The sequence below is a fragment of the Vipera ursinii genome (assembly GCF_947247035.1).
Source record: "Vipera ursinii genome assembly, chromosome: 1".
NCBI lineage: Eukaryota > Metazoa > Chordata > Lepidosauria > Squamata > Viperidae > Vipera > Vipera ursinii.
Window position 1 is genome coordinate 16,007,894 of NC_139512.1, and position 121,928 is coordinate 16,129,821.

General features: G+C 50.6%; 4 protein-coding genes across 11 annotated transcripts; all 4 read left to right on the top strand.

Annotated features, from left to right (window-relative positions):
* The first annotated feature begins 22,714 nt into the window (after positions 1–22,714).
* Positions 22,715–43,474, top strand: ANGPTL4 (angiopoietin like 4). Its single transcript, XM_083364044.1, has 7 exons — positions 22,715–23,294; positions 24,347–24,457; positions 29,325–29,466; positions 39,341–39,448; positions 40,430–40,528; positions 41,969–42,244; positions 43,183–43,474. Exons 1-7 carry the CDS (start codon positions 22,845–22,847, stop codon positions 43,362–43,364), a joined length of 1,368 nt encoding a protein of 455 aa, XP_083220170.1. The 5' UTR covers positions 22,715–22,844; the 3' UTR covers positions 43,365–43,474.
* Positions 43,475–51,113: 7,639 nt separating this feature from the next.
* On the top strand, positions 51,114–91,669 carry RAB11B (RAB11B, member RAS oncogene family). Of its 3 annotated transcripts, none has more exons than XR_014492763.1 (6): positions 51,114–51,291; positions 57,926–58,121; positions 58,754–58,947; positions 59,900–59,980; positions 65,508–66,165; positions 72,095–73,722. XR_014492763.1 is itself a non-coding variant. In XM_083364866.1 (6 exons), exons 1-5 carry the CDS (start codon positions 51,252–51,254, stop codon positions 65,651–65,653), a joined length of 657 nt encoding a protein of 218 aa, XP_083220992.1. In that variant the 5' UTR covers positions 51,114–51,251; the 3' UTR covers positions 65,654–65,692; positions 91,540–91,669. The 3 variants fall into 3 exon arrangements, 2 of the variants coding, with proteins under 2 accessions (XP_083220992.1, XP_083220991.1); XM_083364866.1 differs by lacking the exon at positions 72,095–73,722 and adding an exon at positions 91,540–91,669 and having other exon boundaries at positions 65,508–65,692; XM_083364865.1 differs by lacking the exon at positions 72,095–73,722 and having other exon boundaries at positions 65,508–69,235.
* MARCHF2 (membrane associated ring-CH-type finger 2) lies at positions 78,570–96,204 on the top strand. 6 transcript variants are annotated; one of them, XM_083364716.1, is made up of 5 exons: positions 78,570–78,774; positions 86,309–86,547; positions 91,540–91,735; positions 93,386–93,595; positions 95,680–96,204. In XM_083364716.1, the coding sequence occupies exons 2-5, from the start codon at positions 86,372–86,374 to the stop codon at positions 95,836–95,838; spliced, it is 741 nt and encodes a 246-aa protein (XP_083220842.1). In that variant the 5' UTR covers positions 78,570–78,774; positions 86,309–86,371; the 3' UTR covers positions 95,839–96,204. The 6 variants fall into 6 exon arrangements, with proteins under 6 accessions (XP_083220842.1, XP_083220841.1, XP_083220844.1 ...); XM_083364715.1 differs by having other exon boundaries at positions 78,767–78,989; XM_083364718.1 differs by lacking the exon at positions 78,570–78,774 and adding an exon at positions 83,916–83,979.
* Positions 96,205–98,930: 2,726 nt separating this feature from the next.
* On the top strand, positions 98,931–121,376 carry HNRNPM (heterogeneous nuclear ribonucleoprotein M; the record flags this gene model as incomplete). The annotated part of the gene is made up of 15 exons (XM_083365230.1): positions 98,931–99,156; positions 101,842–102,023; positions 105,694–105,746; positions 106,695–106,702; positions 106,807–106,900; positions 107,201–107,401; positions 110,279–110,432; positions 111,429–111,478; positions 112,480–112,540; positions 114,946–115,047; positions 115,873–115,917; positions 116,096–116,170; positions 117,289–117,387; positions 120,263–121,014; positions 121,308–121,376. Exons 1-15 carry the CDS (start codon positions 99,023–99,025, stop codon positions 121,374–121,376), a joined length of 2,079 nt encoding a protein of 692 aa, XP_083221356.1. The 5' UTR covers positions 98,931–99,022.
* Between the last annotated feature and the right edge of the window lie 552 nt (positions 121,377–121,928).

A 121,928-nucleotide genomic window follows, 5' to 3' on the forward strand; every position in this document is an offset into this window, starting at 1 on the left:
CCTGCCATTTTGGTCCTTTATCATGCCCATTTTTGCATGAAAAGTTCCCTTCATCTCCAATTTTCTTGAAAATAATAATAATAATAATAATAATAATAATAATAATAATAATAATAATAATAAGTTGGAAGGGACCTTGGAGGTCATCTAGTCCAACCCCCTGCTAAGGCAGGAAACCCTGTACCATTTCAGACAAATGGCTGTCCAGTCTCTTCTTAAAAACATCCAGTGTTGGAGCATTCACCGCTTCTGGAGGCAGGTTGTTCCACTGGTTGATTGTTCTGACTGTCATGAAGTTTCTCCTTAGTTCCAGGTTGCTTCTCTCCTTGACTAGTTTCCATCCGTTGCTTCTTGTCCTGCCTTCAGGCGCTTTGGAGAAGAGCTTGACTCCCTCTTCTTTGGGGCAGCCCCTGAGATACTGGAACGCTGCTATTATGTCACTCCTCACCCTTTTCTTCATTAAACTAGACATACGCAATTCCAGCAACCGTTCCCTATACGTTTTAGCCTCCAGTCCCCCAATCATCTTTGTTGCTCTTCTCTGTACTCTTTCTAGAGTCTCGACATCTTTTTTACATCGTGGTGACCAAAACTGGATGCAGTATTCCAGGTGTGGCCTTACCAAGGCATTGTAAAGTGGTATTAGTACTTCACGTGATCTTGATTCTATCCCTCTGTTAATTCAGCCTAGCACTGTGTTGGCTTTTTTGGCAGCTGCAGCACACAGCTGGCTCCTATTTAAGGGATGGTCCACTGGGACTCCGAGATCCCTCTCACAGTTGTTACTGTTGAGCAAGGTACCACCTATCTTATACCTGTGCATTTGATTTTTCCTGCCTAAATGTAGAACCTTACTTTTTTCACAAAGATCTCTGGTCCTCCCTATTCTATTGTTTTCTTCTATTTCTTTGCACTGTTCATTTAAGAAGGCATTCTTATCTCTTCTAGCTATTCTCTGGAATTCTGCATTCAATTGGGCATATCTATGTTTTTCTCCCTTGCCTTTCGCTTCCCTCCTTTCCTCAGCTATTTGCAAAGCTTCCTCAGACAGCCATTTTGCTTTCTTGCATTTCTTTTTCTTTGGGATGGTTTTGGTTGCTACCTGTTGTACAATGTCGCGAACCTCTGTCCATAGTTCTTCAGGCACTCTGTCTATCAGATCTAATTCCTTAAATCTATTTGTCACCTCTACTGTATATTCAACAGGGATATGATTTAATTCATACCTGACTGGCCTAGCACTTTTCCCTACTTTCTTTAATTTAAGCCTAAACTTTGCAAGGAGAAGCTCATGGTCTGAGCCACAGTCAGCTCCTGGTCTTGTTTTTACTGACTGTATAGAGCTTCTCCATCTTTGGCTGCAGAGCATATAGTCAATCTGATTTCTGTGTTGACCGTCTGGTGATGTCCATGTGTAGAGCCGTCTCTTGGGTTGTTGGAAAAGAGTGTTTGCTATGACCATCGTATTCTCTTGACAAATTCTATCAGCCTGTGCCCTGCTAACCACAGTTTAAAACTAGAGATTACTTTCAGTTTCCAGCTAAAAACACCCTGCAACGAAGAATGCACAGTCTTTGCTTTATGCAGTATTCACTTAACAATGGTCATTAAAAAAAAGGTTCACAAATTGGGAATGGCCACATGGTGACCCACTTAACAATCAGTGGAGGTTTTCAAGAAGAGACTGGACCACCGTTTGTCCGGAATGAGATAGGGTATCCTGCTTGAGCAGGAGAATTAGAATTAAAATAATAGAGTTGGGAGGGATCTTGTGGGTCATCTAGTCCAGCCCCCCACCCAAGAAGGAGAGCCTGCCTACACCATTTCCGACGGTTTGCAGTCCAGTCTCTTCTTGAAAGCCTCCAGTGATGAAGCTCCCCAGCTTCTGAAGGCAACTTCTGTTGCCTTGGTTGATTGGTCGCGCTGTCAGAAAATTCCTCCTCCGTTCCAGGTTGCTTCTCTCCTTGACTAGTTTCCATCCGTTGCTTCTGGTCCTGCCTTCGGGCGCTTTGGAGAATAGCTTGACTCCCTCTTCTTTGGGGCAGCCCCTGAGATATTGGAACACTGCTATCATGTCACCCCTCGTCCTTCTCTTCATTAAACTAGACATATCCAGTTCTTGCAACCGTTCTTCATATCTTTTAACCTCCAGTCCCCTGATCATCTTGGTTGCTCTTCTCTGCACTCTTTCTAGAGTCTCAACACCTTTTTTTTTTTTTACATCGTGGTGACCAAAACTGGTTGCCGTATCCCAGGTGTGGCCTTAAGGGTCCCTTCCGACTCTGCTGTTCTGTTATCTGCTGCTTTCTCTGGCCCCCTTTGGGGAGGGCTGAATTAAGCCTCCCAGCACTCTTGTTTTCCAGCTGCCTGGGAACGCTGCCCCAAAGGAGGGAGGGAGGGAGGGAGGGGGGGCCAGGACGAGGAAGGAGGCCTCAGGTGGGTCTCTCAGGTGCACAAGAGGCAGCGCACAGCCGCCAAGGCCAAGCCAGGAAGAAAAGATGCTTTGTTCTCCTTTGGTTCCCCCCCCCCCGTGGCCTTCTCTCACCACCCCCCTCCACTCAAAGACTGGTCCACCCCCCTCCCCATCAAGTCAGGTGCCTCCATCTTGCAGGGTCACACACAAGTCACACCTTGCGCTGGGCCGGTGTCTGCTTTGCAGCTGGCAGCCGGCTTCGCACAACTGAGAGAGAGAGAGAGAGAGAGGTTTGCTGGGGTGCGGCCTGACAACGAGCCCTAAAGGCGGGCGGTTCCTTCTGGAGGCAGGGCAGGGGACTGGGAGGCAGTGCCACATGGGCCGCGGAGTCCCCGCCTTTGGAGAACCCGGCCCCGGGGCTCGACACCCGCGAATCGGGCCGATGGGGGCTTGCGCGGCTAGCCAAACAAGCCAGCCAGGAGAGGCGAAGGAGGGACGAGGCCTTTGCCAGCGGGTTCAGAGCCTCCCCCACCCCTGAGCACCGAGTGGCCCCCCCCCCCCGGAAGTGCCGGCGCCCCTGTGCACTGGAGGGAGCCAGGTTCAAGTCTGGCTCAGCCGCAAATGCCCTCCTTGTGCCTCTCGTCCTTCCTGCCCAGCCTTGCTCCCAGGGGGTGGTGAGCTGAGCTACCTAAGCTTTACTCATCCTGTCTCTCTCCTCTCTTTCTCTTTCTGCCTCTCTTTCTCTGCCTCCTCTTCCCTGTGTTTGTGTGTGTGTCTTTCTCTTTTCCTTGTTTCTCTGTGTCTCTTTATCTCTCTCTCTGTCTTTCTCTGTCTCTCTCACTCTTTCTTTCTCTCTCTCTCTTTCTCATTCCATCCCTCTCTCTCTCTTTGTCTCTTTCTTGCTCCTTCTCTCTTTGTCTCTCTCTTTCTCTCCCTTTCTCCCTCTCTCTCTCTCTCTCTCTCTCTCTCTCTCTCTCTCTGGCTCCTTCTCTCTCTCTACCTGTCTCTCACTCTCTTTCTTTGTCTCTCTCTCTCTTTCTCGTTCCTTCTCTCTCTCCCTCTCTCTCTCTCTCTCTCTTTGTCTCTTTTCTCTCCTGTCTCCCTGTCTCTCTTTCTTTGTCTCTTTCTCCCTCACTCTCTCTCTCTCTCTTTGTCTCTTTTCTCTCCTCTCTCCCTGGCTCTTTCTTTCTTTCTTTCTTTCTTTCTTTCTTTCTTTCTTTCTTTCTTTCTTTCTTTCTTTCTCTCTCTCTCTCTCTCTCTCTCTCTCTCTCCCATTTTGTCTCTGTATCTTTCTCTTTCTCTCTCTCTGTGTGTGTATGTGTGTGTGTCTCTCATCCCCCACAGCCTACCTCGCAGGACCATTGTGGGGAACGCTCTCTACGCACCCTTACGCTCCTAGACCTAGAGGAAAGGCAGGGTGTAAATTAAACAAACAACCTTGCACAATGATTGCCTTGGCAAAAGCAGACCGTGGTCACTTTGGGCCCCTTCCTTCCAAAGTCCCGAGAAAGCAACAACATCCTTGGGAGGGGGGGCACTTTTGGTGAGGGGGGGGCAGGCCGTGAGAAGTCAGCAGCCCCCGCTTGTAATTCCTCCTCCTCCCCCCACGAGGGCCCAATCCAGAGAAGCTTCCAGCTTCTTTTGCAGCCTCATCAATCTTTAATTTGCTCTTTCTAGAGAGGAGCCCAAAAGGGGGGGGGGGTCAGCCAGCAGAGCCCCAGCCCCCCCTCCCTCCCTCCCAAAATGGGTCAAGAGCGGGGTTGGTTGACCGAAGGACACCCCTTCCAAAAGCCCCCCCCCCCGAAAGAAACAGACAAACGCAGAAGTGAAACTGAGTCGGAGAACCAGAAACCCAGCTGGCTGACGGGCGCCTGGTTGGCCTTGAAGGCGCTAAGCGGGGTCAGGCCCGGTTTGCACTTGGATGGGGGGCAACTGGGGCTGGGGAAACGGTGACACGGCCGTTAAGTGAATCCAGATCCCGCTGTCACCTTGGCTAGAGGGAAGGTTGTAAAAGGAGATCACGTCTCACACACACACACACACACACGCACACACACACAGACACACACCCAGGGACACCGCAACCGTCATAGGTACGAGTCAGTTGCCAAGCGTCTAAATTTTGATCACGTGACCAAAATGGGGATGCTGCAACGGGCGTTAAGTGTGGGAAACGGTCCTAAGTCCCTTTCTTCAGTGCCTTTGTAAAATAATAATAATAATTCTGCCTGAGCGGGGGGTTGGACTAGATGACCTCCAAGGTCCCTTCCAACATAATAATAATAATAATAATAATAATAATAATAATAATAATAATAGGAGGAGGAGGAGGAGAAGAAGAAGAGGAGAGAGTTGGAAGGGACCTTAGAGGTCATCTAGTCCAACCCCCTGCTCAGGCAGGCAACCCTATACCTACCTACCTTCCTTCCCTCATACCCTCCCTCCCTCCCTTCCTTCCTTTCTTCTATATCAGAATGGAAGGGACCTTAGAGGTCATCTAGTCCAACCCCCTGCTCAGGTAGGAAAGCCTCTACCATTTCAGACAAATGGTTGTCCAGTCTCTTCTTAAAAACCTCTGGTTTTTAAGTCACTAAATGTACCGTTGTAAGTCGAGGACTGTGGTCCCTCTCTCTCTCTCTCTCTCTCTCTCTCTCTCACACACACACACACACACACACTCAAAACCCACAACGCCCTTCTCCAGAACCCTTGAAAAACCAGCTTTCCGAGAGGACCAGGCAGGAGAGGATTGTACCCTTCAAAAACAGGATTTCTCTTATGGATCCTTTCCCCAACGTGGTGCCCTCGGCTCTCAACGTCCCAGGAGGCCCGGCCAGGCCCCGGAGGAAGCCAGCTCCGACAACAACCAATCCAGGGAAAAGCTGTCGCACAACTCGCACGTGCTTCTCCAGCCGAGAGCCGGCAACAAAGGCGGCAGAGATGCAGGAAGACCCCAGACTCGCCCTTGAGCTGCCTCCTTGTCAGCCATCAGCGGAGGTGGAGGCAATGCGCAGTGACCTATTTTCCCGTAAATCTTTGCAAGCCGCTGCTTCTGCCAGGGCTCCACGGCGGGGGACCTTCCCTCTTAGCCCTTGCAAGATGTTCAGTTAGGCTGTCAGGCAAGACACACACACACACACACACACACACACCTGTTTAAGCCTGCTTTATGGGCTCTGCTTTTTGGAAGGGGGTTGATCCTCAGACTTGTAGAAGTCTCTCGCCCCACACACCCCCAACCTCGTCCTTCAGAAAATTCTCAACCTTTCCCCTTGTTTTCAGCAGCTTAGTTTGGAAGAGAATTAAATGTAGGTTTAGAATTGGAAGGAATGGAATTGGATTTGGATTTGGATTTGGATTTGGAATAGAGCAGGGTGGGATAGGATAGAAAATAGAACAGAACAGAGTAGAATAGAATAGAAAGGAATAGAATGGAATGGAATGCAATAGAGTAGAGTAGAGTAGAATAGAATAGAATTACAGGATAGAACAGAACAGAATAGAATACAGAATAGAATAGAACAGAATAGACTAGAATACAGAATAGAATAGAATTATAGAATAGAATAGAATAGAATAGAATTACAGGATAGAATAGAATAGAATATGGAGTAGGATGGGATAGGATAGGATAGGATAGGATAGGAGAATACAATACAATAGAGAATATTGTAGAGAATGGAATGGAATAGAAGCTGGAAGGGACCTTGAAGGTCATCTAGTCCAACCCCCTGCTCGAGAGGAGACGCTATCCCATTTGAGACAAGAGGCTGTGCAGCCTCGTCTTAAAAACCTCCAGTGACTGAGCGCCCACAGCCTGCACTGGCAAGCCGTTCCCTTGAGCACAAGCCAGCTTCGAATCCTTGCAAAAACCAGGTTCTCCGTCCCATGGGTTGCCAACAAGCCTGGCAATGCACAGCCGTGACAGGCCTTCCTTCCTGCTGCGCCCTGCCCCAAATCTTTGGCATCGGCTCAGCGCGAACGGGGATGAGCAGCAACACGGGAAATGTTTTCCTAATGAACATCGCCAGGATGGCTTTTTCCAAACAGCTAAGCGGAGTTAGGATCCGGGAACAGGCGTGAAATCGGCGTCTGGCTCCAACGGAGGGGCAGTTGGCACCAAGCTTGGGAAGAGGGCTTGGCCCCACCTAGCATTTTTTACAGGTCAGGGTGACCTGTCCCAGCCCTCTTGGGGGGTTGCAAAAGCCGGGCTTCTGGCCTGGAAAACTCTCGCTTCCTGGATTCCAGGGCGCAGCTCCAGGGGTCGGCTGATCTCTCTGCCCAGAGCCTCCGGGGGGGATGTGTCTGTTGTGCCTTTGTGAGAGTAAGGAGGTCAAATGTCCGTGGAGATTCTCCGTCATGCAGGTCACGGTTGTCCCAACGGGGCTTTTTCAGGAGGCCACTGGGCTTTATTTGTTTTTCTCGGAAGAGCTTTCACTTCTCATCCCAGAAGCTTCTTCAACTCTGACTGGAATGGTGGGGAAGTGGAAAGATTTATACTCCTTGCAGACTGCTCGTCATTTGCCTTTTTTTAAAGAGTCACTGAGGTCACTGGGAGGTTGGTCTGTGTCCTCAGGGTCACCTGAGCGGTGCAAATGGGTGTGGAGACTTTCTTGGCCGCAGGATGTTTTTTCTGCCCTGGGTCCCTTCACCGCTGAAGACCGGCGCAGGCTGTTGGGGACGAGTCTCTGTTGTCTGCGTCTCAAACTGGAGCAGAGTTTGGCTTCACACCCACTTGCACTGCTCAGCTGACCTTGAGGAGACAGATAAACCTCCAAGTGGCCTCAACGACCCTCTAAGGTAAAGGTAAAGGTTCTCCCGCACATGCGTGCTAGTCGTTTCCAACTCTAGGGGCCGGTGCTCATCTCCGTTTCAAAGCCGAAGAGCCAGCGCTTGTCCGAGGACGTCTCCGTGGTCATGTGGCCGGCATGACTAGATGCCAAAGGCGCACGGAATGCTGTTACCTTCCCACCGTAGTGGTCCCTATTTTTCTACTTGCATTTTTACGTGCTTTCGAACTGCTAGGTTGGCAGAAGCTGGGACGAGTAACAGGCGCTCAACTCTGTTACGCGGCACTCGGGATTCAACCCGCCAAACTGCCGACCTTCTGATCGACAAGCTCAGCGTCCTAACCCACTGAGCCACCGCGTCCCTTTCAACGACCCTCTAAAAGAACGCAAATGACCCGCTCTCTGCAAGGAGTATAAATCCTTCTATTCCCCACCATCCAGTCAGAGCGGAAGAAGCTTCTGGGGTGGGAAGGGAAACATCTTCAAAGGAAAAACCAGGAAGTCCAGTTGCCTCCTGAAAAAGGCCCCTTTGGGAGGTATTTTTTCCAGCCTGCTGCCCACAAGAGCAGGCAGAAGACGGCAGTCCCAGGTGAAATATACTTAATCCCCGACATACAACAATTCACTTAGTGACGTTTCAAAGTGACAGTGGCACTGAAAAAAAGGGACTTATGTCCATTTTTCAGACTGATGACCGTTGCAGGATCTCCGCGGTCACATGATCCAAACTCAAGAGCCTTGGCAACCGACTCGTGTTATTTGACAGTTGCTGGGACCCGGGCTTCATGCGGTCCCCTTTCTGAGACCGACCGACAAGCAAAGTCCACAGGGGGGGGGGGAAGCCCGATTCACTGAACAACTGGGTTGTTAGTTTAACAACCGCGGGGATTCACCTAACAGGCGTGGCAATCCACGTCGTAAAATGGGGCAAAACTCATTGAACAACTCTCTCGCTTAGCGAAAGAAATTTACCTGCCTATAGTAAAAGCGATGGCAGTTTGATCGTGCAAGAGATAACAATCGGCAGAAGAACACAACGGATGGAAACTGACCAAGGAGAGAAGCAGCCTGGAACTACTGTAAGGAGAAACTTCCTGACAGTGAGGACAATTCACCAGTGGAACGGCTTGCCACCAGAAGCTGTGGGTGCTTCATCACTGGAGGTTTTCAAGTTGAGACAGGACAGCCATTTGTCTGAAATGGGATAGGGTTTCCTGCTTGAGCAGAGGGTTGGACTAGAAGACCTCCAAGGTCCCTTCCAACTATTCTATTTGGATTTATTGTATCAACCTAAATGGCTTGGGTCCGGGATATCTGAGGGAACACCTGCTGATGGCATCAAGTTCCCTTCGTCCAGTGCGCTCCCACAGGGAGGGTCTTCTCAGGGTGCCACCGGTAAGAGACTGCCGGCGGACGACACTCAGGGATAGGGCCTTCTCAGTGGGGGCGCCTGCCCTTTGGAACCAGCTGCCAGTGGAGCTGAGGACTGCCCCCGACCTCCGTTCATTCCGCCGGGACCTGAAGACCTGGCTCTTCGAGCTCTCTGGCCCAGGCTGAGAATTTTAATTTTAATTTTAACTGGGGTTTTATTTGTTCAGGGACGGATATAATTTTTTAAATTGTTTTTACCTTTTGTATTTTTTGTTTTAATCACCCTGTAAACCGCCCTGAGTCCTTCGGGAAAGGGCGGTATATAAATGTAATAAAATAAATAAATAAACCCTTCTTGCGGTGAGATGCATGGACCCCCATGGGGAGAGCAGAAAGATGCACACAAAGGCGCGCACACTGCTTACACAAACACATAGGCAGGCAGAAACAGGTGCAACCCACACAGTTCTTTGATTTTTTTTTCTTTTTCTTTTTCTTTTGCTCCACCAAAAAAGCCACTGACCTTTCCTTCAGCCACCGCTGAGAAAAGCATAAGGCGGATTCCGCTGGTTTTTCTCTTACCTTGTCATTTTCACTTTTATTTCGGTCCTTGGGGGACTTTTAAATAGATAAAAGTGGACTTAAAATAAGCACGCATATATATATATATATAAATATGTGTTTGTGTGTGTGTGTGTGTATAGCTTCTAAAAGCAGCCATTGCAAAACAGGGAGAGGAAAAGCAGCTAAAAGTGTTCCTTTGGAGTAAATATAGAAGGAGGGGGAGTTGGAACGGTTTGTAGGTTTGTATGGAGCACAAATCTGGGTGGGATCCAGTGGATTCCCCCTCAAGGAGCAGAGGGGCTTCCGAGAAGGAGCTCTTGATCTGCTTATCAGATCGGGAGATGCTTCGAAAGATTACTTGCTGGAAGATGCAAACAACCATGTAGAGGACCCCGTCTTCCCCTCTGCTTAGCCCTGGCCAAGCCACCTCCCTTCCCCCCACCTTTAAAACATGGAAAAGGGGGACCAAGGTAGAGAGAGTTCTGGGGGGGGGGAAGCCCTGTGAGGAGGGGGGGAGAATCTGGCTACGGAGGGAGGGAGAGAGGGAAGACAGATGGATGATAGATAGATAGATAGATAGATAGATAGATAGATAGATAGATAGATAGATAGATAGATGATAGATAGATGATAGATAGATAGATAGATAGATAGATAGACAGATAGATAGATGATAGATAGATAGATAGATGATAGATAGATAGATAGATAGATAGACAGACAGATAGATAGATAGATAGATAGATAGATGATAGATAGATAGATGATAGATAGATAGATAGATAGATAGATAGATAGATAGATGATAGATAGATAGATAGATAGATAGATGATAGATAGATAGATGATAGATAGATAGATAGACAGACAGACAGATAGATAGATAGATAGATAGATAGATAGATAGATAGATGATAGATAGATAGATGATAGATAGATAGATAGATAGATAGATAGATAGATAGATAGATAGATAGATAGAATTCTTTCATTAGCCAAGTATGATTGGACACACAAGGAATTTGTCTCCAGTGCAGAAGCTCTCAGTGTACACGCAAACAAGAAAGTGATAGGTCACAGATCATAGATCATAGTTGCAATCATTACTCATATGTTACAAACAAGTTGAAATCATAGATACCAACAGGAGAAGCTAGTAGGAAAGATGAGAAATGAGCAAGGTGAGAAGATAAGAAAGATGGGAAGGACGATAGCAATACAGCCCTACTAGATGGGTAAAATATCTTTAGGCCTAAGACAGTGTTTAGTTTATAGAACAACAATATTGGAAGAAAGAACTGCATTTTTTTTATATTGGGAAGGTTTTTTTCCCAAAGAGAGAGTGGTTTTAATCTTTTGTTTCTCAACCTTAGCAACTTCGTAGGGACTACAACTCCCAGAATTCCCCAGTCAGGGAATTCTGGAAGTCCTGACATCTTTATGACATAAGGTAAAGGTAAAGGTTCCTCCGCACACGCGTGCTAGTCGTTTCCGACTCTAGGGGCCGGTGCTCATCTCCGTTTCAAAGCTGAAGAGCCAGCGCTTGTCCGAGGACGTCTCCGTGGTCAGGTGGCCGGCACGACTAGACGCCAAAGGCGCACGGAACGCTGTTACCTTCCCACCGTAGCGGTCCCTATTTTTCTACTTGCATTTTTACGTGCTTTCGAACTGCTAGGTTGGCAGAAGCTGGGACGCATAACAGGCGCTCACTCTGCTACGCGGCACTCGGGATTCGACCCGCCAAACTGCCAACCTTCTGATCGACAAGCTCAGCGTCCTTTATGACATAAAGGAATATAAAACTTTATAAAACCCCACTAAGATCACACCTGGACTACTGCAACCCATTTTGGTCACCATACTGCAAAAAAGATGTGGAGACTCTGGAAAGAGTGCAAAGAAGAGCAACTAAGATGATCAAAGGAGACTGGAGACCAAAACATACGAAGAACAGCTGCAGGGTTTGAGTTTGGCCAGTCTAGAGAAAAGAAGAAATAGGGGAGACACGATAGCAGTATTCCAGTCTTTAAGGGGCTGCCCCAAAGAAGAGGGGTCACATTATTCTCCAAAGCACCAGAAGGCAGGACAAGAAACAATGGATGGAAACTGACCAAGGAGAGAAGCAACTTGGAATTAAGGAGAAACTTCCTAACAGTGAGGACAATTAACCAGTGGAACAGCTTGCCACCAGACATCGTGGGCCCTCCATCACTGGAGGTTTTTAAGAAGAGGCTAGAGTAGGTTCTCCTGCTTGAGTAGGGGGCTGGACTAGAAGACCTCCAAGGTCCCTTCCAGCTCTATTCTATTCTATTCTATTCTATTCTATTCTATTCTATTCTATTCTATTCTATTCTATTCTATTCTATTCTATTCTATTCTTTATCTCAAAACATGCTGGCTGGAGAATTCTGGGACTTGAAGTCCACCCTTCTCAAAGTGGCCCAGGGTTCAGGAGCCCTGCTCTAAACAAACCCCAGATGTGTCGGGAACCCAACATGCCATCTCTGGGCAGGGATCTCCCAAGCCAACATTCCTGAGCTCCAAGGCTGCGGAGGGGCTCTCTGCGGAAACACGGGAGTGTGTGTGTGTGTGTGTGTGTGTGTGTGTGTGTGTGTGTGTGCTGCTGAAGTCCTCTGTCACGTGATCAGGAGGGAGGTGGCTTAGAGTAGCCTGTACCTGCCTGGGCGATGCAGCCGGGGATGATGGGAGCTGCAGTCGCCAGCCAAAGCAGCAAAAATTCCAGGTTTATTTTTCCCCCCTTCCTTTGGTGAACAAAGGGCCCACAGCAGTTGTGAAAAGCTGGTTAATGATTCCGGGAAACAAACCAGCTTGGCACTCGGGGGGGCAAAAAGGGGGCGTGGGAGGCCAGCTGTGCCAAATGTTGCAGCTGGCTGGCAGAGTCCGCCAATGATTGGTCTAGCCGGGTTCCAGTGGAGGCAACTATTGACTGGGGACAGAAGGGCACCTGGGGGAGTGGCGTCCCACCCATCCCGACGGTGTTGTGCAAACAGTGCGAACGATGCCAGCCGGCAGGGAATGAAGCTGGCAGCCGAGGCGGGCATGGCCTGCTTCCGTGCTCAGGGTTGCAAACTGGCAGGCCGAGAGGAAGGGGAAACCGCTCCGAAGGAAAGCAGCCAAGACCAATCCTTCGGCACAATCCGGGAACCGGGGGGTGGGGGGGGAGGTTTCTCGGCTTGCACAACTCTGCAAGCTATAAGTGGTCCTCGACGCGCGACCACAGTTGAGCCCCCCAAATTTGCATCCCTAAGCGAGACACTTGCAAACCGTGGTTAAGCGAATCCCTCCACTTGTTAAGTTAGTCCCACGAGTTTGCCCTCCCCATTGACTTTGCTTGTCAGAAGGTTGCAAAAAGGGGAACACGCGACCATCATAAATACGAGTCAGTTGCCAAGTGTCTGCGTTTTGATCACATTTGATCTGGGGGGGGATGCTGCAAAGGTCACACCTGTGGAAAAAGGGTCGTAAGTCACTTTATTCAGTGCCGTTGTAACTTTGAAGGGTCACTAAGGGTCATTCTAAGATGGCGGCGCCTGGAATGGCTGCGGCTGCATTGGCTCTTGAAAGCAAATAGTTTTGGGAGGGATAGTAAGGGCTATAGGCCACATGATCAGGAATATTTTAATGTGTTTGAGCAACATGGTGGAACTAAGGTAACATACGACATACGACCGACAATCTTTGCTGGCCTGGCGAGTTTCTAGCTGTTTTGGAACTGTTGGTGAGACCGTTAAAAGTCGTTGCCGCTGTTTGAATTTGTTCTACCAGCAGCAAGATCTGACTGCTGGCCCAGTGATGGATTGTATTGCAAATCAGGGCTGTTTCCAGAGGAGGCAGAGGAGGAGAGGAGCCGGAGCTTATGGAGCGAAGGAACTGGATGAGGCTGTCGGTAGGCCCAGAGGAAGAGAGAGAGGCTTTTGGAGGAGTTGGTGGCTCCAGGGGCGAAAAGAAGCAAGGCCTCTTTAAGGAAAAGGTGGAAGAGTCAGGATCAGAAAAAGGAAAGAATACAAGTGAATTTGAGGGCTAATCCACATGGAGCCCCATTTCCATCTGTCCTGTGTGCCGTCGTTCACTCCCTAGAGACTAAAATGGACAATGTGAAATTTGAGCGGGCCACGAACAAGGAGTATATATCGGAGGTGGTGACCCTTTGAGAGCTGTACGCAACGAAATTTCATTTTGATGTATGCCGATTGGTGTACATTCAAAGTGACAATAAAGTTATCATCATCACTAGACGAAGCCCGGGGCTAGAATAAAAGAGTAGGAGGGGACCTTGGAGGTCATCTAGTCCAACCCTCTGCTCAAGCAGGAGCCCCTATCCCATTCCACACAAATCTCTTCTTGAAAAACCTCCAGTGATGGAGCACCCACAACTTCTTGTGGCAAGCCATTCCTCTGATTAATTAACAGAATGACTGAGTTGGAAGGGACCTTGGAGGTCATCTAGTCCAACCCACTGCTCAAGCAGGAGGCCCTATCCCATTCCAGACAAATAGTTGCCCAATCTCTCCTCGTTGTTGTTAGCTGCGAAGTCGTGTCCGACCCATCGCGACCCCACAGACAACATTCCTCCAGGCCTTCCTGTCCTCTACCATCTTCTGGAGTCCCTTTAAGCTCACGCCTCCTGCTTCAGTGACTCCATCCAGCCACCTCATTCTCTGTCGTCCCCTTCTTCTCTTGCCCTCAATCTTTCCCAGCATTAGGCTCTTCTCCAGTGAGTCCTTCCTTCTCATGAGGTGGCCAAAGTATTTGAGTTTTAGCTTCAGGATCTGGCCTTCTAAAGAGCAGTCAGGGTTGATCTCCTCTAGGACTGACCGGTTTGATCGCCTTGCAGTCCAAGGGACTCGCAGGAGTCTTCTCCAGCACCAGAGTTCAAAGGCCTCAATTCTTTGGCGCTCAGCCTTTCTTATGGTCCAACTTTCACTGCCATACATTGCGACTGGGAAGACCGTAGCCTTGACTATACGCACTTTTGTTGGCAGGGTGATGTCTCTGCTTTTTAGTGTGCTGTCTAGATTTGCCATGGCTTTCCTCCCAAGGAGCAAGCGTCTTTTCATTTCTTGGCTACAATCCCCATCTGCAGTGATCAATCTCTCCTTAAAAACCTCCAGTATTGGATCCGCCACAAGTTCTGGTGGCAAGCCGTTCCACTGGTGAATTGTTCTGTCAGGACATTTCTAGGTTGCTTCTCTCCTTGATAATCATGTGATCGATTGCTAATTGGATCAATGGCCAGGGGGAGGGGGCAAAAGGCCAGCTGCTGCTCTGTAAACGAAGAAGCCCTGTCAGAAAAGGGGGGCCCGTCCGGGACCGGGTCCTTGGTTTGCGAACACCCTCCTTATTTTCCAATCATGACTTGCCGAGATCAGCTCATGCTATGACCGGTCAGCTGAAGAGGGCTCTTGCCAATCCACACAAAATGTGGGGTTTTGTGTGGGAGGCAAAGTTTGCAATGGATCCAAGCCAAAAGCAGAAGTGAACGGTGGTGCCTTTATCAGTGGCTTTTGATTGGCAGGTGCCCTCCCTTTTGCCCGCCGAGAATCTTGCCCGCCCTCCCAGAATCATAGAGTGGGAGGGAGGGAAAGGCACCTCGGAGGTCATCTAGTCCAGGGGTGTCCAACCTTGGCAACTTTAAAACTTGTGGACTTCAACTCCCAGAATTCCTGAGCCAGCGTGGGGGAACTATGGCTCCTTCATGACTCGTGGACTTCAACTCCCAGAATTCCTGAGCCAGTATAAGGGGAACTATGGCTCCCTTCATGACTCGTGGACTTCAACTCCCAGAATTCCTGAGCCAGCATGGCTCAGCTTGGAAACCAATCCCTTTCCCCTGAGCGTGGCTGGCTCAGGAATTCTGGGAGTTGAAGTCCGCAAGTCATAAAAGAGCCAAGGTTGCCTACCCCTGATATAGGGTCTCCTGCTTGGGCAGGGGGTTGGACTAGATGACCTCCAATGTCCCTTCCAACTCTGTTATTCTCTCATTCTGACCCTGGGCGGTTGGCTTCCTTTTGCTGGCAATATCTGGTCAACTGCGGCTGTCCACGGAGGCTCCATTCAGCTAACTAGGTGAAGCTGAAGGAAATGAAATCTTCTGGTCCCTGCAAGTCCCCCAATTTTCAAGCGACTCAATTCCCCCTCCCCGGGAAGTTGTTCAAGCTGGGCAGGATGGGACCATACTTTATGCATGTAGTCCTCACTTAACAATGCTACTGGAATTTCTGTTGTTAAATGAAGCAGCCGTTAGGCTAAACACGGCAGGACTGCACTACAAGCTCACAAGAGTTTGTTTAATGGCACATGAAAAAAAATGACTTATGACGGATTTTTCACACTTAACGAGCGTTGCAGTAGCAGCAGCACACACCCCCCCACACACACATGGTCATATGATCAAAATTCGGACGCTGAGGAACTGGCATGATGGTTGCAGTGTCCCTTGGGGGGGTCACGTGATTCTCCTTTTGCGAACTTTTTGACGATCGTAGTCAAAATTCACTTAACAACCGTGTTACTAACGTGACCATTGCAGTGATTCGCTTAACAACTGCAGCAAGGAAGGTCGCAGAGTGGAGCCAGACTCAATGACTGTCTTCCTTAGCAACAGATATTTTGGGCTGCCCTGCGGTCGTAAGTTGAGGATGACCTGTGCTTAGCAACAACAGTTGCGATAGCCTCTCTTGTGTTCATTCGTCCAGGACTGTGTGACACAACAGATTTATTCAAGACATAGGAATACCTGTGGAGCACGCATGAAGCTGGCTTAAGTTTTAAACCAGGTTAGTTGTTTTGAGCCTTAGCACAGCCACTCTGGTTTAGAGGCTCTGCTTTGTGGATGTTTGGCTTTGTGAACTGAACTCAACCAATGGAGGTGTATTCAACAAACAACAGCTTAGTGTGTTGGGTGAAGACAGCTGTGGCCTTTGTGCATCCTGTGCCACACAACCCCATGGTGGTCCCTTTGGAAAAACCCCTTGAAGCACAAGCAGCCACTGACCTACCTTGACATATCCCTCTTCCCCAAGAGGCTGCCGGCCTAGGAATGTCCACCAGAGGGCGGCCAAGCCTCTTTCCCGCCAGCCACCTAGTGTTGTACTGGAGTACTGCAACCCAGATTGGCCAACCCTGTGCACAGAGGATCAGAAGGAACACTGCCTTCCTTCAGTGGGCAACTGGATGACGTGAGCCCAGCCCGCGGTGTGTGGCAACCACAATCTGTTCAAGCTTGTTCTGTCCTGAACTTTTACACAGTGACCTTCTGGGTCAAACGTGGGAAGGAATGACAGGCGCCAAGGCCAAAACAAGAGAAACAATCTGAAGCACTCACGCTGTTCTCCGCCCCCCCCCCCAGAAAGCATCAATCTTAGCGTACAGTTGAAAGTTGGAGACAATCTGCAGCCTTAATTGTTGGAGCTCTTGCTAAAATCCGAGGCTGAAATCGGAGCTGTGGCTTTTTGGGATGGTGGGGGGGGAATGTCTTTTCATTTTGCAAAAAGAGACCATCTAGTCCAGGGGTGTCAAACTCGCAATGTTATGTGATGTGTCATAACGTATCGTGACTTTTTTTCCATTGCTGGGAATGGGATGGGCCCCGTTTCGGCATGATGCATCCGGCCCATGGGCCGGCAGTTTGACACCCCTGATTCTAGTCAGTCAGAAGTCACTTGTCCGAGATGGTATAGGTTCTCCTGCTTGAACAGGGGGCTGGACTAGAAGACCTCCAAGGTCCCTTCCAGCTCTATTCTATTCTATTCTATTCTATTCTATTCTATTCTATTCTATTCTATTCTATTCTATTCTATTCTATTCTATTCTATATTTATTCTATTCTATATTTATTCTATTCTATATTATATTTTCTATTCTATTCTATATTCTATACTTATTCTATTCTATATTATGTTTTCTATTCTATATCTCTATTCTATATTCTCTATTCGTTCTATCTTATGTTTTCTGTTCTATTCTATATTCTATATTCTATTCTATTCTATTCTATTCTATTCTATTCTATTCTATTCTATTCTATTCTATATTTATTCTATTTTATATTATGTTTTCTATTCTATTCTTTATTCTCTATTTATCCTATTCTATATTCTCTATTCTATTCCATTCTATACTCTATATTTATTCTATTCTATATTATGTTTTCTATTCTATTCTATTCTATTCTATTCTATTCTATTCTATTCTATTCTATTCTATTCTATTCTATTCTATTCTATTCTATTCTATTCTATTCTATTCTATTCTATTCTATTCTTCACCCAGGAATCCTACAAACATTGTGGAGCGGAGAAGGAGCTCAGTGGAAAAATAGCACTGACCTACTTTGCAGGGCTGACGGGAAGGCTTGTGAAACACTGAGTTAGTCCTGTGGAATTGTGAAATTGGCCCACAATCTTCCTGGGAAGTGTTAAGCAACACTCCCTAAGCCACAAAACGTAACAGAACAGAACAGAACAAGGGAAGGGACCTTGGAGGTCATCTAGCCCAACCCCCTGCTCAGGCAGGAGACCCTATACCATTTCAGACAAATGGCTGTCCAGTCTCTTCTGAACAACTTCCAGTGTCGGAGCACCCACAACTTCTGGTGGCAAGCCATTCCACTGGTTAATTGCTCTAGCTGTCAGGAAATTTCTCCTAAATTCTAGGTTGCTTCTCTCTTGATCTGTTTCCGTCTGTCACTTCTTGTCCTGCCTTCAGGTGCTTTGGAGAACAGAATAGGAGATGGAAGGGACTTTGGAGGTCGTCTAGTCCAACCCTCTGTTTGAGTAGGAAACCCTATACAATTTCAGACAAGTAGCTGTCTAGTCTCAAAAGCCCCCATTGTTGAAGCACCCACTTCTGGTGGCAAGCCGTTCCACTGGCTAATTTTCTAACTGTCAGGAAATTCCTCCTTAGTTCTAGGTTGCTTCTCTCCTTGATGAGTTTCCATCCTTTGCTTCTTGTCCTGCCCTCGTGACAAATAAACCCCCATTCTGATAGGAAAGTGGATGCTTGAGCCAGGCAGATTCAGTTTCACATGGAATTGTTGCCATCTGAAAGCAAATCTTGGTTTCTAGGTATGCCAAGAGGTATTTCCTTGGATTTAAGCCCTCATTTATTATTATTATTATTATTATTATTATTATTATTATTATTATTATTATTATTATTATTATTCTGTTCAGTCGCATCCTGTATTCTGGTAAACAGCCTGGCTAAGTCCCTGCAAAATATTATTATTTTTTTAGAAATGATTTTGCCATTGCTTCCTTCCCAGGGCTGATAGGGAGAGACTGGCCCAAGGTCCCCCAGCTGGGTTTGTGCCTAAGGCAGAACTAGAACTCAGGGTCTTCTGCTTACTGCCCTGATGTCTTCACCACGACACCAATCAGTCAGGAAGGAAGACTCCAATTATGGCCAAACCCTGGCAACGGAAGAAGAGGGCAGGGTGTGTATATGGGTGTGTGCGATAGTTTGTGTACGATGTGAATATAGCCAGAGAGTCAGTCTGTAGCCCTATTTATATACACTGATGACAACCTGGGTTCAACTTAGCTCTGATGCTCTCTGTGCATCAACGCTGCAATTCCTGCTCTGGTTGAAAGAGATCAGCGCCCACAAGGGAGACTGCAAAACACAATTCCCACAATGTATTACGCCGAGACAGAAACCACACCCAGGCTTTGAATGCCCGATTCACATGACATCCTAACACAACGGGCCTGGGTTTCCATGACACTCAGTTCAGCTTCCTCTGCCGAGGGTCCACTACTACAACCCAGACGCAGGGGTAGGCAACCTTGGCTCTTTTATGACTCGTGGACTTCAACTCCCAGAATTCCTGAGCCAGCCATGCTGAGGGGAAAGGGAGAGGTTTCCAAGCTGAGCCATGTTGGCTCAAGGATTCTGGGAGTTGAAGTCCATGAGTCATGAAGGGGCCATAGTTCCCTCATGCTGGCTCAGGAATTCTGGGAGTTGAAGTCCACGAGTCATGAAGGGGCCATAGTTCCCTATGCTGGCTCAGGAATTCTGGGAGTTGAAGTCCACGAGTCATAAAAGAGCCAAGGTTGCCTACTCCTGGCCCAGAGCCTCCACTGGCTGGGGAATTATGGGAGGTGAAGTCTGCCCATCGTAAAGTTGCAGAGTGTGAGAAAACCTGGCCTAGATTAATCAACCCGTTGCCTGAGATGGTACATAGCAGAGTTCCCCAATCTTTCCGGAAGGGAACAGCAGAGAAATGTCCACGTGTGTGGCCCGCATGCACATGCACAAATGGGCGCGCACAGGATGGCATCGCTAGCGTCCGTGCGTGTGCGCAAGTGGGTCGTGTTCAACCACGGCATGCATTCTGGCGCCTGTGCACATGCACAAACAGGCTGTGCACACCTGCATGTGCTGATGCACGAGCACATGCGTGTATGTGCAAATGGGGCTGCTAGTGCCCACATGGTGGTGCTACTGGGGGTGGGCCTGGTGGCCAACAGGCCGTGGCCCGGTACCATAGATTGGGGACCCCTGGAATGTAGGATTTCGTGCTCAAGCAGGGGGTTGGACTAGAAGACCTCCATGGTCCCATCCAGCTCTATTGTTCTGTTCAAACATATGATGGAGTCCTATTTATACCACACACGATTGACCCTGGATGGATTCACACCGTAGGACTGATGACCATTTTTCACTCTGCTGACCCTTGCAGCATCCCCCATGGTCATGTGATCAAAATTCATTCACTCCTATTTATGACGGTCGCCGTGTCTCCCCGGGGTCACGTGATCCCCCTTTTGCCACCTTCTGACAAGCAAAGTCAATGGGGGGAAGAAGCCACATTCACTTAACGACGTGGATTCGCTTAATAACCGTGGGAAGAAAGGTTGTAAAAACGGGGCAGAGCACACTTAACAACCGTCTCGCTGAGCGACAGTACATTTGGGCTCAATTGCCATCGTAAGCCGAGGACTGCCTGCAATTTATGGTAGCCGCCGAGCGAGCGGAGTTCAGGAGATCCTTTTTCCTGGATTCAAATTTTATTTATTTTTATTTATTTATTTATTTTTTATTTTAATTCCATTTATATCCCGCCCTTCTCCGAAGACTCAGGGCGGCTTACAAGCTTAGCAATAGCCTTCATTCTATGTCTATGCCTGCTTATTAAGGCTTTCACACACACCCCAAGCGGCATTATTACAAAGTCAGCTTAATTGCCCCCAACAATCTGGGTCCTCATTTTACCTACCTGGGAAGGATGGAAGGCTGAGTCAACCTTGAGCCTGGTGGGATGCGAACCTGCACTAATTGCAGGCAGCTGGTGTTACTTAAGGAGGCATTAGCCCACTGCTCCACCAAGGCTCAATTAATTTTACTCAGGAAAGTTTTGCCCTCAATGAAGCCAGCCGGACTGTTGGGAAAGGTGATCCCAGGTGAGAATGTTAAGCCATAAGAGGCCACGCAAGAGAGCCTCGTGTGCACGCAGAGAAAGGGATGGAGAAGAATAGGGGGCGAGTCTGTTTAACACAGCGTTGGCTCTCTTTTCTCTGACAAGTCCCGCCTTCTTTTCCCAAAAGTGCTGCTCATCCTAAACGGGAAGAGGATCATGGGTTCTCCGATCTTAGGTGCAGAGTTCCAGCAGAGAATACCCAAAAGCAGAGTTGTCGTGCTCCGTTGTGCCATCCGGTGCTGGTCCGGTTGTTTGCAGCCCATACGAAGAGACTGGACAGCCACTTGTCTCCAATTGTGCAGATAGTCCTCAGCTTACGTTAAGTGTCAAAAGTTACAAGGGCATTGAAAAAAAAGGGATTTTTCACTCTTACGACCATGGTAGCAAAATTCGGACACTTGGCAACGGGTTCATATTTATGACCGTTACTGAATCCAACCTTCTGACAAGCAAAGTCAACGGGGACGCCAGATTCACTTAACAACCGTGTCACTCCCTTAACAACTGCAGGGATTCACTTAACAACCGGGGTCAAGAAAGGTCACAAAATGGGGGCAAATTCACTTAACCAATACCTCCCTTAACAACAGAGATTTTGCGCTCAATTCTGCACTAGCTGCACAGGGTCCCCCGCTACGCTGGAACGAAGGACGAATTTCCCGACAGCGAGAATAATGAACCAGCGGAACAACTTGCCACCAGAAGCGGTGGGTGCTCCAACACTGGGATTTTATAAGAAGAGATTGGACAATCATTTGTCTGATACGGCATAGGGTTTCTAGCCCGAGCGGGGGAGGGGGGAGGGTTGGACTAGAAGACCCCCAAGGCCCCTTCCAGCTCTATTGTGATTGAAATTTTTTTGACAGCGAGCACCATTAACCAGTGGAACAGCTTGCCTCCGGAGGCTGCGGGTGCTCCATCACTGGAGGCTTTTGAAACTGGACAGCCAATAATAATAATAATAATAATAATAATAATAATAATAATAATAATAATAATAATATAAAGTTGGAAGGGACCTTGGAGGTCATCTAGTCCAACCCCCTGCTAAGGCAGGAAACCCTATACCATTTCAGGCAAATGGCTGTCCAGTCTCTTCTTAAAAACCTCCAGTGTTGGAGCATTCACCACCTCTGGAGGCAGGTTGTTCCGCTGGTTAATTGTTCTAACTGTCAGGAAGTTTCTCCTTAGTTCTAGGTTGCTTCTCTCCTTGACGAGTTTCCATCCGTTGCTTCTTGTCCTGCTTTCAGGCACTTTGGAGAATAGCTTGACTCCCTCTTCTTTGTGGCGGCCCCTGAGATACTGGAACACCGCTACCATGTCCCCCCTCGCCCTTCTCTTCATTAAACTAGATATACCCAATTCCAGCAACCGTTCCGTGTATGTTTTAGCCTCCAGTCCCCTGATCATCTTGGTTGCTCTTCTCTGCACTGTTTCTAGAGTCTCGATGGGACAGTTCCCCATCTGTCCCCTCATCCAAATCATTAATGAAGATATTGAAGAGCACTGGGCCCAGAACAGAGCCCTGGGGCACCCCACTACACACTTCCCTCCATGTAGATGCGGTTCCATTGAGGACCACACGCTGAGTACGGCCTGTCAGCCAGCGACGAATCCATCTGGCGGTGATGCTATCTAACCCACATTTTTCTATATTATCAGGCAGTAGGTTGTGATCTAGTTTATCGAATGCCTTACTGAAGTCCGAGTAAATGACATCTACAGCGTTCCTCTGGTCTAGGTGGGTCTCCTGCCTGATCAGGGGGTTGGACTAGATTACAGCGTTTCCCAACCTTAGGAACTTGAAGATGCGTGGACTTCAACTCCCAGAATTCCCCAAGTTCCTAAGGTTGGGAAACGCTGGACTAGAAGAGCTCCGAGGCCCCTTTCTAACTCTATTCCGGTCGAGCGATTGGAATGGGAAGCGCCCACCCTCGGGCGACCTTAGCCGCTCGGGCAGAGGCCAGGAGAGTCAGAGCGACCGCGGGCCGCAAGCGCTTTGCCGGGCATTGCCCTCTTTGCCCCCCCCCGGTGCCCCCCCCACCACCCCGGAGCCTTTATTGATGCGCGAGAGAAGGCACACGCGCGGGGCGGGGTCGGAGGAGGCGGAGGAGGGCGGGGCCGCTCCAGCCATGTGCGCGCGGCGCGGGCGGCGTCTATAAAAGGGGCCGCGTCCGCCGCCTCCTCTCCAAAGCGAGCGCCGGCGGCGAGGCGTTAGCGGCGCGCGGCTTCTGCTCCTTCCCGCGCCCGCTCGCTGGCCGCGATGCCTTGCCGGGCGCCGCTGCGGAGCCTGGCCTGCCTGCTGGCTTTGCTGGCGGCGGCCTCCTCGGCTTCCCCGCGCCGGGAGCGCGCCCCGAAGGCGGCGGCCTCCTGGGAGGAGGTGAACGTGCTGGCCCACGGGCTGCTGCAGCTGGGCCACGGGCTCCGCGAGCACGTCGAGCGGCTGGGCGGGCAGCTGCGCCAGCTGAGCGGCCGGCTGGGCGCCCACGACGCCTCGCTGGCCGGGCTGGAGCGCTCGGCGGCCGAGCAGCGGGAGCAGCTGGCCCGCGCCCAGCACCTCTTCGACGGCCGCTGGGCCGAGCTGGACGGGCGGCTGCGCCGGCTGGAGGGACGGCTCGACGGGACGGGCCAGGCGGGAGCCGGCAACCGCAGCGGGGACGGCCCGGCGGCTGCTGCAACGGCGGCGGCGGAGGAGGAGCAGGGCGCGCTGCAGGTGCGTCCCGGACTCCCGGAGGCTCGGCCGGCCGTCCTCGGGCGCTCTGCACGCGGGCAGAGGCAGCCTTTGTCTGCCGGGAGGCGCTGGGGTCGCCTGGTTCCCGGCCAGCCCTGTCCCGCCTTTCAGAGCCGAGAGCGGCCCCCGAAGGCTGGGCAGGAGGGGCAGCCGAAAGGCGACCCCCCCTCCTCGTTCCCGGGGCTCGTTTCCCCTGGGCTGGACCGGCAGTCAGCTGCCCGGCCGGGATTCAAACCCGGCTCGCTTGCCTTTCTCCCCCGAGGGCTTCCAAAATCGCCCAAACTGCTGGGGAAAGTTGCGCGCCAGGCAAATCGGTGCGTAAAAGCGCCTTGGGGAAGGAGGCTCTGCCAGCTGACCCAGTGTTTCCCAACCTCGGGTACTGTAAGATGCGTGGACTTCAACTCCCAGAATTCCCCAGCCAGCTATGCTGGGGAATTCTGGGAGTTGAAGTCCACGCATCTTACAGTACCCGAGGTTGGGAAACACTGCCCTAGAGGTCGTGCCAAGCCCCTCGTGGAAAAGAAGAGAGGAGGGGGGGCTGGGGGTGGGGGGGGGTCTGCGCAAGACGCCCCCCCCTCTCCCGGGTTCCCTGGCTCGCCTCCCGCCTTGTGCAAAGGGATCCCCCCCCCGAAGTGAAACGGCCGCCGCGCCCGGAGCTGCGCTTTGAGGTTGACTCCGGGGTAGGGGTCCCCAACCCACCCACCCCGCGGGTCCGTGGACCGGCACCGGTCCGCAGCGAAGGCCTCATCCGCGGGATGCCAGCCCTCCCGTCCGCCGAAAAGCCCGCCTGCCTCCGTGGCAGGGGTCCCCTGGCGCCCAAAGAGGTTGGGGGGAATGGAGGACACCCCTCCAGGCTTTCGGGTTTTTTTTCCCCCCTCCTCGATGTGGTTGGTGGCTCATCTCGGGTCTTTTTTTTTTTTTAGATGGCTAGGTAGGATTCTGGTGGTTTTTCCCCCCCACCCCACCGACACACACACACACACACCGAACTACCCACGTTGATCTCCCCCAGCCTCTTTCTTTGTCTGTCCCAGAACCTGATCAGGCGTCAGAACGGGAGGATTGAGGAGCTGCTCCAGAAGATCAAGCAGCAGCAATTCCAGATGGACAAACAGAACCTGCAGATTAAGAGTCTTCAGAGCAAGGTATTTGGGGGGGGGTGGAGGGAGGGGAGGGACCGTCCTGCAGGCTGAAAACCCCCCCCCACCCGCACTTTTCCGGAGGGCAGTTGAGGCATTCCAGCAGATCACCTGTGGCCAGGGGTGTGACGGAGGGGAGGGAAGTGGGGTCTGGAAGGAGAAGCTGTCTTGGGGTGGGGGTGGGGTGGGTGGGAGGGGAACCTGGCATAAGGGAGTCTCCTGCTCCCTGGAAGGGCAGTGGCCCATGGGGTGGAGGGCACTGTGTGTGTGGGGGGGAGGGGAGGGAACGCTAACTGGGGATCCAGGGGAAGGGCAGGTGAAATTCAGCTGGGAAAAGCAGGGCCAAACCTTTCAGAAATGTCAGATCCGGTGAGACCTTGTGGTTGGCGGCCGGGGATAATGGGGGATGAGGCTTTGTTAGGCTGACAACATGGCAGGAAACACGGGGGTCCCCTTTAATTACTTTTCTCCCACTATGATGGGGAGAGTGCTCAGCCAAGGGCTGGATTGGATCTTTCCAGATTTATTTTATTTTATTTTAATTCCATTTATATCCCGCCCTTCTCCGAAGACTCAGGGCGGCTTACAAGCTTAGCAGTAGCCTTCATGCCTGACTTTTTGTGTGTATGTGTGTGTGTCTGTGTGTGTGTGTGTGAAATGCCTCCTATGAGGGACCACATAGATACACTTCCCCCCACTCCCCTCCTCTTTTTCTTGCAAACGTTTGTTTGAAGTCCAAATAGCAAGGAATCTATTTTAAAAAAAAACAAACCCGGCAGCCTCTGCAGACAAAGGAAGGGCAGAGAATTCTAGAATGGGAATGGGACCGTGGAGGTCATCTAGTCTCACCCTTGCTCTTGCGGAAGACTCTTGGTTTTACAAGTTAGAGTAATGCAGATGCCAAAGGGCAGGCGACTGGCGATTTTGATGGATGAATTAAAGCACCGTTTCTCAACCTGGGCCGGTTTTAAGACGGGTGGAATTCTGGGAGTTGAAGTCCCCCCCTCCCCCGGTCTTAAAACTGGCCCAGGTTGGGACAATCAATTTCCTCAAATTGAAAACAAAAATGTGAGAATGAACTTCTTAATTTCCACATGCCCAAGACTGAACATTAACTTGACCTTTGACCTGGTGGATATTTCCTCCCTCTTTGGCTGACCTGTGTGTTTTCTCTCTTGATTGTAACTTGGGGAAACGGCCCAGAAATTCAACCTTTTTAGGGGGAAGGGTGTGGGGGGGGGAGGCCAGACAGGAAAGTATTTCTCCCCACTTTTTATGATCTCTGGCTCCAGGCAACCAGAGTCTAGATCAGGGGTAGGCAACCTCGGCTCTTTTATGACTCGTGGACTTCAACTCCCAGAATTCCTGAGCCAGCCAAGCTGGCTCAGGAATTCTGGGAGTTGAAGTCCACGAGTCATAAAAGAGCCGAGGTTGCCTACCCCTGGTCTAGATCCTTCGCCCTGAAAGCTTTTGGTGGATGGAGGTCTTTCTTTTATGATTTTTTTTTTAAAAAAAACTCATTTATTAAATTTATCCGCTGGCCGACTCTTAGGGCAAGGAGAGCTCCTGAAAGTGAATTGCGGTGCAGGGACACAGCCTTGCAGAGACGCAGAACCTGGTCCAAAAAGATCCTTCAGCTTCACTACAAGTGCAGCCTTGCGATGGATAAGCAGGTCTGTTCTTCTCTGCAAGGCAGGCTCACGCTTTCTGACGTACAACATCGGCTGCTTCCTTCGGGGCTGGATTCGGCTGTGACCCTCCTCCATCGGGTGGGAAGGTTTTAATCTCCCGAGGTCGTCTTCCAGTCCTCGGCTTAACGGCCGTTTGCTTAACAACTGTCCCAAGCTAACGACAATGCTGGAAAAAAGTGACTTCCAACCGATCCTCGCATTTATGATCGGGGCGTCCTGGAATCACACGATTGCCAAGCGGATTCAATGGGGGCAGGCTGGGTTTGCTTCACAACACTGTGATTCGCTTAACGGCCATGGCGAAAGTCGTAAAAATTGGGCGGGAGTTACTTAGCAACCGCATCGCTTAGAAATGGACGTTCCGGTCCCAATTTTGATTGCAAGGGGAGTCTTATGGCTTGTTTGTCTGGTGTTAATCCCGGCTTATCTGGAGTTTCTCAATTTCTCTCCTCCATCCGCCCTCTTCCTCAGCGGTCCATCAGTTGAAGGCTGGTGCAGAAAGCCCACTCCCATATTGTGTACTGTGCCCTCGAGAGTGGGAGAAGTCACTCATGCGCTCGTGACCTCTCGTTTGGACTACTGCAACGCGCTCTACATGGGACTGCCCTTGAGGACCACCCGGAGGCTTCAACTGGTGCAGAATGCAGCCGCGCGAGTTGTGTTGGGGGTCTTCCGATACTCCCATGTTACACCTCTGCTCCGCGAGCTGCATTGGCTGCCGGTTGCCCTCCGGGTGAGATTCAAGGTGCTGGTTATGACCTACAAAGCCCTACATGGCATGGGTCCGGATTACCTACGGCAACACCTGCGGCCGGCGTCAACTTCCCTCCGTCCTGTGCGCTCCCACAGAGAGGGCCGCCTCAGGGTGCCTCCGATCAGAGAATGCCGATTGGTGGCCCCCAGGGGGAGGGCCTTCTCTGTGGGTGCGCCAGACCTGTGGAACCGCCTCCCGGTTGAGTTCCGGATGGCCCCCGACCTGCGCTCCTTCCGGCGCGATTTAAAAACTTATCTATTTGAACAATCTGGCCTGGTCTGATGGGTTTGGGGTTGGATTTAAATAAGTTCTTAACACATTTTTAGTATTGTATTCTTGGGCATAATTATTTAATTCTTTTTAATCTCTTTTTTAACTTTTGTATTTACATTTTGATATTTATTGCCCTGTACACCGCCCTGAGTCCTTCGGGAGAAGGGCGGTATAAAAATTTAATAAATAAAATAAATAAATAAAAATAAATAAGTTCCAGAACCCCACAGCACAGCTGGCATTCTGGGAATGGGTACAGCGACGTGTCTGGAGGGCGCTGCGTTGGAGAATAAAAGGTTCTTTCCACCAGTCCGTACCCAGAGAAGCAGCGATTGGCACTGGACAAACGAGCATAAAACAATAAATCAAGGAACTATCAAGGGGGGGGAATCACACCCCTACCACCAGTGGCACGGTATACAAATAGGGAGAAAACCCCACTTCCTTGTAGCACTGATGACGTTACCTAGTTGAGTAATGAAGGTCTTTAAGAAAAACCGTTAAGCTCAGAGACCAGGAAGGAATCTGCAGCAGAGAAAGAGAAACTCAGATAAGCAGGGATTAACACCAGACAAACGAGGGTTTACCTGTATAAGGCTGTGGCTTGTCTAAGGCAGTTTGAGGCCTACCAGGAGAGGCAGACGGGACCAGGTTTTTGTTTATGTTGTATCCCACCTTTATTGCTTTCACAAATAAGTCAAGGTGACAAACGTCCAACGCAACCCCCTTTTCCCCACCACCACAACCGTGTGGACCAAAGTCACCCAGCCAGCTTTCATGGCTAAGGCAGGACTAGAACTCACCGTCTCCCGGTGATTGGCCCAAAGTCACCCGGCTGGCTTTCATGGTTAGGCTGGGACTAGAACTTACCATCTCCTGGTAATTGATCTAAAGTCACCCAGTTGCTTTTCGTGGCTAAGGCAGGACTAGAACTCGCCATCTCCTGGTGATTGGCCCAAAGTCACCCAGCTGTCTTTTACACTTAAGGCAGGACTAGAACTCGCCGTCTCCTGGTGATTGGCCCAAAGTCACTCAGCTGTCTTTTATACTTAAGGCAGGACTAGAACTCGCTGTCTCCTGGTGATTGGCCCAAAGTCACCCAGCTGTCTTTTATACTTAAGGCAGGACTAGAACTCGCTGTCTCCTGGTGATTGGCCCAAAGTCACCCAGCTGTCTTTTATACTTAAGGCAGGACTAGAACTCGCTGTCTCCTGGTGATTGGCCCAAAGTCACCCAGCTGTCTTATACTTAAGGCAGGACTAGAACTCGCCGTCTCCTGGTGATTGGCCCAAAGTCACCCAGCTGTCTTATACTTAAGGCAGGACTAGAACTCGCCGTCTCCTGGTGATTGGCCCAAAGTCACCCAGCTGTCTTTTATACTTAAGGCAGGACTAGAACTCGCTGTCTCCTGGTGATTGGCCCAAAGTCACCCAGCTGTCTTTTATACTTAAGGCAGGACTAGAACTCGCTGTCTCCTGGTGATTGGCCCAAAGTCACCCAGCTGTCTTATACTTAAGGCAGGACTAGAACTCGCCGTCTCCTGGTGATTGGCCCAAAGTCACCCAGCTGTCTTATACTTAAGGCAGGACTAGAACTCGCCGTCTCCTGGTGATTGGCCCAAAGTCACCCAGCTGTCTTTTATACTTAAGGCAGGACTAGAACTCACTGTCTCCTGGTGATTGGCCCAAAGTCACCCAGCTGTCTTTTATACTTAAGGCAGGACTAGAACTCGCTGTCTCCTGGTGATTGGCCCAAAGTCACCCAGCTGTCTTTTATACTTAAGGCAGGACTAGAACTCGCTGTCTCCTGGTGATTGGCCCAAAGTCACCCAGCTGTCTTATACTTAAGGCAGGACTAGAACTCGCCGTCTCCTGGTGATTGGCCCAAAGTCACCCAGCTGTCTTTTACACTTAAGGCAGGACTAGAACTCGCCGTCTCCTGGTGATTGGCCCAAAGTCACCCAGCCGGCTTACATGCCTAAAGCGGGACTAGAACTCCTGCTTTGTAGCCAAGTGCTTCAACCACTAGGCCAAACTGGTTCTGAGGGAGGAGAGCCTACAGGTTGCTTGTAGATTCTGTCCACTATCTTCCTTCCCTTTGAAAATTGAAAAAAAAATCCTTTTCCTCTCCCCCCCACCCCCTCCCCAATTCCCAGGTCAACACGCTCATCCCGTTACACCGCAGCGAGAAGGACCTGCAGAGGCCTCGGTGGAAGGTGACCGTCCAGCGGAGTGCGGAGGGTCAAGTGGTCAACCACAGCCAATTGGCCAAGCCTGGTGGGAGCCGGGAAGCTTCGAGTGAGTAGGCAGCCATCTTGGCTGAATTTTATTTATTTTATTTATTTATCCCCACCCACCCGCCCTATGGGGCTTGGAAGAAAAAAAATATTTTTTTCCCCCTTTTGCACAAGAGGCCGGAAGCCAGGGACCTTTAGCAGCTGCCAACAACCTGTCGGTGTTACAACACTTTTCAGGTTGGCAGGGAAAGAGTTGAGCAACTTCAAAAGTTCAGTTGACCTTGGTGAATCGTGCCTGGCGCAGCTCTCCGGGTGTCCTCAAATCGGGGCGGGTGGGAAACAAAAAACCAGAAAGGGACAGATGTACAGGCAGTCCTCGGCTTAACAACCGCAACTCGCCCCCAGATTTCTGTTGCTAAGTGAGATGCTGTGTGGGTGAAGGAATTTGTAGGGGGAAAAAAACCTCGGGTCAGCCTAAATGTTTGTCCTCGGACTCGGGCCTATTTCCCCCAGGAAGAATCATGAGGACTAGTGCTCTTTCCATTCTTTCAAGCTGTAGTTCGTTACGTCAGCAGGTTGGCAAAAAAAAAAAAAAAAAGGTGTTGGGTATGGCTAGTCCTCGGCTTGCGACCGCAGCTGGGCCCAACCTTTCTGAAGCCAAGCCGGACGGTTCTTAATTGAAGTGCCTCCCATTTTACGACTTTTCTTGCCGCAGTTGTTCAGCGAAGCGCTGCAGCTGGTAAATTAGCAACACGGTCGTTAAGCGAAGCTGGGTTTCACCCCATTGACGTTGCCTGTCGGAAGGTCGCAAAAGGGGGGGGCGTCCCGTGAGTCCCCCCCCCCCGGGACACGGCAACCGTCCTAAGTACACGCCAGTTGCCAAAGGGTCTGAATTTTGCTCACGTGATCGCAACGGTTCGAAGTGTGAAAAACAGGCGTGTGTGTCTTTTTTTTCTTTTCCCCCCCTCCAGTGCTGTTGTAAATACAAACGGTCGTAAGTCGAGGGTGGGAGGGAAGCTGGTGACGGGCCGGGATGCCGTGGCCTAAAACTAGGAAAACAGTTTTCCAAAGTTGCGAACGTTTAAATCAGGCTGGGCAAAAAGAAGGGTCTTTGCCCACGTTACTCAATGGAGCATCCTCGCTCAGGGGCAGTCTATCTCTGCGTACCAGATCACGAGGCTTTTTTTTAAAAAAACAACAACAACACAATCTCAGGCTTTACAGAGGCCCAAAATGAAAGGTTAGATGGGTTCATGGCTGGTGCAAAAAACCTCCACAGCCGACCAGCCTGTTGTTGCGCAAAGCGCACAGAGAAAGCAAACCCCCCCCCCAAAAAACACAACTTGGCTTGCACTGACATCCACCTGGCTTCAGCCTGCACCTTTATGAGTTCTGCCTCTGTACGCGCTCAGGAGCCCTCTCCCCTCGCTTTCCTTCTTCCCGACCTTGGCAACTTCGAAGACTTTTGGGGCTTCAACTCCCAGCCTGGCTTACTGAGGAATTCTGGGAGTTGAAGTCCACAAGTCATAAAAGGGCCAAGTTTGATAGACCCCCCCTGCTCTAAATCTTAATAGTTATCGGCTGGCAGCTGCCACCCCTCCCCTGCCCCTCATTTAACAGACCCTGGACTTTTCCCTCTTTGGGGCTGCTTCGGTTGTCTCCTGCCAGATGTGCAGGGAGGAGCCTAGCCCAAACATCTGGAGGCTCCTGGTTTAGAGAAAGCACCCCCCCCTCTTTTCCCCATTGTGGGGTGGCCTTCTGCCAAGTGTGTGAAAGTTGAGCAGGAAAGCTTGCCGGGCGCCGGGAGTTTCGGGGGTTAATGGCTGGTGTGCCAGGAGAAAGTGGGGGGGGGGGAGCAAAGGAGAAAGCTGGCCTCTCTCCAAGTAGGGGAAAGGCCAACCCCCCCCTCCCCATTCATGCTCCTGGCTTCCAAAATATGCAGGAGCCATCCAGTTCTCCCCAGGAAAGGCAGAGGAAGCTTGCAGAGAGGCTGGCTTGCTTTTGCATCCCCCCTCCTCCTCCACCCCCCCCCCACAACTCCCAACCACCAGGAAAATGTACACACACACACCCTTCAACCTCCCAGCCAGCCTGAATTCGGTCCCGGGGGAGAGAGAATTCTAGTCTGCGGGGAAAGGCTGCTCTTTCTGGCTAGCACGGAATCTACCCAAGGACCTTTTCCTATTTAGGGGAAGCAGGATCGTGGATTTTGCAGAATATAGAATGACAGAGCTGGAAGGGACCCCCGGAGGTCTTCTAGCCCAACCCCCTGCTCAAGCAGGAGAGCCTAGCCCTAGACCATTTCAATCGAATCGATCAACCAGAATAGAGTTGGAAAGGGACCTTGGAGGTCATCTAGTCCAACCCCCTGCTCAAGTAGGAGACCCTAGACCGTTTCAGACAAACTGCTGTCCAGTCTCTTCTTAAAAAACCTCCAGTGTTGGAGCACCCACAACTTCTGGTGGCAAGTTGTTCCACTGATTAATCGTCCTCACTGTCGGGAAATTCCTCCTTAATTCTAGTATTTTCTCCCCACTTTCCTTAGAGGTAATCTCCTTTTTTTGGGGGGAGGGGGGTTTAGGGAGATAGACAGCTCAAAGAGGGCCAGTCCAAAGCTTCCAGTTCACCCCAAGAAAGTCCTCAGTTCCCCGACCTAAAAAGGCTTAGGAACCAAGCGCAGCTCTATTGGGGGATAATTAACCGTTGTGCAGCCAGATGTCAGGGCAGTCTATCTGAAAGTGGTGAAAAGGTCGGCCTATCGCAGTTTGTCAAGGGACACCGTCACATCCAAGGTGGCGGCAGGGGGCAGTTCAGGCTTGGTTGCTGAATGTTCTTGGTCTAAGAGAGGGGAAGGGGGTTTGCAAATAAAGGGGGTTGGAATGGGGGGGGCAGGCCTGTTCCCCAGCAGAGACTCTTCCCAGAAATGGCGGTGGTCAGCCTTGAGGAATTGTGACTCACACTGATGACAAAGGCCTGGGATGCCAGGGGTCTGAGCATGTTGTGCATTACACACACACACACACACACAATCACAGACACACACACGCCTTACACAGATGGGTAAAAATTCCGTAGGGAAAAAACATTAATCTCTTTTCGCAGTGTTTTTGGTTTTTTTTGCCAAGCCCCTTGCAATTCAATTAGGTCAAATGGTGGGTGATTATGGGATGGAATAGAATTAGACTAGACTAGACTAGACTAGACTAGAATAGAATAGAATAGAATAGAATAGAATAGAATAGAGAATGGAATAGAATAGAATAGAATATAGAATAGAATAGAATAGAATATAGAATAGAATATGGAATAGAATAGAATATGGAATAAATAGAATAGAATAGAATAGAACAGAATAAAATTGAATATGGAATAAATAGAATAGAATAGAATAGAGAAGAGAGAATAGAATAGAATGGAAAATAGAATAGAATAGAATAAAATATGGAATAAATAGAATGGAATAGAATATGGAATAAATAGAATAGAATAGAGAAGATAGAATAGAATAGAATATGGAATAAATAGAATAGAATGGAATAGAATATGGAATAAATAGAATATAGAATAGAATAGAATAGAATAGAGAAGGGAAGGGAAGGGAAGGGAAGGGACCTTGGGGGGAAGAGGGAGTCAAGCTATTCTCCAAAGCACCTGAAGGCAGGACAAGAAGCAACGGATGGAAACTAGTCAAGGAGAGAAGCAACCTGGAACTAAGGAGAAACTTCCTGACAGTGAGGACAACTAACCAGTGGAACAACCTGCCTCCAGAAGCTGTGAATGCTCCAACACTGGAAGTTTTTAAGAAGAGACTGGACAGCCATTTGTCTGAAATGGTCTAGGGTTTCCTGCCTGAGCAGGGGGTTGGACTAGATGACCTCCCAGGTCCCTTCCAACTTTATTATTATGATTCTAGTCCAGCCCTCTGCTCAAGCAGGAGATACCCTTTCAGACAAGTGACTGTCCAGTCTCTTCTTACAAACCTCCAGTGATGGAGCACCCACGATTCCTGGTGGCAACCCGTTCCACTAGATGACCTCCAAGGTCCCTTCCAGCTTCTATTATTATTATTATTATTATTATTAACACCGGTTAATTCTTCACTGTCAGGAAGTTTCTCCTCAATTCCAAGTTGCTTCTCTCCTTGATCGTTGTTTCTCCTTCTGTCCTCTGGTGCTTTGGAGAACAACGTGACCCCCCCCACACACTCTTCTTTTGTGGCAGCCCCTCAAATACCGGAAGGCTGCCCTCATGTCCCTCCTGATTTGGATTTGGATAGCTCTGGGCTGGCTTGCGTCGGTAGTCCTCAAGAATTTGGCAGCAAGGTTGACCTGGCCGGCTCAAATTTTCCCAGGGCTGTCCTTGATCCAACTCAGCCCCTTCTCTTACTGCATGGTGTGTTTTTTGTGTGTGTTTGTCTGGTCGCAACTGCCTGCTCTGCCTGGCGTGCAGCAACAAGTCACGTCCTTTGCCGGCTGGATGATGCAAGCTGCCCCTCCCTCCCTCTGAAGGGGGGAGGAGGAGGAGGAGGAATTTGGGGGAAAGTTCATGTTTACACTCCTGGGTCTGTTCTCCTCCTTCTCCCCCCCACCCCCCCAATTCCACAGCCCGGCCTGTTCTCTGGCATCCTGCCCCAGGCAGCTGTTTTGAGAACCTCAGCTAAATTTATCCAAGGCTGGGAGGAAGGAGGGCCCCCCCTGCCATTCCAAGGATGCTGATTTCCCCCCCCCCCCCAATGCAAGAACCAGAACAGGATTTCTCTTTGTCTGGGGCTGCAATTCCCCCACCCTCCCTCTGCTCTGGGCAAAGTCCCCCTGCGCCCTGCCACGTCCCTGCTCTGCCCCTCCCCTTCTGCCCCGTTTGCCCACCTGCCCTGCCCTGCCCTGGCTTGCCGGCAGCTGCTGGGCTGGCCCGAAGCAAAGTCCAGATGTTGCAGCTAGTCGAGGTGTGTGTGTGTGTGTGTGTATGTATGTGCATGACTCTGAGGCAGGCTCTCCCGGCCCCCCAGGTCAGGCTTTTGCACGCACACACACACACACACCCTGTGTGAGATGGTCTCACGAGGCCGATGTTTCGTTAAGGTGCTTCCAAGTAAAAAGGCATCACGCAGGGATGCAGTCATTCAAAGCTTTATTTAACGATAAAGTAAATAGAAAGAGTTCCTTGGCATGGAGGCATCCATGCCTGGGTTGAGCTCAGTAGATCAGCAAGCAAGCAAGCAGAAGAGAGAACAAAGAGAGCAGAGCAAGCAGAGAGCAGCCCCTGAGCAGAGGTATTTATGGGGGTCCTCAGTCCCTCCCTTACCAATTAACTCTCGCCAATGGGGCTGCAGGGGCCGGGGACCCCTGACCCATCAGTGGGAGCAAAGAAGCCTCTTTGCTCCCATCTGATGACCTTTTTGGGGAACTGCCATGGCTGGCCCAAAACATCTAACACCCTGGTGATCCGTGCGCCTTGCGTGCCTGGGGTATGAATGAGCCCGATGTTTCTGAGCACGTACAGAGGGCTTTGGACGCAGGCCCGGGATGCAATTTGTTGACTAGGGAGGGCTCTTTCGGGCAGCTTTCAGCCTGGCTCGGCTGGATGCTTCTGGGTGAGGGGTGGGGTTGCTAGCACTCAGCGGTGGGTCATCCCCGATGGAAAAGCTTGTTTTTTTCCGTGAAAGAGAAGGTGTGTGTGTGTAGCTCAGGGTTCAAACGAGGGGTTCCTGGGCACCCCCCTGAGCGCGGTGGTTTTTCCCGCAGATGTTTCACTTCCCAACTGAGGAACATCAGCAATGCTAGAGGGGAGGGGGCTTTGCAGGGAGGAGGAAGAGGAAGAGAAGGGAGGGAGGAAGAAGGGGAAGGAGGAGGAGTGTGGGGTCCCTGGTGCTCTCTGAGCTTGGTGAGGTTTTTTTGCAGACGTTTCATGACCCAACTAGGGAACATCATCAGTGTTAGAAGGGAGAGGAAGAGGAGGAGGAAGAAGGGAAGGATGGGAGGGAGGAAGAAGGAGGACTGTGGGGTCTGTGCTGCTCTCTTGAGCTTTCTTCTTTTCTCGTGACCCAACTAGGGAACATCATCAGTGCTAGAAGGGGTGTGTGTGTGTGTGTGGAGAGGGAGAGGAGGACCGTGGGGTCCTGGCTGCTCTCTGGCCTGCTTTGTTTTCTTGCAGACGTTGCATTACCCAGCTGTGTAGCATCATCAGTGCTAGGGAGCCAGGCTGGGCCAGCAGAGGTGATGGGACCTGGCTGGGCAGTGCCGGAAAACAGGCCCGGCTCAGAGAGAGTCCCGGACTCAGCTCAGCTTTTCTTCACGGGCCCCTTTTTTCCCCCTGATGGGGCGACGGCCGCACCCCGCTTTCCCCACGGAGTGGCTCAGCCTTTTCCAGCACAGACATCTGGATGGCATCTGGGCGGGGAAAGCACAGCTGAAGTTTAGTTACCCCCCCCTTCTGCCCTACGCCCATCCTCAGTTTTGCCCTTTCGTCAGAGCAGAGACCGGAGCCAGCCCCCCACCCCACCCCCAGGTTTCTGGAGCAGACGGGCCCTCTCTCTGATGGGGGGTGGTAGTTGGGGGAGCCCGGTGGAGTGTGGTGTCCTTGCACGCAGATGTTCACTCTTTGCGGTGATGAGGGGGATGACGAACCACCACGGGACGATAAGCGGCCTCTTTGGAACTCACCCAGGAGGCTCCTTGCAAACCCCTCCCCTACTCTCTCTCTCTCTCTCTCTCTCTCTCACACACACACACACACACACTCACACTCACACAAACACACGTACATCAGGGTTTCTTAGTCACGGGGAGCGATTTCCAACAGGCCTGCTCTGGCCTCGGGTTGGTTTTTTTTGCAGATGTGTGAGTGTAGGTGTGTGTGTGGCAGAGAGAGAGATTAAGAGGGAGAGAGAGAGAGTGAGAGGCAGCCAACGACAGAGGAGAGAGTGAGAGAGAGAGCGATTGAGAGAGGAGAAAACGAGAGAGGGAGAACGAGGGAAAGAATGACAGAATGAGAGAGAGAGGAGAGAGATTAAGAGAGAATGAGAGAAAGAATGAGAGAGTGACAGAATGAGAGAGAGAAAGAAAGTGACAGGAGAGAGAACAACAGGAGAATGAAGATGGAGAGAAAGAATGAGGGAAAGAAAGAATGACAGAGAGAGAATGAGGGAGAGATTAAGAGAATGAGAGAGAGAGAGAATGACAGGAGAGAATGAGATTGAGAGAGAGGAGAAAAAGATGGAGAGTGAATGAGAGAGAGGAGAGAGATTAAGAATGAGAAAAGAATGAGAAGACTAACAGAAAGAGAGAGAAAAAGAATGACAGGAGAGAAAGAGATTGAGAGGAGAAAATGAGAGAATGAGGGAAAGAATGAGAGAATGACAGGAGAGATTAAGAGAATGAGAGAAAGAATGAGATTGATAGAAAGAGAGAGAGAGAACGACAGGAGAGAAAGCGATTGAGAGGAGAAAATGAGAAATTGAGAGAGAAAAAGGAGAGAATGAGGGAGAGAGATGAAGAGAATGAGAGAAAGAAAGTGACAGGAGAGATTGAGAGGAGAGAATGAGGGAAAGAAAGAATGAGAGAGATTAGAGGCTTTTGTGGCACGGAAGGCAGGAGCATCTGGTTTCCAGTCTAACAGGGTTGGCATCTGGACAGGGCCGAGAGGCGAGGAGGTGGGCCGGAGCCCCCACGGCGGTGGCTGCAGCATTAAGGGGCAGCCCCAAAATGGAGGAAATGCAGGGCAGGCAATGAAAAGGAGACACTCTCTCTCTCTCTCTCTCTGTCATTCTCTCCTCTCTCTCTCTCTCTCCTTCTGTCTCACTTTCTCTCCTGTCATTCTTTCTCTCATTCCCTTAATCTGTCTCTCACTTTCTCTCATTCTCCCATTTTCTCCTCACATTCTCTTAATCTCTCTCTCCCTCATCCTGTCATTCTCCTTTCCCTCATTCTTTTTCTCCCCTCTCAATCTCTCCTGTAATTCTTTCTTTCTTTCTCTTAATCCAGGGGTGTCAAACTCAATTTCACGGAGGGCCGCATCAGCATCGCGGTTGCCCTCAGGGGGCTGGGTGGGCGTGGCCAGGGTGGGCGTGGCCTACTGGGTGGGCGTGGCTAGAGTGCATATGGCCTGCTGGGTGGGCGTGGCCAGCTCTACATCCTTCGCATCGAGGGTGCCTATGGGGGCCCGGGCAGGAGTGGGACAGATCTGGGGGTCTCTGGCAGGAGGAGGGTCTCTGGGCCAGGGCCAAGGCAGTGGGGGCCGTTCCCTCACTCTTTCCAGGATGGCTTTGCGGGCCGCATGAAACCACTTTGCGGGCCTCATCTGGCCCCCGGGCCTTGTGTTTGACATGTCTGCTCTAGGAAATCCTTCTTATTCAGTCCCTCTGAACTGAATAACGGAGTAACAGAATAACAAGAGTCTTGAAGGGACCTCGGAGATCTTCTAGTCCAACCCCCTGCTCAAGCAAGACACCCTATGCCATTTCAGACAAGTGGACCGTCAGTCTCTTCTTAAAAGCCTCCAGGGATGGAGCGCCCACGACTTCTGGTGGCAAGCTGTTCCACTGGTTAATTGTCCTCACTGTCAGGAAATTTCTCCTTAATTCCAGGTTGCTTCTCTCCTCGATCGGTTTCCATCCGTTGCTTCTTTTCCTGCCTTCAGGTGCTTTGGAAAATAAGTTGACCCCCCCCCTCTTATTTGGGGCAGCCCCTCAACATTGCTATCACGTTCCCCCCCCTCCACTTAATTAGAAGACTGGACGTACCCAATTCCAGCAACTGTTCCTTGTATGTTTTAGCCTCCAGTCCCCCGATCATCTTTCTCTGCCCTCTTTCCAGAGTCTCAACATCTTTTTTTACATCGTAGTGACCAACACTGGATGCCGTATTCAAAGTGTGGCCTTACCGAGTGGTAGAGAGACAGTTAACTGGAGGCAGTTGAATGAAAGAGCAGCGTTAAGTGCCAGAATCCCAGCGATGCCCAATCGAACTCCGTGGGAATGGTGTGCAATAACTAGGCTGGCCTTGGGGTGTTGTGCTTTTCTGCTTCAGCTTTTAAGATGCCGCCCATCGATCAATCGATCGATCTCGGGAAATCAATTAAAGCACTGAGGCTTGTGCAGCCAAAAGGCGCTGTGTTCTTGGGAGTGTTTACACAGATATATAAACCAGGCGGGGCATCGGTTTTGAACCCACAACGCCTCCAGATTTACGGTACTAAATCTCGTTTACTCAGATTTTTTTTTCTCTTTGCTCCATGAGACTTCGTTTGGGGAAAAAAGTGTTTACGTTTTTGTTTTTTTAATTGTGCCTACTACAGTTTCTGAAAGGGAGAATATTTGGAGAATAACTTGACTGCCACGAAGAAGGAGTCAAACTATTCTCCAACGCCCCTGAAGGCAGGACAAGAAACAATGGATGGAAACTCAGTTGGTGGATCTTGGTATATTTGCAGCTGGTGGCTGATCAGAGGCGGAATCTCTTTTGTTCCGTAGAGTGGCTTCCATAACATGCCGTTCTTTTCTGTTCTGTTCTGTTCTGTGCTATGCTATTCTGTTCTATTTTATTTTATTCTACTCTATTCTCTTTATTCTATTCTGTAATTCTATTCTGTTCTATTTCTATTTTGTAATTCTGTTCTGTTGTATTCTGTAATACTGTTCTGTTATATTTCTATTTATTCCATTCCATTCCATTCCATATTCTATACTAATACTAATACTAATACTAATACTAATACTAATACTAATACTAATACTAATACTATACTATACTATACTATACTATACTATACTATACTATACTATACTATACTATACTATACTATTGACTTTAGGGTCATATGTAATCGTTGGTTCATTCAGTTAGTCACTCCTTCATATAGGTTCTCCCGCTTCTGCAGGGGGCTGGACTAGAAGACCTCCAAGGTCCCTACCAGCTCTATTCTGTTCTTCTCGCTTGCAGAGCTTCCAGCCGGCTGTCACAATCTCTTCCTTGAGGGTCAGCGGAGCAGCGGGGTCTTTGATATCCAGCCCCTCGGAGGCCAGGCTTTCAAAGTCTTCTGTGACATGGGTAAGTTGGGAAGGGGAGGGGGAAGAGAAGAGCCTGGGTTCAAATCTCTATTATAGCCAGGAGGTGGCTGATTTGATTGGGAAAGAGAGCGTGTATGTGTGTGTTGCTTCCACTGTAAAAAAAAGTCGGAATAGAATAGAATAGAATAGAATAGAATAGAATAGAATAGAATAGAATATGGAATAAATAGAATAGAATAGAATATGGAATAAATAGAATAGAATAGAATATGGAATAAATAGAATAGAATAGAATAGAATATGGAATAAATAGAATAGAATAGAATAGAATAGAATAGAATAGAATAGAATAGAATAGAATAGAATATGGAATAAATAGAATAGAATAGAATATGGAATAAATAGAATAGAATAGAATAGAATAGAATAGAATAGAATATGGAATAAATAGAATAGAATAGAATAGAATATGGAATAAATAGAATAGAATAGAATAGAATATGGAATAAATAGAATAGAATAGAATAGAATATGGAATAAATAGAATAGAATAGAATAGAATAGAATAGAATAGAATAGAATAGAATAATAGAATAGAATATGGAATAAATAGAATAGAATAGAACAGAATAGAATAGGAAGGGACCCTTGGAGGTCCTCTAGTCCAACCGTCTGCTCAAGCAGGAAACCTGGCCTATACCATCTCAGACAAGTGGCTGTCCAAGCCTCTTCTTAAAACCCTCCACTGATGGAGCACCCATGATTTCTGGTGGCCAGCTGTTCCACTGGTTCATTGTCCTCACTGTCAGGAGGTTTCTCCTTACTTCCAGGTTTGTTTCTCTCTTTGATCAAGTACCATCCATCGTTTCTTCTCCCGCCCTCTGGTGCTTTGGAGAATAAGTTGACACCCCCCCCTCTTCTTTCTGGCAGCCCTGCCAATACTTTTACTCAGATGCCAAGTGGAGGGGGGGTGTCTTGCCCCTTTGGTGGTGCCCTAAGTCTTGCTCTTCTCTGTTGGCAGATGACGGCGGCTGGACCGTGATCCAGAGGCGCCAAGACGGCTCGGTAGATTTTGACCGGCTCTGGGACGCTTATAAGGACGGCTTTGGAAATCTGACAGGTGGGTGAAGGGTGGGGGGTTGACCCCCAGGATTCCTGGCAGGAGGCTGCTCCCCTGGCAGATAGAAGAGGGCACCGGGTTGGGGAAGGAATCCAGTGGCAGAGATTTGGCAGCTCTAGCTTTGAAGCTGCCTTCTAACGGCATAAATTTCCCGGATTTATTTATTGAGTTAAATCAGGGGTCTTCAAACTTGGCCCTTTTATCACTTGTGGACTTCAACTCCCAGAATTCCTCAGCCAGCCAAGCTGGCTGAGGAATTCTGGAAGTTGAAGTCCACAAATCATAAAAGGGCCATGGTTCCTCCATGCTGGCTGAGGAATTCTGGAAGTTGAAGTCCACAAGTCATAAAAGAGCCATGGTTCCTCCATGCTGGCTGAGGAATTCTGGAAGTTGAAGTCCACAAATCATAAAAGGGCCATGGTTCCTCCATGCTGGCTGAGGAATTCTGGAAGTTGAAGTCCACAAATCATAAAAGGGCCATGGTTCCTCCATGCTGGCTGAGGAATTCTGGAAGTTGAAGTCCACAAATCATAAAAGGGCCATGGTTCCTCCATGCTGGCTGAGGAATTCTGGAAGTTGAAGTCCACAACTCAAAAGGGCCAAGTCTGAAGAAATCCATCACTTACTGCCATTCAGTTAGTTTAGTTCAAAGTTACGTCACCAAAAGAAGTGACTTGGGGCCGGTCCTCACTCTTATGACCATTGCAGCATTTCTCTCACCCCACCCCCAGTCAAGGGGATCAAAATCTTTGCATTTGGCCAACCAGCATGTACTCACAGTGGCTGGGGTCAGGGGATCACCGTTGGTGACCTTCCCAGACAGACCCGACAAACAAAATCACTGGAGGAAGGTGGATTCGCTTAACAACCAGGCGATTCACTTAACGACTGCAGCGTTTTGCTCAGCCACTGCATCCAAAAAAAAAAGGTTGCTTAATCTGCGCGATTCACTTGAACTGCTAATAAGCAATGGAAATTCTTTCCCAGTTGTGGTTGTTAAGCCCTGGACTAAATACGCGAGTAGTCCTCAGCTTACATCCGCTCGTTTAGTGACCGTCCCAAGTTACGACGACAGCAGTGCAAAAAGTGACTGTGGACCATTTTTCACACTTAGACCGTCGCAGCATCCCCAGGGTCATGTGATTGGCATCCGGACGCTTGGCGACTGTCTCGTATTTATGACGGCCGCAGCGTCCCTGGGTCATGTGGTTCTCCTCCCTCCCCCCCCCCTTTTGCGTCCTTCTGACAAGCAAAGTCAGGGGAAGCCCGATTCACTTAACGACCGGGTGACTTGAGTTATCAACTCGCATTGATGGCAGGAAAGGTGGTAAAAGGGGGGGGGCTACAACTCAACAGAGCAATCGTCTCACTTAATAGTGGAAATCTGCGGTCGTAAGCCGAGGACTGCTGCCTTTTTTCACGGCTGTCTTTGCTTTCCAGGAGATTTCTGGCTGGGCTTGGAGAAGATGCATCGGCTGGTGAAGGCCGAGGCCTTCCAGCTTCTGATTGAGCTGCAGGACTGGGAAGGCAACGCGCGGAGAGCCCACTTCCTCTTCCGGCTGGGCGGGGAGGAGACGGCTTACACCCTCAGCCTCCTGGGACCCATCCGGGGGGAGCTGGAGAGCGCCATGGGCGACTTCCCCCAGCTGCCCTTCTCCACCCGGGATCGTGACCACGACCTGAAGGGCGACACCAACTGCGCCAAGCACCTCTCAGGTCAGCGGACGCGGCTGCCGGGAAGCCCCCAGGAGGGCGACTCTCAACCCCCTCCCCTTTCACAGGAGCGGACTTCAACTCCCAGAAGTCCACCCGTTTTCAATTTGGTTCACTTCCCCATGCTGGCTGAGGAATTCTGGGAGTTGAAGTCCACCCGTTTTAAATTTGGTTCAATTCTGCATGTTGGCCGGGGAATCCTGGGAGCTTTGAATGTAGCATTGCGGCCGCCATCTTGACTTTTCTGACCACTCTCTCCTGGCAAAGAAAGGTTGAGCACCTAGCAGAGGTCTCGGTGATGTATTTTAATATTTGTCCAATATCCTTGATATTGACATGCCTACAGAAATTGTGGCTGTAACCCAAGAATTACCCATCAGGCATGCAAAGAACTCTTGTGAAAATCTTCCCAAAGTTTCTCTCCCAGTCTGGAATATACAGTTGCTCCTCGACGTACGACAGTTCATTTACTGACCGTTCAAAGTTGCAACTGAGAGAAGGGACGTACAAACATATTTCAGAGTTACGGCCATTGCTGCAGCATTCTCCCCCACCCTCCCCGGGTCACATGACCAAAATTCAGAACCTTGTCAACTGGTCCGTATTTGTGACGGTCGCAGCGTCCCCGGGATCAGGTGGATTCCCCCCTTTTGACCTTGTGACAGGCAAAATCAGCGGGGAAAGCTGGACTCACTTAACGGCTTTGTTACTGATTTAACTGCCACGGCGATCCAGTTAACAACGTTGGCAAAACTCACTTAACAAATGCCTCGCTTAAGGACGGAAATTTTGGGGATCGGTTGTGATCTAGCTGTAACCTTTCCCTCTCGCCTTGTCGATGGAGGTGCTGTCCTGCTGGGGCCCTGGGAAGGGAATCTTTCCCCCCCAGTCAGCTTACGTGCCTGGCTGACCCCCATCTTCTGCCCCTTCTCTCCTTGCAGGGGGCTGGTGGTTCAGCTACTGCGGCCACGTCAACCTCAACGGCCGGTACTTCCGCTCCATCCCACGCCAGCGGCACGAAAGAAAGCAAGGCATCTTCTGGAAGACCTGGCGGGGGCGCTACTACCCCCTGCGATACGCTGCCATGAAGATCCGCCCTGCAGAGACGGACCGGGGGTCCTAAGCCCCCCCCTCCACACACACAAAAGACTGGGCACGGCCCTTCCTGCCGGTTCACGCGAGACGCAGCTGGTCTCTGTCTCTGGAGCCTGGGCAGCCGTGCCCCACAGCTGGCGTTCGGTCGGAGGGTCCAGGCGGGGGGGGGGCAGCTTCCTTTGTAAGGGAGGGGGGTGAGCCTGGCCATTGGGGGTGGGTACATATGTGGGGAGAAGGCTGCTGTGTTGTAATGTCATCTGGGGGAGGCAGAGGAATTTGGGGAGCCCCACCTCTCCTGGGACTCCTGGGATCGCGGGAAAGTTTTTTGGGGTGCGGCGAGGCTGATTCTGCTGATTTTATGCCACATCCATGTGCAAAACACACGTGGCTTCTTCCCCCTCCCCCCAAAAAATATCTCTGCAAAGGCATTGAGCCAGCTCTGGGGCTGGCGGGGAGGCTGGTGAGGTGGGGGGGGGGTAGAAGGCCACTCCCCCCTGCAAGTGCTAGGGGCCTCTTTTACAGAGCCCCCAAACTGGCTTCTTTGAATTTAATGCGCCCCCCCCCCTCCCTCTCTTCGGATCCTCTTTGGGTCATATTGACTTAAAAATGCTCCTGGGTTGGTCTTGTGCAGGGGGGTGGGCGGTGGTTACATGTTAGGTGTGTTTTTTGTCCCTTTTCCAATCCTCCAATGTTTATATATATATATGTATGTATATGCTCACCATAAGAAATGGGAGATTTCTTTTATTTTGTTTTCCTCTTCGCTTTTTTAAAAAAAAAATAATCTTTTTTTTATACTTAGGTGTGAAACTTTGTGGTCAGTGATATGTCTTTGATGAATAATGATTAAAAACGACGGGATATTTTTTTTTTCTTTCCCCTCCCGTTCAGATTCTTTTGGTGGCACCGCGGGATGATTTAAAAAGAGAGGTTGAAGCTTTTTGGACAGTCCTGGTTCACATGGTCCGCCCGGCCAGGAGGTTGCGGATGCTACGCACCCTGGCAAAGATAACATTTTAAGTCTCTGAAATTCAGGATTTGGGTACTCGGGGGAGGGAGGGGGGAAACCAGGAGGACATCTAGTCGGCTCACTTGCTAGAACAAAAGGACATGATCCTGAGAAATAAATTGTCTAGAGCAGGGGTCAGGAACCCGAAACAGCAAAAGAGCCACTCGGAACCGGTTCCGTCACACACACAAAAAAGTAGGAGCCGCAAAATGTGCGTGCGCCTGCGTGCATGCATGCGCATGCGCAGAACAAGCGAAAACATACACCACCCCGACACCCACGCCGCATCCTGAGCCGCACGCTTACGGGGGGGATGGACTCGCAGTCCGAGACAACCGCGGAGGGCCATGCGAAGACGAGTAAGGAAAGGGTCTTTCAGAGGATCCCGCCCAGCACCCCTCGGAGGCAACGGGCCCTTCCCCACCCGAAGGAAGCCTCGCGAGTGTCTCCTGCAGTGCGGCTCCCCCGAGCCGGGAGGCACCTGAGCGACAGCGGCGACGGGTCTCCCTGGCGACGGGAGCTGGGTTGCGGCGGTGCCTTCAGCCCGGGTGCCGCCGGAACCACCCGAGCACCCTGCCTCTCCCCCCGGGACCTCCAAACCTCTGCGTTTGATGAACACAGCAGCTCTCCAAACGGGGAGGGGGAGGTTTGGAGAGCTGCGCAGCTCTCCAAACCGCCGTCGCCCCATTTGCAGAGCTGCTGTAGGCAGCCTGAGATTTAATTTTACCAAACTAATTTGCTTATTCAGCTGAACCTTCCTGACTGACTCATCACTGGGATAAAAAAGAAATGGATGAATCTATTTAAGTCGAGCTGTTAAATGGAAAGGATTAGAGGCTGCAAGAGCTCCATTAGAGGATTAGCTTGGAGGCGGAGGCGGCAACCCTATTGAAATCAATTTGCCAATTACATTACTAAGCTGTTTACCAACCATGTCTTAATGGCTAGGTTTGCAGAACACGTGAAGCCAAAATGGGCTTGGTTAGTATCTTAATAAATGTACAGACATCCCCGTCATCCTGTCTTCTCTTAAAAAGTGGGCTTGCATTCTCACAAAATATAGGCACTGCACCAATGTAGTCTTCCAACATCTCATCCCATTTATCACTTAAAGCATAAAGGTTGGCAGCCTAAAAACATCTTAACAGCCTCGGGTGAAATCTATATATCTTTTCAGGCCTTCTTAAATTTTAACAAGCGAAAATGGGGACTGTCGTGGAAAATGCAGTTAATTATTATTAAACCTCTGATGATAACACTTTAGACTGAGACAGACATTATCTTGCAAATTAGTTGGGGCTAAGCCATGCAAACACTGGTCAGTTTATAATGCCTTGGTAAGGCCACACCTGGAATACAGTATCCAGTTTTAGTCACCATGATGTAAAAAAAAGATGTTGAGACTAAAAAGAGTGCAGAGAAAAGCAGAAAGAATGATTAGGGGACTGGAGATTAAAACATACGAAGAACGGTTGCTGGAATTGGGTCTGTCTAGTTTAAAGGGACGTGGTGGCTCAGTGGGTTAGGATGCTGAGCTTGTCGATCAGAAGGTCGGCAGTTTGGCGGGTCGAATCACGAGTGCCGCATAGCAGAGTGAGCGCCTGTTACTCGTCCCAGCTCCTGCCAACCTAGCAGTTCGAAAGCATGTAAAAATGCAAGTAGAAAAATAGGGACCACTCCGGTGGGAAGGTAACAGCGTTCCGTGCGCCTTTGGCGTCTAGTCATGCTGGCCACATGACCACGGAGACGTCCTCGGACAAGTGCTGGCTCTTCGGCTTGGAAATGGAGATGAGCACCGGCCCCTAGAGTCGGAAACGACTAGCGCGCGTGTGCGGGGGAACCTTTACCTTTACTAGTTTAGTGAAGAGAAGCACGAGGGGGGGACATGATAGCAGTCTTCCAGTATCTCAGGGGCTGCCCCAAAGAAGAGGGAGTCAAGCTATTTTCCAAAGCACCCGAAGGCAGGACAAGAAGCAATGGATGGAAACTCATCAAGGAGAGAAGCAGGAGAAACTTCCTGACAGTGAGAATAATTAACCAGTGGAACAACTTGCCACCAGACGTTGTGGTTGCTCCAACACTGGATTTTAAAAAAAAAAAGATTGGACACAAACAAAGAACAATCATAAACATCCATATGCTACCAACAATAAATTCTTAAATCTATCACTCTCTAGCTCATATAAGATAACTACAAACAATACTAATATTACATATAAAGAAAAAAAGAAATAGAAAGGAAGACTTATTCAAATGCTAAATGAAACTTTTTAGTCCCATATTTGTTCTGGATATATTCAATCCATTTTCTCCACTCCATAATATAACGTTCTTGCGAATGATCTTTCAAATAAGCCGAGATCTTTGCCATCTCTGCCAGGTCAGAAACCTTTAAAGTCCATTCTTCTATAGTCGGCAATTCCTCCTTCTTCCAATATTGACCTATTAAAAGTCTTGCTGCTGTAATTAAACTCAACATCAACTTAGTGTCCACAACAGTAGCATCTGTAATTATACCCAACAAAAAGAGTTGCGGACAAAACTTTATCCTTTGCTTGAAAATCTTCTGCATATTCCACCAAATTTTTATCCAAAAAGCCTTGACCTTTTTACAGGTCCACCATATGTGAAAATATGTTGCATCTTCGCCACCACACCTCCAGCATTTTGGCTGATAATTCGGATACATACTTGCAAGCTTTTTAGGATCTAAATGCCATCTATAAAACATTTTATAAAAGTTCTCTCTTAAGTTTTGAGCTTGTGTAAATTTTACGTTCCTCACCCAGATCTTTTCCCACGTATCCATTGTAATAACTTCTTGGATGTTCTGGGCCCATTTTATCATACAATCTTTAACAAGTTCTGTTTCTGAATCAATTTCTATCAATGCAAGATATATCCGTTTGATATGTGCTGGACCCTGATTTCTAATTTGCTTTATCAAATTTTCATCAGTCATTGCAAAACCAGTTTTCTGATCTTCTTTCCACCTGGCCCGTAACTGAGTATATTGAAACCAAGTTTGAACAATCTTCTCATCTCGCAAGAGGTTATACGGCTTCAAACACCAGACATTTCTTTCCAAACTTAAAATCTCCTTATACGTAGTCACATCATGTTTGAAACCAACATTTATGTTTTCTATTGCGTGTTTTGGAATTGCCCACAATGGCATCTTACAGTCTAACTTATGTCTATACTTCTTCCAAACTCTCAACAATGCCTGTCTTAAAATATGCACTTTAAACACATTATCTACCTTCTTATCATACAACAAATATGCATGCCAGCCAAATAACAAGTCGTGGCCCTCAAGATTTAATAATCTCTCTTGTGTCAAATTAATCCAATCACTTATTCCTGCTAACGCAGCAGCTTCATAATATAATTTAAGATTGGGCATTTTGAGACCACCTCTTTCACGAGTATCCTGCATAATCTTAGGTTTAACTCGTGGCCTTTTCCCTGCCCAAACAAATTTATTGATACCCCGTTGCCATTCTTCCAAATTAGAATCTTTCTTAAGAACCGGTATCATTTGAAATAAGAATAAAATTTTAGGCAGGACATTCATTTTCACTGCTGCGATTCTTCCCAACAAAGACAATTGCAATTTTTCCCAACTCTCCATTTCTTTTTGAATTTTTCCCCATAATTTTTCATAGTTATTTTTACATAACTTTGTATTAGAGGGTGACAAAAACACCCCCAAATATTTGACCCTTTTAGCAATCTCAAATCCAGTTAATCCTTCTAAAAGAGCCTTTTGCGATACTGTCATATTTTTGGCCAGAATTTTAGTTTTTTGTGCATTAACTTTAAATCCAGAAACCTTCCCATATTGCATTATTATCTCCATCAGGTCCACAACAGAGTTCTCCGGCTGGGAACTTTTGGTTTAACTCTTGTTTGAACTTTTGATTTCTTTGTAAATAAATTTGGTTGGGTTTTTCCAGCCTGTTGACTACAAAAAGGGGTTGTCCCTGACATTCAAACAGGGCCGGTCGTAGGCTGGAACAGAACACCTTACAACTCTCTTATTCTGACACTCTAATTAAATTTCTTGAGGGGGTCCTAGGTCTCCATTGCTTCAACTTGGAGTTGAGATGATCCACTCTCCGCCAAACCTGCCAGGTCTCCCCCAGACCGTTTTGGGAACAGCCCCAAAAGTTTATCAGCCCAACAGGATTAAAAGTACTGATCTCCAACTAGGGGGATAACAGAATAACAAAGCACCAGAGGGCAGGACGAGAAACAATGGTTGGAAACAGATCAAGGAGAGAAGCAAGGAGAAACTTCCCGACAGTGAGGACAATTAACCAGTGGAACAGCTCGCCACCAGAAATTGTGGGCGCTCCATGACTGGAGATTTTCAAGAAGAGACTCAGACTATACCTTTCTGAGATGGTAGAGGCTCTCCTGCTTAAGCAGGGGGCTGGACTAGAAGACCTCCAGTTGGAAGGGACCTTGGAGGACATCTAGTCCAATCTCCTGCTCTGGCAGGAAACCCTAAACCACTTCAGCCAAATATATACAGGTAGTCCTCAACTTGCGAATATAATTGAGCTCAAAATTTTCACTGCTACAGCAAGAGAGTTGTTACGTGGGTTTTGCTCCATTTCAGGACCTTTCTTGCTCCGATTGTTAAGTTAGTAACACGGTTGTTAAGTGAATCTGGCTCCCCCCGGGGGCTTTGTTTGTCAGAAGGTGGCAAAAGGGGGTGGTGGTGTCACGTAACCTCGGGACACTGCGATGGCCATGGTTATGAGCTGGTTGCCCGGCATCTTGTGTTGATCACGTGATCCTGGGGGGGGATGCTGCAAAGGTCATAACTGTGAAAAACGGTTGTAAGTCACATTTTTCAGTGCCGTCGTGACTTTGAACAGTTACTAAACGAAGTGTGGTGGCTACCTGAGCATCTATGTAAAAATGCTGGATAAAAATCTGAATTAAGTATGAAAGATGTACCGATACAAGCCAGTCCTTCAGTGACAAGCACAACGAGGACCAGAACGTCCCCTCGCTTGGCAAGGAGGTTTGGCAGTGAACCACAGCCCAATTTACCAGCTTTTGTGCCGCGGCCACAAAGCGATTCACCCTGGTCGCTAAGTGAATCATTGCACAATCATTACGCCAATCTGGCTTCCCCCATTTTCTCAGCTTGGTCAGAAAGGGAGATTGCGGGACTGTGGGAGGTCATCAATCCACGCCGTTGCCAAGCACTCAACATTTCATCCCATGACTTGGAGATGCGGCAGCGATCATTAAGGGCGAGGACCCATCAGCCTGTGGTCACTCACTTCTTCCAGTGCTGTTGTAAAGTCACTAAACAGATGGTTGTAAGTTGTGGACAAAGACCCGCCTGCATCTATATTCAAATATAGATGCCGATGGACATCTGGCTGACTGTGTCCCACATCTGGATTTGGTAATCAGGGAGGGGGCGGATGGATGCCTTCTAAATATGATAGATGGACTGATAGATAGACAGAGAGAGATATATAAATCAACTATATCAGTCTATCTGTATCAATTATTATTATTTATTTTTATTTTAATCCCATTTATATCCCGCCCTTCTCCGAAGACTCAGGGCGGCTTACAATCTAAAGCACAAATCAATGTGCTTAGCAAGTACCTATCATCTACCTACCATCTATCAATTATCTATCCACCATCTATTATCTATGCTACTCATTTCTATCCAAATATCCATCCATCCTCCATCTATCTGTCTATCTGTCCATCTCTATCAATCACCAATCTGTTCCCTGTTATCTATCTGCCATGTTTTTATCCAACTATCAATCCATCTATCATCTATGTCAATTCATTATCTATCACTGTCTTTGTCCATCCATCCATCCATCATATCTATCTATCTATCTATCTATCTATCTATCTATCTATCTATCTATCTATCTATCTATCTATCTCTCTATCATCTATCTGTCTGTCTGTCTGTGTCTGTCTATCTACCTTTCTACCTGTCTACCTGTGTCCGTCCGTCTATCTATCTATCTATCTATCTATCTATCTATCTATCTATCTATCTGTCTATCTGTCTATCTGTCTATCTGTCTATCTGTCTATCTGTCTATCTGTCTACCTGTCTCTGTCTATCTACCTATCTACCTGTGTCTGTGTCTGTCTGTCTGTCTATCTGTCTGTCTGTCTGCCTGCCTGTCTGTCTGTGTCTGTCTATCTACCTATCTACCTGTGTCTGTCTGTCTGTCTATCTGTCTACCTGTCTACCTTTGTCTGTCTGTCTATCTATCTATCTATCTATCTATCTATCTATCTATCTATCTATCTATCTATCTATCTATCTATCTATCTATCTATCTATCTATCTATCTATCTATCTATCTATCTATCTATCTATCTATCTATCTATCTATCTATCTATCATCTAATCTCTGAGGAGAAGAGAGCGGGGAGGGGCGGGATCCCCACGCGCAGAGTGGCAGGTTGACGCCCCTCCCCCCCGCAGCCTTTCAAATGCTAAGCAGGAGGGGGCGGGGCCGCCACCTTTCGGAACCTCCAGAGGCCCCGCCCCCGCGCGGCTCCACCGTCTCTCCCCACAACGCTCGCTCCCCCGCCCTTGCCGGCCCCCGATTGGTCCTCGCCGCCGCTCGCGCTAGTGCACCACTGGCGGCCGCCCGGATGACGTCCCGCCTCCCGAGGCGCCAGCGCCGCCGCTGATAGGCGGGGCGGGCTGCCCTTCCCGGCGTCGCGTCAGCTCCGCGCCGGCCCCGCCCTTCGCCTGCCTGAGGGGAGCCTGTCAGGGCCGGCGCCGATCGCTCCGGCTCGGCCTGCTCGGCTCCGGCCGCACGCTCGCCCGCCTCGCCTGCCTGCCTGCCTGCCTGCCTTCCGCTCGAGCGGGACGGGGCCAGCGCCGCCATGGGCACCCGCGACGACGAGTACGACTATCTCTTCAAAGGTGCGCCGGGCAGCGCGAAGCGGGCCTGGGCCTGCTGGGAGGGGGGGCGGAGGGCGAGGGTCTTCCCGCCGCCCCCTCCCCCCAGCGCCTCTGCGGGGCCCGGAGCGCGTCAGGCCTCCGGAGGAATGGGGCTGGGGGCTGAAGGCAGGGGAGCCCTCCCCCCCAAAGACCCCCGTTTCTCTGGGGGGGCTCGCCCTTCCCCCCCGCCCCTCCCGGTGCCCCCCCCCGCCCCGTGAGCCTCCCCAAGCGATCTCTTCCCTCCCCCCTTTCTAAAATAACAGAAATAAGGGAGAAAACGCCGCCCCGGTTTCTGAGAAAACAAAAATAATGGAGAACAGCACCCCCATTTCTAAAATAAAAATAATGGAAGACAGTCCCCCCTTTCTAAAATAACAAAAATAATAGAGAAAAGCCCCCCCCCGTTTCTAAAATAATAAAAATAATGGAGAAAACGCCGCCCCCCTTTCTAAAATAACAAAAATAATGGAAGACAGCCCCCCCCTTTCCCAAAATAACAAAAATAATAGAGGTAAGCCCCTCCCGTTTCTAAAATAACAAAAATAATGGAGAAAACGCCACCCCCTTTCTAAAATAACAAAAATAATAGAGAAAAGGGCCCCCCCTTTCTAAAATAACAAAAATAATGGAGAAAATGCTGCCCCGGTTTCTGAGAAAACAAAAATAATGGAGAACAGCACCCCCATTTCTAAAATAAAAATAATGGAAGACAGTCCCCCTTTTCTAAAATAACAAAAATAATGGAGAAAATGCCGCCCCGGTTTCTGAGAAAACAAAAACAATGAAGAAAATGCCATTTCTAAAATAACAAAAATAATGGGGGAAATAGAAGGGGTGCTATTTCAAGCCACACCCGGTCCTTCCTTTGGATTTTCCCCAAGCTGGCAACGTGAATCTGAATTATTATTTATTTTATTGCATCTTGCCACGGGGTAACTTTGTAACTCCCGGCGGCTTACGGTGTTAAAAAGGATAAAACTATACAGAATGCATAATGTAATTTGAATAAAATACTGTAAAAGTGTAAACTGTTAATTATTAGTATTACTGATTTTGAGAAGCCGATGCGGTGCTCTTTGATCTGAATCCGACCGATTGCAACTAAGAACCCATATTAGGTCTTATCTCGCAGCGATGAGGGTAGCGAGATCTAACTACTTCGCTGCCCTCATCACGTCCGCAGATAATCGCCCGGCCGCCCTGTTTAGGGTGACCCGCTCCCTCCTTAATCAGGAGGTGAGTGGGGAACCCTTGCAGGGGCGTGCCGAGGAATTTAGTCAACATCTGTTGGACAAAATCGCTCGGATTCGGACCGGTTTGGACTCCGACTGGGCAGTATCGGACGATCAGGACACGAGCGGTCTTGTCAATGTCACCTGGGAGGAGTTCGATCCTGTGACTCCGGAGGAAGTGGACAGGATCATGGGGAGGCTGAGCTCCACCACATGTTTATTGGACCCGTGCCCTTCCTGGCTGGTTTATGCAGCTCAGGAGGGGACACGAGGCTGGTTCCAGGCGGTTATATCTGCCTCTTTGAGTGAGGGTAGTTTTCCCGCCGCCTTGAAAGAGGCGGTGGTGAGACCTCTCCTCAAGAAGCCTGCCTTGGACCCGGCTATTTTGAATAACTTTCGTCCGGTCTCCAACCTTCGCTTTCTTGCGAAGGTTGTTGAGGGTGTGGTGGCGCATCAGCTCCCTCTGGTCCTGGATGAAGCGGATTATCTAGACCCGTACCAATCGGGCTTCAGGCCCGGGTACAGCACGGAGACGGCATTGGTCGCGCTGGTGAATGATCTCTGGAGGGCCCGGGACAGGGGATATTCCTCTGTTCTAGTCCTATTAGACCTCTCAGCGGCTTTCGATACCATCGACCATGGTATCCTGCTGCAGCGTCTCAGGGGATTGCGAGTGGGAGGCACGGTTCTTCAGTGGTTCTCCTCCTATCTCCTGGGACGCTCGCAGTCGGTGTTGGCAGGGGGGCAGAGGTCGACCGCGAGGTCTCTCGTTTGTGGAGTTCCTCAGGGTTTGGTCCTCTCGCCTCTCCTGTTCAACATCTACATGAAACCGCTGGGTGAGATCATTCGTGGTTTTGGAGTTGGGTATCATCAGTATGCTGATGATACCCAACTTTTCATTTCGACCCCAAACCACCCCAGTGATGCCCTCGACGTGATGTCCCGTTGCCTGGAGGCGGTCCGGGTCTGGATGGGGAGGAACAGGCTTCGACTCAACCCTGACAAGACTGAGTGGCTGTGCGTACCGGCATCTCGGGATATTCAGGATATCCCACCCCTCATTATGGGGGGTGAGTCATTATCTCCTGTAGATAGGGCTCGCAACTTGGGAGTCCTCCTAGATTCACAACTCTCCTTAGAAGACCATATTGTAGCTGTGACTAGGGGGGCCTTCGCCCAGGTTCGGCTGGTGCGCCAGTTGCGGCCCTATCTAGACCGGGATGCCTTGCGTACGGTCACTCATGCGCTCGTGACCTCTCGTCTTGATTACTGCAACGCTCTCTACATGGGGCTACCCTTGAAGACCACTCGGAGGCTCCAACTGGTACAGAATGCAGCCGCGAGAGTTGTACTGGGAGTCTCCCGATACTCCCGTGTCACACCTTTACTCCGCGAGCTGCATTGGTTACCAGTTGTCTTCCGGGTGAGGTTCAAGGTGTTGGTAATGACCTACAAAGCCCTCCATGGCATGGGTCCAGAATACCTTGGGGAGCACCTGCAGCCGGCGTCAACTTCCCTCCGCCCAGTACGCTCCCACAGAGAGGGCCTCCTCAGGGTGCCACCGGTCAAAGAATGCCGACTGGTGGCCCCCAGGGGGAGGGCGTTCTCTGTGGGTGCACCGGATTTATGGAACCATCTTCCGGTTGAGCTCCGGATGGCGCCCGATCTCTGCTCCTTCCGGCGCGATCTTAAAACTTATCTCTTTAAACAAGCTGGCCTGGCCTGATGGGACGGGGTGGGATTTTTATAAACGACTTTAATTTTAAATTTGTATTAATTTATGGGCATTGTTTAATCATGTTTTAATAATTTTAATTTTTGTATCTAGTTTTTATGTATTGCCCTGTTCACCGCCCTGAGTCCCTAGGGAGAAGGGCGGTATACAAATTAAATTAATAAATAAATAAATAAATTCTGAATGGACGTTTAGGAGGTCCTTCTTTTGGGTTCGGCCGGAAGAGGCTCAAACCTGACCAGGATGACTGGGAACCAGGGGCAAGATGAATCTGATGAATTATTATTTATTTTTATGAAGTGTGTTAGCCACCCACCTTGCCACAAGGTAACTCGGTAACTCCGGGTGATTTACGGTGTTAAAAATGATGAAACTATACAAAATGTGTATATAATTTGAATAAAATACTGTAAAAGTATAAATTGTTAATAATTATTAGTTTTATTGCCTTTCAGAATGAGGCGTGCTTTTCTGAATGGAGTTGTAGGAGGGGTTGTGTCTACTGTACTCCCCTCTGGTGAAGTGGGCTGGAGGCTAAAACATATAGGGAACGGTTGCTGGAATTGGGCATGTGTAGTTTAATGAAGAGAAGGGTGAGGGGTGACATGATAGCAGTCTTCCAGTATCTCAGGGGCTGCCACAAAGAAGAGGGGGTCAAGCTATTTTCCAAAGCACCCGAAGGCAGGACAAGAAGCAACGGATGGAAACTAGTCAAGGAGAGAAGCAACCTAGAACTAAGGAGAAACTTCCTGACAGTGAGAACAATTAGTCAGTGGAACTCCTTGCCTCCAGAGGTGGTGAATCCTCCAACACTGGAAGTTTTTAAGAAGAGACTGGACAGCCACTTGCCTGAAATGGTATAGAGTTCCCTGCCTGAGCAGGGGGTTGGACTAGATGACCTCCAAGGTCCCTTCCAACTTTATATTATTATTATTATTAAGTGGAGAGTGAGCTCTGTCAGTCCTCATTTTTTTTACAGAAGATCAACCTTTTATTGTCCTTTTTTAGTATGAGCACACCCATTCAAAACGAAATTCTGTTGCCTGCTCTCAAAAGAAAATATGTATCTATCGGTACACATACATAACACACACGATCTATCCATCCATCCATGATCTAACTCTTACTATATCTGTCTGTCTGTCTGTATCTATCATCCATCCATCCCACCCACCCACCTACCCCATACATTCATGTTTAACCACCTGTGTTTTGAAGGTTTTTAATGTTCGGCTGGTGGTATATTGCTACTTTATGAGTGGATTGATAGGGAGATGGGTGGCATTGTCAATTTAATAATAATAATCAGTGCAAGGGCTTGCTTCCAGAAATGGTGACTTTCCATCGCTTTTAAGAAAAGACTGGACAGCTGTTTGTCTAGAATGGTATCGGATCTCAGGCTTGAGCAGGGGGTTGGACTAGAAGATCTCTAAGATCCAACTCTTGTTCTGTATTTTTTCACGAGTGTCTTCTCAGTCAAAAATGTGGTAGATGTTTTCTGTAGGTCTTTGTTGTCCCCTTGCTTTCTTGGCGGAGGGGGTGTCCTATCCCGTGGTGCGTAAAAGAACAGGGCCATTGATAAGCTGTTGTGATGCTCACATGCTCACACTGGTGCTGGCTGGGTTTAAAAGCGGGGTGGGTGTGGGTGGGAGATTGTCAGAGAAAGAAAGGTGATTATTTCCTTGGGGGCACATTTGGGGGATCTAGAGATGCAGAAGCTACCAGCATTGGGTTGCAGTAATAATCCAATCGCATTTGAGCTGCAATTAGCCTCATGGAGCTGGCATCAACTGGCCCTGATCTAGAGCATATATGGATCTCGGGCACCTAATGTAAGGCTGTAGCTCTCAGACCTTTGTTAGCATGAAGATGTAACTTAAGGTAGTAATGAAATTTAGCAAATAAAAACTCAAACACTCCTACGGCCCAACCCTGGGGAACCTCGGAGTCCAGTGTTAGGTGTGCTTGCTGATTCCTGTGAAAGTGGTCCACAACTGCAGAGCAGCCCAGTCCCATGTCTCAAAGTTGCTTTTTTTCTTCAAAAGGCAGCTGGACTGTTTGTTTCCTTGGAGAAAAGGAAGAAAACGTTTCGCTTCTCATCCGAGAAGCTTCATCAGGTTCTGAGGATGGGGAAACGGACGTTCCTGCTTGCTTTTCCTTAGGGCTATCTGTTTCTTGAAGCTACGGGGGTGTCTTCAAGCTTGGCCCTTTGATGACTGGTGGACTTCAACTCCCAGAATTCCTCAGCCAGGCACGTGTGCCTGGCTGAGGAATTCTGGGAGTTGAAGTCCACCAGTCATCAAAGGGCCAAGCTTGAAGACCCCCCCCCTCTGGCTTAAGCTGTGGAAAGTCACTGCAGAAAGCAAGCGGAAGGTGAGAATGGGCACAGGAAGTAACTCAGGAGCTAAAGGAAAATAAAAGCTTAGCGAGGATGAATCTTTTTAGCCAGTAAGTTTTTCTGTGGATGCAGGAGGCATAATTTCTGTACAGACTGTTGCCAGTGTAAGGCAACGAGTGCCAGTTGGGCCTAGTGGTTAAAGCACCAGGCTAGAAACTCAGGAGATGGTGAGGGCTGCTTTAGCCACCAAAGCCGGCCCAACCCATCTCACAGGGTTCTGGTTGTGGGGGGGAAAGGAAGAAGAAGAGGAAGGAGTATTTGGTGTGTTCTCCATCTATCTATCTCTATCTATCTATCTATCTATCTATCTATCTATCTATCTATCTATCTATCTATCTATCTATCTATCTATCTATCTTGAGGGGGTTTTCTACTCCCAGGTGTTTATTTTTGTTTAACTGTCTTTAGCGCTTTTAATTTCCGTGTGTTGTGTTTTATGGATGAAAGCATCGTTTAGGTTCTCACTCTGGTTAAAACTCTTCCGTTTCATCCTAAGAGCTTCTGCTATCTTCATAGTCCAGGTAAAGTGGCTGTTCAAGTTGTAGATATCACAAAGTGTCATCTGTGGCCTTGAGACTTGAACAATCTCCTCTGCTCTTGCCAGGTCTCCCAACGCCAAGTGGCACAACAGTCTGTATCAGGAGGCAGATGCAGAGGGGCATAGGGTAGCTCTAAGAATATTGTTAGTTAGATTCAGTTACTGTTTTCATTGGCAGGATTTAGCCTAGGTTAAGTGGGAGCACCTAGGAACTTCAGGAAATCTCTAAAAAGAAAAAGGCTAAACAAGGTTGGATCTGATTAGTATTTGGATGGGAGACCACCAAGAAATGCAGAGCTGTCTTAACATTTGAAGCATCCTGGAAAAAGGCCGTCGCAAATCACTTCTGTGCTGCTGCCAAGGACATAAAGTGGAATCTCCTGGAAGTGCCTAGTAATTGAGCTCGACTGAAGGAAATTTGGGATGGCGCGGACACATGGAATAGAAAAAGTAGCATCCAGCCATCCTGCAGGATATTCAGCTATAATTTGAAGGCTTCCTCTTAGCCACACCTTCCTTTTGTGTTGGTTTGCCAATGCTCCTTCCTTCCTTCCTTCCTTCCTTCCTTCCTTCCTTCCTTCCTTCCTTCCTTCCTTCCTTCCTTCCTTCCTCCCTCCCTCCCTCCCTCCCTCCCTCCCTCCCTCCCTCCCTCCCATTTCCAGAGGGTGAATGAAGTAATACTGATGGAGCGTTGTCTTTTCCTACCCTGGCAGTGGTGCTGATTGGAGACTCCGGCGTGGGGAAGAGTAACCTCTTATCCCGTTTCACACGGAACGAATTCAACCTGGAGAGCAAGAGCACCATTGGGGTGGAGTTTGCCACCAGAAGCATCCAGGTGGATGGGAAGACGATAAAGGCCCAGATCTGGGACACGGCAGGCCAGGAGCGCTATCGCGCCATCACCTCTGCGTAAGGCTCGGGAGGGCTCGTAGGTGGCTAACGGGGTGGGGGGTGGGGGGGGGCTAAGATCATTACAGGCAGTCCTGAGCGTATGACCATAATTGAGCCCAAGATTTCCAGGGCTAAAGCAAGACGGTTGTTAAGTGAATTTTACACCATTTTACGACCTTTCTTGCCACAGTTCTTAAGTGAATCACTGGGGTTAAGTTAGTAACATGGTTGTTAAGTGCATCTGGCTTCCTCGTTGACTCGGCGTGTCAGAAGGTCACAAAAAGTGAACCCATTCCTTTTACCGCCACCCCACCACCCCAGAGGGGGAGAGACTGCAACTGTCCTAAATCCATGCCACTTTCTGAGCGGTTGAAGTTTGATCATGTGACCTTGGGGGCCCTGCAACGGTTACAAGTGTGAAAGCTGGTCATAAGTCCCTTTTTTCCATGCCGTTGTAACTCTGAACCGTCACTAAACAAAAGGCTGTAAGTGAAGGATTACCTAATATCTTGCAAGATCTTAGGATGCCCGTTTGACGAATACTCTTGGCTACGAGATGGTAAGTGGGCCCCTCGTAGTTTGTGCTGTGCTCGAGAGATCGCGTCGCGTTTTGGCTTTCAGTTTGCGTAACTCTCTTGGAATAATTTCAGCTACTACCGCGGTGCTGTCGGGGCCCTCCTGGTGTACGACATTGCCAAGCACCTGACATATGAGAACGTGGAACGCTGGCTGAAGGAGCTGCGGGATCACGCGGACAATAATATCGTCATCATGTTGGTGGGGAACAAGAGTGATCTGCGTCACCTGAGAGCCGTGCCGACGGATGAAGCCCGGGCTTTCGCAGGTTTGGGCCGTTGACGTCTCTTAGCCCACGCTCACCCAGTCTGCCGTGACCACTGCAGCCACGCCCACCCAGTGGGCCATGCACTCCCCTGCGAGCACCACAATGCTGATGCAGCCCTGGCACTTTGCAAGAAATAAGTGGGTTTTGGGTTGCAGTTTGGGCACTCGGTCTCTAAAAGGTTTGCCATCATTGGAATATAGAATAGAGCAGAATTAGAATAGAATAGAGTAGAATAGAATTAGAATGCAATAGAATTAGAATAGTACAGAATTGAATAGAGAATAGAATAGAATAGAATAGAATAGAATAGAATAGAATAGAATTAGAGCAGAATAGAATAATGAATAGAATAAATAATAGAATAGAATTAGAGCAGAATAGAATAATGAATAGAATAAATAATAAAATAGAATAATGAATAGAATAAATAATAGAATAGAATAATGAATAGAATAGAATAAAATAGAGCAGAGCAGAAAGGGACCTTGGAGGTTGTCTAGTCCAGCCCCCTGCTCAAGCAGGAGAACCTATAGCATCTCGGACAGATGATTATTGCAGGCCACCTCTATGTGAGCTGGGCAGTGTTTAATAAATAAAATGCTTCTCCAGTTCCAGTTTGACTTGAACAAACTTTGATTCCTCTACACTTAAGTTGGCAAAACTAAAGCCAGTTTGAAAACATAACGAAGCTTTGTTTTGTTGTTCATAGTTAAAGCTAGCTACAAACATCCCTTTTGGATGCAACAGCAGCTCTTCTTCATGCGAAGCTGAAGAAATAGAACTGTCTGATCCTCTCCCGGGTTGCGATGTGTAACCCAGACCAGTAATTAACCTTCAGTTAACTCATCTTATGAGGGGGGAATCCTGTTAAAACATTCAATCGGCCTTCCCCCAGTTTGCACAAAGTAGCCCTTAAGATTGAAATGATATTTTCTCTCTCTTCGCCTTGCAGAAAAAAACAACCTGTCATTCATTGAAACTTCAGCACTCGACTCGACCAACGTAGAAGAAGCCTTCAAGAACATCCTCACAGGTAAAGGAACCTGAACTCTCCGTAATAATAATAGTAATAAAGCTGGAAGGGACCTGGGAGGTCATCTAGTCCAACCCCCTGCTCAGGCAGGAAACCCTATACCATTTCAGACAAATAGCTGTCCAGTCTCTTCTTAAAAGCTTCCAGTGTTTGGAGCATTCACCGCTTCTGGAGGCAGGTAGTTCCACTGGTTAATTGTTCTCACTGTCAGGAAGTTTTTCCTTAGTTCTAGGTTGCTTGAGTAGTTTCTCCTTGATTGCTTTCCATCCTCTGCACTTGAAGTGTGGCCACAGTCCCGCGTGGGTACAAGGGCTTGAATTTTGCGATTGTATAGTGTGGTGGTGCCGGGGTTAGAATGCAGTACCGCAGGCTACTTGTGTTGACCGCCAGCACTTTGGCAGTTCGATCCTGACCAGGCTGAAGGTTGACTCATCCTTCCGAGGTCGGTAAAATGAGGACCCAGATTGCTGGGGGGGGGGCGCTCATATGCTGACTCTGTAAACCGCTTAGAGAGGGCTCCGAAAGCGCCGGGAAGCGGTATATGAGTCTAAGCGCTGTTGCTATTGCTGTCACTCATCTCCATCTGGCAAACTCCTGACTGACAGGAAAGGAATTGTGCGGTTTGTAGGATGGGTCTTATCACGATGGTGCTGCCCGATGGAAACTTGAATTGCATCCACCCCTCCTATGTGGTTCTTGCCAAGTTTAGCCTCATCGCATCTCGTATACAGTTCTCTCTCTTCCACTGGATAAAATGCGATTCACACGACCGTTTAGGATTAGCTCCTGGTCTTACCAAATGGCAAGCGGAAAGCTCTACACTGAAGGGCAGAGTTTATTTGCCGTGCTAAATTTCCAGAAACCAAATTCTCCCTCCGTTTAGCGTGATGGGGGAAAGAGGAGAAGGTGTGTGAAATCCAAGTGGAACATCAGGCGCGCGTAAAGTGGGGAATGGGTCTTGATACAGATAGTCCTTGATCTACGACCGTCCCTTTAGTGACCGTCCAACGTGATAACGGCGTTAAAAAAGTGACTTGCGACCGGTCCTCGTGCTTACCGACCCTGGCAGCATCCCCGTGGTCACGTAATTGTGATTCAACTGTGTGGCAACTGTGCTTGTTGCTGGGGATCTCCCATAACTCTCCCAGTTTCTTGGGGAAATTAATTGCCCCTCCCTGGAGTAAAGGGAGCAAGGGGCCTTGGGTTAGTGCTGCTTTCTGTACACAGATGTTGAGGCAGGTGGGGTGGGAACCTGGGGCTGGGCCAGGAAAGTAGAGTCAGTATCTGAAACCAATTCCACCTTTGTGGAGATTTTCAGTCATCCTAGCCCACAGGTCTGCAACCCGCAGCTCCGGAGCTGCATGCGGCTCTTTCAGCCGTCTCCTGCGGCTCCCGGTCCTCTGCCATGTGCAGTCCAAAAAAAAAAAAAAGTGGGACTAAAAAAGTTCAACCAATCAATTCAAATATGCAGGGTAGGTGCATATCTCGCCTTGGCTCCACTCTTCAGTCAAACCCTGTTCTGCGCATGCGCGCATTTATGCCCATGTGCACACATTTTTTGCGGCTCCCAGTTTTTCCTTTTGTGACGGAACCGGTTCCGAGTGGCTCTTTCACTCTTTCAGGTTGCTGACCCCTGTCCTAGCCATTGTTGTCCCAAAGGTGCCTTTTTCAGGAGGCAATTGGGCTTTCTTGTTTTCCTTTGAAGACATTTTGCTTCTCATCCCGGAAGCTTCCTTCAGCTCTGACTGGATGGTGGGGAAGGGGAGGATTTACACTCCTTGCAGACAGCTGGTCATTTGCATCATTGAGGCCACTCGGAGGTTTCTCTGTGTCCTCAGGGTCACCTGAGGGGTGCAAGTGGGTGTGGAGCCTCCTTGGAACTGCTGAAGGGACTCTTTTGTGGACTGGAGATAGACGATGTTGAATTCCCTCCCCCTCCTCCGCTCCAAGTGGCCTCAACGACCCTCTTTAAAAGGAGGCAAATGACCAGCTCTCTGCAAGGAGTACAAATCCTTCCGTTCCCCACCATCCCGTCAGAGCTGAAGAAGCTTCTGGGATGAGAAGCGAAACGTCTTCAAGGAAGAACCAGGAAGCCCAGTTGCCTCCTGAAAAAAGGCACCTTTGGGACAGTTCCACCTTCCTGCTGCCCAGTCGCCAGCCTTAATCCCAGGTAGGCAGATGCTTAGGGGCCCCGGCTTCCCCCTCTTGTTGGGTGGGCCCAGTTGGTGGTGCTGCCTTCTGAGAAGGAAATCCCCCTCGGGGGCAGCAAACTCAGGTCAAGGAGCCGGGGTGGTAGCTGTCGTCCAAGAAGCCTCCCAACGGCTTTCAGAGGCACCTGTGCCGGAGGCAAACACCTGTTCGATCCCGTGGTTGGAGCGGCGGACTCCAGGGAGCCGAGAGCTTTGTGCCGCGGCAACGTCCCTGCTTGATGTGCGTTGCTGTGTTGGCAGCGTGGTCCCACGAGGCCGAGAATCCTGGAAGGCTTTAACCTGCCCTCACGTGGCATCGAGTCTGGGGGCCACCTTAGCAACTGTGAACGGTGCAGCTTTGGGTTGCCCTGCTCAAGAGTCTCTTCTCACAATCATTCGTAGCTTAGGTGGCCTCGGGCACGTGGACTGTTACGATGCGCCGCAGGTGGGGCTGCCCTGGGAGGCTTTAGCTGGCCCAGAATGGGAGAGGTTTCCAAAAGGTGCTTGGGGAATTCCCTCGTTTTCCGGTGGCAGTCTGGCCCAGGGGCTCCTGAGCAGTGGATGCCATTGTTCCTGAGTGGCTAGGTGGGGCAATCCCGTGTTATACCGCGGTCTTCTGTGACATACAAGGACCAGCCATGATGACGATGGTGGTGGTAATTCTGATTCTCAATGGCTCTGGGGGGATGTTTGGACTGCCGAAGCCAAGCAAATCTGAGCATGGGAGTTAGACTGTGGTGATGTGATATAGGAGGTGAGGTAGGCTTGAGTGGGCTGTCATCCAGTGGCTGGGGAGGAGCCATCGTAGACATCACCCACCTGGTTGCTTTTGGACTTGGGCTCCTTCTCCAGCAGCAGGTAAAAGCCAGACAGGTGTGCAAGAACTTTCTGACGTGACTTTAGAACTCCCCTCCTGTTTGCTTGAGGTTATTTCCCCCCGTGTTTTTGATGCTTGCTTAATATTGAGGACCCCGCCGTTTTCTTTTACTCCTATATGTTACGTTTTGTTGTTGTTGTTGTTACTTGCGAAGTCGTGTCCCACCCTTCGCAACCCCATGGACAACGTTCCTCCAGGCCTTCCTGTCCTCTACCATCTTCTGGAGTCCATTTAGGATCACGCCTCCTGCTTCAGTGACTCCATCCAGCCACCTCATTTTCTGTCGTCCCCTTCTTCTATTGCCCTCCACCTTTCCCAGCATGAGGCTCTTCTCCAGTGAGTCCTCCTTTCTCATTAGGTGGCCAAAGGATTTGAGTTTTAGCTGCAGGATCTGGCCTTCTAAAGAGCAGTCAGGGTGGATCTCCTCTAGGACCGACCGGTTGGATCGCCTGGCAGTCCAAGTTATGTTTTACTTTTGGTATTTTGTCCTTGGTTATATTGTGCCTTTCAGGTTAGGGTCTGATGATGGTTATTTTACAGGCAATTTTAATCCTACTCTGCCTCTTTCAACTTTTTGCTGTACTGATGGCACAGCTGAGCTGGTCAGCTGAAAAGTTGGCAGCCCGGATTCAAAACCCGTTACTTGCCCCAGCTCCTGCCCATCTCGCAGTTAGCAAGCATGCAGAAGTGAGTGGATAAACTTCAGCAGGAAGGTGACAGCGCTGCATGAGCCTTTGGCGTATAACCACTCTGGAGAAGGGCGGGATATAAATGGAATTAAAATAAATAAATAAATAAATAAATGCCTTCAGGCAAGGCCTGGCTCCCTCGGCTAAGAAACGGAGATGAGCACACACACACACACACACACACACACCGGAGATGGACACAACTGGACAAGGGGAACCTTTAGCTTTTATTATTTAATTAAGTAAGCCACCAAGTGTCATTGGATCGCAGTGGGGTACAAACACACACACACACATACACAAAATCAGCAGAATAAATACGTGGATATAATTTACTTGGACTTCAGTAAGGCATTTGATAAAGTAGATCACAACCTACTACTTGATAAGATAAAAATATGTGGGTTAGATAGCATCACCACCAGATGGATTCGTAGCTGGCTGACAGGCCGTACTCAGCGTGTGGTCCTCAATGGAACCGCATCTACATGGAAGGAAGTGTGTAGTGGGGTGCCCCAGGGCTCTGTTCTGGGCCCAGTGCTCTTCAACATCTTCATCAATGATTTGGATGAGGGGATAGATGGGGAACTCATCAAATTTGCAGATGACACCAAGCTGGCAGAAATAGCCAATACTCCAGAAGATAGGCTTAAGATACAGGAGGATCTGGACAGACTCGAACGCTGGGCACTATCTAACAAAATGAAATTCAGTGGTGAAAAAAGTAAAGTTCTACATTTAGGCAGGAAAAATCAAATGCATAGGTATAGTATAGGTGGTACCTTGCTCAATAGTAGCAACTGTGAGAGGGATCTCGGAGTCCTAGTAGACAATCACTTCAATATGAGCCAGCAGTGTGCTGCAGCTGCCAAAAAAGCCAACACAGTGCTAGGCTGCATTAACAGAGGGATAGAATCAAGATCAAGTGAAGTACTAATACCACTTTACAATGCCTTGGTAAGGCCACACCTGGAATACTGCATCCAGTTTTGGTCACCACAATGTAAAAAAGATGTCGAGACTCTAGAAAGGGTACAGAGAAGAGCAACAAAGATGATTGGGGGACTGGAGGCTAAAACATATAGGGAACGGTTGCTGGAGTTGGGTATGTCTCTAGTTTAATGAAGAGAAGGACCAGGGGTGATAGGATAGCAGCCTTCCAGGATCTCAGGGGCTGCCCCAAAGAAGAGGGAGTCAAGCTATTCTCCAAGGCACCTGAAAGCAGGACAAGAAGCAATGGATGGAAACTAGTCAAGGAGAGAAGCAACCTAGAACTAAGGAGAAACTTCCTGACAGTGAGAACAACTAACCAGTGGAACAACCTGCCTCCAGAAGTGGTGAATGCTCCAACACTGGAAGTTTTTAAGAAGAGACTGGACAGCCATTTGTCTGAAATGGGATAGGGTTTCCTGCCTGAGCAGGGGGTTGGACCTGATGACCTCCAAGGTCCCTTCCAACTGTTGTTATTGTTGCTGCTGCTGCTGCTATTGTTATTGTTATTATTATTGCTGATTTTTCATAATTTCCAAGCCAATAAAGGACATTATCTCCTGGATCCCAGCAAATGCCAAGCGGACGACTCCGTCTTGCAACATGCTGGATCCATCTGTTTTTTCCCCCCTTAACCTGGGACCCTGGTATCCCAGACTGCGTTTTTATGGGGTGGGTCACCCTCACTAGGGTGTGTTCCCCAGTTGCTTATGGTTGGGGGGGGCGGGAAACGTAAGAAATGTATATCACCAGAGTCCCCCCCCCCCCGGTCTCCTTTGCAGAGATTTATCGCATCGTGTCCCAGAAGCAGATTGCGGATCGGTCTGCCCATGACGAGTCTCCGGGGAACAACGTGGTGGACATCAGCGTGCCTCCCACCACCGACGGACAGAAATCCAGTAAACTCCAGTGCTGCCAGAACCTGTGACCTCCTTCGGCTGCCGCCGCCCATCCTCCTCGGTCACACGTGGGCACTTCCTTGGCCCCCTCCCGCCCTTTGCTGACCCCTCTTTCCTCCCTTCCATTTTAGGGCGTTCTCAAGAGGGTTGACCTCCCCTCCCCTGGGACTGGGGATGAAAGTAATGCTGGGGGGGGAGGGAGGGGGGCTTTGAAATCCCACATTGAGCTAGGAAACGTTTTCTCGCGTGTGCAGGCGTGCTCCCTGTGTGCCTCATGTAGAGGAATGGAAAGGATGGGTGCTTAAGGGACCTAAAGAGAGCGTTGTGTGGGTGTTACGTTATTTTCTGTTTTTTTTAGGGGGGGGTTGCCATTCAGGCTGCTTTGCAGGCAGGAAAGAACTCTCATGTCAGGGAAACCACTTGGCGGGGCGGCCTTCTGTCTTGGTGGCGTGCCAACCCCTGCACGCTCACACCTGGAAACGCATCGCTGGCTCTGCCACCCGGTCACCTTCTCTCGGGCCCTCTTTCCGGTCTCATGCAAGTAGGTTTGTGGGGGGTGGGTGTAGTTTTCCTCATTTTCTCTCCCCTGCCCTGCCCCTCCTCCCCACCCCACCCCCCGCGTTCAGTTTGGGGCAGTGAAGTGTGTCTGTGCGCGGTGACCTCGGCCGTCTCCCCAGCCTCCACCAGAGCCTTGCGCACCCTCAAGAACCGGCTCCGATACGTCACTCTGGCATGACACTAACCAGTTTAATACATGAAGGGCCAGCTGACCCGGCCTCTCTCGGGTCCCTTTTCACCGTAGGGATGCTTCCCCTTGTATATCTCTGAGATCCCATCCTTGCATGTCGCTTTCTTCTCCAGCTAGTCCCTGCCCTTCCCCCTCCTCTCCTCCCCCTCCCCCCCTTTCGGATTGAGTGCGAAGCAATATTTTTCATGCCATGTACATAACTTGCACTGGTAAGGTTGTTTGGAGGAATCGTGGTAGAGAATCAAATACTTGATAGCTCCCTTTTTTTAAATAATAGTTGAGCATCTTAGAATTTGTATTATTACCTCCTCTGAGTCACTTGCTGCTTATCTTTTATCATCTTAATACGCAGGCCTCTCTATTCACCCTCCCCATCCTCTCTCTCCCTCCCTCCCTCTCTCTCTCTCTCTCTCTCTCTCTCTCTCTCTCTCTCTCTCCCTCCCTCCCTCTCTCTCTCTCCCTCCCTCCCTCTCTCTCTCTTTCTCTCTGTCTCTCTGTCTGTCTGTCTGTCTCTCTCTCTCTGTCTGTCTCTGTCTCTCTCTCTCTGTGTCTGTCTCTCTGTCTCTGTCTGTCTCTCTCTTTCTGTCTCTCTCTGTGTGTGTATCTGTCGGTCTTTCTCTGTGTGTGTGTCTTGTCTCTCTGCCTCTCTCATCTTCCTTCCCTAAGGATTTAGGTTATTCCCCCCCCCAAAAAAAATGTATTTAGTGCAATGAAAATCTAACCCTGGGCAAGGAAAAACATTGTGTACCCCTAGTTAGACTGTTTGCTGGGAAACCGTCATTCGCAGGAAAGGATCTTGATTCCACCAAACTTGATACTGTTGTTGTGATTATTATTATTATTATTATTGGCTGTTTGGCTTTTTGAAGCAGGGATGAAAACAGCTGATGGGCTACGGATTTCCAAGGAATCACGACAGCCTCTGGCTGGGCCGCCAGCCGCAGCGTGTCTGTGCGCTTTGCAAGCGGAGTTTTGCTCTTGCCCCATTGATTCGGGGCACGTTCACGAGAGCGGGACGGCTGCCCTAGCTTCCGTTTTCCTTCAGAGGGTAATTTCCACATTCCTCTATTCCTTTGCCTAGAGATTCTCAAACGGCAGATGGTGTTTTTTAGCCGATTAACCTTTTTTTTTTTTAATCCCGTTTTGCCGTTGGAATTTTTTAACCTCTGACCGATTGAGAAAACCCTTTTATGGATAGCCTGGGAAGAGAGGAAGGAAGCTCCCCTGGCAGCTGATCTCTGGACCGGCTGATGGCCTCCCCCCCCCCCCGGGCTTGTTCCCCTCCGCTTTCCCGGTGGGGTTTCCGACTCATAACGCCAGGCAGAAAATAAAAAGAGCATTTATTTTGGAGCCTGGCCGTTTATCCCGACTCTTCGGAGGCTGAAGGACGCTGCAGAGTCTGCCCAAGCCACAAAGCCACCTTGTAGTCTCGTGGCTGGGAAAAGCAGGAGAGGCGTGGACATTCTCCGTCTCCTTGCTTATCTCTTTCCCCACCACCCGCCCGCCCACCCCTCACATCCGCACACACAGCGAGACCTTTGCTTCTTCCTCTGACACAAGGCAGTCCAGGGTGCGGGTTCAGCCATTATACAACCAGCGGAGAAAATCCGGCTGGCTTGGGAGTAAGTGAACAGCCTCCCGCTTTAAAGAGAGTTGGGTTTGGCTCAGCCCCGTAGCTCCTTCTCCACTTTGGACCCAAGGCCCCAGACCTCCTAGGACAGGGGGTCCTCATCAAACCTGGCCGCTTTTAAGACCTGGTGGACTTCCGCTCCCAGAATTCCCCAGCCCCGTGGGGAGTTGAAGTCCACAAGTCTTAAAAGTGGCCACGTTTGATGAGGACCCCCTGTGCTAGTAGATCAAATCTCTGTCCAATGGAAGGCTATCCTCTTTCTGGGACCCTCTGCTCCCCCTTGATTGGTCTCCACATCTACCTTTGGAAGAGTGACTAGATTCCCCCCCCCCCGTCCTCCCCTTCCCACAGTAAGGACTCAGTCTCAAGTCACACACACACACATTTATTTATTTTTTGTCTTTGGTTCTGGAGGCTTTTTTCTCGAAAGGAACCCAGGAGTAATTTGACAAAAACCATTAAAATAAAAATAAAAAAATCCAGCCCCTGCAAGGATAGAGGAAAGGAGGGGAGCAGAGTGGGAGGTGTTGGGAAAGAAACGCCCTCTCTCTCCCCCCCCCCTCACCCTTCCCAGTCTGGAGGACCTCGGCAGTCCTTCCGAGCGCGGGCAAGTTAGCGGTCCGCACGCTTCACGCGGTTTGCGTCTCGAAATGAATCCTGGCGTGGCAATCTCTTCCCTGCTCCGGATAGCAGCGGCCTAACTGAACGCCATAGGAGGCCTGGCCTGAGTTTGGCTCTTCTCTGCTCCCCAGTTTTTTTATTTTTGATTTTGGACTTGCTGTTGCTAACTCTCCGTTGCCTCTCCTGCCGCCGCCGCTGCTGGCCCCCTTCGGGGCTGAAGACCCCCCCCAGGGCCAAGGAAGAGGAGAAGACAGCCCGGGTTGCCTCTGCTGGGTCCTCGCTTTGCTAAAAGGCAGTGCTGGAGGTCCGGGCCCCTTTCCTTCCTGCGCGTAGATGGCCTGCTTCCTTTCTAGATGGACCTTTGGCTCTTGGCCACAGGGAGTGCAAACCCCTTGGGCAGGGGTCTTCAAACCTGGCCCTTTGATGACTGGTGGACTTCCACTCCCAGAATTCCTCAGCCAGCAAAGTCACCAAAGGGCCAAGTTTGAAGACCCCTGCCCTTCAGGCATCTCTGCCTCCAGCAGCGAAGCTGGAGAGAGCATTGCAAGCATTGCAACAGGTTTTAAAGAGGACAGTGTGACTGTTCTGGCTCGGGGCGTTTAAACCCCCCCCCCCCCAAAAAAATGCTGGGGCTTTGGAATCGGCCGCGAAACTCTGGAAAGGCCGTTGAAACTTCTCCCCTGGCCTGACCTGAACCCCCCCCCTCGGGGTCTTGTCAGATCTCTGGAGGTGGGGGGGGGGTCGGGTGATGGAGGAGTCACGTTTTTATTCCTTCCCCTCCCCCCCTCCCCTCCCTCTCTTCTTCGCTTCCTGTTAAGTGCAATTCCCCTTGTAAATAACCGCCCTTGGATTTTGTGCATGGTTACTCTGTATTGTGGTTATATAAAGATTGCCAAACCCAACAGCTTCTGTGCCTGCCCTTTTTTGCTTTTATTTTTTTTAAAAAAAATAATAATAATCTGAGAAATAGGTCCTTGTGACTGGGTGTGTTTTGGGCAAACTTTCAGCTGGGGCAATGGGGTGGCGGGGGTGGGAAGTGAACCAGTTGAGATTCCAGGAAAAAAAGACCACCTCCAAGCTTTTTCTTTTTCTTTTTTTTCTTTGGGTTTCCGAGATCAGCACGCGGGACAGTTCCGCCCTAGAAGCCTTGAACTGTTTCTTAACGCAGGCAGATTTTTTTTTTGAAAAAAACAAACCACTTTATGAACCGGACGGCTGCCGCCTCACCTCACCGCATGGTATACTTTTGTTTCCATTTAGCGCACAGCGCGAACGTATCTGCTGTGGTTTCTGAGCCGGCGAGGGACGGTCAGTGAAACGTCAGCCCTTTCCCTTTCTGTTTCCTCCATGAGCACCAGGGGGTGGGTGGGTGGGTGGATGGGTGGGGGCTTCAGTTTGGATGCAGGTGCTGCCGCTTGGATCAGCTGATGGGCACGTGGCAGGTCAGTCAGTACAGTTAACTATGATTTGCACGGTTTGGGCCACCCTGTCCTTCCCCCGTGGCTTGTGGAGGAAGCCATGAAGGTCTGGTTGATATCCTGTCCTAAATAACCCCTTTTCCCCTAGTAGTTGACTTAGTTAATTTAGCTAAGCCAGCCGCTGAGATTGTTCCAGGCTAGCGACCCAACACTGGGGGTTTGGGCTTAAAGGGCCAGGAAGGCTGGATTCACATCACACGCTGACCCTAGGCGTCCGTATTGTGCCTGGTGGGCAAACTTAGTCTCTGCTGTCAATCTGCGATTCAGCCACACAAATCCGGGAGGAAGAATTCAGCCGGGGATAACCGTGCTGTGCGAACTGTTTTTGACCAGGAAGCTTCCTCGTGGACTCAGAATGTGGAGAGATGCCTTGAGGCCACCCAGTCTATCTCTCTGTTTTGGGTTAGGGTCCCCAGTTAAAGGACCCCTGATTGACAGCTGGTTAGCCACCCACGGCCGTATTTGAAAAAAGGGAGTCCCACCCATCGCCTCTCCGGAGCCTGCTCTTAGATTCCAAGTGTTTTGGTTGCTTCTGGCTTTGCGTTGTGTTGTGTTGCAGCTTTCCTCTTGCCGTGGCTTTGATCTATTAAATCTATATACTGTCGAGTGACTCTGGGCATTGCTCTACGAATCCAGCTGTGGTGGTTTAGAATGTGTTAGCAGGACCCCCGGGGCCTTGTTCAAACTATGGTTACAGAATAAACCAGCATAGATGGTCACTTGGGACCAGCATGGTCCACCATTCTCAGCAAAGTGTTAAGGTCTTTCCACAAACGAGTGAATCTCCCTTCCTTAAGCCAGCTTCCCATCGAGCACTAAACCAAGAGGCCATTGTCTGCAGGTGTTCATAAACGATAGTTTAAAATTTGATCGTCTCGTGTGAACCCAGCCAAGGGCAGTTCATCATTTTTGACCAGGCCAACTGTGGCTTAATGCTAGCCTGTTCTGTGCTTTAACCCGGAGGGATACGTTTTTATACCGACTAGAGTCGTAGATACGGCGGGACTAATATATTAGCGTTCTTTTATTTACAGTATTGTGTATATATAAGAAATCAATCCACTCATCTGTCGTGCTGGGATGTGTGTGTGTGTGTGTGTGTGTGTGTGTCTCTTAACCGGCTGAGCTCTAATATTGTGCATTCATACGTTAAGGGTCAGTTCTAGGACTTGGTGTTAATTTCTTAAACGTAGCCCATTGTCATGCCCAGCTGATAACAATAAATGCAGGAATATGGAAAATTGGAAAGATGCTAAGCCAGGGGCACGCAGAATTGATCATCATTGTTACTAGGATATACACAGGACAAGGCCGACAGCCTAAAAGCTGGCTGAGGAACTCTGGGAGTTGAAGTCCACAAGTCTTAAAAGTTGCCAAGGTTGAGGGCCCCTGGTTAAGACAATTGAATTGGACCTAAAGCAGCGTTTCTCGGTCTTGACGAATTTACAAACGGGCGGACTTCAACTCTCAGAATTCCTCACCTTAAAGCCACACAGGCTGAGAAACGCCGGTCTGTTGTATTTCTTCTGCGGTGGGATGCTTGCCCAGTGAGACATTAACACAGTTCAATGAAGAATAATAGGAAAGAAGGCGAATCGGCAGCCTGGCATTTGGGCCATGGGGTGTTTGATGGATAAAGGACGGAATGGTGTATTATCCAGAGACGAGGAACGGTTAGGTTTGAAAGGGGGAAAAATAAAACTTCAGCACTTTTGCGTTGGACTTTGGCTCTAGAGGGTTACAGCTGATGGGTTTTGCTACTGACAAGCTTTGTTCGGGAAAAACCAGAAGGATGTGTTGAGAAGATGCCCAGTAAACTTTCAGAAAGCCGGGCAGGATCATTAGCAAGACACAGGACAGATTCGGATTCCCGGATTGTTCTGAAACGAAGATGCAATTCTGCAGATCTACGTGGCTGACGGTTCCCCCAAAACAGGCTTCGAAAATTCCCCTTTTCTCACCGGGTGACTCTGGTCCTGTTACTCTCTCGCAGCCCAGCCCAGACCTTGTGGCAGTCTGGAAAAATGGGAGGAAGGACGTCCCTTATGCCGTCTCCGGTTTCCGTTGCAAATTGGACAAAGCCCTTTGGGAACTTAAAAAGTTAAAAACTTAGAACTTTGGAAACGTAAAAAGCTTTAGAACAGCAGCCCTTGGTAGAGAGCAGGAATATTCATTCTTTCCAATGGGTATTTTTGTACGGTTTCTCTGGATTTAATGGGCATCCAAAGACAGCCGTTGTGAGCAATATTTGTTTAAGAGATTCTTCATCCCACTTCTATTACTTTGTAAATTAAGTGGTGAATGTAGATAATACTCTTTTCTCCTCTTTTCCCGACGACAACAACCCTGTGAGGTGGGTTGGGCTGCGAGAGTAACCAGCCCTAAGTCGCACAACTGATTTTCATGTCTAAGGCGGGACTAGAACTTGCCATTGCCTGGTTATTGGCCCAAAGTCACCCAGCCGGATTTCATGCCTAAGGCGGGACTAGAACTCACCGTCTCCTGGTGATTGGCCCAAAGTCACCCAGCCGGACTTCATGCCTAAGGCGGGATTAGAACTCACCGTCTCCTAGTGATTGGCCCAAAGTCACCCAGCCGGATTTCATGCCTAAGGCGGGACTAGAACTCACCGTCTCCTGGTGATTGGCCCAAAGTCACCCAGCCGGATTTCATGCCTAAGGCAGAACTAGAACTCACCGTCTTCTGGTGATTGGCCCAAAGTTTTTAATTTGGATTAGATTGATGAGGTCTTACCAAGCTCGTGCATGCTCTGTGCCTGGGAGGTATATACTATTTCCAACCCCAGTTACAAAGGGAGAGTTATCCACTGCCCAGAAGTCACGACCTATAAATGCTTATACATAAGCATGCATTATCGTGCTTAACTAGCCGCTGAATTCCAGAATTCAGTTTGGGGTTAGCGTGGCCCCAGGAATTTTCCAAGGTGTCATGGAGCGTACGCTCAAGGGCATTCTGGGTGTCTGCCCCTACTTCGACGATGTGCTCCTCGCCGGCGAGTCCGCTGAGGTGCTTGCAAGGAGGCTCAAAGCCGTCCTTCAACGGTTCCGCGAAGCGGGACTTAAAAAGAAACAAAGGTAACATAGGGGTCCCTTCCACTGAGTTCCTGGGATTCCATATTGATGCCGAGTCCAAGCTGAAGGCTATTCAGCTGGCACCTAGCCCCAGGTCAAAAGGAGAGCTTCGGGCATTCCTGGGTCTTTTTAATTTTTACCATGCGTTCCTTCCTAACAAGGCCACAGTGGCAGAGCCGTTACACCGGCTCTTAGACAGAAATACCCCATGGACGTGGACCAAGGTGCAGTGTATGCCTCCCAGCATACACAAAGGAACAGCACAGCAGGAGGCTGATGGTGCAGATCAGCAGAGGGGTTGGACAGCTCCGGGCGATAACTACTCACTCAGGATAAGCCTAATGAGTTAAGCTGTTGACAGCCCCAGGCATGGTCAGCCTGGTGGGAAGCCAGGATCTACACCCATTGTCACCTGCACTGGCAGGAAGCCCAGGTTTGAACTGATTGGATGCCATCCACCTGGGCAGGTACAAATAGACGCCAGGCTTCCCTGTTTCCCCAGTTTGTTCTGTTCAGAATAAACTCATCTTTACCCCAGCTCTGTGTCCGTCTCTATGTGAAGCACGCGACTTTACACAAGGTAAACAGTTTTAAGGCAGTAAAGTCACTACTGTCCTCCAATTCAGTGCCCGCTCACTTTAAAGAGTCATTGCCTGCATGCATTGCATGTGACGCATCTCCTTATGGGCTGGGGACTGTCCTAAGCCATTTGACAAGTGATGGGACTCCAGTGCCCATTGTCTATTCTTATTCAAGGACATTGTCTTCAGCTGAGTGCAATGACGCTCAGATTGACAAGGAGGCCTTGGCCAATGTGGCCGGGGTGAAGAAATTCCATGATTACTTACTTGTATGGCAGGGAATTCACGGTCTTCACCGACCATAAGCCACTGTTGGGGTTATTTACTACAGGTAGGCAGACACCTCAAATACTGTCCCCTAGGATGTTAAGATGGTCCAGCTTTATGTCAGCCTACAGCTGCAGGCTGATTCACAAACCCGGCAAAGACATGGGCCACGCAGACGGCCTTAGCAGGTTGCCATTGCCACAGGTAGAGCCAGATCTGGCTCCGGCAGCTCGCATTTTGTCAGTTCAGGATTTGCCTGAATTTCCCCTCCGTGCTGGGGATGTGACTGCAGAAACTGCTGCAGACAAAATTTTAAGTAGAGTTTTGTCATGGATCCACACAGGGTGGCTGGAAAACAGCCCTGGACCAGAGTTCCAGAGCTACTTCACACGTAGACCCGAGCTTTCAGCTCAGAAGGGTTGCATCTTATGGGGGAGCAGGGTTATTGTCCCCAATTCATTAAGGAACCGTGTGCTTCAGTCTCTGCATGAGGGACATCCGGGCATAGTCCGGATGAAGGCATTGGCATAAAACTACCTATGGTGGCTTGGGTTAGATAAGGCTATCGAGGCTCAAGTACACGGGTGTTACACGTGTCAACAGTCCAGGCCAGACATGCCACATGCTCCTGTCCACAGATGGGAGGAAACTCATACGCCGTGGTCAAGAATTCACATTGACTTCGCTGGACCCTTTCAGGGACAGCTGTTTTTGATAGTGGTCGACAGCCACTCTAAATGGTTGGAAGTAATTCCTGTTGCAACTATGACTACTGCTAGGACCGTCCAGGTGCTTAGAAAGCTTTTTGCCACACACGGGCTACCGGACGTCGTCGTCTCTGACAATGGGGCCCAGTTCACGGCGGCAGAGTTTCAAGCCTTCTTGAGGACTAACCTCATAAGGCAAGCAACATCGGCTCCTTTTCACCCCTCGACTAACAGGCAGGCCGAATGCATGGTGCACACAACAAAGGAGTCACTCAAGCGCATAGTGACCGGAGATTGGCACCATAGGTTGGCTGATTTCTTGCTGTGCCAGCACACTACGCCTTGCACAGCAACAGGCAAGAGCCCAGCAGAGCTTCGCTGGGGAAGAAGACTCATCACGAAGCTGGATAGATTGCATTGTGACCGGGTGGCAGCAGGCCCAAAGGCTACAAGGGGATTGCAAGTGGGTGATGGGGTGTGGGTCCGAAACTATGGGCATGGGAACTTGTGGGTGCCGGGTAAAATTGTCAAAATTTCGGGACCTCTTTCCTACAAGGTGGCTCTGGGTGGGGAGTGAGTCATTCGCCACCATATTGATCAGCTGCAGAAGCATTTTGCAGAATGGCCACTAAGCGAGGACCTCATGGCAGGTCCGCAAATAGGGCCAGAAACCGGCAGCCAAGCAGGGCAGTTCACACGCTCTGAGGACTCAAGCAGTCAGCACAATGGGGAGGTGGTCATAGATGGACAAAGTCTGGGAGTGCAACATGGGTCTCCAGACTGGGAAAGTCAACCCGAACAAGGCAGCAACTGCACTGACTCTTCTTCTTCTACTTTGGACTTTGGTTTGGGCCGACCTGGAATGGCCAGCCAAAGAGACTCCAGTCAATTCGACTCTTGTGAACTTGTGAGCCCTGGGCTACCCAGCCCAGCAGGCAAACTGGTAGACCTGGGGTTGCCTGGGTCCCCCAGACGGTCTGCAAGGGTGCACAGACCACCACATTTGCAAGACTTTATTCTCAAATAATAATGTGTGTACATTCTAGGGGGGAGGAGTGTAATGTATTGGGATTTTACTTGAACTGTGTTCACGTGTCTTGAATGCTGCTTAAGGTTGCTCAATTGAGGTGTCTGTGTTTACGGTCGCTGACTAGCCAGACATGCAGTCACCAAGAAGATCATTGGATGATTTGGGGCAGGAATGGGTTCCTTTAAACCAGACATGTCAAACACAAGGCCCGGGGGCCAGATCCGGCCCGCGAAGTGGTTTCATGCGGCCCGCGAAGCCATCCTGGAAAGAGTGAGGGAACGGCCCCCACTGCCTTGGCCCTGGCCCAGAGACCCTCCTTCTGCCAGAGACCCCCAGATCTGTCCCACTCCTGCCCAGGCCCCCATAGGCACCCTTGATGCGAATGATGTAGAGCTGGCCACGCCCACCCAGTAGGCCGTACGCACTCTAGCCACGCCCACCCAGTAGGCCACACCCACCCAGTAGGCCACACCCACCCAGCCCCCTGAGGGCAACCGCAATTCTGATGCGGCCCTCAATGAAATTGAGTTTGACACCCCTGCTTTAAACCTATTGGCCGCCACCTAGTGGCCAACTGTATAAGTAGCTGCGCAGAAGCCTCTGATTCAGTTCTGTTCCTGTTTGCGTCAATAAAGAAATGTTCCTGTTTGAAACCTCTCGTCTTGCTTCCTGCCTCCAAAGAACGCACTACACAACAGCTTTATTGTTTATGCCTCAAACTAGACCAGGGGTCTTCAAACATGGCCCTTTTATGACTTGTGGGCTTCAACTCCTAGAATTGGAGTTGAAGTCCACAAGTCATAAAAGGGCCACGTTTGAAGACCCCTGGACTAGACAAACCACAGTACGAGTCAATAGAAATGCTTTTTTGGGGTGATTTTTTTTAAAGATTTATTGGGCTCTACCGCTCAAAGTGGGTGAAGTGTACCCGCTTGGGTGCAATTCTGCCCACGCAGTCTGGAAAAGTAATAATCTCTATATAATATTGTATAGATTGTTGTTGTTGTTGTTAGCTGCGAAGTCGTGTCTGACCCATCGTGACCCTATGGACAACGTTCCTCCAGGCCTTCCTGTCCTCTACCATCTTCTGGAGTCCCTTTAAGCTCACGCCTCCTGCTTCAGTGACTCCATCCAGCCACCTCCTTCTCTGTCGTCCCCTTCTCCTCTTGCCCTCCATCTTTCCCAACATGAGGCTCTTCTCCAGTGAGTCCTTCCTTCTCACTAGGTGGCCAAAGTTTTAGCTGCAGGATCTGGCCTTCTAAAGAGCAGTCAGGGTTGATCTCCTCTAGGACTGACCGGTTTGATCGCCTTGCAGTCCAAGGGACTCGCAGGAGTCTCCTCCAGCACCAGAGTTCAAAGGTCTCAATTCTTTGGCGCTCAGCCTTTTTTATGGTCCAGCTTTCACAGCCATACATGGCAACTGGGAAGACCATAGCCTTGACTATACGCACTTTTGTTGGCAGGGTGATGTCTCTGCTTTTTTTTTTTTAATCCCATTTATATCCCGACCTTCTCTGAAGACTCAGGGCGGCTTACAATCTAAAGCACAAATCATTCTTCTTCACCCGCAACACGAGGCTCTTTAGTTCCTCTATTGTATAGATAGTCCTCATCTTATATCGGCTCACCATTCAGAATTCCATTGTGTTAGCCGTGAATTTTGGCAAGGTTCTTAACCCCATGTGCCTCTGTCAAAAGAGGATCCAAGCTGGAAAGGTAGATTAATATCTTTTTATTTATGCATCAGTAATAAGATGGGTCTCCCACAGGTGCCAGGTGAGGAGACCCTTAAAAAAGGTGAAAAATCTTTGGAAAGCGTCATTTCCTTGGCTAGCATGATTTGAAGCATCTAGTGAACGTGCCCAGTAACTATAAGTCAGGGGTCTTCAAACTTGGCCCTTTTAGGACTTGTGGACTTCAACTCCCAGAATTCCTCAGCCAGCTGGGACTTGAAGTCCACAAGTCATAAAAGGGCCAAGTTTGAAGATCCACTGGAGGTCTTGTAGTCCAACCCCCTGCTCAAGCAGGAGACCTTATCACATCCCAGACCAGGGGTCTTCAAACTTGGCCCTTTTATGACTTGTGGACTTCAACTTCCAGAATTCCTCAGCCAGCTTTGCTGGCTGAGGAATTCTGGGAGTTGAAGTCCACAAGTCATAAAAGGGCCAAGTTTGAAGACCCCTGTCCCAGACAAACGGTCATTTAGTCTCTTCTTGAAAGCCTCCAGTGATGGAGCACCCACAACTTCTGGTGGCAAGCCGTTCCGCTGGTTAGTTGTCCTCCCTGTCAGGAAGTTTCTCCTTAGTTCCAGGTTGCTTCTCTCCTGGATGCGTTTCCATCCGTTGTTTCTCGTCTTGCCTTCGGAGAAATAGGTTGGCCTCCTCTTTTGTGGCCGCCCCTCAAATTCGGGAAGACTTGGCGGTCCAGGGCTGTCCTGGTCCCCCTCAGCAACATTTTAAGACCTCTGGACTTCAACTCCCAGAATCCCCCAGCCAGAAGAAGAAGAAGAAGAAGGAGCGGCACGGAAAGGGGCGTGGCTTCCCTGGTCCTCCCTTTCCCGCCAGTCGCGGAAAAACCGAGCCTGTGGGGGGGGGGGGAGAGACACGGTGAGAGGTGCGCACGCGCGAACTCCCTCCCTTTCTTCCCCCCCCCATCTCTCCCTCCTGTCTCTGAGGCGGGCTCTTCTTCGCCCGGACGCCGCCGCCGATTGGCTCCTCTTCTAGGCCGGCTCTGGAAGCGGGTTGGCCGCGCGCGGAGGGGGGGGCGGGGCGGGGAAAGAGGGGGCGGGGCCCGGCTGCCCGTCAGGTGCGCAGGTCGGGCGAGGCGGCTGACAGAAGCGGCGGCGGCGGCGGCGGCGGAGGCGGCGGGCGGGCGAGAGGCCTCCCTCCTTCCCGCGCTCGCTCGCTCGCTCGCTCAGCGCCGGCCGGAGAGGAGATGGCTCGGGCCGGGCCTGGGCGCTGAGGAGAATCCCGGCGGCGGAAGGGGCGGGGCGCCAGGTGAGAAGGGGGCGGGGCCAGGCCGGCCTGAGTGACAGCGGCAGGAAGGCCCGGAGCCGATGGAGGAGGAGGAGGAGGAGGAGGAGGCCTGGCCGGTTCGGCGGGCGGCCCGCCCGGGGAGGAGGAGGAGGAGGAGGAGGAGGCGGAGGAGACGGGCCGGGCGCTGCGGCAGCGGAGCCCCGAAGGACGGCCGCCGTCTCTGCCGCCGGCCCGGGGTGAGCCTGGGGAGGGTCCGAGGGGGGTGGGGTATGGTGGTGGGGGGCTTCCAGGGGGGTGTCTCCGCCCTCCCCGCCTCCGAGGGCCTCCCGAGCCCTGGCGGCAGCAGGGAGGGCGCGAGGGAAGCCTCTTCCCCTTCTCCCGGCAGCCCTGGGCTTTCCTGGTGGCCTCCTTTCCCTGGACTTCACTCTTTCCCCCTCCCCCTGCTGGGCTGGCCCTGGGAGGGGGGAGGGGGGGCTACGTTTTGTGCCCCCTTTCTAGGTCATGTATGTGTGTGGGGGGGAGAACCCCTCCATGCCTTGGTCACCTGTCAGCTGCCGGTAGTCCTCGACTTACGAGGGAGCCAGACATTAAGAAGGGACTGCGATGGGATGGGTCAGAGGTATAGGCAACCTGGGCTCTTTTACGACTCGTGGACTTCAACTCCCAGAATTCCTGAGCCAGCTGTGCTGGCTCAGGAATTCTGGGAGTTGAAGTCTACGAGTCGTAAAAGAGCCCAGGTTGCCTACCCCTGGGATAGGTTATTATTTATTATTATTTATTACATTTATATACCGCCCTTTCCCTGAGGACTCAGGGCGGTTTACAGGGAATTAAAAACCAACAATACAAAAGTTAAAACCAGTTAAAACCAGGTTCTCCTGCTCGAGTGGCGGGGGGGGGCTGGACTAGAAGACCCCCGAGGGTCCCTCCCAGCTCCGTCCCATTTCCCATTCCTTAAACCGCACAGTCAGCTTTGGCCCCGTGTTACGACCTTTCTGGCCGCTAGTTGTTCAGTGAACCTCTGTGTTGGCTAGGGCCAGGGACAGGGCGGTTTGGCGAATCTGGCTTCCCCTGTTGAACTTCGTCGCAAAAAGGGGATCGTGTGACACTCCACCCCCCCACACCCCCCCCCCAGAACACCACAAACGTCAGAAATACGAGACGGCGGCCAAGCGTCTGAATTTTCATCAGCTGGCCCCAGGGAGGCTGTAACGGTTGTAAGTGTGAAAAACGGTCGTGTGTCACTTTTTTTTTAGTGCTGTCACTTTGAACAGTCACTCGATGAAGCGTCGTAAGTAAGAGGACCGCCTGTATTGGCCGTGTTGTTGTGCTGGCCTTTTGAGTCTGTTGTGGGGCTGGGGGGCAGGGAGGGAGTGTGGCTGTGTCCCCCCCAGGATGGGCATGCCTGGCCAGGGTGCTTTCTCTGCTGTGGCTTATGGGACAGGCTGGACCTTGCTGGGTTACAGGAGAGCCGGGAAGATTTGGCTCTGGGGTCAAAGGATCAATGGTGTGGCCTGGGATGATCGGCGGATGGGGCTAGTGTTACGGATGGCTGTAAATCAGGGGTTTCCCAAAACTGGTAACTTCCAGACTTGTGCACTTCAACTCCCAGAGTTCTCTAGCCAGCCATGCTGACTTGGGAATTCTGGGAGTTGCAAGTCCACCAGTCTTAAAAGTTGCCAAGGTTGGAGACCCTTCCTTTAAATTGTGACTCTAACTTCGCTCACCGCTCCTGGGCTCTTTCTGGTCGATGGGTAACTGTTGGTTTAATAGGGGACGGGAGGCTAAAATATATGAAGAACAGTTGCTGGAATTGGGTCTGTCCAGTTTAATGAAGAGAAGGACCAGGGGAGGACATGATAGCAGCCTTCCAATATCTCAGGGGCTGCCCCAAAGAAGAGGGAGTCAAGCTATTCTCCAAAGCACCTGAAAGCAGGACAAGAAGCAACGGATGGAAACTAGTCAAGGAGAGAAGCAACCTAGAACTAAGGAGAAACTTCTTGACAGTTAGAACAATTAGCCAGTGGAACAACCTGCCTCCAGAAGTGGTGAATGCTCCAACACTGGAAGTTTTTAAGAAGAGACTGGACAGCCACTCTTCTGAAATGGTATAGGGTTTCCTGCCTGAACAGGGGGTTGGACTAGATGACCTCCAAGGTCCCTTCCAACTTTATTAGTGTTGTTGTTGCTAGAAATATAAGAGAGGAGCCATGCCTGACTGGACTGGCTCCAAGGCCTGGCCGCCTAGGAGAGCATTAAGACAAAAGAGCAACTTCCCTGGTTTGCTGTTCAGGAAGTTGTGCAGGCCTCGTTTCCTGCCACACTGTTCCTCTGTTGTGTTCACGAGGACAACTTTGCAGGCACATGAGAGCTTTTCTGGGCCAGCCTCGTTTGGCCCCGTGTTTCTCATCAGGGGCAATTCTTGAAGTGCATGGACTTCAGCTCCCAGAATTCCTTAGGCAGCAAGCTGGCTGGAGAATTCTGGGAGTCCATCCACTCATCTTAAAAGTTGTCACGGTTGCACAAAACGGATCTAGCTTGTGCTCCAGGGGGGGGTGTGCCCTCAGGGGCTTCTGGAGAGCCCACGACCCACAGTGACTCTGAAGTTACAATGGCTCTGAGAAAAGGTGACTTATGACCCGCTTTTCACACTTAACGACCGTCATAGCATCCCCGCATGGTCACATCAAAAGTCGCATGTTTGGCAATCGACTCGTATTTATGGCGGCCGCAGTGCCCCTTCCGACCTTCTGACGAGCAAAGTCCAGGGGGGAAGCCAGATTCGCCTAACGACCGCGTGACTAATTTCACCGCTGCAGGGATTCACTTAACAACAGTGGCAAGAAAAGTCGTAAAATGGGATAAAACTCACGTAACAAATTATTTCACCCGGCAACAGAAAATATTGGCTGAATTGCCATAGTTCAGGGGTCGCCTGTATGTCCCCTTCCATACATGAGTTTTTGAGTATGGAAAACACTCTTTTAACTCTTGTGTTCATTTCCAGCCTTGATACAGCTGCTTACTCTAGTTTTTGACAGACAGCCCGGAGTAACTAAAGTCCCAGTCTGGAAACCCTGGGGCCCTGAGTTCTAGTCCTGCCTTGGGCACATGGCCAGCTGGCTTCCCTTGGCCCAGTCTCTCATCCCTGGGAGAAAGGCAGAGGCAATCCCTGCCAAGAAAACTACGGGGACTTGCCCAGGCGGTTGTTAGGACTCCACAGTGACTCACACACACACACACACTAGCTGTTTAACTTTGCTTCCCTGGCATGGGCAAAACACGCACCTTTTCTCTTCCTGTAAAGCAGGGCCATTTCCCCCATCTCTACGCTGCTGTCTTAGAATTTGAAGGCATTGCGAACCAACTCTGGATGTCGGCCTTTGCAGGCTTCCGATTCCGACAGCTGAGTTTCTAAGACCAGACCACAGTCTGTGCCAGATGTAGCCAGCAAGGGTGTGAGTGTGTGAGTGAGCCTTCTCAGAGCTTTCGTTCTAATCCAAATATATATACACTAAGCCAGCTTATGGCAATAATTCCTCTCACATTACATTACATTACCTTACCTTACCTTACATTACATTACATTACATTACATACACACACACACATACACACACATACATATATACACACACACACACACACACACACATATATATATATATATATATATATATATATATATATATATATATACCACATACATATACACACACATATATGTACACACACACACACACATATGTTTTCGTAGATTTTCACGGGTATATGTATGTAGGTCTTGGCATATTCGGGTCTTTTCCCGTGTAAGATTGAGTGTGTCTTGGTGACGTTTCGACAAGGTCCCACTAGTCATCTTCAGGCTGGTGTCTTCGGCTTCGTGCTTCAAGCCGAAGACATCAGCCTGAAGATGACTAGTGGGACCTTGTCGAAACGTCACCAAGACACACTCAATCTTACACGGGAAAAGACCCGAATACGCCAAGACCTACATATACATACACACACACACACACACATACATACACACACACACACACAAACACACACACACACCCCTAGTAAAACCACACCTGGAATACTGCATCCAATTTTGGCCACCATATCACAAAAAAGATGTTGAGATTTTGGAAAAAATTCAGAGAAGAGCAACTAAGATGATCCAAGGAGACTGGAGACAAAAACATACGAAGAACGGCTGCGGGACTTGGGTTTGGCCAGTCTAGAGAAAAGAGGAAATGAGAGGGGGGGGGACATGACAGCAGTCTTCCAGTATTTGAGGGGCTGCCACAAAGAAGAGGGGGGGGGCACGTTATTCACCAAAGCACCAGAGGGAAGGACGAGAAACAACGGATGGAAAGTAATCAAGGAGAGATTTATTTATTTAGCGTATGGCTGGTCACACACAGAATTAATCAAGGAGAGAAGCAACCTGGAACTGAGGAGAAACTTCAAGACAATTAACCAGTGGAACAGAAGTTGCCTCCAGAAGTCGTGGGCGCTCCATCCCTGGAGGCTTTTAAGAAGAGTCTAGACAGTCACTTGTCTGAGATGGTATAGGTGCTTCTGCTCGAGCGGGGGGCTGGACTAGAAGACCTCCAAGGTCCCTTCCAGCTCTATTCGATTCTACACACACACAGACACACGCGTGCGCTAAGCCAGCTTCTGGCAGTGATTTCCCTCATATTACAGGTAATCCTGACCAGAACGGAGCCCAAAATTTCTGTTGCTAAACAAGTCACCAAGGGAGTTTCCTCCCGTCTTACGACCCTCCTGGCCACCGTAGTTAAGCCAGTCGCTGCAGTTAAGTGAGCAACAGGGCTTGCCAAGTGACTCTGCCTTCCCCCTGGACCAGGGCTCAGCAACCTGAAACAGTGAAAGAGCCACTCGGAACCGGTTCCCTCACAAAAGGAAAAACTGGGAGCCGCAAAAAATGTGTGCGCATGCGCGCACGCGCAGAACGGGGTTTGACTGAAGAGTGGAGCCAAGGCGAGATATGCACCTACCCTGCATATTTGAATTGATTGGTTGAACTTTTTTAGTCCTACATTTTTTTGGGGGGGGGGGACTGCGCATGGCAGAGAACTGGGAGCCGCAGGAGACGGCTGAAAGAGCCGCATGCGGCTCGGGAGCCACGGGTTGCAGACCTGTGCCCTGGACTTTGGCTTGTCAGGAGGTCGCCAAAGGGGAAATCAGATGACCTTCCGGGACACGGCGACTGTCGTAAGTGCGTGCCAGTTGCCAAGCCGCCACATTTTGATCCTGGGACCGTGGGGGGTTTGTGTGTGCTGCAACGGCCGTTAAGTTTGAAACGGGCTCCCAAGCCCTGTTTTCAGCAATCTTGTAACTGCACAATGGTCACTAAAAGGAAAGGTTTTAAGTTATGCAGGAAGGTTGTGTGAAGGTTGAGGAGGAGGAGGTGGGAGACTTATAAGATTGGCATGGAGAGAGGAAAAAGGGGAGGGGGAGGACGGGGAGGGGGTTCAAAGGGGATGCCAACTAATCACAGCTTGCTTCAGGTAGTTAATTGTTCTTTTTCTGGGAGCTGCGCCGGTTGCTGGACTGTTAGCCTTTCTTTTGGCCCCACCTGTCTTCCGCCGGCCGTTTCCTCCGAGGAGCTCCCGTTTTCTCACCCTGTTTGATTTCTGGACAAGATCAAAGGCGATCTGAATCTCGGCCGCGGCTCTCTTCGACTGTCGGCCAGAAGCCATTTTTGTGCCATCTGGGGCCGGGAAGCGGATCGCAGCGGTCGCTTCGTTTGGCCACTTCCGTCCCTTCTGCCTTTGGGCTGCCTTGGGACTCGGAGCGGGCCGCTCTCCCCTGCCCCGCCCCAGGAGTGGATTCCCATCGGATAAAGCGGTGGCCGTGCGGACTCAGCTGATCGATCGATCAGTCCATCAGAATAGGGCTGGAAGGGATCTTGGAGGTCTTCTAGTCTGGGGGTCCCCGACCTGTGGGCCACTCCTGGTCCACGGCCTATTGGCAAATGGGCCGCAGGAGTGGCTGGCAGCGGTGCGCACGCAGCCCCACTGACACGGGTGTTTTGGGGGCTGACTCATACAAGCATGGCGGGGGCTTGCGGCCCCACTCGCAGGAGCATCCCAGGTGCTTTTGGCCCCACTCGTGTCAGCAACGGGGGCTCCTGCGCATAGGTGCACCCGTGCCTGCCCCTCCCACCACGCCATCCCCTCTTCCTCCCGTCCCCTGCTCTGGGCTGCCAACCTGGAAAGGTTGGGGGAGTCTGTATCTAGTCGAACCCCCGGCCCACTTCAGACAAGTGACCCTCCAGTCTCCGGCAGTGGAGCGCCCACAACTTCTGGAGGCGGGTAGTTCCACTGGTTAATTGTCCTCACTGTCAGGAAGTTTCTCCTTAGTTCCAGGTTGCTTCTCTCCTTGACGAGTTTCCATCCGTGGCTTCTTGTCCTGCCTTCAGGCGCTTTGGAGAACAGCTTGACTCCCTCTTCTTTGGGGCAGCCCCTGAGATCCTGGAAGGCTGCTATCCTATCACCCGTGGTCCTTCTCTTGTCTGGCCGTTCCCAAATCCTGCAGCCGTCCTTCCTATGTTATGTCCTTCCTATGTTATACCGGTGTGAAAATTTGTCACTCGGGGGGGGGGGGGAAGGCCTTCCGGACCGTCGCCGACCTTTGGTCTCCGTCAGTTGCTGCAGCCAGCACGGCCAAAGGTTAGCGGTGGGTTTTTTTCCCCCCTGCATCAGGGCAGGAAGAGTTACAGGTCCTAAGCCCCCTTTTTCCCACTCCGCTGCCGGGGGGGGGGGTTAAAGCAAAGCCTGCTTCCCGAGGGTGTTTTTTCCCCAGAGGAGGAAGACGTCTCGGCTCTTTCAAGCCGTGGGATGGCGTGTTCCTTTTGGAAAAAAAAAAGAAACGGGTGGATTAAGTGGTGTCAGTCGAGCTTCTGCTGTTGCTTTGACTCGTCCCCTTGTTTTGGAAAAGAAGAGGGCCGGGGCAAAAGTCCCCCCACGTTCCTCTCCAAGAGAATTGCTTCTTCGGCTTGCACAGAACGTATTTCTTTGTGTCTAAGAAGAGAAGAGGCGGCTTTCGTGGCTATCGAGCCGTGGCTGTAGGTAGCATCTGTTTGTAGAAGGCTGGAGAGAAGCTCAAGAAAACGCTTCCCTTTTTGTGGTTTTGCCACCCACAATTTTAACGGTGTGTGTGTGTGTGTGTGTAAGGTGGGTTTTCCACACCCGCTCATCTCTTTCGGGTTTTGCAACTCTCCTCCCTGTGAGTCTCTTGCCGGCGGCCAGAATTGCAAGACAAGACGTTGCGTAATGTGCGTGTCGCTCTCTTTTCATTTAAAAAAAAACCCAACGCAACAAAAGCTTAGCCAAGTCAGGGGATGCGTAGAGCAAAATGAATTAGCGTGGGAAAAGCTGCCTGCTGAAGGAGAGAGTCTAGAATCACCTGGGCTCCGCAGAGATGGGCGGCGTAAAAATGGATTGATTGATTAAAATCTTAATAAAGAAACAGCGTGCATGGGCCTTTCTCATTTCATATCCTCTCTGTCTCTCTCTCTCTCTCATTCTCTCATTTCCAGCTGATCATGAACGTGCCGTCTGGCTGCTGAACCCAGCGTCGTTTCCCCCCCTCCCCCGTTGCCATGACAACGGGGGATTGCTGCCACCTCCCTGGCTCGCTGTGTGACTGCCCGGGCAGTGCCACCTTGTCCAAGTCAGTGGACGATTCGGATCTGGGGCGCCCCCAGTACGTCACCCAAGTCACCGCCAAGGACGGCCAGCTGCTCTCCACGGTGATCAAAGCCCTGGGCCCGCAGAGGTGAGGCCCGGCCCGTGCTTGCTTGGCTAGAGTCTGGGGGAGGGTGTGCGTGTGGGTGGGTGGGTGGGTGTGGTTGCGTGCCAGCCAGCCAGAGAGCAGAGCAGCGGGAAGGAGTTGGATGAGCACCTCCGAGGGTGCAACCCTGAACGCGGGCCGTTGGGCTCCCGTGCAAGGCTAAAGTTACAGCGAATCTTAGCTTGTGTTGCACCCATTGTGAGTCATGACTCGCAACTCCTTTCCCCCCCCCTCCGGTTTAATGTCAAGAAATGCCCCCTTGGGAGCGGGCAAGGCTGATGATGCCAAGAGCCACTTCAGAAGTTGGTTCGATTCCCCATGCTGGCTGGGGAATTCTGGGAGTTGAGGTCCACCCATCCTAAAGTTGCCAAGGTTGAGAAATGCTTAGAGCAAAGTGTTGCCGATTTCCCCTTTCAGCCAAATCTGCCTGAGCAGGGGGTTGGACTACTGTATTTTCCGGCGTATAAGACAACTTTTTAACCCATGAAAACCTTTTCAAAAGTCGGGGGTCGTCTTATACGCCGGGTGTTAGGGTTAGGGGCGGTTTTATTGTCCGATGTTACAGGAAAAACCAGAGGCAACACCCCTCCACACATACACACACGCAGGCAACCTCGGCAGCTCATTGATAGGGGGGGAGGAAGGGGGAGAGAATCACAAAATTGCTGTCTGTTGTCGAGCCCTGTGGGCCCGACACTACGCAGGGGGTCTTGTTCCAAAAACAAGCCCTGCTTCACCTACTCACCACCACCCCCTGCACACGGCTCGCTCCATGACCCGGCGCTCCGACAAACAAGGGAGGAGGTCGCCCGTAATCAGCAAGCCCGACTATCAGCTGATCGCCGGTTCCTGGCTTTGCAAACCCGACGACCAGCTGCTTCACGGCGTTTGCACGGTCTGCATCGCAGGGCTTTGCTGAGGACCCTGCAGGCACTCAGGAGGACAGCCCAGTCTGCCTTGCCGTACAGGGAGCCTGGGCACTACAAAACATGCTAGCTGTTCCCTTGCCTGCCGACGGACCTGTGCCGGGACTGCATGCTATAGCCTGCGCGCTGGAGGCAAGGGCCGGCTGTTTTCCGTCGGTGTCAGATGGACCGGAGCCGGGGACTGCTGGAGGGCGGCCCTGGGATATGTGGACGAGCCCGCTGGAGCCAGATACGGATGGGGGGGCAGTTGGTTGGAGAGGGATAGGCACACACTGGGAGCACGTTAGCGTTTTCACCCGGGTTGGGGTAGAGGGGGTTTGGAGAAGAGTCACCCAGGATACTAACAGCAGCAAGGTTTACAACGCTGAAGTTGTCGAGAGTTGGAAGCATGTGGAGGTTAAAGAAACGCAGGCAGGCTCTGGATGCGCGGAAGTGTACTTTGTACATTGCTAAGCACATTGATTTGTGCTTTAGATTGTAAGCTGCCCTGAGTCTTCGGAGAAGGGCGGGATATAAATGGTTTTTTTTTAAAAAAAAATTGCGTCTTGGAGACAGGGAGGGCTGGGCAGGCAGGGAGGGAGAGAGAGCTGACCCACCCAATCCTAGCAGACTTTGTATGCAGTGGGGTAGTCTTATACGGCGAGTATAGCCCAAACCCTATAATTTAACAGGAAAAGTAGGGGGTCGTCTTATACGCCGGAAAATACGGTAGATGACCTTCAAGGTCCCTTCCAACTACTACTACTACTACTATTACTTCTTCTTCTTCTTCTTCTTCTTCTTCTTCTTCTTCTTCTTCTTATTATTATTATTATTATTATTAGTAGTAGTAGTAGTAGTAGTAACACCAGCTGCCTGCAATTAGTGCAGGTTCGCATCCCACCAGGCACAAGGTTGACTCAGCCTTCCATCCTTCCGAGGTAGGTAAAATGAGGACCCAGATTGTTGGGGGCATAAAGCTGACTTTGTAATAATGCCGCTTTGGGTGTGTGTGAAAGCCCTAATAAGCAGGCATATACATAGAATTAAGGCTACTGCTAAGCTTGTAAGCCGCCCTGAGTCTTCGGAGAAGGGCGGGATATAAATGGAATTAAAATAAAATAAATAAAATATAATAATAATAATAATAATAATAATAATAATAATAATAATAATAATAATAATAATAATTTTTTTTAATTATTATTATTATTATTATTATTATTATTATTATTATTATTATTATTATTATTATTATTATACCAGCTGCCTGCAATTAGTGCAGGTTCGCGTCCCACCAGGCTCAAGGTTGACTCAGCCTTCCATCCTTCAAAGGTAGGTAAAATGAGGACCCAGATTGTTGGGGGCAATTAAGCTGACTTTGTAATAATGCCGCTTGGGGTGTGTGTGTGAAAGCCCTAATAAGCAGGCATATACATAGAATGAAGGCTACTGCTAAGCTTGTAAGCCGCCCTGAGTCTTCGGAGAAGGGCGGGATATAAATGGAATTAAAATAAAATAAATAAAATTATTATTATTATTATTATTATTATTATTATTATTATTATTATTATTATTATTATTGTTGTTGTTGTTGTTGTTGTTTTGTTGTTGTTGTTGTTGTTGTTGTTGTTATTATTATTATTATTATTATTATTATTATTATTATTATTATTATTATTATTATTATCCCCGTCCTCCCCTTCTCCTTTTGGAGGTGCCATGGACGGAAATGGTTTCTGTTCCCCTGTCAGAATTTTCTCTCTGGCAAGAGAAAACTGCTTTTAGACAGTGGGAGGCTAAGTGCCCTCTTAGTCAAAGTCAGCCGCATTCCCTCTGCCCCACGGGGTTCGGTCGTGCGGCCCAGTCTCTGGCCAGGGTGGGGATGATCAAGCCTTAGCAGAAAGAGGCCACCTGTGATTTCTGGAGCCCTCGTTTCCCAGGTATCTATTTCCTCACTTTAAGCAAAGAAACAGAATGACCCTAGATGGGCGAAAAGGTGGGGGAGGCAGGATTGACTTCCTGCTGGCTTCCCCAGTGAGAGACTTTCCACGTTGGGGAAGCTTGCAGGAAGCCTGTGAAATGACGGTTGGGTGAAGCAGACTCAGCTTTGCCAAATTCTAGTCGTATAGGAGCGGGGGATTCCAAATTCTGGATGCCTTCTTTGAACTAGCCCAGGGGTAGGTAACCTTGGCTCTTTTATGACTCGTAGACTTCCAGAATTCCTGAGCCAGGCTGGCTCAGCTTGGAAACCTCTCCCTTTCCCCTCAGCATGGCTGGCTGAGGAATTCTGGGAGTTGAAGTCCACCAGTCATAAAGCGGCCTAGGCCTAGGCCAGGGGTAGGCAACCTTGGCTCTTTTATGACTTGTGGACTTCAACTCCCAGAATTCCTCAGCCAGCATGGGGGAACTATGGCCCCTTCATGACTTGTGGACTTCAACTCCCAGAATTCCTCAGCCAGCACGGCTCAGCTTGGAATCCTCTCCCTTTCCCCTCAGCATGCCTGGCTCAGGAATTCTGGGAGTGGGAGTCCACGAGTCATAAAAGGGCCAAGGTTGCCTACCCCTGGGCTAGCCCATCCGAAGCCCATCGATTCCAAAACCCATGACCCTGGGATGCGCTGTTTCGGCCAGCTGGAAGGTTACAAACAGGAATTTTTGCTTAATGAATTATGCGCCGACTGGAATTTGGCTGGCTTCTCTCGGAGAAAGCCCCAGCATCGGCTTTCAGGATCCCAGCCCTGGGAGTGAAGAGTTTTTTCAGCCAGCTTTCCATGTCAATGCTTTTAAATCATCGGATAGGTCTCTCTTCATTATTGTGTATATTGTGTGGACTAAAGGAGACGATCTTGTTGCTAATTTTCTAAGAGGTCTGGCCCATTTTTAATCATTAAGTCTCCTTGACCTCCCAGATCCCCATTTTTGTTCTGGTATAGTTGTCTTCAATTCGATCTGGTCTTCTTGTTTTCTGGAAACCTGGCTTGCAAAAGAAGAAAGCTAGAATTAGGTTGAAAAACTGCCCCCTCCCCTGATTTATTAGCCAGGATCCTAAACTGTCAGTCAGTGGGCTAACGGGAGATTTTGAAATAAAAGGAAACTTAAGTACTAGATTTAAAATAGTCAGAAAATAGTAAAAGAACAGGGGATTAATTGGTTGAATATTGAAGGTTTAGATTAACAAGGGAAATTTAAATTATATGAAAATAGGTTTGAACTATTGATTAGCCCAGTGTATATAGATCAGGGGTAGGCAACCTCGGCTCTTTTATGACTCATGGACTTCAACTCCCAGAATTCCTGAGTGAGCATAGCTGACTCAGGAATTCTGGGAGTTGAAGTCCATGAGTCATAAAAGAGCCGAGGTTGCGTAGCTACCCCTGATGTAGATGATGGATCTGAACTAATAAAAAGATGCTGTATTATTAAGGCGGTGATCTATTAGGGTGGGAAGTAGAAAATGTTTATGGAATAGAATAAGAACACATTTAAGTTTTAATAGGTGTATTTTAGATACTACAATTTTTATGAAGTGCGGTAAAGGAAATTTGGGTTACCTGAAAATTAAATACTGTGGATATTAAAGGTTAGATTGGAATACTCTAATTAAAAATTAAAATTGGTAAAAACTTTATAGCAGGACATTGATTGTCTATCGAGAACCCTTAAGATACGTATAAGCAAAAAGGGAAAAAAATATGGTGTTTATAAATGCGATAATGAAATTTTTACTGAATTTTGATAACAATTAGAAATTTACTAGCATAAATAGGAGATAGCAAATGCTAAGGGAAAATTGAGAAGAAATATTTGATGGTGTAACCTGAGATACTCACTAAGGACTGTATTACGGATCTATTGTTTAACCCAGTTACCACATTGCCTTCTAAAACGTTATTCTGAACTTAATAAAATCTTAATAAAATCTTTTTTTTTTAAAGAGTTTTACCAGCAAGGTTGTGGCACTCTTCCCAAAACGGACGGGAGAACTCTCTTCCATTCCCTCCCCCCCTCCCCCCCCGGAGACCCCAGTGTCCTTTTTTCTTACTCTCGTGTCCCACTATTCCCTTTCCAGCGATGGCCCGATCTGTCGGATCTGCCACGAAGGCGGGAACTGGGAGGGCTTGCTCTCGCCCTGCAACTGCACCGGCACCTTGGGCGCCGTCCACAAAAGCTGCCTGGAGAAGTGGCTATCCTCCTCCAACACCAGTTACTGCGAGCTTTGCCATGCGGAGTTTGTGGTGGAAAGACGGCCGCGGCCCCTGTCGGAGGTGGGTGCGTCTCCTGGGCTCCTGCCCAGAGGGAAAGTCAGGGCGGGGCGTGTGTGTGTGTGTGTGTGTGTGTGTGTGCGCGCACGCTTTGACACATGCAAGGAGAGAGTTAGCTTGGCTCAGCCGGGTGACGGGTCAGATGGACCAGTACGATTCGGTTGGCCTCTGGCCCGACCCATCCCGGTGTTATTTGGGGCGGCTTGAGATGTGCCAGACGGGTTTCGGGGATGTGGAACCAGCCCTGAGCAGGAGGAGACGGCAGAGATTGTATGATGTCTTGTCCACTTGCCTCCTTCCTCCTGCCTCCCCCCCCTCCCCGCTTTCCCCACTTCCCCACCTGAATGTTCTCCTTCCTCTCAACCTCTAAAGAAGGAGTTGAGGCACCGGAAAGAGTAAAGAGCGGCAAAGATGATTTATTTATTTATTTGTTTGTTTGTTAAATTTATATACCGCCCTATTCCCGAAGGACTCAGGGCGGTTCACAGGGCAGTTAAAACAGTACAAAAAGAGAATAAAATGGAATTAAATTAGTACAAGCCCACAATTCATAATAACAATAAAATTAAAATTTTAAAATTAATTTAATATAATTTAATATTATGATTGGGGGGCTGGAGGCAAAAAAGGCATGAAGAACGGTTGCTGGAATTGGGCATGCGGTGGCTCAGTGGGTTGGGACGCTGAGCTTGTCGATCAGATGTTCGGCAGTTTTGCGGGTCGAATCCCGAGTGCCACGTAACAGAGTGAGCGCCTGTTACTCGTCCCAGCTTCTGCCAACCTAGCAGTTCTAAAGCACGTAAAAACGCAAGTAGAAAAATAGGGACCGCTACGGTGGGAAGGTAACAGCGTTCCGTGCGCCTTTGGCGTCTAGTCATGCCGGCCACGTGACCACGGAGACGTCCTCGGACAAGCGCTGGCTCTTCGGCTTGGAAACGGAGATGAGCATCGGCCCCTAGAGTCGAAAACGACTAGCACGCATGTGCGGGGGAACCTTTACCTTTAACTTTTAGTTTAACGAAGAGAAGGATGGGGGGGACAGGAGAGCAGCGTTCCAGTATCTCAGGGGCTGCCCCAAAGAAGAGGGAGTCAAGCTGTTGTCCAAAGCCCCTGAAGGCAGGACAAGAAGCCACGGATGGAAACTCGTCAAGGAGAGTCCTCCCAAAGTTGCTTTTTTTTTCCAGGAGGCAACTGGACTTCCTTGTTTTTCTTTGAAGACCTTTCGCTTCTCATCCCAGAAGATTCTTCAGCTCTGACTGGATGGTGGGGAAAGTTCTTCTTCAGTCAGAAGCCTCTGGGGTGAGAAGCGAAACGTCTTGGAAGGAAAAGCGAGAAAGTCCAGGTGCCTCCTGAAAAAAAAAGCATCTTTGGGACAACCGTGACCTGGATGGCTGGGAACCTCCACGGACGTTAAATCAAGAAGCAACCTGGAACTAAGGAGAAACTTCCTGACAGTGAGAACAATTAACCAGTGGAACAGCTTGCCACCAGAAGTGGTGAGTGCTCCAACACTGGAGGCTTTCAAGAAGAGACTGGACAGCTGTTTGTCTGAAATGAGACTGGGGCTCCTGCTCCAGCAGGGGGTGGACTAGAAGACCTCTGAGGTCCCTTCCAACTGTGTTGTTCTCTGTTCTCTTTGTCCTCCCGCTGCAGTGGCTCAGGCACCCCGGGCCCCGCAACGAGAAGCGGACGCTGTTTTGCGACATGGCCTGCTTCCTCTTCATCACTCCGCTGGCGGCCATCTCGGGCTGGCTCTGCCTGCGGGGCGCCCAGGACCACATGCAGTTCAACAGCCACCTGGAGGCCATCGGCCTCATTGCCCTGACCATCGCTCTGTTCACCATCTACGTCCTCTGGACCCTGGTCAGTGCTCCCGGGCTCGGGTCCCATAACGGTCACTTGCACCCCTCGGGAAGGGCCTCCGCTTTTAGCTTTTGACCTGCGACGCCAGGCGTGCTCCTCTGCCGTCCAGGCACGACGTTGTTTCTGATCCAGGCCCCCTTCAGCTCTGGGGCCCTGGGAGCTGTCTGGGCTTGGCGGGTTTCCTTGCAGATGTTTCATGGCCCAACTAGGTAACATCATCAGAGCTGGGAGGGAGAGGGGTTTGTGGAGAGGAGGAAGAGGAGGATTGGGGGGTCCCGAGTGCTCTCTGGGCTTGGGGGCTTTCCTTGCAGACGTTTCATGGCCCAACTAGGGAATGTCATCCATCAGTGCTTTGGCTCCCCTCATTTCTGCCTCCGCCCCCCTTTCTCTCAAAGCCGTGAGCGTGACTCAGCTGTATCCTCCCCTTCACGCCCTTTTCAGATCATATCCTTGTAATGCACCATCGTCCCCAGGTGGGCCACTGGGAAGTCCAGTCCTGCTCCTTTGACCTGGACTGGACCGGCCTTGCTTTTCCAGGACAGGATGAGAGGAGCCTACATTTCTTTTCTCCGCTGTTGAATTTCTTCCCATCTTCTCCCCCTCCCCCCCCCCCAAAATCCTCCCACATCTGCCTGGCTTTATGGCTGTGCTTTTGGGGAAAAAGTCTCTCCTAGTCCGAGATGCTTAAAGAGGCAGAAGGTTTTCTGCATGGGTCTAAAGCAGGGGTGGGGAACTTTTAAGACTTGTGGACTTCAACTCCCAGAATTCCTGAGCCAAGGTGTCCCACCCCTGGTTTGAAGGAGTAGCAGACCAGCTAGGAGGCGATGGGAGAGAAAAGAAAAGAGCCCCCCAGCATCAGAGCTGGGAGCCATAAGGCAGCATCCTTAACCTGGGGGCATCTGCAAGGGTGGGGCCGTAGCAGGGGTTTTCTCCAGCTTGGGGGGCAGCTAAGGTGGGCAATGTCTCCAATAAGTAAATAAATTATGTCAGACCGTGCACAGTCTTACTGCGTGAGATAACCCAGGAGCAAACACAGTAAATGGTGGTCTGTATTAAATAGTGGTTTATCTTACACTACCTACAATATCATACACCAGGAACAATATACAACATACACGTGCTTATACAGCAGGATCCAACACACCGCTGTTACAGCAGGAAACGGAAGAGAGAGCAAACACATCTGCTGAGCCTTCCCTTTTATGCAGAGGCTCTCCAAGGGACACAGACCCTGCTGGCTCTTAAAGAGACACAGACCCTGCCGGTTATTCCCATCATTACATCTTACATTACATAAGCTGATTAGCTGGTAAATCATTACCTTGACAAAATAAAAAACTCAATGTCTCTCCTCCCCCCCCTTATTCTTTCTGCTTTAGGAAGGGAAATTCAGACCTTTCTTTTCATCCCAGTCTTGTATTTTAAAGCTTTTGGGGGTTGTGGGGGACTAAAATCAGGGCATGGCAAATACTAATTATCCTCATGGGCAATGGGTAAGGCAGACCTCGGCTTACAAAGTTACTGCGGCACGGAAAAAAAAGCGACTTATCCTTTTTCACACTTAACGACCTTTACGGCATGCCCCCATGATCCAAATTCAGAGGCTGGGCCACCAGCTCACAGTTACGACGGCTGTGCAGCGTTCACATGTGTGTGTGTGTCACGTGATCCCCTTTTGCGTCCTGCTGGCAAGTGAAGTCAATGGGGGGTGGAGCCGGTTTCACTTAACACCCGGGTTACTGGCTTAACATCGCACGGATTTGCTTAACAGCAGTGGCAAGGAAGGTTGTAAAACGGGAGGCAAAACCCGCTCGGTAACCATCTCGCTTAGCAACGGAAAAGTTGGGCTGAGTTGTGAGTCGTAAGTCAAGGACTGCCTGTGTTGTTTCAGTTACTGGGCTGGAATCGGAGCTCTGGGGTGCTCCAACACTGAAAATCTTTAAGAAGAGTCTGGACAGCCATTTGTCCGAAATGGTACAGGGTTTCCTGCCTGAGTAGGGGGTTGGACTAGATGACCTCCAAGGTTCCTTCCAACATCATCATGCTTATCATCCTTATCGTTATTTATTATTGTTTTGTCCCAGGTGTCGTTCCGCTACCACTGCCAGCTCTATTCCGAGTGGCGAAGGACCAACCAGAAGGTCCGGCTGATGATTCCCGACGCCAGGAACCCCTCCCCTGCCCCTCACTCCCTGCTCTCGGCCAAGCTGCTGAAGAAGAAAGCCAACGAGACCACCGTCTGAGCCAGGGGCGCCCCTTGTTCCCCCCCCTCCCACCCACCCCGCTCCAAAAGCGGCGGAAGGGAGGAAGAGAACGAGGAGGAGGAAGAGGAAGGAAGAGAAAGCGGACTTGTCGAAACCTCCAGCCTGGCCGGAAGGGAGCTTGCCGTCCCGTTCATCGGTCGAGCCCCCTCCCGACGCCGAAAGACCACCGATTCCCCGGGGCGCGTGCAATGGCCTGGGGACGCGGCCGGCCGAGGGGCATCCTTCGGCCCCGCTCCGTCCTCAAGAGGCCCAGTGGGGAGAAGGATACAGCTCTCCCTCCACCCGTGTAACTATCTTATATTATAGCACCCTAATTATTGTTGTAATTATAATTTGATGACTGTTTCTTAGTTTTCAGCGGTTGTGTTCAGGGCCCTCCTCTCTTCCTGAACGTCGCTATGGAAGGTGCCTCTCAGTGCAGGGTGGGTGGGTGTCAGTGGCAGCTTTGCTTCCCATGCCCCCCCCCTCCGAGGGCCCGAGGGTCCAGCCTGGGCCAAGGAGCAGCAGGCCTTGCTTGGACAGGCCGCGTGCAAAAAGCCGGAGGTTGGTTTCCCTGTCGCTGCTCACACCGCCGCCGACTCTCTCGGCCCCTTTTATATTTTTTGCACTATGTAGGTGGGTGGGTGGGTGAGGAGGGAGGGAGGGGGCTGTTGTCTTTCCCCCTTCTTGTTCCCCAATGATGTTGCTCTCCCTTAGAGGACCCTGTCCTTTCTTGAGTGTGGATCCAGATCTAAATATCCCAGAAGGAGTAAAAAAAAAAAAGCAAAAACCAAACTACACCAAGAGAAAAGGATCTGACGTTGAACCGGACGGAGGGTGTCTTCTTCTTTTTTTTCTTTTTTTAAAATAAAGGCTGTAGCCATCTGGCTTACAGAAATGACCACCGCGGGGTCTCGTAGCCTTCATGGTGTGTGGACGCACGACGGGCTGATCGGTCAACCAGGGTGGCTGGCCTCTCTCGCTCGTTTGGGCTGGCCTGAACCAAACCACCTCGGCTCTTTTACGGCTCGTGGACTTCAACTCCCAGAATTCCTGAGCCAGCCACGCTGAGGGGAAAAGGAGAGGTTTCCAAGCTGAGCTGTGCTGGCTCAGGAATTCTGGGAGTTGAAGTCCACGAGTCATGAAGGGGCCATAGTTCCCTCTGCTGGCTCAGGAATTCTGGGAGTTGAAGTCCACGAGTCATGAGGGGCCCATAGTTCCCTATGCTGGCTCAGGAATTGTCATGAAAGGGCCAAAGTTTTCCCCATGCTGGCTCAGGAATTCTGGGAGTTGAAGTCCACAAGTCATGAAGGAGACATAGTTCCTCCAGGCTGGCTGAGGGATTCTGGGAGTTGAAGTCCACGAGTCATGAGGGGCCCATAGTTCCCTATGCTGGCTCAGGAATTGTCATGAAGGGGCCAAAGCTTCCCCCATGCTGGCTCAGGAATTCTGGGAGTTGAAGTCCACAAGTCATGAAGGAGACATAGTTCCCTCATGCTGAATCAGGAATTCTGGGAGTTGAAGTCCACGAGTCATAAAAGAGCCGAGGTTGCCTGCCCCTGGGCTGGGGTTACAGACCCATCTCATTTCTGCTGGCAATTTTCTTGACCAGAATTTCCCTCCAACTTTGGACTGGATCCAGCCTTGTTGAGAGCGTCAGGAAAAGAGGCAGTTCTGGGCAGAGTGCAGAAGACTGGGCCTCACAACACAGAACATAGAACCCGAGGCCTGGAAAGGGGCCTTTGAGGCCTTCTAGTCCAACCCCCTGCTCAAGCTGGGGGGGGGCAAGCTCTTCTACTGATTAATTGTTCTTTCTTCCTGTCACAAAATCTCCCCTTACTTCTAGACTGGATCTCTTTTAGCAGTTAGACTTCTGTACCGCCTCACAGTGGTTTTCAGCCTGCTCTAAATGGTTTACACTGGTTTACAGTCTAGGGTCCTCATTTTACCAACCTCAGAAGGGTTGGAGGCTGAGTCGACCTTAAGCCGGTCAGGATCGAACTGCTGGCTGTGGTCAGAGTCAGCCTGCAATCCTGCATTCTAATCACTGCGCCACCAGGGCTCTTACCAGAGAAAGGAAGGAAGGGAAAGAAAGAAAAGGAGAAAGGGAGGGAGGGAGGGAAAAAGAGCGAGAGAAAAAGAGAAGGGAAATAAGAGAGGGAGGGGGCAGGAGAGAGGAAAAAGTGGAGAAGGGAAGAAAAGAGGTAGAAAGAAGGAGGGAGGGAAGGAGGCAGAGAATAGCAACAACACTGACTTATATACCGCTTCACAGTGCTTTCACAGCCCTCAGCGGTTTACACAGCCTATTTGCCCCCAACCATCTGGGTCCTCCTTTTAAAGACCTGGAAGGTTGAGTCAGCCTTGAGCTGGTGAGGATCGAACTGCTGGCAGTGGGCAGAGTTTGCCTGGAATGCTACATTCTAACCAATGTGCCACCACCATAGAAGAGAAGAGAATTAGAGCAGAATTTGGAATGGAATGGAACAGAATAGAACAGAGCTGGAAGGGACCTTTGAGGTCTTCTAGTCCACCCCTCTGCTCAAGCGGGAGAACCTATACCAGGGGTAGGCAACCTCGGCTCTTTTATGACTCATGGACTTCAACTCCCAGAATTCCTGAGTCAGCATAGTCCATGAGTCATAAAAGAGCCGAGGTTGCCTACCCCTGGTCTATACCGTCTCAGATAAGTGACTGTCTAGCCCAGGGGCCTTCAAACTTGGCCCTTTTATGACTTGTGGACCTCAACTCCCAGAATTCCTCAGCCAGCATGCCTAGCTGAGGGATTCTGGGAGTTGAAGTCCACAAGTCATGAAAGAGCCAAGGTTGCCTACCCCTGGTCTAGCCTCTTAAAAAACCTCCCAGTGATCTTTTTTCCTACTGCGGCGACCATGCTGGCTGGGGAATTCTGGGAGTTGAAGTCCACATGTAATAGTGGCCACGGTTGGAGCCGCCCCAGCCCCGCCCCGTCCCGTTGTTCCCACTATTCGGCAACCACGGCAACGCTGACGTCATGCAGGAGGGGGTGGAGAAAGGGCGGGTGGCTGCTCGCCGTCGTTTTCCCCCCATCCCCCGCTTCCCTCTCATTGGTCGCCTATGAGGCTATAAAAAAAACGGGTGGGCTGGGCGTCGCCGACGCAGGCGCAGTAGTAGTTGCCGCGGGAGCTCGTTTGAGGAGGAGAAGGAAATGGCGGCGGTCGTCTCGGGCTCCGTCTCCGCGGCGGGTTTGGAGGGCGGCCCCAAAATGGCGGAGACCGGAGTCGTTCCCGGAGGGCCGGCAAACGCGGCGGGCAACGGCATCGCCGACGGAGCGCCCAAAAGGTGCGCGCGCAAGGCCGCGGCGGGCTGGCATCGCTGTGCTGAGGGGTGGGGGTGGGGAGCAGGCTGGCCTCGGCCGTGGACTCAGCGCGCATGCGCGGGCGTGGCGGGAGGCCCGAGGCGCCTTTCTCGGCCGGTGGCTTCTGCCGCCTCTTGTGCAGGGGACGATGGGAGATGTAGTCCCGTCGGGATGGACCCCCCCACCTCTTTTTTTTTTTGCCCTCGGGAGGGGATGGCAACGCCCCGCAGTGGCCTGTCTTGCGGGAAGGAAAAGGCCGGCGTTTCGAATGAGACGCCTCCGACCAGGCCCTACAGGTAGTCCTCGACTTAGAGCACTTCGTTTAGTGACTGTTCGAAGCTACAACGGCCCTGGAGACGGTTGCGCCATTTCCCTCCCCCGCATGACCACGTGATCCGAATCCAGCCGCTGGCCCACTGACTCAGGCTTATGGCGATGGTCACGTGATCCCCTTGTACGGCCTCCTGCCACGCAACGTCAATGGGGGAGCCGGATTCGCATTCCATTCCTGGGGGAAAAAAGAGCCTTGGTGGAGCCTCCTTAAGTAACCCCAGCTGCCTGCAATTAGTGCAGGTTCGAGTCCCACCAGGCTCAAGGTTGACTCAGCCTTCCATCCTTCCGAGGTAGGTAAAATGAGGACCCAGATTGTTGAGGGCAATTAAGCTGACTTTGTAATAATGCCGCTTGGGGTGTGTGTGAAAGCCCTAATAAGCAGGCATATACATAGAATGAAGGCTACTGCTAAGCTTGTAAGCCGCCCTGAGTCTTCGGAGAAGGGAGGGATATAAATGGAATAAAAATAAATAAAAATAAATAAAATAAAAAGGGGGGGGTTTCTGGCTGTTTTTCACACTTAACGACCGTCATGGCTTGCCCTGCGGTCATGTGATCAAAATTCAGACGCTTGGCCACTGACTCGTATTTCTGACGGTCGCAGCGTCACGGGGGGGGCACAGTGGCGGTCCCGTGATCCTCTTCTGCGCCATTCTGGCAAGCCAAGTCAGTGGGGGAAGCCGGATTCGCTTAACGACCGGGTTCCCAACTTCACAACAATGATTCTCTTAATGGGGGCAAGAACGGTCGCAAAATGGGGCAAAGCTCACTTAACAAACGTCTCGCTTAGGAATAGAAATTATGGGCTCCACTGCGGGACTTCCCTGTGTGTTTTAACCTTTCGGCCGCCTTTCCATTTATTCGCCCAGCGGCGGGGTGCTTCTCTGTCCCTTCCGGAGGAAGCAGGAAGCCTTCCAAAAGATGAAGGGTGTGAACAAGGCAGTATTTCCAACATTCAGGAAAAAATCAAGGGACACGGAGGGCCTAACCTCAAACTTGACAGGAGGGAAGTTGAAAAGCGATGTTAGAAAGAATAGCATGGAAGCTTGGAACCAACTTCCAGCAGAGATAGTGGGTCAGTCTTCAATAATTGAATTTAAACAGGCTTAGGATAAACACATGTCCATCGTCCAACAAATTTTTTTAAAAAGAAGATATAAAAAATATTTAAAAACAAAAAACCCCAAAGGTTTCTTTTTCCAAAAGGCAACTGGAGTTTTTCAAAGAAGTCGAGCTGCCTTTTGGGGGGAAATAGAATAGAATTAGAATTAGAATAGAAATAGGATGGGACGGGATAGGGATAGGGATAAGAATAGGAATAGAATTAGGATAGGGATAGCATAGGATAGAGTAAGTGCGGAATGGAATAGAATAGAATAGCAGCTTTCTGTGTTTCTAAGCCACAGAATCAATCACAAAACTCAACAGAATTATTAAAAAGTATAAAGAAAGCTGTAGCTTCCGTAGAGTCTGCCTCCTTTTTCAAGAGGATAGGAGTGGGTGGTGTTCACTTCCCTGCCGTTGTGGAAGGATAGGCAATGTAAGTTACCCATTGGTCCCCTTTTTAAATCTAGTTCCTGATTGATTTTAATGCTTTATTTCTTAATGTTGAATGGTTTCAGTCTGACTTTTATATTACGCTTTTATACGGTAAGCTGCCCAGAGTCGTTTGACAGTGAGAAGGGCAGCATACATACTAAAGAAACAAATAAGAACTAAATAGAAGCGAATATTTTGAGCTCAGAGTTAAGCCGTGAGGTGGTTGGTGCTCTCTGAGCTTGGTGATTTTCTAGCAGACGTTTCGGGATCCAACTAGGTAACACCATCAGTGCTGGGATGCTAGCTAGCCTAGCACTGATAAAGTTGCATCCTTTGGCGATGAAACGACTGCAACAAATCACCAAACTCCGAGAGCACCAATAATAGGTTGAATTGAACTTTGCACATGAACATCAGAGCACGGAGTAGGCAGCTGTTTCTTAAGTTGGAGATTATCTTGCACCCGAGCTGTACATTGGGCACCTGCAAAGTCCACGTAAAGCACGAAGGAGCTTAAAAACTAAGAACAGTCGGAGACGCCCCTGCTGAGTTAATGAAGGTACTGTATTGTGACTTGCCGGTTTACACACGTGGTGCACAATTGCTGCGATGTTGGCGAGCCAGGTTGGCCGCATCTTGTTTTAAAAGCCTAGGTTTAGCGCTACGTGCTTGGTTGGAGAAGCGTGGCCTGTGGCTTTTCCTGGCTAGCCTTCTAGGCTTCTCGAGCGAACGTTGACCTGGTTTTTTTGGGGGGATGGGTTGGTCTGACTCGGTCCTCTTCCTTTTCCCGCTTGCAGTGAAGGCGACTGGCCCAGCCAGAATGAGAAAAGGAAAGAAAAAAGCGCGAAACGGGGAGGAGGAGGGGGGAGCCGCTTTGAGCCCTACCCCAGCCCGTCTTCGAAGAGATACCGAGCCTTCATCACCAACATCCCCTTTGACGTCAAGTGGCAGTACCTGAAGGACCTGGTCAAGGAGAAAGGTACAGGGCTTGGGGGGGTGCGGGACGGACGACTGCCCGGACCGCGGCCTCTTTTCCTCGTGACCTCTTTGTTTTATCCAGCACAGACGTGAACGGGCCGGAAGCGGTTTGGGTAGCCGTAGCCATGTTGAGCACCGAAGGTTTTTCAGGAGGGCAGGCGCTTCTGGGCGTTGCATGCTAGCGCTGCTGTGCCCTGGCAGGACACATCTTTTGATCTGCAGGCGTTGGGCACAAAAGCGCCTTCAGGCTTTTGGGAGAGCTGAGTGCGGAGCGTCAAAGAGATTTGGATTGTGGGCTTCTGTTTTTTTTTGTTTTTGCTTTTTTTTTTAAAGAAAATACACTCTTCCCCCCCCCCTCTCAAACCGGAAGCCTTCTCAAAGCCTTCCTGGATCAAGGATCCAGTTTCCATGAAGGGAGAGAGTAGCAGTCTTCCTCGTTGACGAAATCTCGCTCGGTGGTTGAATATCTTAAGATTTGTTTTAAGAGGGAAGCTCAAGGGGGTGGGTGGGGGGGGAGATGGGCTCGTGCAGCCGGGCCTCGCAAATTTGCAAAGAGAACGCCTGCGGCGGCTTAGTTTTGTCGGGTCAAAAGCCCTCTGCTCTAGCCTGCTTCAGAAATCCAAGGCAGGCGGGCCGGCGTTAGAAAAACGGATGGGGTTGGTAAGCCCGTAGTAGTGTTGCAACGAGGCAATTTCACCTCCCGGCAATCTACGGGGAAGGCAACACTTAATTCGGAATGGGCGCGAGGATGCTGACCTGATTAATTTTTGGAGCGGTCATTTCGTGGGCAATGAGGCCTGTTGGCGATCTCTGCGAGCCTCTCTTAAAACACCTAAAACCGGACAGCAAGGCCTTTGGATTGCGCTTAGGGGCCAAGGTGTACCTGTGGCTGAAACGTGGTGGAGGAGAGAGGGCTGACGGGAATTGTGAGCAAATGGCACGCAGGGCCCCCCCTTAGGGGTGGGCGAGCCATTCCTAGTTAAGTGCATAAACCCTGGGGGGGGGGGAGGGAAATGTTGAGAGCACCAGAAACCTCACTCACCCGTTCTCCTCCTAGCTGTGGCTTTGTTCACATGAAAGACGAATGGCAGAACACGGTTGCTTTGGGGCGTGTCAGTTCTTGACCCACGCTGCGTGTGAAAGATTGGCAACGAGGGGAGTGCCTTTGCGCATGGAGGTGTCACCACGTGGAGCCCAGGCGTTTTCTGGCCTTTTTCTCTCCTCCCCCCCCCCCTCCGGTTCACAATCCACCCCGTTGGATGCCACCTTCCAACGGGAGAGGTCGTTTCCTCTATTCTCCTCTCCAGAGGATACTCCCAGGAGGAAAATGGGGAAAGGGCTTCATTCTCTCTGCCGAAGAGAGCTTAGCGCTTCTGAGGTTCTCGGAGTTAGTGACTACAGCTGAGGTTGGCGCAACCGGCATCTCCCCACCAGCTGCTTTTCCAGCCTTCTTCGGAAGCCCTCTGAGCTCTTAAATGTCATTTGAGGGCAGTGCCAAGACCCCACCCCTCCCCCATTGTGGTTCTAAACGTGGGTAGAATGATGGGGTTTTGTCTACAAAGCACCACAGGGCCCCTGGATTCAGGTATGGAGCAGCAGATCCATGCTGACGGTTGCCCGCCTGCTGCTCTTCCACCACTCAAGAATTGTGGGAGGTTTAAAGCCCGCAGTAATAGTCCTATTGCAGAGGTGCCTGTAAGTATATGGCTGAGGAGACTTCAGTGTTGTGGTCTGTTCAGATCCCTCACGGGGTCCGTGCGTGGATGCCTGCCTTGAAATGTTTAACCGTGGCCTCTCCCCTCGGCGAGGTCATTTTAGTCTGATCATTTGTTGGTGAAGCTTCAGAGTTACAGGCGTGCAGCATCTTCGCCATTCGAACGTTGCACCAGTGGCCCTTGACGTTTTCCCAGCCCGCCAATTCAGGTGATATTCATTGCTGGAATCCCTGGAGGCGTATTGGTGCCGATCGTTCTCGCAAAAACAAAAACACTTCTTTTACCAGATAGCAGAAGATCTGTCTGAGCAGCCCACACAGTTCGGATTCTTTCTTACAAAAGGGGAAATTCAGCTTTGCTTAGGTTAGGGGGCAGTTATTACGCTCCAGGTTGGATGGGTGCTTCAGCAAACGATTATGTCGCCCATCTGTGTAGTCACACAGACACCCCCCCCCAAAAAAATCAACCTTCTGGATGGGTGTATTGTATTCTTACATCTCACTTTTCCCGCTTTAAACTCATTTATAGTTCCAACTCGAACGTGTCGGAAGGCGAAGGAGAAATATTTGCTGAGATGGAAATGGAAAAGAAAGAGCTTGGAGCAATAGCCGGAGCAGAATTCCAGACAGAAGTTCATTTCTTTGCCCCACTGTCTCTGATGCGGTGGCTTAACGCTGCAGCGCGCTCTCTTTTTCTCTTTCCCCTCCTGTTCAAAAGTTACGGAGCTGGCCTAGTAGTTTCAGCCGTGGCAGCAGCATTCCCACAGTCCGGCAATGTGGGCCTTTGCAACCAGCTTGCGACGGTTGCGTGACCCCACCGTCCGATTGCTTGCCACTTGCACCACTGGCTGCTGAAAAGCAGCGTCCAGGGGGAACCCGGCAGCTGGTCGCAAAGGGCCGCATGACTGGGTGAGATTTGCCTAACCGGTGGAACTTCTGCCATGATTGGCACGGCCAGATGAGGCTGGGCTGCACAGCGTGTTGCTGTAGGAGTGTGCGGTGCCAGTGACTTGACATTACACAAGAGCTACCTGTAAATCTTATTTGCAAATACAGGCAGTCCTCGGCTTATGGCCACAATTGAGGCCAACCTTTCTGTCGCTAAGCGAGGCGCCGAAGTACGTGTTGCCCCCTTTTACGAACTTTCTTGCCAAAATTATTCTGTGAATCGCTGCGCCTGTTAAGTTAGTGACGGGTGACGGCTCCCAAAGCTTTTTAAAAACAAAACAAAAAAAAAACCAACCCAAAACCAAGAGGCACCTGGACTTGGTTTTTTTTCCTTTGAAGACGTTCCGCTTCTCATCCCAGAAGCTGCTTCTGCTCTGTAACGGGGCCGTTAAGCGAATCTGGCTTCCCCCCCCCCCCACTGCCTTGGCTTAATGGGAGCCTTCGCGAAATGGGATCGCGTGACCCCTGGCGGCCCGTCCTAAACACGAGTCCGTGGCCAAGCATGCGAATTTTAATCTGTGACGGTCGTAAGTGTGAAAAACGGCCAGACATCACTCCACCCACCCCTGGTGCCCTTGTAACTCTGAACGGTCACTAAACAAGCTGCTGTCAGGTCCGTGTGGCATTTTGAAGCCCTGTAGATGAGAAAGAATAAGGCGTAACACAAAGTCTTAACATGTTCCACATTTAAGCGAGCGCTCTCTTACAGTATGGGACACAGTTGTGCTCAAGATACCTAAACACCCCCCCCCCCACACACACACAAAATGTGGCTTCCCACTGTGTGGCAACGATTGGCACGTCGGGAAGGGAAAGGTCAACGGCTCTGGTGCCGCCAATATGCTGCACGCCGGTAACGCCGAGTGGCGGCAGCTTAGCCAGCGGAGGCGTTTCCTTCCTTGGCTTCCTAACAAGGCAGAGAATGAGGTTGCTGACGACTGTTCTAAATCCCCCTTGTTTTCTTGGCTTTTTCCCTTGGTCTATGTACCGTCTGGAATCTCATTTGTAGTTGGTGAGGTAACATACGTGGAGCTCTTAATGGACGCTGAAGGAAAGTCAAGGGTAAGTCTGCCAGAGCATTTCTTCTGTGGATTTTTAACTACTTGACAAATGTGTGTGATGGTGGTGTGGAGCCCCACGCGACTGGGCGGCAAGGAGCGGCGTGGATGTGGTAGCGTGGTTCTCTCGTTGGCAGTGGCCCAGAGCTGCTTGGGTGGGCGATGGGGCGGGGGTGGCGGGTGGGAGGTGGAAAGGGGTCTGCTACACCTGGCGGCGCCTTTGCCGCCGCCGCCGCTGCGCTCCTTGGTGTTTGGCTGTCTGACGTTAAGCCTGGATCCTTAACCGGCATCCTCCCGAATGCCCCTACCTTTCTAGCTTAACTGTTTTCGTGTGGTTCTTGTGGCCGGCCTCCGTGAGCTCGGGTGTGGAAGGAAGCAAGGTTGTATAAATGTCAGAGCTCTCTGGCCGTCCGTGTCTTAAATGTTCCGAACGAACGTCTAGCTGTCTGTGGGGGGGCCTTGTCGGCGCAGAGAGGGAGGCTCCTGCCGGACCTTCCCCCAAGGCCACTTTGTGGAGGCGAGCGGGTCGGGCGTTGGCCGGCCTAGAGGCACGGGAGAGCTCGCAGAGTCGAGAGGTTCCAAGAGAGAGAGAGAGAGAGAGAGAGAGAGAGAGAGAGAGAGAGAGAGAGAGAGAGAGAGAAACTGGTGCCTGTCTTGCCCATCGTGGCTTCTGCATTCCCCACCCCACCCCCCCTTTGGCCATGTAGGCTTAGCTTCTGGCGCTCCAGCGAGCAGCAGTTCTACTGTTGCTTGGAAGGGCAGCCACGACCCTAAAGAGCCACGACCCCTCTTAAGTCTCTTAACCTCTTAAGATCGAGTGGAAGAGGAATATCTGAAGGGCCCTCTGCGTTGGACCCTGGACTGACTCTGGTTTTTTTCTGTTCCCTTTCCCCCCCGCCCCCGTTTGTTTGTTGCCTTCGCCTGTCCCGATTCTCCACGGCGGCTTCGTCAGGGCTGCGCGTAAGTAGCAGTGCCCCCCCACCCCTCCTTCCCTGAGCAGGGCTGGAACCGGGCCAGCCAGCCTGGGAGATTCACCCCTCCCTCTCCTTACGTTTTGCCCACAGGGTGGTGGAGTTCAAGATGGAAGAGAGCATGAAAAAAGCTGTGGAGGTGCTGAACAAGCACAGCCTCAGTGGGAGACCCCTGAAGGTGAAGGAGGTAAGACCATCCGTCCATCCATTCCTCTCTCTCTCCTCTCTCTCTCTCTCTCAAAATATTGTATTGATTTTTAACAATTGCAATCTTCAGTGCTTAGCAAACAACGTGTTGTCTGGATTCACGTATTTAACATTAAACTCTTCCGGGTAAATCTGTCCAGGGGCCGCACAATCCAGTCTTTTTCCCCCGATCCTCCTTTCTTCCCAGGTTGCCTCCATTTTCCCAGCGCTGCGCAAATGCCGTGCTGAGAGCTGCTCCCTGCCCTGCGGGCGGCTGAAAGTGTCTCTCTCCCTGTTCTAGGACCCCGACGGCGAGCACGTCCGAAGAGCCGTCCAGAAGGCCATGGCGGCCTCTGGCAGTGGGATGGGCATCAGCCCCGGCCCCGGTGGGCCTGGCATGATTAACATCCCGCCCAGCATTCTCAATAACCCCAACATCCCTAACGAGATCATCCATGCCTTGCAAGCCGGCCGGCTGGGCAGCACCGTTTTCGTGGCCAATGTAAGTTGTCCCGCTGGGCGCTTTGCCTTTCAGAATCTGGTCCTCGGGGCTGAAAGGACGGTCGTGTTCTGGCAGAAGGTGCAAACCATCCTTCCTGGCTCTTGCGTGTCGAGTAGCAAGATAATATATATTGTCCTAAACTTATGGCGTGGTTCACTTAATGGTTGTAAGATGTACAAGCTGTTGAGAACCCTGGGGGTGCCGTGGTTAGAATGCAGCATTGCAGGCTGACTCTGCCCACAGCCAGGAAGTTCGATCCCGACCGGCTCAAGTTCGACTCAGCCTTCTGAGGTCCATAAAATGAGGACCCAAAATTTGGGGGAGGCCAATAAGCTGACTCTTGTCAACCGCTTAGAGAGGGCTGTTGCTATTCTCTCCCTTTTCCTCCCTTCTTCGTGTCCTTTTCTTTCTACCTTTCTTTTCTTTCCTTCCCCCTATTCTCTCCTTCCTTTTTCTCTATTTCTTTCTCTTCTGCTCCCTCCATCTTTTTATTTCCCTTCTCTTTTTCTCTCCCTCTTCTTTCCTTCCTTCCTCCCACCTTCCCTCCCTCCTTCCTTTTTTTCTTTCTCCTTTCTCTCCCTCCCTTCCTTTCTTTCTCTTGTAAGAGCCGTGGTGGCGCCGTGGTTAGAATGCAGCACTGCAGGCTGACTCTGCCTGTGCTGCCACCACGTGGCTGTGTGGAGAAATCACAGTGTGGGCAGTCAGACCCTCCTACCCTATGAAGTATTTCCTTTCCCCTCCCCTTTCTGGGATGGACTTTCTCCTCCTTTGTCCCTAGAGAGTCCATTCTCTTTTAGCCTGAAGACATGGGGTAACTTGCAGACTCAATATGCAGTTCCTGGGAATACTACCATTTTCTAACCTTAGAGATACCTTGGAAATATCTTGGAAATGCTGTACAAAGGTCATCTGAATACATCCACCTACTGTATTCAACTCTACATGCAATAAAGGTATTTCTATATGATAAAAGAGGTGTCTACGAGTTCAAAACTATCTGGAGAGATCTGTTAATGTTAACGATATCTGTTTATACAGACCATAGAAGTCTTAACAAGAGATTAATTAAAGTACAACAGCCTCGATCCAGAATAGTTAGAAAATGGTAGTATTCCCAGGAACTGCATATTGAGTCTGCAAGTTACCCCATGTCTTCAGGCTAAAAGAGAATGGACTCTAGGGACAAAGGAGGAGGAAGTCCATCCCAGAAAGGGGAGGGAAAAGTAAATACATCATAGGGTAGGAGGGTCTGACTGCCCACATTGTGATTTCTCCACACAGCCACGTGGTGGCAGCACACTGCCCACAGCTAGGAATTTCGGTCACGCCCGGCTTAAGGTTGACTCAGCCTTCCGAGGTCCATAAAATGAGGACCCAGATTGTTGGGGGTGGGGGGCAATAAGCTGACTCTGTAAACCGCTTAGTGAGGGCTGTGAAAGCACTGTAAAGCGATATATAAGCCTTAAGTGCTCTTGTTGTCTGGGAGGATTGGAGAACTGCTCTTATCTCGTGACCTCTCGACTAGACTACTGCAACGCTCTCTACATGGGGCTGCCCTTGAGGACCACCCGGAAGCTCCAACTGGCACAGAATGCAGCCGCGAGAGTTGTGTTGGGAGTTTCCCGATACTCCCATGTCACACCTCTGCTCCGTGAGCTGCATTGGTTGCCAGTTGTCTTCCGGGTGAGATTCAAGGTACTAGTTATGGTATTTAAAGCCCTACATGGCAGGGGTCCGGAGTACCTTAGGGAACACCTGCTGCCGGCGTCAACTTCCCTCCGCCCTGTGCGTTCCCACAGAGAGGGACTCCTCAGGGTGCCACCGGTCAGAGAATGTAGATTGGTGGCCCCCAGGGGGAGATCTTTCTCTGTGGGCGCCCCGGAGCTATGGAACCAGTTACCGGTTGAGCTCCGGACGGCGCCCGATCTTCGCTCCTTTCGCCGCGATCTGAAAACATACTTGTTCGAACAAGCCGGCCTGGCCTGAGGGGGGATTGGTGGGGTTTTTTATCATCATTTTATTGGGGTTTTATTAATGTATTTATTGTTTTTATGGGCATGTATTTAATTACTTTTTAATTTTTGTAACTTTGTGTTTTATTCTTGCCCTGTACACCGCCCTGAGTCCCTCGGGAGAAGGGCGGTATAGAAATATTAATAAATTAAATTAAAATTAAAATTATCTCTTAACCGGGATCCTTGGCAAATCTGGGTTCAGCCCAGGGCTTGGGTCAGGCTAAGCCAGGGGTGGGCAACCTTGGCCCTTTTACGACTGGTGGACTTCAACTCCCAGAATTCCTGAGCCAGCCGTGCTGAGGGGAAAGGGAGAGGTTCCCATGCTGAGCCACACTGGCTCAGGAACTCTGGGAGTTGAAGTCCACCAGTCGTAAAAGGGCCATGGTTCCCCCATGCTGGCTGAGGAATTCTGGGAGTTGAAGTCCACCAGTCGTAAAAGAGCCCAGGTTGCCGGCCCCTGGGCTAAGCCCCAGAAGGAGGTAAATCAATTCAGCCAAAGTTCTGTTGCTTACAGGCAACAGACAGAATCGTGCCAGACTTAACACGCGGTTAAGTCTGGCTTTCCCGCCCGTGGCAACTTCACGATGGATGGACTTTTAACTCCCAGAATTCCTCAAATCTGTCCACCTGCCTTAAAAGTCACACCTGATTGGCAGGGGCGCAATCGCCCTTGGCATTACAAAGCCCCCGTCCCAGACAATCCGGCTAACCTCTCCCCGTTAACGGTGGACAGGGCATCTGTTCCTGAGGGGTGACCTGGGGGTGGCCGCCATGTTTTAAAGATCCAACCATGTTTTAAAGATCCAACCTAATCGTTGCTCCCTGGTCCTCCCCCCCCCCCCCCCCCCGTTTCTTCCTTCAGCTGGACTACAAGGTTGGCTGGAAGAAGCTGAAGGAGGTCTTCGGCATGGCCGGGGTGGTCGTCCGAGCAGACATCCTGGAAGACAAAGACGGGAAGAGTCGGGGCATCGGCACCGTCACCTTCGAGCAAGCCATCGAGGCCGTCCAGGCCATCTGTATCCTTCCGTTGGGCTGGAGTTGGGATCTGGGGAGTGGAACGGGCTGGGTGGGTCGCCTGCTTGAAGGGGTTGGAGGCTTACCCTGCCTCTGGACGCTGATTGGGAATCGCCACCCCTAACAGTCGCCCCGCACTGTGCCGCGAAGGGGTTCACGGGTGAGTGGCCAGCGCAAAGACCTCCCGCATCCCGACTGCCTTTTGCGTGGAGGTCGGTTCAGGCTTCTCGCCAGAAGGCGGGCAGATGGGGAGGGGGGGGAAGGCAAGGCCCACCGATAAGGGAAATATTGAAATTGGCTGAGATGTAAAGGGAACACCCGTGCAACCATCCACAAGCAACAGACCCTTCCGTCCCCTCGCGTGCAGCGCCGGAGGCGGCTGCTCGCCTCTTCAGGCTGGCTGGGTGGGTGTCCATTCAAACCCCAGCCGGCTTAAAATCTGATTTTTGACGGCCGTTGGAAGTTGCTCACGTTGGGGAGTTAAGACCTTTCCAACCGCCCTTTTGGTCTCGACTCTCTTCCGAGGCTGGATGGTGGCTTGTTCCAAACCATCCAGTGGCCAAGTGGGTATCTGCCTGATCTCTGATCCCTCTGGCAGAAGCTTCCGAGCAGTGCCTGTTTCCCCCTCCATTGCCAAATGCAGTTCGACACACACACACTCCACAAACACGCACACAGGCTGCAGCTTTTGCAGAAGCAAGAGGTGTTTTTCTTCCCCCCCCCCCTCAGGTGAGAGCGTGAGGCTGAAGTGAAGCCTCGTGAGATCAGCTGCAGTGATAAAAAAAATGTTTTCTTTCCGTCCCCAGTGCCTCTCTCTCTCTCTCTCTTGAGAATGATAGGGAGCGAGTTGATGAAAACATAACACCCTTGGGGGGGGGGAAGTTTTGACAAGCGTTCCTGAGCAGAGTAAAAGAGGGACACAAAAGGGTTTGCGCTGTTTTCTTTTGCGGTCTCTTTTGGACCAACGTGTGACCAGAAAGCCTTGACTCAACGGCTAGCTATGTTCAACGGGCAGCTGCTCTTCGACAGGCCGATGCACGTCAAGATGGTAAGCGGGGGTGGGCGGGGTGTGTGTGCGCCAGGGGTAGGCAACCTCGGCTCTTTGATGACTTGTGGACTTCAACTGGCTGGCTCAGGAATTCTGGGAGTTGAAGTCCACGAGTCATCAAAGAGCCGAGGTTGCCTACCCTTGGTCTATGCCAGACATGTCAAACACAAGGCCCGGGGGCCAGATCCGGCCCGTGAAGTGGTTTCATGCGGCCCGCGAAGCCATCCTGGAAACAGTGAGGGAATGGCCCCCACTGCCTTGGCCCTGGCCCAGAGACCCTCCTTCTGCCAGAGACCCTCAGATCTGTCCCACTCCTGCCCAGGCCCCCATAGGCACCCTTGATGCGAACGATGTAGAGCTGGCCACGCCCACCCAGTAGGCCATACACACTTTAGCCACGCCCACCCAGTAGGCCACGCCCACCCAGGCCACACCCACCCACCCCCCTGAGGGCAACCGCAATGCTGATGCGGCCCTCAATGAAATTTGAGTTTGATACCCCTGGTCTATGCAGATTCTCCATCACCCGGGTCACGGTTGTCCCGAAGGTGTTTTTTTTTTTCCAGGAGGCAACTGGACTTTCTTGTTTCTTTGAAGATGTTTTGCTTCTCCAAGAAGCTTCTGCAGCTCTGACCGGATGGTGGGGAAGGATTTATATTCCTTGCAGACCGCTGGTCATTTGCCTACTTTCAGAGGGCCTTTGAGGCCACTTGGAGGTTTTATCTTGTCCTCGGGGTCCGAGTGGCCACAACAACCTTCTAAACTAGGAAGGCAAACCGGCTGTCTGCAAGGAGTATAAATCCTTCCCCGCCATCCGGTCAAGGCTGAAGAAGCTTCCGGGATGAGAAGTGAAACGTCTTCAAAGGGAAAGTAAGAATGTCCAGTTGCCTCCTGAAGAAAAGCACCTTTGGGATAATCAGGGCAGGGCTCCCCACACCCATCCCCTCCTTGTCTCTTCCCCCCTCCTACCCCCCCCATTAAGCTTCTCTTTAATGTTTCAGGATGAACGGGCTTTGCCAAAAGGGGACTTCTTCCCTCCGGAGCGGCCCCAGCAGCTTCCTCGTAAGTCCTCCGAGCTCGCTAGGGGAAGGGCGCCTGATTGGGCTGGAGAAACGGGCGGAAGACCAAAAAAAATAAAATAATCCGTTAGATTCGTTTCCTCCCTTTAGTTCAGGAGCCCAGCCAGGAGACATTTTGAAGCAGGGAGCCAGTCTGGAATTTCGGAGAAGGGCTTGGCTCTGTGTGGCACCCGCCCCCCCTCCCCACGGACGATAGAGAGTACCGATGTGGCTTGCAAAGCAGTTGAACGAATTTGTTTTGCAAGTAAAAGCGTCTTGTTAAGTTGAAAACGAACCCCCTGACGAAGCAGACCGAGCTGGGCTCGTGCCTGCAGCGTCTCCGGGGACGCTCGCAGAAAGCAGCTCCGAGGCTCTTCTCTGCGCCTGCCTGAGAACATACGCAAGACAAGCTTTTTGGATCGATAGACAAGGATATTTGTAGGCCCGGGTTGAACTGTGCGGCCTTTGGTCTTCTCTGAGCTGGGTGGTTTCCTGGCAGACGTTGCCTTACCCCGAGCTTAGCTAACGCGAGCAGGGCAAAGAAACAGCCCACCTCAGAGAACGCCCAAGGACCCCACGTAACTTTTAATATCGAGGGGTGGCTCTTTGTTCGTTGGTTATTTGCATTTTGTATTTCTTAACCGCCCGTTCCCCGCGGAGAGGGGCTGTGCTCGGTGATTGGTGCTGTCGTTCAGCAGTGAACGGAAGACGTTCGTTGTCTTCGTTGGCCTCTTCACAAGAGGATACCTGTGGCATACATTCCTTTAAAATGTAGCAGGGCTAACTTCGCAGGAAGGTGGTTAAAAAGTGCACAACCTTGCTGGTCAGAGCGTTTTCTTGTTTTGTCTCTCACTCATTCTCTCTCTTCTTGTTCTCTTATTTGTTCTCTCATTCTTGTTCTCTCTTCTCTCGTTCTCTCTCATTCCCTCATCTCTCGTTCTCTCTTCTTTCCTCTCTCTCCTTTTAATGTGCGTCATGTGGTTCTCACTGCCATCTTGACTTTTTCCGAGGCCCTTGTGGACACCTCTGATCCCTGACTCGGTTTGGCAGATAATCCTCAAAACTGACCTGCGGGTTTACCTGCAGTTCGCTTACGTCCCGAAGATTCCGGCGGAAATTAAAATTGTTAGGCGAATGTCACGTAGGTGGAAGCGATGCCCTTCTGTAACCCCAGCGCCGAAAGAAAGAAAGAAAGAAAGAGAAAGAAAGAAAGAAAGGGGGTTGAAAAGCTTTGGATTTGCTTGACTTCAACATTTTGGCTTTTGAAGTAACAAGCGCTCCTTGGCTTCATGGCCACAATTGAGCCCAAATGTTGTGTTGTTAAAGCGAGGCATTTGTTAGCTGAGCGTTGTCCCATTTTATGACATTTCTTGCCTCAGTTATGAAATGCGTCGCTGCAGGTGCTAAGTTAGTAATCCGGTTGCTAAGCGAATCTGGATTCTTCCCCATTAACTTTGCTTGTCAAAAGGTTGCAGAAGGGGATCAGGTGGTTTAAGTATGAGCCAGTTGCCAAGCCTCTGAATATCGATCTCATGACCATCGGGATGCTACAAAGGTCACAAGCGTGAAAATAAGTCAATTTTTTCCCCCTTGTGCCGTTGTAACTGAACAGCCACTAAATGAAGTGTTGCAAGTGATCCTGTTTTAAGTTGTCGCTTACCTTTATTGTCGTTTGTTTCCATAATGCGTTTGTTTTTGGGGTTACCATTGTGGAAACTTCAGTGGCTTTAAATGGTGTTTGACTGTTTAAAAGCCATAAAAATGTACAAACAAATATTTAAAAGTTCACACGAAAACAACACGATGTAATCCCGATGTAATGCCCCGCTTTCTTTGTTTAAAAAAAGGCTCTAAATGCGCAGAATCAGATCCTCGGCTGTGCTGAAACGTTAGGAAATATTTCAGCCCAGAACCTTTTAGAAAATCAACCTCAAATCCCATCTAGCCTTCCCTCCCTTCCCTTCCACCCCCCACTTCATGAAAAGGCCACCTGTAGTTAAGCAGGCAAAACGCTGAACTTCTCAGCCATTGGAGCCTGGTCTGCTTTTGCCCTGCAAATATTTTCTTTTTTTTCCCCAAAGAGGCTTCGTTTCTTAGAGATGCTAATCAAGAGTTCCTGCAGATGGCAAAAGTGTTTCCGTTTAAGCCTTTGGGTGTGTGTGTGTGTGTGTGTGTGTGTGTGTGTGTGTGTGTGTGTGTTACTTCAGAGCAAGCTGGGCGGGCTTCCCTTGTGTCTGTTGTGAAGGCAGAAGTCTTGCGTTCTCTTTCCGGGCTGAACTAAAAACACCCAGGCTGGCTAGATCAGAGTCAACCAGGCTTTTTCCTCCCCTGTTCCATTCTGTGACGTAGCTGTTTGTTCCCTAAATGAGAAACGAGGCATTGACTCTCCGTTGTCCATCACTCTTGCAGATGGCCTTGGGGGCATCGGCATGGGCTTGGGGCCGGGAGGAATACCGATCGACGCCAATCATCTGAACAAAGGCCTGGGCATGGGCAACCTCGGCCCCGGAGGTGAGTCTTTCACCTGTTGCTTCACCTTTTGGGGTCCTTGATTTCCCCCCCCTCTCCTTCCTCAATTGTGGATTGCACAACAGATTTTCTTCCCTTCTGCTCCGCTCTTTGGCCTTCCTGACCGGTTTGGGAGTTTCCCAGGTGCCCCCTGGGCTTGGGAAGCTTTGGGGGACTGCTTTACGACGAAGGAAGCCAGTCTGAGGCTGTTTGCTCCCTACAGAGGGGCCCGAAATCAGAAATAGCCATAGCCCTTAGACTTGTATACCGCTTCACAGCGCTTTCACAGCCCCCTCTCAGCAGTTTGCAGAGTCAGCCTCTTTGCCCGCAACCGACTGGCTCCTCGTTTTACTGACCACGGAAGTCTGAGTCGACCTTGAGCCGGTCAGGATCGAACTTCCTGGCTGTGGGCAGAGTCAGCTTGCAACGCTGCCTTCTAACTAAGCACTGTGCCACCAGGTCTCTTACAAGAGGAAGGAAGGAAAGAAGAGACAGCACTTAGATTTATATACAGCTTCACAGCACTCTTACAGCCCCCTCTAAGCGGTTTACAGCCTGTTTGCCCCCAACCATCTGGGTCCTCTTTTACCGACCTTGGAAGGACAGAAGGCTGAGTCGGCCTTGAGCTGGTCAGGAACGAACTGCTGGCAGTAGGCAGAATTAGCCTGCCGTGCCGCATTCTAACCACTGCGCCACCACGCAGTAACCCGAAGGTTGCTGCTTTAGTTGTCTTCTGCTCTTCCCTGCTGGGGAAGGCGAAAGGGATTGGCCACCCCCGACTTCTGGTGTGTGCATTCGCACAAACACTTTATTTTATTTTATTTTTAGGGATGGGGATCGAAGGCTTGGGTTTTGGAATGAATAAAATGGGAGGTAAGTCCCTGCGATGGAGGAAGTCGGCAGCGGAGGCTCTTGACGACCCGGTCCGCTGGGTTATTAATAAGTGCAAGAAATGGGTGTGGGGGTGTCAATTCTTCCCCCACTTCGCCGCGAGTGGCCGCTTGCGGGTCTCCCCAAAGCCGGGAGCTGAACGTCGACGCTTCCGTTTCAGGGATGGAGGGCCCGTTCAGTGGAATGGAGAGCCTGGGCCGTTTTCCTTCCGGGATGAACCTCAGTCGGATGAGTGGTAAGAGCCTGCAGCCTTAACGCCTCGCTTGCCGTTTCTCCTCTTGCCCCCACGTGCACACACACACACACCCCAGCGGGACCCCGTGCGTGTTGCTGGTCCTGAGGCCGTGTAGATTTCTGGCGGGCAGCTGCTAAAGGCAAACGGGAAGAGGCGCCTGCGTTGGCAGGCCCTTGGCTTGGAGGCACGTCCGTCTGTCCGCTGTTGGGATCGACCTGGCGGACTAGCCCAGGGGTAGGCAACCGTGGCCCTTTTATGACTCGTGGAGTTCTGGGAGTTGAAGTCCACGAGTCATAAAAGAGCCACGGGTGCCTACCCCTGGACTAGATGATGCTGTCTGAATGCTTTTCATCCTGCTGTCGGCTTTCCTTGTAAAAAAGCAATTCCTGATTTCTCCTAAGCAAGCATGGAGCTCCCAGCTGCATTTCAGCTATCCCTTAGTGTAGACACATACAGTCACTTACAGTTTCCACCATCTACCTCGGGGGAGTACTTGCAACCTGGATTCAAAATCGTGACAGTCAAACACACACACCCCCAAATTCCCCACAGTCGTGTGACTGCACTGCGGGTGCTGTTTGCAGCATCCTGCATTTGCGTGATTCTGTTTTTACAATGGTATTGACCCCCCAAAACCTGGTATTTCCGTTTTTTGGGGGGGCGGGGGAAGACAGCCCATCGCAAACTGTTGGGTTTGTTTAACGGCCATGTTCGCTTAACAACCGCTGCAAAAAAAAAGTCGCTTACAAACTGGTTACAAATTAACAACCGTCATGGGTGAGATCCATTATGCTGCTAACTCGAGGACAGCCCCTCTGCTCTTTGGCTGCAAGGATTCCTAGGGGCCTCTCTCTTTTTTTTTCGGTGAGCAAAAATCCCAGGCGGGATGCTCCTTGGTTTATGACCCAGCTTCTTGGTGGGTGTCCCTGGACAAAAGTGCCGCTCAAGGATTGCATGTGTGGGTGGAGATTCCCGCGTCTGAATAGGGGGGAGTTGAGGGACAGACCGGCTGAAGGGGCCCAGCTGCAGCCAGGCGCTGCCTGAAACCCAGAGAGGACGCTGGCTTTCGGCCTTTGGCCATCCAGTCCGGGGGCTGAGATTTCTTCCCTGTCTTCCAGAGATGGACCGAGCCATCGGAGGGGGATTCGAAAGAGACTTCCCGAGAAACGAAATGGGGATGCCCCGTAGTTTTGGAGACACTCTGGAGAGAGGCATAGGTATGTCATCCGGACTCCGCTCCCAGCATGTACGTAGGGAGTGCATTATGGGTGCAGGGAGGGTCTGATCTGAGCATCAAATGCTAGGCTGCCCTCTGGAAGCTTCCCAAGTGGGGAGGAATGGCAGGTTTCTGAGGGAGGGAGGGGGGAAGGAAGGAAGGAGAGAGATGGGAAGGAAGGAAGGAAGGAAGGAAGGAAGGAAGGAAGGATAGAGAGATGGGAGGGAGGAAAAGATTGCCACGTTGTGTGTCTGGCCAGGCTATTTCCCAGACCACAAAACCGGTTCCGCTGGGATGTTTCTTCCCTCTCTTTCGCCCCCCCCCCCGGGCAAGAAAGAAGGACAATAAGATGGCAAACAGTATTAAAAGCAGAAAACACTTAAAAGTGGAGCATTAAAGATATACTTCTCCAAAGCAGCATCTCCTGTGCTGGGTCTGCATTAGGGAAGGACTGAAGGATCTCTGCCCAGAGCCTCCAGTCTTGGGTTTTGAGTCTCATTCCCCAAGGAATCTTGCTTGGATGGAGAACCTCCCTGGCACCGAGTTAAGCCACATTATGGACTGCTTGGGTTCAGTGTAGCCCAGTGGTGGCGAACCTATGGCACGGGTGCCAGAGGCGGCACTCAGAGCCCTCTCTGTGGGCACCGGCGCCATGCCCCGGAAGTGGCAACTGTCCCTCTTCAACCAGCCACCTGCTAATTCGCCAAGGTCCCACGTGGCTGAATGCATCCCGGCACGGCTGGTTTCCCTCCCCCCCATCCCGTCCCGTGCCTCCTGGCCTCGCATGCTCTCCTTTTCCCCGGCAGGACCCACCGCATCACCTCCTCAGCTGTCGGCCGGCCATCCATCTCGGAGGCGGCTTCTTTGAACTGCTGGCGATGGGCTGCGGAGTCCCAGAGTGTGCCTGTCGAGGGGCCGGCAGGCTGTGGCTACTGACGGACACCGTTGGCCCCCATGCGCTCGCTGGCCTCTGGGGGTGTGTGATGGTTTCAGGCAGCAGCTGGCACAGCCTTTGCCTTGCCCCATAGCAATGGCACCCCCCCCCCCCCCCGCCTCACCTCACCCCACAGGATGAATCTCCTGCCTACCGCCCCACCCGCCGGAGACCTCCTGGAGCTGCCTCAGCCCTGCCCACCCCCCACAGGTGTCCCTTCCCCACGAGCAACATTGAGGTGGCCACACCCACCCAATCTTCCATGACTACCACAGCCACGCCCACCTGGCACCCAGCAATAAATAAGTGGGTTTTGTGTTGCAGTTTGGGCACTTGGTCTCTTAAAAGGTTCGCCACCACTGGTCTAGCCAGTTCTGTCTTGTAAGGCATGATAAGCCTCTGAGAAGAAGGCACGGGCAATCGAGCCAGGCGTGTCTAGACAGGCCAACCAAATCCATTTACCCCACAGCTTTGTGCGAGTGTTGCTTCCCCCCCCCCCGCCCCTCCACCTATGTCCCATGCGAGGTGTGGGGCGCTCATTGACACTAAGAGGAAGAAAGATGGAGAGGTGTTCTGGGGTTGTCCCGAAGGGTGGGATCCTGGCTTGGAGTCGTAGGAAGGGCCTCGAATCGAAGAGCAGCTCAGGCCTGGAGCCAAAAACTCGGCGAGGCGGCAGTGGCTGCTCTTTCCGGGATGGGGTAGCGCAGGTAGTTGTCAGAGCACGCACAAGTCTTATTGCGCTGAGGTAACCCTGGAGTAAACACAGTAAACAGTGGTCTATATTAAATGGTGGTGTATCTTGCACTATCTACAATACCATACACCAGGAACAATATACATACACGTGTTAATACAGCAGGCTACAACACACCACAGTTACAGCAGGAAACGGAAGAGAGAGCAAACATCTGCTGAGCCTTCCCTTTTACACAGAGGCTCTTAAAGGGACGCAGACCCTGCTGAGTCATTCCCATCATTGCATCATACATCTTATATCAGCTGGTTAGCTTCTAAATCATTACCTTGACAGGAGTCCTCGCCTGACAACCAAACATTGAACCCAAAGTTTTCTGTCACGAAGCGAGTTGTTTATTACATGGGTTTTGCCCCACCCCCACGGCATTTTACGACTTTTCTTGCTCTGGCGATTAAAAGTGCATCCCTGTGGTTTTTAAGTGAGTAACACGGTTGTTAAGTGAATCCAGCTTCCCCCATTTTGACTTGGCCATCAAAGGTCACCAAAGGGGATTGCGTGACACACACACACCACCCAGGGACACTGCGACCATCCTAAATGTGAGTTGGTTGCTAGGTGTCGGAATTCTGATCACGTGACTGCAGGGATGGTCCAGCTGTCATAAGTATGAAAAATGGTTGTGGCACTTTTTTCAGTATCACAACTTCAGGCAGGTCACTAAACATACTGTACAAAAGACATTTGCCACTGAAAAAAGTGACTTGTGGGCGCTTTTCACAGGACCCGTTGCCACATCCAGTCACATGATCAAAATTCAAACGCTTGGCAACCGACTCGTATTTATGACAGTTGTGGTGTCGTGTGTGTGTGTGAGTGACGTGAGACCCTTTTTGCATCATCCTGACCAGCAAAGTCCAGATTCGCTTGGCAACCGGGGAACCAACCAAACAACTGCGGTGATTTGACTTAACTGTTGTGAGGAAGTTTGTAAAATGGGGCAAAGCTCGCTTAAGAAACGTCTCGTTTAGCCACCGTTTTTGGTCGGTGGAGGATTGCTTGTAAAATGGTGGCTCGGGACCCGCTCCCTCCATGGTAGAGACCACAGCTTTGCCGGCCTGCTCGGTTTCTGGCAAGGCCGGGAGGCCCACGTCAGCCCCCCGCAGACGAAGGGGGGCTTCTGGGTACCAGCTGAGGGTCCCTCTTCCTGCCGGGACTGAGAACTGCCTCTTCCTCCTCTTCCTCCAGGCGGCGGCGGCGGTGGCGCCACCATCCCGGCCATTGACCGCATGGCCCCTGGACTGGACCGCATGGCCCCCAGCATCGACCGGCTGCCCACCGGGATCGGCCATGGGATTGACCGCGTGGGCTCCGAGATGGACCGGATGGGGCTGGTGCTGGACCGCATGGGCTCCGGAGTAGACCGCATGGGGTCGGGCATCGACCGCATGGCCCCGCTGGGGCTAGACCACCTGGCCTCCAGCCTCGACCGCATGGGCCCCGGGATGGAGCGGATGGGGGCCGGCCTGGGCTTCGGCCTGGACCGCATGGGCTCCACCATCGACCGCGTGAGCAGCGCCATGGACCGAATGGGCAGCGGGGTGGACCGGATGGGGCTGGGCCTGGACCGCATGGTCCCGGCGGGGATGGGCCCCGTGATGGAGAGGATGCCAGCCGGGCTAGACCGCCTGGGAGCCGCCCCCATGGACCGGATGGGGCTGGACCGCTTGGCGGCCCCCAGCATGGACCGCATGGGGCTGGACCGCATGGGGGCGGCGGCCAGCAGCATGGACCGCATGGGGCCGGCCCTGAGCCAGGGCATGGGCGCCGGCTTGGACCGGATCGGGCTGCCCATGGGGAGCACCTTCGAGAGAAGCATGGACATGGAGCGCGGCAGCTTTGCTGCCGGAAACTTCACCGGCGCCCTGGGCACCGGGGGACCCGTCGCCGCGGCTGCCGCCGGAGTAGCCAGGAAGGCCTGCCAGATTTTTGTGAGAAACGTGAGTTGAGCCGGGCTGCTGCGGCGTCTCTCGTGTGTTTGTGAGTCTTGTGTGCGGATCCAATTAAAACTGCCCCGCCTCTCTCTCCCTCTTGGTTGTCCCCGTTTTCTTGCACCCCAACCCCAAAACACGTTACGTGGTCAAGCTGGAGATGCTCTCCACTTTGGAAATAGCAGACCACCGACCAAAGGGGGGGGGGTGGGCATCCGGTGGGGTTTGAAGCCGGCTTCCTACCTGGCCAGACCACAGATACGGGATGACGTCGTGTTGCCTCTTCTCTTTGTTTTGCCCAGCTTCCTTTTGACTTCACATGGAAGATGCTGAAGGACAAGTTCAACGAATGCGGTAAGTTGCTCCCGTAGCCTGGATCAGAGGGAGGGGGGAGGGGGGCAGTTTGTAACCTACCAAGCGGGGAGGAATTGCAGGCCTTGTTAGGAAGGCAGGAAGAGGATGGAATAACGGGGGGGGGGGGTTTTTCCCCTCTCCCCGCTTATTTTATTTTTTATTTTATTTTAATCCTATTTATATCCCGCCCTTCTCCGAAGACTCAGGGCGGCTTACAAGCTTAGCAGTAGCCTTCATATGCCTGCTTATTAGGGCTTTCACACCCCCCCAAGCGGCATTATTACAAAGTCAGCTTAATTGCCCCAACAATCTGGTCCTCATTTTACCTACCTGGGAAGGATGGAAGGCTGAGTCAACCTTGAGCCTGGTGGGACTCGAACCTGCACTAATTGCAGGCAGCTGGTGTTACTTAAGGAGGCATTAGCCCACTGCTCCACCAAGGCTCTTCCTTGGGCTTAAGCCCCTGCTGCAAAACCTCTTTGGTCCCCAGGTGGAGTGAGGGCTGCTCCCTGATTTGAGCCAGGAGTGGAATAGGTGGGGGGAAAGACGAGCGGGGGGGACGGGGGGGC

Coding starts and splice junctions, on each gene's coding strand:
- MARCHF2 (XM_083364716.1), top strand. CDS start 86,372: ATGACAACGGGGGATTGCTGCCACCTCCCTGGCTCGCTGTGTGACTGC. Junction 91,736..93,385: donor GGCCGCGGCCCCTGTCGGAG/GTGGGTGCGTCT, acceptor CTCCCGCTGCAG/TGGCTCAGGCACCCCGGGCC. Junction 93,596..95,679: donor TCTACGTCCTCTGGACCCTG/GTCAGTGCTCCC, acceptor GTTTTGTCCCAG/GTGTCGTTCCGCTACCACTG.
- RAB11B (XM_083364866.1), top strand. CDS start 51,252: ATGGGCACCCGCGACGACGAGTACGACTATCTCTTCAAAG. Junction 51,292..57,925: donor GTACGACTATCTCTTCAAAG/GTGCGCCGGGCA, acceptor CTACCCTGGCAG/TGGTGCTGATTGGAGACTCC. Junction 59,981..65,507: donor CTTCAAGAACATCCTCACAG/GTAAAGGAACCT, acceptor TCTCCTTTGCAG/AGATTTATCGCATCGTGTCC.
- ANGPTL4 (XM_083364044.1), top strand. CDS start 22,845: ATGCCTTGCCGGGCGCCGCTGCGGAGCCTGGCCTGCCTGCTGGCTTTG. Junction 39,449..40,429: donor CAAAGTCTTCTGTGACATGG/GTAAGTTGGGAA, acceptor CTCTGTTGGCAG/ATGACGGCGGCTGGACCGTG. Junction 40,529..41,968: donor CGGCTTTGGAAATCTGACAG/GTGGGTGAAGGG, acceptor TTTGCTTTCCAG/GAGATTTCTGGCTGGGCTTG.